At 40.0% G+C, this 144,179-nt stretch overlaps 6 protein-coding genes and 1 long non-coding RNA gene across 13 annotated transcripts in view; 4 read left to right on the top strand and 3 right to left on the bottom strand.

The window, feature by feature from the left end:
- Positions 1-20,465: 20,465 nt before the first annotated feature.
- LOC116056039 lies at positions 20,466-21,109 on the top strand. The gene is made up of 2 exons (XR_004106465.2): positions 20,466-20,647; positions 20,962-21,109. It is a non-coding gene; the product is annotated as an uncharacterized LOC116056039 (long non-coding RNA).
- Positions 21,110-22,680: 1,571 nt separating this feature from the next.
- Positions 22,681-35,248, bottom strand: elmod1 (ELMO/CED-12 domain containing 1). 2 transcript variants are annotated; one of them, XM_031308140.2, is made up of 12 exons: positions 35,055-35,248; positions 34,573-34,635; positions 31,177-31,322; positions 30,806-30,834; positions 30,575-30,672; positions 30,137-30,266; positions 29,810-29,943; positions 29,500-29,568; positions 28,828-28,848; positions 26,670-26,720; positions 24,756-24,889; positions 22,681-23,166 (listed from the first exon to the last, which is right to left on the bottom strand). In XM_031308140.2, exons 2-12 carry the CDS (start codon positions 34,587-34,589, stop codon positions 22,991-22,993), a joined length of 1,005 nt encoding a protein of 334 aa, XP_031164000.1. In that variant the 5' UTR covers positions 34,590-34,635; positions 35,055-35,248; the 3' UTR covers positions 22,681-22,990. The 2 variants fall into 2 exon arrangements, with proteins under 2 accessions (XP_031164000.1, XP_031164001.1); XM_031308141.2 differs by lacking the exon at positions 28,828-28,848.
- Positions 35,249-36,863: 1,615 nt separating this feature from the next.
- slc35f2 (solute carrier family 35 member F2) lies at positions 36,864-46,525 on the bottom strand. The gene is made up of 10 exons (XM_031308139.2): positions 46,396-46,525; positions 45,636-45,741; positions 45,301-45,473; positions 44,903-45,030; positions 43,818-43,977; positions 42,667-42,823; positions 41,411-41,463; positions 41,168-41,322; positions 39,347-39,716; positions 36,864-37,362 (listed from the first exon to the last, which is right to left on the bottom strand). Exons 2-9 carry the CDS (start codon positions 45,722-45,724, stop codon positions 39,495-39,497), a joined length of 1,137 nt encoding a protein of 378 aa, XP_031163999.1. The 5' UTR covers positions 45,725-45,741; positions 46,396-46,525; the 3' UTR covers positions 36,864-37,362; positions 39,347-39,494.
- A 2,590-nt stretch (positions 46,526-49,115) lies between these two features.
- Positions 49,116-69,477, top strand: cul5b (cullin 5b). 2 transcript variants are annotated; one of them, XM_031308112.1, is made up of 19 exons: positions 49,116-49,196; positions 52,605-52,714; positions 52,824-52,923; positions 53,100-53,276; positions 53,398-53,539; positions 54,561-54,706; positions 56,619-56,699; positions 59,795-59,933; positions 62,639-62,769; positions 63,392-63,499; positions 63,609-63,673; positions 63,760-63,892; positions 64,275-64,406; positions 64,513-64,636; positions 66,156-66,331; positions 66,991-67,152; positions 67,345-67,463; positions 68,027-68,150; positions 68,371-69,477. In XM_031308112.1, the coding sequence occupies exons 1-19, from the start codon at positions 49,173-49,175 to the stop codon at positions 68,563-68,565; spliced, it is 2,388 nt and encodes a 795-aa protein (XP_031163972.1). In that variant the 5' UTR covers positions 49,116-49,172; the 3' UTR covers positions 68,566-69,477. The 2 variants fall into 2 exon arrangements, with proteins under 2 accessions (XP_031163972.1, XP_031163973.1); XM_031308113.2 differs by having other exon boundaries at positions 59,795-59,888.
- Positions 69,478-73,376: 3,899 nt separating this feature from the next.
- Positions 73,377-118,460, top strand: capn5b (calpain 5b). The gene is made up of 13 exons (XM_031308120.2): positions 73,377-73,597; positions 82,944-83,117; positions 93,030-93,161; positions 102,858-103,066; positions 103,772-103,964; positions 107,303-107,496; positions 109,589-109,666; positions 111,300-111,495; positions 112,373-112,495; positions 112,606-112,802; positions 113,630-113,751; positions 114,356-114,492; positions 116,797-118,460. Exons 2-13 carry the CDS (start codon positions 82,953-82,955, stop codon positions 116,977-116,979), a joined length of 1,929 nt encoding a protein of 642 aa, XP_031163980.1. The 5' UTR covers positions 73,377-73,597; positions 82,944-82,952; the 3' UTR covers positions 116,980-118,460.
- Positions 97,716-99,386, bottom strand: ompb (olfactory marker protein b). Its single transcript, XM_031308153.2, has one exon. The coding sequence runs from the start codon at positions 98,507-98,509 to the stop codon at positions 98,027-98,029; it is 483 nt and encodes a 160-aa protein (XP_031164013.1). The 5' UTR covers positions 98,510-99,386; the 3' UTR covers positions 97,716-98,026.
- A 7,376-nt stretch (positions 118,461-125,836) lies between the features above and the next one.
- The window catches only part of myo7ab (myosin VIIAb), a 50,578-nt gene continuing 32,235 nt past the window's right edge, over positions 125,837-144,179 (top strand). For 3 of the 5 annotated variants that reach the window (XM_031308103.2, XM_036008702.1, XM_031308105.2), the window contains exons 1-16: positions 125,837-126,186; positions 128,183-128,288; positions 131,632-131,702; positions 134,341-134,454; positions 135,395-135,547; positions 136,737-136,754; positions 137,340-137,524; positions 138,258-138,379; positions 138,785-138,927; positions 139,059-139,172; positions 139,987-140,140; positions 140,286-140,362; positions 141,078-141,197; positions 141,961-142,103; positions 142,267-142,477; positions 142,672-142,807. In XM_031308103.2, coding sequence (XP_031163963.1) covers positions 131,685-131,702; positions 134,341-134,454; positions 135,395-135,547; positions 136,737-136,754; positions 137,340-137,524; positions 138,258-138,379; positions 138,785-138,927; positions 139,059-139,172; positions 139,987-140,140; positions 140,286-140,362; positions 141,078-141,197; positions 141,961-142,103; positions 142,267-142,477; positions 142,672-142,807 — 1,708 coding nt within the window. In that variant the 5' untranslated portion in view covers positions 125,837-126,186; positions 128,183-128,288; positions 131,632-131,684. The remainder of the gene's footprint in view (positions 126,187-128,182; positions 128,289-131,631; positions 131,703-134,340; positions 134,455-135,394; positions 135,548-136,736; positions 136,755-137,339; positions 137,525-138,257; positions 138,380-138,784; positions 138,928-139,058; positions 139,173-139,986; positions 140,141-140,285; positions 140,363-141,077; positions 141,198-141,960; positions 142,104-142,266; positions 142,478-142,671; positions 142,808-144,179) is intronic. The other 2 variants (XM_031308104.2, XM_031308106.2) reach the window with 1 other exon arrangement.

Here is a 144,179-nt window from a genome sequence, read left to right on the forward strand (position 1 = left end):
GGTATTCAGCGATGTTTGTTCCAACGTGTAGAGAGAAAAAAAACTTTATAAAGACACCTTTACTTCAGATATTAACCCTCGTGACAGGCATAAGCTTGAGTGATAAAATGAAGGCCAAAATTATATATAATCTATGTGGATTTAAATTATGTATTAAGTAATGGGTTAACAACTGGAAAACTATGTCTTTCTGTGTTTGCTCTAACAACATTTCGTTTTAATAATGATAACAATAAACTGAAACAGATCATTGTTGTGCAGTGGTTTGGTCTGACACGTGTGTGTGATAGGTCTGAGAGAGGTAGGTAGTAGAGGATGGATACCCCAACTGAGCCCGACTGGACCCAATGGGCCAGGCCGGGTTCGGGCAGATATTTAGAAATGATGTTCGGGTTCAGTCACATCACAACCAATTTTAAGCAGGAAATAAAAGGAAAATGTATTGAGGTCTGCAAATCTTCAGACAATCTGTTACAATACTTGCTGACGCTTGTTTTATTTGTTACATTTGTATTAACTCACAGGCTGCTCACCTATGAAAGCTTTTGTAGATTCGGCGTAGCTGGGGCGGACCGTCTTTCTCCGGATTTTGTAGGTGCCGTCACCACAGGTAGCAGAAGCAAAGCGATGTGCCTGTCTGCAATATTGCAAGCATAAAAGTCAAATGTAAAATTCTACAACTCTGTATCACATTCTGGCGACTACATTTCAAAATGCAAAAAAGATTCCCTGACCTTGCTCTGACTTTACTACAAAATGCTCAAATTCCTTGATTTTCCGTGCCTGGTATAGACCCTCTTAAATGTCACGGCATTCCAGAAATGTAGTATAGTGCATGCAGAGCAATGCATTATATTGTTCTTTTCTTGTTTCTTCTTTTTATCATTATTCTTCTTCCAGGCCCTAATTTGACTAGAACCGCTTGCTGTAGAAATTCCATTCAAAATATTGATGAGTTGGTCCTTGTGCAAATTTTGGGTCTATGTCTTCTCATGTGATTTATATTTTGAGATACTGAATAAGAACTAATAAGCTCTTTGTGACATCAGTGAAACTTCATTGAACTCAATCTAACTTAATTACATTTGCAGCACCTGATCATTGATTAAAATGTGTGAAGTCCAGAGAAAATTTAACTCAGGTTCTTTTTTTCTGCATGGAAACTGGTCAAATACTAAGCCGTATAGATGACATATTTCGTTGATCGGACCAGTATTATACTAAAATATCAGTGATCATAAAGACATTTATTTGTAACAGCAGGCCTAGGCTATTTTCAGACTATTTGTTGATTTACAGCAGGATTGTTAAGTGCTGCATCAAAACCAAACCTACAGGATATATTGTTGCATTTCGGGGCAGTGGTATCAGAAAATATTACCGGCAGATACCCACATTTACAATATCAGTATTGGACATGAAAAAGTTGTATTTTGCCATTCTTATTCATAGTACATATATGTCTTTTACTAAAAACTTATAAGCTTTTATAAAATGTGCCTACCTTCAAATGTAGAGAGTAAATCACCCAGGTCCCATTCTACCAGTTTATTTTGAACATGATCATCCATCTACAGGAAAAAAATAATAATAAAAAACATTACAAAGCTGCCATATATCACTTTCAATAAGCATTCAGAAATGTCAAGCAAGCAAGCGGTCATTCTCATTATGCCAACAACATTTGACAGCTAATAACATAATGAATAATCAAGAATAGTTATTTTGGCAGGCAACACACGCGCGCGCGCGCGCGCACACACACACACACACACACACACACACACACACACACACACACACACACACACTTCACTGCCAGCACAGGTTAGAATCAGCCAATTTCTATATTGCATTAGTGGAATTCAGCTGCATGGAGGTAAAGTACTCCGTGACAATAGCTCATGCAGGTCAAATTTAACACGTTGGTCCCAATTGATTAGACTGACGCAAGACTTCTTTGCCAGGTTGTTCACTAACTAAAATGAACCTATTGGCGGGAACCGGCGATGTGTTCGCCTGTCTTTGTCAGCATTACAATTTGTATTTTGTATTTAAAGGAACTACATAAAGTACTTAATACATAACATTTAGTAACGTTACACAAACAGCTAAAACACATGCAAGCCTGAGCATTCAAAGTAGGCTACATAATCACTGAATACAAATTTCGCTCTTTTTTCTGCATGTTCACAATTCAGCAAGCAAGATGGCGGCGTTCGTCTTTTAACACAGTCACGGTCATTCGTAACGTAGGCTGAGGACGGTTACCGGTAAAAAAAAAATTTGCCGCGCATTTTAACACTTCTAAATTAAAATATCCAAAACTAATTTACCGTTGGCAATGTCCGTACGTTACTAACGGTCGGTGGATTAGCTAACATTAGTAACGTTTTATTCATAAACCGCTCCTTAAACCGAGCTAGCTACCAAGCCAATGTAGCATACAATGACTCAGATATATCTTAATAAATAAGAAAACCGATAGACAACGTAACTTTGAATGTGCAAACAGACATAGAAGATAACAACGATACAGCCTTGAAATGTCTCCATTAACGACTCCTTTGAAATAACGTTAATTAAGTTAAATGTCACACTTCATAAGCTAGCTAGCTAGCAGCTGGCTAGCTTATGTGAGTCATTGTATGCTACATTGGCTTGCTAGCTAGCTAGCTAGGTTAGTGCCATGACAAATGTTAGCACGCTTAAACGTAGCTAACGTTGATTTAGCTCGGTTTAAGGAGCGGTTTATGAATAAAACGTTACTAACGATAGGTAATCCACCGACCGTTGGTAACATTCGGACATTGCCAATGGTAAATTAGTCTAAAGTCTAAAAATGGGCGGCAATTTTTTTTACAGCTAGCAGCTAACTAGCTAAGTTACGTTAGCTAATGTAACATTAGAGTTTATTCTAGAAGCACTGTTTAACAAAACACATTTTCAGCAACAAACTACCGGTAAAATGAGAATGCTTACCTCGCTTCCCTGCCCCAGGAACCAGATGTGTTTTTTAAGAAAATTAGTTGCTGCTGTTCCGACTCATCGAGAGCGAGAGACGACGATGTGGGGTGACTGGGGGTTACGTCAGTTGAAGAGGTGCGCTTGTTTTTCCCTGTGTGAAGATCCAGCGGGCGGGGTGCCAGATAGAGCGATCTCTTCAATGTGTTTCTGTCTTCGCCCGCCGTAGTTCTTTGCTGGTATTTATTTGTAACGCAAATCGTGATAGGATTTATATTTAATAACGTTACTTGAATAAAACGAAGCTAAAACATAAAGTTATTATTGTAATATCGTTAGACTGTTTTTAAACTAAGCTAAACCATCTGATCTAATCTACGAAACAAACGTTTTTTATACGTCTTTTATGTCACGTTTTTTATTCTTCCCATACCATGTCATGACTCGTGTGTGTGTGTGTGTGTGTGTGTGTGTGTGTGTGTGTGTGTGTGTGTGTGTGTGTGTGTATATATATATGCGTGTGTGTGTGTGTGTGTGTGTGTGTGTGTGTGTGTGTGTGTGCGTGCGTGCGTGCGTGCGTGTTAAAACAATGTCATCCAAAATAAGGCGGATCAGCAGTGTTGAAAAACTGAAGCCTGGATTTCGTTCAACGTCATCAACCAAATGCAATGGGTTATAATATGTTTAACCATTTTGTAACCCAATTATGGGTAAATTTATACATTTCAGGCTTAACCCAGCATATGAGTAACCAAATTAACCCAGCATTTTTAAGTGTGTAGGGTTTTCCCTCAATGTCCTATATATGCCTTCCTGCTTCATTTCTTCTTGTATTGAGGAACAATGTGGGTTGATTACTGTCATTTTTATTTTGCTTGACCAACAGGTTGCTGGTTTGATCCCTGGAGTGACAGGATAAATGTGGGCAGTCAAGTGAAAGAGCAGCACGCCCTTCTTTTTCATTACCACTGCTGAAGTGCCCTTGAGAAAGGCACTTAGCCCACACATGCCTTAGTGGAGATGTTCAATAGCCAATAGATATGACTGTGTGATTGTGGTGGGCAGCTTTTAGAATAATAATAAATGAAATCAGTTTACACAATTTTGTTTTTGTTTTTTACATTTCCCTTCTTATAAAAAAAGTCATACCAGTTTTATCCACTTCAGAAATGCTAGCTAATAGCCTTGCATGAAATTATGAGATAAATGAGACATTTTCCAACATTTTAAAGGGACAGCATATTTACCAAGTGTATGTGTATGTACAGTTGTGCAGTTAAATGTACAGTACAGGAAGTGATGTCAGAACTCAGATTTATTCAGAATAAGGATTATTGTTGAGTCACAACAGTGCCATTACAGGGAGAGAGACATTTTCATAATATTATTTATAATATTTAGTTGGTATTTTATTTTGTTATGTTATCCACGTCATAAATGTGATATTGGTGTAAACATCATTGCATTTAAAATGGGAGCGGTATATATTTTTTAAACTCAAAATGCTGAGAAAAAAAAAAAATGTATTACAGTAAAAGTCAATAATTTAAAAATGTGTCTATCCAGTGGCATACGAATATTCTGCTGTTGTAGTCAATCTTCAGCATTTTATGCATTTTGTGGTCTGAGATACTTTTGCGCACACCACTGTAATTGAGTTGTCCCCAAATATTGCTGAGACATGACCTATCAGGGATAACATAATGCAATGCAGTGCGGTGTCATGGGGGAGTGACATTCAAAATAATCAAATATCAAATAAATAGTCTAGATTTATTTGCCTCATAACATCACTATATACTTCCACATAACTCTTGCCCAGTGTATCATATTAAGGCTATCTGCTCTACAAGACAGGCCAGCATACTTCATCCATAAAATGTGGTCTGGCTCACACAGCCCTTGTTGTAACCCTGGCTCTTTACATTGGGACCACCACCTGACAGTCGGCGCAACCTAGGTTGGGCCCGGCTTCTTACATTTGGGCCAGGTCTGGCCCACACGACACTCACCGTAACCCAGGTCGGGGCCGGCTCCTTACATTTGGGCCACATCTGGCCCACATGACAGTTGCCCTAACCCAGGTCGGGCTTGGCTCATTACATTTGGGCCAGGTCTGGCCCACACGACACTCACCATAACCTAAGTCAGGCTTGGCTCATTTCATTTGGGGCACATCTGGCCCACACGACACTCACCGTAAACCAGGTCGGGGCCGGCTCCTTACATTTGGGCCACATCTGGCCCACATGAGACTCACCGTAAACCAGGTCGGGGCCGGCTCCTTACATTTGGGCCACATCTGGCCCACATGACAGTTGCCCTAACCCAGGTCGGGCTTGGCTCATTAATTTGGGCCAGGTCTGGCCCACACGACACTCACCGTAACCCAGGTCGGGGCCGGCTCCTTACATGTGGGCCACATCTGGCCCACATGACAGTTGCCCTAACCCAGGTCGGGCTTGGCTCATTACATTTGGGCCAGGTCTGGCCCACACAACACTCACCGTAAACCAGGTCGGGGCCGGCTCCTTACATTTGGGCCAGGTCTGGCCCACACGACACTCACCATAACCTAATTCAGGCTTGGCTCATTAATTTGGACCAGGTCTGGCCCACACGACACTCACCGTAACTCATGTAGGGCCTGGCTCATTACATTTGGGCCAGGTCTGGCCCACACGACACTCACCGTAACCCAGGTTGGGGCCGGCTCCTTACATTTGGGCCACATCTGGCCCACATGACAGTTGCCCTAACCCAGGTCGGGCTTGGCTCATTACATTTGGGCCAGGTCTGGCCCACACGACACTCACCGTAACCCAGGTCGGGGCCGGCTCCTTACATTTGGGCCAGGTCTGGCCCACACGACACTCACCATAACCTAAGTCAGGCTTGGCTCATTTAATTTGGGCCACATCTGGCCCACACAACACTCACCGTAACCCAGGTCGGGGCCGGCTCCTTACATTTGGGCCAGGTCTGGCCCACACGACACTCACCATAACCTAAGTCAGGCTTGGCTCATTAATTTGGACGAGGTCTGGCCCACACGACACTCACCGTAACTCATGTAGGGCCTGGCTCCTTACATTTGGGCCAGGTCTGGCCCACACGACACTCACCGTAACCCAGGTCGGGGCCGGCTCCTTACTTTTGGGCCACATCTGGCCCACATGACAGTTGCCCTAACCCAGGTCGGGCTTGGCTCATTAATTTGGGCCAGGTCTGGCCCACACGACACTCACCGTAACTCAAGTTGGGCCTGGCTCATTCCATTTGGGCCACATCTGGCCCACATGACAGTTGCCGTAACCCAAGTCAGGTGCGGCTGATTACAAGTGGGCCACATCTGGCCCACTCAACATTTGCCATTGCCGTAACTGAGCCTTAAGTGCCGAAAGTGGCACAAATTTGGCCCAAATGTGTCTGCTATCTGGGGATAGCCAAACTGTATATTCCAACAGTGCTCTGAATTTACAAACAGCCCAGTTTGTGCCAGGGTGCGCTCTGGCGATTGAGGTGACTATTAAAGAACGCAACCCTAGTTTCTTATTGAATCTCTTTCAGATACACACAAACACCATCTGCAAATGGTGTAATTTCACTTATTGAAGCTCTACCATTAACTGAGGTTCTGTGCTTCATTAAAGCTCATTCTCTGTCTCCTGAATGCTAATGTGTCCCGACCAGCCAGCTGCTCCCTGCTTTATTTAAAGCCCAAGGTCCAAATTAAAATCTAGTGCATCAATTACATTTTCCAATGTGGAAAAGTGTCTGCTGAGGTTGCCTCAGGAGCGCTGGATTTTTTATTTTTTATAGTTATACCTCATCGTCTCTCAGCCCCATATCCCATTATTGTGATGTCCCTCAGTGTCAGGCCTTATACTTTTTGATCTCTCTGACCGGCAGTCTTCCTATTCTACCATCCTTGCAAAGGATTTGATGAATTTATCATTTTTAAACAAAAACAAATATGTTCTTATTTCAAATTTAACTTTCAACATTGCATTGAATGAAATAGGTGTCTTAAAACTAAACTAGACTTAGCCATGCTAGCAGCTCTGTGAGGCTTTGCTTAAGCGATGCTTTCAGCTAAATGCTAACACCAGCACGCTAACATGCTCATGATGTAAGGCAGGTATAATGTTTACCACGTTCACCACCTTAGATTAGTGTGTTGGCATGCTAACATTTGTTAGTTTACACTAAACACAAAGTACAGCTGAGGTGGATGGGAATGTGAATAGTTTTGCAGGTATTTGGTCATAAACCAAAGCTAGGGCGTAATTTCCACTGGGGACAGGGGGGACATGTTACCCCCACTTTTTAAAATCTTGTTTGTGCCCCCCCGTGACACTGTTAATTCCAACCCTTCCTACAACCCTCATCCACCCCATCTTTAACCTTTGCCCTCCACCACAACGTTTTCCGCTTGGAGTCAGATGCTGCCCGGCCACCTGTGTCGACGGTTTAGACATCAACATAATGTCTGAACTGACTGCGTTTACTGCTGTGGTTTCTGCAAACCCTCACCTGGCAGGCATTGTTGACTCAGCTGACTCAGCTGCTGCTTCTCTCATGCTTTGATGAGAGCAGTGCTTGCTGGATGGTGGGATTACAGTATTTTTTATGTGATGCCTCAGCTCTAAAGCCTCCTGCACCTGGTTGTGGCTCTACTGATAGCGCCCTTCTCTTGCAGCTTTCAGGCAATGTCTTCTTTTCTTTAGGGCATGAAGGCTACTCCACCATGTCCCCAAAGACAAGGCTTTTTCGCTCAAATGTAGTGACCAAAGCCCAAGGATTATCTGTGGGTATGATTGAGACAGAATGCCCCTCCATGCTGAGTAGCTACATGAATATGCCTCCTGAATATATGCATCCAAAATGCGATCAGAGCTCTCATTAACAATTTCCTCTGCCGTTTGATTACGGGGGATTTATGCTTGTGTCATACCTCAACCGTAGAAATTGATTTATAGTTGAGCTGTGGATTTCACCCAATGTTTCGGAACCGGACAACACAAGATGGATATGTTGTTTTTTCAAAATATGTGTATAAGAAAAGAAGCCGATTGAGAACTCTCTATATGTTGTCTTCTCTTTCAACGATCACCATTGATCTAGGAAACTTGTTTTAAAGAGGTGCATGTTAGCTCTGGCGTAGCAACGTTTATGCCGAAACCCAAGTATTTTTCAGCTGAACTTACCTACAAATACAGTAGAAAGTGGAAAAAGCATTTAAGAGCCAATGGAAAGATACAACTATCCCCACCCCCCAAATTACCAGCCCAGTATCCCCAGGACTTGCGTTCGTATTGGACAATTTTGCAGCTTGTGATTGCATTCATCAACATCTAATGCCAATGCACTGAAATGGGTGGCAGTAGCTGTAGAGTGGGTCTTCCACTAATGACAAGGTTAGGGGTTCAATCCCCGGCTCTTCTTGGCTACATGTCAAAGTGTTGTTGGGCAATACACTCAACTGCTCCAGGCCAGCACCTCAAATCAGAGAGGCTATGTAAATGCAGTCCATTTACCAATGCAGATGCCATTTATGTAGTGAAGGAGATGGTCATGTTGCACATATGGCTTTCAATGAGGACACTCCAGCAGGTAAAAAAGTTTGCTTAAAAACTAGGGCTGTCAGCATTAATGCGTTAATCACGATGCGATTAAGGGCCGAGCATAATGCGTTAATTTTTTTTAATCACATGCCGCTATTTATTAATTTATTTTACACTTCACTTGGCTTCGCGCCATGCCTAACAACGCCCCTTAGCTGTTCTAAAATCACTAGAATCTAGCTAGGCTACTTTGCCGCACCTTTACTTATCATCAAGCTGCCATACTTCCTCGTAACACATCCTGCTGCTGCAGGCTGCAGGATGTGCATGATGGAGAAAGACAGCAGCAGCACAATTCTGAATGGCGCTTTTTATTTTCCAAAGCTCCCGGACGGCTCAGTAGACAAGTCGAAAGCCATATGCACATCGTGTAAAGCCGAATTAAAATATCACCGAAGCACGTCAAGCTTGAGCTACCACCTACGAGCTAAGTATAGTAGTACAGTTAACGTGACTCTGGTCGATGCTAGCGGGCTTAGGAAAAGCACTATTATGGAGAGTGCTAGTTGCCAACCTGTGGATGAAACCAAATCCCAAAAAATTACTACAGCTCTTGCAAAATGGGTGGCAACTAACTGCAGACCTGTCAGCATCGTAGAAGACTCGGGTCTTAAAGACATACAACGGTTGGCAGGTTCTGAATTGTGCAATAATGACAGATTCACACATTTTTCTGAGGTGTATCAATTGCCAACCTCAACAATACCATAGTTGCAATGCACAAATCTTTCAGAAAGAAATTATTTTTAAAACATTGGCACAGAACATATTGTGGGGTTTTGCAGAAAGATCAGTATTCTTTTTGTTGATAGGGTCAGGGGTGATTCCAGGATGTTTTAAGTGGGGTGGCACAGGGGGGACCAATATTCAGTTTTTTTTTCTCCTCACAGCTCCTAAAATGATTATTCATACATTTACAGCTGCTCTGTTTTCACACATTAGTTCTGCTGTGTTGTTTGAGAGTACACAGACACTCCTCTGTGATCAATGCAGCGCCTCGCCACAGACGTAGGAATTATGCAAACGGTACTGCTTTGTCAGATAATACAACACAAATACAATCAGGCGCTGCCAATGAGCAAAAATTTGCATTTGCACATGCTAATTACTAATTATGATAAGGGTGGCGAAATTAACCAAGAGTGATGAGGAACTGGGTCATAACAATGATGACATCCTGACTGCGATAACAACAGCGATCCATTGATCCCTGATGGCTACACTGATGAAGAAAGCGATGCTACTAGAAACGACTGGATTTTTATAATGCCAATATGCAGCTCTATCCAGCATATTAGCTCATCCTCCACTCTGATGAGCATGTATGAGTGCAGTGGTGGGATTATGCAAATGGAAAAAAATTGAAGAAGCTGGCGGATTCCCTGGCAGTTGACTTCAAAGCTTCCAGGACTGGAGATGGAATTAGTGCTCTGCCTAATCCCACTGGAGGAGGGTGGGGAGGGGGGTGGAGCTGCACTTTATTAATGCACCAGCAAGTTTAATCAGAGACAGAGAGGGAGAGGAAGTAGAAGTGGGTTAAAAAAAAGTATACGTTGGTGACAGAATGAGAAAAGAGGGGAAGTAAAGGAAGTGAGGAAGAGTGGGAGGATTGATGAGAATAAGAGATGCAGAGTGGAGAATAGCTGTGTGTGTGGCGTGTTTGTGAATGGGGAGGGGGAGAAGAAATGAAACACAACAGGGATCAAAGAATTTTTTCATGGCAGACCTGGAATGGTGTGAACATAGATCCTTTTTCCTGCCAAACCATCACATCTGATATTCACTGTGACAGCAGGAGTGAGAGCACATCGCAGACGACAACAGAGCCTTTAGGGCAGATCGATACAAACACTGCAGATTCTTGTGCTGTATGTATGTTTGCCCTGATGTTAAAAAGTAGTTCTCACAGCAACACAAAGCAAAATAGTGCTGATCCTTTTAACCAGCGCCACATTGAATCATACAGTAAGACTTATTTTTATTTATTTATTATTATTAACAGGATCATTGGGGATTATGTCCATTAACTTTAGGGCATTATTAGTCCTTGTTGAATTGGGATGTCTGAAATCCATGTGACCGTTACAGACCAAATGATGAACAGTAAATTACTGCTACTGATTTCTGCACTGCTAGAGGGGGTATAAGGGGTAATTGGGGAATGAGGAAGAGGGTGAGCAGGTGTGAGTTTTTTTCTCAATAATATTCATTTGTCTTTCAAATATCCAAAATATAGTATGCCTTCTTCTTAATTTATAGTGATATAGTTATCTAGGGCTAAAATCAATATCACAATAAATTGTTACTATTTTCTAACATTTCATCGACTAAACGATGGATCTATTTGTCTAAACAATAATCTACAAAACTTAAAATTATCATTAGATGCAGCCTTACAGTCAATAAACTCGAAGTTGATCAGGACAAAAATATCCTAATATGTTTTTTAATAAAAAGAAAAAGTATGCTTAGCCTATTGAGATTAATGTGAAAAATTGCACAAGCCTGTGATGTGGTCAAATTGCATGATTTGTCCACCCAACAGTCCGAAACCGAGATATTTTATTTGCAATGATGGGTGATGATGGGAGGAGAGAGAACACAAGGAAATGTGTTTTATGGGGATAACACGTCCTTTTCTCTGAAGCATCACATAAATTTGTCAGCTGTATGGGCGGAATTAGCAACTCTTTCAGCTGCACGGCTTCCAGGAAGGCTGCTCTTGTGTATCCTCGCTCATAGCTCCTCTGAGATTCCTCCTCAATGCTCGATCCTCGCTCCTTGGGGCAGGAATAAGAGCTTTGAGACGGCCTTTACAAAAGCGGGTCAGAACAACTTCTGACTTCAACTTCAACTGAGGCACCATTCTCCCTATTACAAGTCAGAGTAGCATCAAAACTATTTTGAAGCTATTACTTTAAGGTAAAATCATTGCATAATGTTGCTTTAAATGCACAGGATTCATTCCATTCATTTATTGAAAATACTTATTTAATTAGAAGTAAATGTCAGAATGTCTGTTATTCGATGAATTCTGTTTATTGTCCATTCTTAAACTCTACTAGCTCATTTTGCTGGGAACAAATTAGAGAACATGGACATGGGCCAAAGAATGAACAGTTCGCATGTACCTGCTGTATTTATAAAATCATGGCACGGCCCATGACTCCCAGATCAACCCATTTGGACTCGTATATTATTGTATAAATCAGCCGCTGTGCTGGTGACTCTTTGATATACACACAGCTTGATTCATGAATTTGCTGCCTCGCGCTGCTGTATAACATTATATCTGCATGAGAGCCCTGGAGTGCTTGGAAGCGCTGCTGCCGCCTGTGCCTAATCAATAAGGCAGCGATGATGAATTTAACATAATTAGAGCTGCAAATATGAAATCTGTGGCGGCATTTCCCTGCTTCTTGGCATTATTTTGATTGTCTTAGAAAACAACAGAATCGATTTTCTTGGGAAAACAAAACACTTAATGGAAAACGAGGCACTTCTCTGCATTCTGAAGAGACTTATAAAAAAAAGCAGATGTTTATGTGTGCATATGTGTTGGGTTAAATATTGATAGGAAATAGCAGTGTCAAGACAAAAAATGTGTAAAACTATAAGACTGCAGATTCATATTTCTGACACTCGGTATTATGTGGATGTGCTGCAGGTACAGCCGGCTGTTGCAGTCATCTGAAGGTGAAGGAATGAAATTATGTTGCCCACTAGCACCTTCACATGGACATTTTAAGTTATTGTTGTGCATTGTCTGATAATCTCCCCATGGTGAAATTCCATATTGAACATCTATCCAAGCAGTGAGTTTGTTAATGTATTTTTGAGGGTAAAAGGCATCTTTTGTCCCAAGCTTTTCGTCAGTTGTTGTAAGATTTGGTGTAAAAATGTGACCGATGACCGATCTGGCCAAAGAGGCCTGATAACCTATCTGACTCCACTTAGGTCACTACACCTCACACCCTCAAATCTTAAGTGTTCGTTCACTGGTAGATCAGAAATAAAACTCAGGATTTGTTCAGTTAAAATTATAACAAACTTGAGTGAAGAATGATATTGCAAATACAAGTACGTGTACACAGATCAGATATTACAAGACAAGCCTATCTCTCCTAACAAACCGACAGAGTCTCGCCAAGCATCTAATGCTGCTAGGTTACAAACCTGTTTTTTTATGCATTTCTGTCCCATCTTCTTGGTGTTGCTGTCATCAGTTTGGATGTAGTCCAGATCCTCCCGGCTCCATTTGGTCCATACCACTAGTAGCGCATTGTATGAAATGTTACCTTGACTCTCACACTCCCAGGCCGAAATAGACATTTGTTACTCTTGGGATATTTTACGGTTGCTTTCTATTTATCAAATATATACACTGGTTACAAAATGTTTTACAATGTTCATATTACTGAATACCTGTGTATTTTCTTTATCTTCTGCAGACTTAGGGAGCACATGAGAGCCAAGGCCATTTTCATAACCTGTGCTACACTTCTCACTGCCTGCGACACTGTTCCATTGTCGTCTCTGCTTCCCCCGAAAAGAAAAGGCCTTTTTCAGTTTTCTTAATCATTTCCCCTGGATAGTCTCCCTTTATAATATCTTATCACTTTAAAAGACCAGATGGCCTCTCATAACCCAGAGAAGCAGAGACAAGGTCAGCTCAACTCTCGAACTCTAAAGCCTCTCACATTATTCTCACAAAATATATCCTTCAATGTGCAGGACAAAAAGAGTCAAACTAACAAAGATAGTGATGCGATGTCATCAGTCTCTCTCCCCTACACACATACTACACTTTAAACCTGCATCAATGTGATCTTTGGCTACTTGGGAGCAGCCCAACAAGTTGTTAGGTTGGATTTGTTAGCAAACAGTTGTTTATTTACACACCTAGCAGACAGAGCAACATTAGCATTTATTTGGAGTTGTGATTCTAAATGTCCAATATCCACTATCCCTTTTGCTCTGTTTTGGTCTCCATCAGCTGCTGTAAAAATATCTGCCTCTTTAGATGCTAAATGCTTCACAATGTTCACCAGCTAGTCGTTCACTGTTACTGTACTGATGCTATGCTGATGTACTGTGGGTTTATCTGAGGTTGTTTGCTGAAAACAGCTGCTGCTGCTGGAAATGACACAGATGAACAATAACAGTTGTGGGTCGTAAAAACCAAGATAATGAGCAAAAAGATGCTGCAGCGACTCTGCAGTTCCCCTCAGATTTACAGAGATTTAGCGTCTCTCAGCTCATTGTTGTCGTTTTCTGGCCCGCAAAACAGGTTTATGGAACATCAACCCATGGATTTGGAACACAATGATCCACCATGGACGTGCTCACGTGTTCAAACAACTGAGCAGCAACTTCATCCTTAACAAACAGAAGAACAGAGTAACACAGGGCACACTTCTTGTTGCAGTTTGCATTTGTCCTTTGTCAGTTGCAGCAGTTGGCTTCGTATCAGTGATAGCTGCTAGATATCAAAAGCACATACCTCTGCCTTCCCTGTATGTCATTTTATCTGATATATTGCTTCCTGAGTGAAAGGTCACAGGTGAGATGTGGAGAAGCTCTCTGAACTGAAATGTCATCACACACTGGATCCCCTTTGCCCACACGTTTGACAGGTGTTTAAATTATTCTATAGCTCATGTTTTAACCACACAGAAACGTTACAAATTATTGCGGGAATCATCTTAGTTTGTGTTATCTCATCTCTGTGTCAATCCCTTAAAGCACGTTTTTGAAGTTTTTTTTCTCAAATTTTTTTTGTCATTGTTTTCACCATTTTGGGCGTTTTCTTCTAAGTTTTTGTTGCTTTTTTCTGCGTTTGCTGCTTTTTTCCGACATTTTTGAAGTTTTTTTTTTTCAGATTTTCTGTATTTTAACTAAGGTACACACATCATTTCCTTTTTTAAATTACAGGGCAAAGTCCGGGTAATGAGCTGTGTGACGACCCTTCCCAATCTGCCTGCCTGTCATGTTCTGTGTCCTTTGTCTGCAGGTACTGGGAGTGGGCGGGTAGGTGGAGCTGGGAGGGTTGTCTGTACCTGGCCATCTGGGCGTGGCTTACAGAAGGCATAAAAGACTGCCCTCCTGGGAGCCTCACGCTTTCTCAGCTGGTCCTACTGCATCCATCCACCATTTTGTTCTTTGTTTGGTTTGTTGCACCTTACAACACACATCACACCATTCATTCACTCATCCACACATGGCAAACATGACTGATGTCTTCTACACTTACACACCCCACCGTTACATTTATGTGAGTTAAGTTGTGTTATTAGTTTATTTAGTTAAATAAACTACTTTTTGGTTAATTTATCTGTGTGTGTGACCTCCCTTTTGTTGCCGGCCTTGAGCCAGATGGTAACAAACAGAACTTTTTCTGTTATTTTACGGATTTATTTGTTAGAGTGTATTGCACCACTGCTAACAAGGCTACCATAAACCAGTCTACTGATGCCTACGGATGTCTCCATTTGGAACACTGGAATCACACAAAGTGTATTCATGAGAGTGATAAAGGTGTAATTTGTCCAAAACAGGTGCAAAAAAAGCTCGAACCACACACCTACAGGGCCCTGACATGAGCCTTTAAGAGCAGCACTTTGCAACTCCATGCTTTGAGAAGGGGCTATATAAATTAGTTATTGCTTTATAGTGTTACTAGATGTTTCCCCTGCAAACACATTTCTGTTGTCTGAATCAATAAAATGTAGTTTTTGCAGGCAGAAAGCTTAAGAAGTGCTGACTAAAGTGAGGATTGCCAACACTGACATTAATGTGTCAAGCTCTAACAGTTGCCCTGCAGTTTTGACTTAGCTCTCATTACCAAAGAGTTTGTGTGCAGCTGATCTGCACTAATCCACCGCTTTGATGTGATGTGATGTGCATGTATCTCCACTTGCATTATCATTACCAATGCAGCCTCCACTCGCTCTCTGATGTTAGGAAAGAAACTAGAGACACTTGTGAATTTGGCAAAACATCCCTCTGACAAGAGTGTCTGTGTTTGTGAATTTCTATGCTTGTGAGTTTTAAAATACTTTCATTGACAGGGCTAAAAATGTTCATTATACTCCACAGCAGAAAAATGTTGCATTGAACGACATACTGCTGATTTAGCTTTTCTTAGCGCTTTACCAAGTTTGTCCTGAGGATGCAGACAATGTTGAACCACAGTAGGGCTCTCATTTCATATTTGAAATTGGAGCTACCGTTTGAGCTTGAGCAAAAATGTCAAATTATATCTCTAATCATATGTTAAAATAAAAAATTCTCAGTGTCCATGTGCACAACAGGTCATGCCTCTCAGATTAACTCCAGTTTGGGACATTCATAAAATGCACTGTCACTGTGATCTACTTCATGCCCTGTTAACTGAGCAATGCAACATGGAGGAAAGCAAGCCATGTTAAGAAGATAATCATGGGCGCCTGGATAGCTCAGTTGGTAGAGCGGGCGCCCATATATATGTCATTCCCCCTCTCTCTCCCCTTTCATTTCTTCAGCTGTCCTGTCAATAAAGGCCTAAAAATGCCCAAAATAATCATAAAAAAAAAATTAGAAGATAATAATGACTCCACACCATCATATGAAAAATAATGTGTGGCAACATTTGGGATTCATTTCCACAAATGGAAAGAAATGTTGATCAATGTAAGGCTGTTGGCAAACTTTTATAAATGCAGCAATCTCGGTGGTTTCAGACCAAACCCATAGTTTGTACAAAGTAAGTAGCAGGGGTAGGGGTGGCTTCTGTGCAGCACTTTTCCAGAAACTAAATGGTGAAACAGTCCATTAGAGCGGTCTCAAAGGAACACACCGACTTATTGGGACTTTAGCTTATTCACCGTATCCCCCAGAGTTAAATAGGTCCATACATGCCCTTCTCATCTCCATGCGTGTCGTAACTCTGACTGACGCACATGAGACACAGCCATCTTCTAACCGTATACATACTGGGAACTATTCTCAGAAGGCGAAGCACTGCTACTTGGGCGGAATGAGTATTACTCCAACTCTGAGCGAACTTCAGGCAAACTCTCTGCTCCTCACCACGAGGCTTCTCAGGTGCTGCGAGAAAATCCCTCCACCCAGGTAGCAGAAGTTGCAGTGCTTCGCCTTTCTGAGAATATAGTTCCCAGTTTATATACAGTTAGAAGATGGCTGTGTCTCATGTGACCTTGTTATTTGTACACGCTGTGACTATACAAATCACAACATGTAAATAGGAAAAAGTTGGCGTTATTTTGTCACTTATTGGGAGCAGTAGGCTGGATCAAGCCAGTTACCTCCAGGATCTGGGCTAAACTAGGCTAGCAGTGGGTGCGCCAGACAGAGTTACAACACACACGGAGATGAGAAGGGTATGTATGGACTTATCTAACTCTGGGGGTTACAGTGAATAAGCTAAAGTCTCAATAAGTCGGCATGTTCCTTTAAAGATGAACTAAAGAGCTAAAATAAAAAGTTAAAAAAAGGAAATTTCTACAACCTGGCAACACTGAACTTGTTCTTATTAATTGCTAACTAACTAACCTAAAGTATTAATGATTTATTAACCACGAATAAAGCCACCGTGTATAAATTACTTTGTAACAGTGTCTGATTGAATAAAATAAAATATAAAAAAAAATAAACCTGACTTATTAGAAAGTGGTCCTCCATTTAATGTCAGTAAATTAAATGTAAAACTATAACAACATATTCATTTCATCAAATACCAACACAGGAACACCTCACCAATCCTCCCCGCACCATGTTTGTTTGTTTGTATGTTTCAGGAGATAATGATAACGTCAACATTAATCTTCTCTGCAAACAGCAAATAAAGAGCAGCAGAGGGGGTTCGCAGCAGCAAACACATGTTCAGGACTGTTTGTTTTCTACATGTCATCAATTACAGAATGATAAGAGATGGGGAGGAGTCAGCGTATGTGTTCATGGAGGCTTTTAATATTTGATTTTTTAAATATTTTTTTAAACATTTTTTATTTTATTTGTTTATACATTTGATTCAACATTTCAAACTCAATATACAGTATTTTCTTTCACTCACCATTCTCAATTTATATCTCATGCTGTATGATGTATGAGCTTACTGCCCTCTGCTGCTCATCCATAACTTCATCATTTTGACTTCAGAGCACATCAGAAACCATACTGTATGTGGTATATTTTAGGAAAGTTCTTTTTGTGTGTGGGAGATGTGACATTTAGGCAAAGAACAGACAAAGACGCTGAAGGAAACTGCAGAATTGGGTTGATTTACTGTAGTGCTACACAAAGTAGCATAATTCATAGTTAATAAAAAAATGTCAAATTGTTTTTTTGTCTTTTTGGATGGCTGCTTATTGACTGAAGGCAAAAGATGTCACAGCAAGGGTGAAATACTGTATAACTATGTGCATTTGCTTACTTACTTAAGTACACATAAGGTACTCATACTTTACTTGAGTATTTCCATTTTATGTGTACTTTATGCTTTTACTTCTCTGCATTATAATATTATTCTTTTTACTCCACTACATGTATAGGCTAGTTCATTTTCAGGTTAAGATTTGAAATACAAAACATTTGATACACTTATATATAATCAGTCATGTTATATGAAATAGTTAATATAATACAATAATGTATAATATAATAATGTAGGCCTACTATAATAGTAATGTACAACTCGTTGCAGTGGCCGGGGGTTCGACTCCAACCTGCAGCCCTTTGCTGTATGTCGTTCCCTCTCTCTCCCCTTTCATGTCTTCAGCTGTCCCATAAAAATAAATAAATTATATAATTAATAAATTTTTTTTTAAAAAATGCAACATTTCTGCATTGTGTCTAAAAACCACTAGACCTCTTCATATCTATAGTTTCGCTTTGCCAGACCTTCCTCCACGGCGCTGCGGAGGAAGGTCTGGCGAGTCCACACAGCATTCCAGGATGGGAGAAAAACGTGCTCTTGTTTATTGGCATTTCTTTAAACCAATCACAATTGTGCGCTAAGCGCTGCACGGAGCAACGGCACTGCTGCAAAATAGCCTCGGGAAGGACCTTGTTTTGGTGGAACGTGTACGTTCAAAGGTTGTTTAAGTCGTGCAACAGAAAACTCAGATTGGACAGATAGTCTAGCTAGCTGTCTGGAGATCTGAGGAGCAGTTAACCATAGTCCTCAGAAATCCACCAGAGTTTAAAATTCCAACACAAAGACAGCGGAAGGTAACGGACATCCGGCCAAAATGAAAGACATCCGGCGGAATTTCCAGCGGCACGGAAGTGGAACGTTGTGGTTTTGTTATTCTTTTGATCGAAAGACCTAGCCTGGATGCCAGCCGAACTTAGCCCCGCCCACAACATTCGAGGTCGGGAAGTTCACGATCACATTCTGACTAGCATCTGAGTATGACGACGTCAGGCTACGAAAGACCCCTAGCGGTAAAAAAGTATGCATTGTGTGTTTATATTTAAATTATCTGAATATTTCAGGTGTAGCCAAACAATTTGAAAATGAATAGTCAATTGTAATTTTTACTGACATTTAGTCTTTATTGTGGTCTCAAAAAGTACAGCACAGACCAATGAAGCACACAATTACAATATATATTAGTACTCCAGGCTCTACTGAAGAATGCAGAATGCTGTATCAGTGACAATGAAAATACCATCATGCAGATTGTGGTCTTTTGGGCAGTTTTAAAGCAGAATATACAGCAGCGTGTACCTAACTTCATCTACAGTATAGTATACTCCTAATACCACAAATTACTGGTTTATTATCATAAAGGAAACTGCATTTTTATGTTTACAGTAGTGCAAAGCTGACCATAGCAACGCAAAGCAAAACAAAATGCAAGCAGGAGATGAAACCAGCACCGACATTCACTGAAGTAAACAGCTGCATAATACTGACAAAAAAGCATTGACGTTCACTTCAATGGGACAGAGATATTCAATACTATTAAAACACAATCAGCAGTGCAAGCATGGCAGTCAAATAATATCTTACATTTGTAAGAGCTGTCAGCATCCCACATGATGTGAATGCTCATGAAGGTTAAACACAGCTGTGAGGAAGTACACATGTGTCAGATTATTTATCTTTCAATGAAAAGTCAAAAATATGACTCAGAGCTGAGAAACAATAAAACTGATGCTCCATAGACAATCAATTGGATGGTGATTGTTTTTTTGTTTTTTGTTTTTTAAATGGAGTGCACTGCAGTGGTTCCAAACTGGGGGTCCGGACATCTAAAAGAAGTGCCAAGACAAATCAAAAAAAAAAAAATAGATTTCTAATCTTAGGGTTAGGGTTAGGGTTAAATACTTACTGGGTAAAATAAAGAAATACAATTTAAAGATGCATGCAGTCCACAGTAGGGAGCTGACAGTGACATCTGGGAATACCACCTTAATAAAAAGTCTTCCTGCGTTGACTGGCCGGTCAACGCCTCCATCTTTAGCATTTTTACATTTTCACTGTCAGCTCTCCACTGTTAGTATGAATCACCTAATTCATTCTCTGTGGAGCAGCTCTACATGTATATAGTCTTATGTATCTGGTTGTTGCAGATGCTTGTTAAAGCTTCTATGTGTAGCATTTTTTTTAAGAACACTGATCTCTGAAATCGTTGCTAAGTTACACTTTACTACTTTACTGAACACAAAAGAGATCATCATGGAGAAGAGGTAAGACCACTAAACATTAACCCCTATTTTCCACCAGGCTCGTCGACCCACGCGAGCAATCGCTGCCATTTAACTCAATTCTTGATATTCCACCAGCTGTGCCACGGTGCGTCCCAGAAGCGTGTGTGAAGCGACTCTCCGCTCCGCTAAAGATACGCGCCAGGTCTATTTTCATGCGAGCCGCGGGCAGTTCGGACAGCCGGGCAGGAAGTGAAACAGCGAGAGCATCCAGTCAGTTTACCAAAAGACACCCCCCAATATCGTTTATGTCACGGACAATGAGAGATTCATCTTAGAGGTTGAAAAACATAATAGACATCACAAATCCTTTTTATAAGGACAACACCAGAAAAGAGAAGGTAAAGGTACTTTATTGTCACATACACATACATGTAGTGAAATTCATTCTCTGCATTTAACCCATCCCTCAAGGGAGCAGTGAGCAGCCATTTACAGCGCCCGGGGACCAACTCCAGATCTGAGCCAGTGCCTTGATCAAGGGCACTGACTGGAGAACCTAGTACATGTTTTTTGATGGTGGGGGAAACCGGAGCACCCGGAGGAAACCCACGCAAACATGGGGAGAACATACAGACTCCACACAGAAAGGCCCAGAACGACCTGGATTCGAAACCAGAACCTTCTTGCTGTGCGGCCACCATGCTGCAAGAAGGCATGGAGTGTAACTGTAGGAGTGCCTGGAGTAGAAGGTAGATATTAGCTTAATAAACACCTGATTGTTCTGGAAAGTACTTGTACAGACAATGAAATCTGTGAGTCAGGCAGCAAGACGCTCCGCTTCCGAAACGCCCCCGGTGTGGTATGGCACGTGGCGGAGGACGGAACAAAACCGGAATGCAGCAAAGACGTGCCCAGTGGAAAATCGGAGTAAGACTACATTCTTTATAAACCCCACTGCTTCCTGTCACATCCCTGGTGTCTTTGGTTTTACAGAAAGGGACAAACATGTGTTCACTTCCTTAAAGTAATTCAGCAGGTTTCCCCTCAAAAAATGTGGACATTGTAAAATGCAGCACAGCAACTTTCCATGACATGAATTACACTAATGTCTTAAAATGTATGTGGTAATAATTTACCTCTATTAAACGCTACATGCTGCATAGCTATAGCTGCAGCTATGACTTGATTAGAATTCCAGCTCTGAGTTAGAAAATAAAACGAATACTTAGGCACGCACGGTGCAAATCAATACATTTAAACTAAATGTGCAGTGAAATGAATGTAAATTATTGCTTTGGCTGATACAACAGTAGACACAGTGTCACATTCAATCAATTAAAATAGTCAAACAATCATGAATGTGAGCATGTGAGGAACATTCATAACAGAATCTCTGCATGGGGTCAAAGCAAAGGCAAAACACGTTTGCAAACCTGTAAAAATAAAGTTCATGAAATATTAAAATAATTTTTCTAGGGCGCCTGGGTAGCTCACCTGGTAGAGTGTGTGCCCATTCAGAGGCTCAGTCCTTGACGCAGCGGTCGTGGGTTCGATTCTGACCTGCTGCTCGTCATTCCCCCTCTCTCTCCCCTTTAATGTCTAAGTTGTCCTATCACAAATAAAGGCCTAAAATGCCCAAAAAAATAATCTTTAAAAGCGTAAATATGTGCGAGGAAATAAAAAAAGGTTATTAATTGCAAGAGGTGAAGCTCTTTTAGTATCCAAACTGGGAACTGTGCTGCCTAATGCTGGACTTTGAATATGTGTAGCTTAACAAAACAATAAGTTTTAAAATATTTATGAACATCATTTAGCAGGTTTACAAAACGTACATTTGAGCTCACAAGAAACAAACTAATGCTGTGATTGTAAGTTCTCCACATTCGATATTTTGGCAAGGACAAGTCTTAATGTCAAGTTGACATAAAAAGTACAGTACAATGTCTATCGATTAGCTAATACAGACAAAGCTAAGAGATGAACTGGCCATATTGTTTAATTGATTGAATCAGCACCAGCAACATTTCTTTTATGCTTCATTTAAACTTACATTATATATCTATAGCTCTTCATATTTAATACAAAATATTAGTTTTGACACGTTTGACCTTGGGTCTGAAAGCCAGACTAGCAAAATATATAATGAACTGATGAGCACTACGTTGCAATTTAAAAAAAGGGATTTTTTTTTCTTATTATTTTTTTGGCTGAAAATTTGGGTTTATGAGAATAAGCACAGGGTCCATGACTGAGGTGTATCAGCTGTGATACAATCGTCATAAATCATTAAAGCAACAGATAATGATGAGTTGTGTGGTGCACCCTCCTCAAGCACATCTACAATCGCTATGGTCATCTCTGATGCTGGTGGTGTACCGCTGCAGTGCAGAGGGTGTAGAGGCAGTGTGTGTGTGTGTGTGTGTGTGTGTGTGTGTGTGTGTGTGTGTGTGTGTGTGTGTGTGTGTGTGTGTGTGTGTGTGTGTGTGTGTGTCTCTGTGTGTGTGCAGTGGTTGAGTGAGCTTTTGGCAGTGATGCGACATGACGTTAGCTGAGACGAGATGGACTGAGCAGAGAAGGAACAGAGCCTCCCCTCGGATGTGTCCAGCTGTTTGAGGGACCGTGTATATTAAGTGTAAAGGGTGCTCAGATTTTTTTAGTTGGCCTACCGGACATCCAGGGGAGACCTCTGTGGGGGTATGAAGGGTTCAGTGGGGAGGGTCACAGGTCAGGGGATTGTGTGTTTACAGGTTGACCAGGTGGAGGTGGGAGGCGGAGAAGTGGGGGCACAGAGCCATGTCCGGGTTCTTCAGCTGTCGCAGGATCCTCCGGTGGAACTTGGAGCGGACCCGGTTGAACTCCATTATGTCGCTGGGATCCTCCTCGATCCAGAAACGGTGGAACTCCTGCATCAGGTAACCTGCCATAAAGAAGGGGGGAAAAAATGATCCTGCATGTGTGAGTATATAATCAATATTTTTAGCCTCAGCTCTATGGAGCTTCATAGCGTCCTTCATTGGTTTGGTTTTCAGGCCCATAGTTTTACCATTTTAGTTTCTTCTGACAAAGTTAGCAACTAGCTAACTTCTCGCAACAAAACAGAGGAGAAACAAACTTCACTCAAATCAAAAACTCACCACTGTCACATTACTCATTCACACTGGGTTTCAGTGGTGAAATATAACTAAGGACATTTACTCAACTGCTAGACTTAAGTTCTAATTTTGACGAAATGTAGTTTTTTTTTTACTCCACTGCATTTAATTACTTAAGTAATTTACTTTATATTAATAATAAAACATATTATCAACAAATGAATGATTACGCATTATTATAGGTTAAGATAAAATGTCTGTGTTGGTGCCAATTCACCCAACAGATATAGTAGTTAAAATGAGCTCCACCTACCAGTTTCAACAAATAAAGTGATGGACACAGTAATTCATCAAGGATTGTAATTCAATAATATACTCTAATGAGTACTTTTGGTACTTTAAGTATATTTTGATGGTAATAATACAGTTGTACTTTTACTTAAAGCTTTAGTGCGTAACTTTTTGATATTAACAAACGGCCGTTACATTCAAGCCATTGACAAATTATTTGCTGCAAAGCCACTGTAATTAAGACTATCAGTTCCACACAACTCTCTCTGTATTTCTCAGTATGACTATGTTCAAAAGATTGTGGCGTCCGGTGACTTTCCCGGGCGGGAAACTCGATAATTACCTCTTCTGAAGAGTCAGTCATGTTTTTAATCCTCTGTGTCCTCCTTGGCTAAAAGCAACTGCGTGGAGGAGGGGTAGGGGCACGGGCGCAATCACAGAAGGCTGTATCATGTGGACGCGCCGACAGTTTTGTTGTCATTACTTAGAATTCCTCATGGGGGCGACAAAAACTACGCACTATAGCTTTAAATCAAAATTTGATTGCAGGACTTTTACTTGTAACAGAGTATTTCTACACTGTGGTATTGCGACTTTTACTTAAGTAAAGGATCTGAGTACTTTTTCCATCTCTGCTTGGTTTTAACTGATATGTCTTATTGAAAGATAATAGCTATTGACAATTTGGATTTAGTGTCAAGTCAATTTCAACTTTTAATCTTTTGTAAGTCAGCAGGCAGTGTTTTAGTGTTAAATGTGCTATATGGTGGCCGGTTAGCTCTGTTGGTAGAGCGGGCGCACATGTGCAGAGGTTTATTTCTCGACGCAGAAGGTCCAGGGTTTGAGTCCGACCTGTGATGGTTTTCCTGCATGTCTACCCCTCTCTCTCTCCCCTTTGATATCTCAGCTTTCCTATCTAATAAAGGCAGAAATGCCCCCCCCCCCCAAAAAAAAAGTATATATATATATATATATATATATATGCTTTATGTCAAAATCTTACCAGCGTGTCCTTACTTTAACGGTGAAAAAATACTGGTGAACCAAAACAGGCCAACATATAAAGTATAAGCACAAAAACAAAATCTAGATTCATATCTGATTTTGCAGCAACTGAACTCACAGAAGGTCTGCTGGAAGTGCAGCAGGCTTGGCATCTCTGGGGCCACGTTGTATAGGTGGGTCTTCAGAGCTCCAGTCACCAGCAGAGAGTAGGCCAGGTCTGTGATGTTGATGCCCACAATGGCAAAGGAGTATCTGGAAGGAGGTCGTACAAAATTATGTTAGTTTGTAGGAAGTTTTTGTATGTTTGATGGTTCAACTAGAGAAGTGTGGATGATGTGGTTTTTGAACAGACTTTAACAGACTTCATTTCCCATAAGCCCTTGACATTCACTGGAGACAAAAGAGACCGTCATTAGAGCTAAAAAGTTGGAAATATGACTTAAGAAGCGGGTGTTTGGTGGACATTGTTGATATGGATGAAACCAAACCTTAGATTCACATTGGAGCTGTAGTTTCTTTGTATGTTGACAAATTAATCGGTGTTAAAATAGCAATTCCTGTAGTGGATGCCAATTTTGTCTCAAGTAAATCCCAGGAACACGTTTATTTTTTTCAGAAAGAACGATGAAAGAAATGCTCAATGAGGGAGTCACTATTCTTTTCCCTGTTAAAGTTTTTTTTCGGGGGAAGTTTTTCCTTATCCAAATCGATGGGCTAAGGATAGAGGGTATGCTTAATTTGCGATATTGTGCTATATAAAGGAAACTGACTTGAGGTAGTAGGGGTCAGCAACCTTTTTAATATGAAGTGCCATTTTTAAATGATTTTGTTAATAAGTGTGCCATATCACCATTAAGCCTGCCATCATATAGCGAGCCCGCTCAGGCAGTGTTTGTTTTTTTTTCCTTTGTGCTGCATTCTACACAGAAGGCAAGTAGGAGTACTAGCCAATCAGAGGCAGAGTAGGGCGGGTTTTCACGGAATGCGGATGGGAAAGTCAATCAAACTACCGTAAATAACAGACTGTGCTCCTGCCAGTGGCTGTGAAAGATGTTATTTTGCATTTAGATTGGAACATTTCCAAAAAACACTATCAATGGTGCCAAAGTTTCCTGAAAAACGTGAAAAAAAACTACCCTACTAAAAACATCTTACATCTAAACAAAATATATAAGAATTATAAATATTTTTATTGTCATTTAGCATCAAAAGAAAAAAATACTCAACATCCTTTACCACCCAACTTTCACTTCATCGCAAAATACACAGGGTCCACATGAGGTGAGGGATATGGTGGATGTGAGGGGAGAACGCTGTATATCAATCATGAACTATCCCTTTAGTACAGACACTGTCACAGTAAATGACTGAAGAACAAGATATACTTTATGAATCCCACAAGGGGAAATCTAATTTAAATATTTTCACTCTGTTGTTATATACCGTATATTCTCACACACACCAAATGCACACATGTACAGACAGGACTTATTATCATACATAGCGAGGGGGCTGCCTCACAGGAGGGCGCCTCTGGGCTTTGGTGCCTTGCTCAAGGGCACCTCGGCAGTGCCCAGGAGGGGACCTGGCACCTCTCCAGTTACCAGTCCACACTCTGCACTCGGGCCATGCTGGGATTTGAACCAGCGATCCTCCGGTTATTAAGCCAAGTCCCCACAGACTGAGCTACTGCCGCCTCGGGGCCTGCAGTTTACAGCTTGCTGCTCTGCTGGAGTTCCCTCACAATACTGTGTAGGATTTGTAGGAGGATTTTGTGTGACTGTGTGTGTTTTTTAGAGGGAGTCCTTGGTGTTTATCAGAGCTGATGCAGACTGGAGGCAGGAGGACACACACACAGCTAAAACACTTCCTGCATATACACACTCCATGGCCACATCACAGAGCCCCTTCGCTACTAAAACTGCTCTGTATTGAGGCCAAAAGTTGCACAGCTCCAGCAGCAGTAGCCCAGTTCTGCCTCCTCCACACACACTCATGCATGCCATCATACAGCACATGTGCAGACACTTACCCAATTGCTTTGTCTAGGTTCTTCTGTTCCCATTCAGGCTTGTTTATCTCACTGTGAAGGACACAACACTTGAGTCATGTGCTGTCTACATATGAAACAACACTGAGTGCACCACAAAACCTTCTGAGAAATCTTAAAGTCACAATAAACATTTTATGAGCTTGCTTCCTGAACTGTTGCATTTCTTGTGGAAACAGCATATCATGGCAAGGCTGTAAAACTGGAACAGATTGTTCAAAGGTATACAAATGTAAACTTATACATGTCACTTAGTTTCTTTACATGGTTTTGGAATATTCTGCAATGGCGCTTTGATTTGTTTTTGTCTGTATATGGTCAACATTATAGATTTACAGTTAAGCAGTGTTGAAGTCAAGTCCTCAAATATTGAGTCAGAGGTTTTGATCTGAGGTCAGGTCCAAGGTAAAAAAATGTCAAATCTAAAATGAGTTTGATATTTTGTAGCAAATACTCATACAATAATATACACACATATACCAATTATCCATAAAAGGTATGTATTCTAAAAGTGAATGTACTCAGTCTTTTGCCATGACTAAAACTATTATTACCAAAGCTATTTTTTTTTTCCGCTTATTAATTCAAATGTGGGGGCACACCCATCAATATATTCAACCCCTTCTCACTGCCAACTCGTCAAATACGGTAGCCCCCTTGGCGTCTGTATGGGACGCACTGGGCTCTCAGCATGGATGTACAATAAGTGGCTCTTTGAGCAACTGCACGACCGCGGCGTTGTTAGGTGATGTAGTATGAAGAGCGACAATGGGAGGAATGAGTATTAAAGAAACAACACAGGACTTTCACCTGGAGACAGGGATTCATGTCCCATTTGTGTCCCGTGTGTCACTTTAGTTACTTTACTTTTCTTTTAACCCCACCCATGATCTTTCCCTAACCTTTGCTAAGTGGTATTATGTAGCATTAGGGCTACGTTCACACCGCAAGTCTTAATGCTTAATTTGGATTTTTTGCTCAGATAACATTTTTTGTTTGGCTGTTCACATTACCTTCCACTGTTTGCGGTTTCGAACTGACCCACATGCGCAAAAGAACAATAACAATGACATCAGATGCAGCATGCTGTTGCACTAAAGTTAGGGAGGTTATGGAGGAAGTAAGCATTTTCAAAAATTCAAAATGTTTGTGTAATGGCAGCCGTAACATTAATGAGCAGGTGCTGAGGAGGAGAAGAATGAAGAAAAAGAGAGCCAGATTGGCTATTTTGGACTTTGGCGGGGTTATGGCTGCAAATTCACTACAGAGGTCTGTGTGGATGCAGAGACGAAGCCATGAGTGGTGGGACGGCGTTGTGAATTAGCTTCACAGAGACACAGTTTATTCAAAACTTTCAGATGTCGAGGGCAACTTTTGATTATCTGTCTGTGTCTAGGGCTAACTCCCGCCGGCACATAATTTTGGCAAATGTCGATGTAGATTGACGTTAAATTCACATCAAATCCGCCTTAGTTGTTCACACTGCGGCCGCATTGAAAAAAATCAGACCTGGGTCTGACTCAGGACCACATATGGAAGTGGACTAAATCTGATTTTAAAAAATCTGATCTGGGCAAGATTTGAGTGATCACACTACTTCTGAAGAAGTCTGACCTGGTCATTTGACCCCAAAAAAAATCTGATTTAGGCCACTTTTGCCTGCAGTCTGAACGTAGCCCATGTGTTTCCCATGTTTAAAACCTCAACTATAGTGACAGTTCGACGCGCAGGGGTACGTAAGGGTAAGAGATGCCAATGTGAAAGTGTCACTATGTGACGAGTTGGGATGAGAACGTAGTGTTGTTTGAATTGAAAACTGGACTACCCTGCACGCTGAAAAATGATGCCAAAGGGGCATCACCAGCGTGTTAAAAAGTGAAGCCAAGGGGTCCTGACCAAGCGGCTGTAATTGACGCATTGGGAGTGTGAATGTGTTGCTCTATTATCCATTCAGGAATTGTATTAAATAAAAACAAGTTTACAGCACCTTTCTGCGTGGGGGCCTGTGTTGATGATGAGATGACCAAGTACAAATAACGTATACATAAATTGTGCTTAGTGCAGCTTTAAATGCATGAAACATCAGCCCAAAAAAGGAAGCTACGAATTCAGTGAAAAGAATGAAAGTGAAATCAAGTACCTTGGATTTCTGTGTGTGCTCCTACAACAGTGCATGTGAGAGTCAGAGAGGGAGGCATGGGTGGAAAGGTGGAGGTGGAGAAGAAAAAGAAAGCAAATCTTCATTTGTGAAATGAGACAGCCCATTTAGATGTCGATGACAAACAATATGAGCAGCAGCAGCAGCAGCAGTCAATAAAAGAAGACAGTGAATGACATCAAGCTGTAGGAATGAATGACTGAGTGCAGTTTAAAGTTAAAGAGACACACCACAAGTCAGGTAGAAAGATTTTAAAGCTGCATTAATTGATGTTGAACATTGAGCGGCTTCCAATTTGCTTTATTATTGGACATTATAGATGCTGGTGATTAGCACTAATTTGATCAGGATCGGGGCGCTAAAATTTCCATGATTTTATGGCTGAGCTATTGAGCTCTTCTGATGTTAAGTTATTTTTAGCTGTACAGTTTCTATGAACCACCTGCCATACATACAGTACATGTACATGTTTGACAGTCTCAGTTTCTGCTAAAAGCACACATTTCCTCAGTTTTTGGATCCCTACTACCCTGTAGTTGCTGTTCTCCTGAGAATACACCGGTCAACCAGACAGACTCTCTACCAAATCACTCGGTGTATTCCTTTAATTTTATCCTGCTTTGGGTAAAAGTTGAGAAAAAGGGGGCTGCTAACTTGTGCTTTGGTTGCAGGGAGTCGTGGAGCATCTGCAGGGCAGTGGCCTTGTCATGTTCTGCGAAATACCTGCAGAAAGACGAGAGAAGATTCACAAAAAGGGAATTTAAGAATATGTGGATGATTAATTTTCTAGTATTACATTTCTGAAGTTCATAAGTAGCTATTGTCTCACAGCACTTTCCAGGTCTTGTGTAGGCCTATGTAAAAGTCCAAATGCAACCACTAATATGTCTTATTATAGTCTTATCCCATTAAAGTGTAACATGTCTTTGGATTATGATCAATGTTTTACAGAAAAAGAGCTCACAGCAGGTTGTGCAGGCCCAGCAGGCCCATGCCTCTGAAATCAGTCTTGGGATCGCTGCCTTGGAAACCAATCTCACACCACTGTTTAGAGATGCGTCCAGTGAGAGGTGTGTCAGGACGCAGCTCCTTCCACAGCTGCAACACACACACACACACACACACACACACACACACCACAGCTTAGTAAAGTTAAATTATTTCCTCTCGACAAGTGATTACAATTGTAAACTATGAATGAGGCTTTATGTTACAATGATCTAAATACAATGCCAATCCTACCATTATACTGTACATATATTATATATATTCCTGTTAGGATTATATATACCTTCATCAGCATGTCCTCGTTCTCTGGGTTTTCACAGTCGTACGGCTCCTTGCGCAGCTTCTCCACTTCCACCACCAGGCTCCTGTAGCCCACAATCTGCAGCAGGCTGGCCTGAAGAGAGATGCCCAACCTGGGAGACACACAGGGAAGAGGAAGGACTGTTTGTATGAGGAAATTCTGATATATTAATGTACAAGCACAGTATTATGTTCTGAGCCACTCAAAAGCTCAGTTTGAGCAGGTTGGGGTTCAGTGCCTTGCTCGAGAGCAGGTCAGTAATGATAGCGGAATAAAGACAAACGTGTTAATTGTTCACTGTCCACAGCTGCACTGACGTTCAGTTAGTCTGAGGATTCAAAGTGTTGATCTTCTTTACCACAACACCCTAACGTAAGTGATGAAGTCACAGTGAGGTGATAATGTAATGCAGTGTCTCACTGTGGGTTGGTGTCAGGGTTAATCTTCTTCAACGCCATGATGTCCTCAATGGTTTTCTCCACTTTGTCAGGATGGATGCTGAGGGCAGACTGCAGCAGCTGGAGAGGACGAGAGCAGAAAACACAGAAAGATGGCAGAAACAAAAAGGGACAGCAGGAGGAGGAGAACGTGGGAATAGATATATAAACAGATTAAAGCTAGAAAACTCAGTGACACACCATAGACCCGTACCTCATTTTTGGAGAACCTCAGAGACGATTCTGGAAGGAAATGGTTGCAAAGTGTAAGACAACTGCAAACAGTGACTTTAAATTATTATTACTTTTAGTAGCTTCAAAACTATATATTTTGAATATGGTTCAAGGCAGAAATGAACATTTACATATTGAGTTTAAATTGTGAAAACTGCTATTGGCCCAAAGATTCTCCCCAACATGTAACTTTATTTTAATTTCCAATGTTCCATTTAAAGCCAGAAAAATAAATATGAACAATATATAATTAAATAGGCTACAAATACAAATAAAAGGGTTACTTTTTTTGCAAAAACAGATATCTCAGTTTATATTTCTTTTCCTAAATCAGGCAGTGTGTGGGCCTACCTATCTTGAGGGTCCTGCGGGCTCCATGCTTGTTGTTGTAGCAGATTCGCTGCAGCTCGCAGTGCCCCGTAAACTTTCTGGCTACAAACTTCAGGCCCCGCCACAGACATTTACAGTAGAGGAACACAAAGAACTGGGTCACCACTCTGGAGAGGAGAAGACAGGAGGGATATGTACTTTAGTATCGATCACGATTGTGATCCTTTATAGCAAAATAAAAGGTATGTTTTATTCTTCAGAGCTTTGCAGCTTAGTATATTGGGGGATATATAGTCAAAATCCCATAGTTTTACAAAATAAAGACACGTCAAATGGGCTAAAAACAGAAAAAAAAGAGGAGCAGGGAGGAAGATATAAAGCAAACAGAGTCAGAAAACGGTGTTGTACTTGTCTACCAGGTTAGACTTGCAGCAGATCAAAGTGTGCTATTTTTACAGCTGACACTGAGAATGAAAATGGAGATATGTGTCTTGGGAAATGCATAGCGACCAATTAAGAAACTGTGGAGACTAAATAATTGCCAGCCTCTAACTGCTTCACTCTGCACTGAACAGGAAAGGAAGAAGGAAGAAACTCATGTCATGTTATTGTAATTTAAAACCTTCTATGGTCTAATTTCATGATCCTGAAACACACATTTAGAACCCAAATGTTGTGTTATTTTAACAGGGCTAACATTGGCAATAAAGCTGAGAAAATACATCAGCATAACCTAAAACACAAGCAGGGCCTTACTAGGTAATATCTAGGTGAGAGTTTAAAACGTTTTTAGGCCGAAATAAATCCTCCTGATGCTGACGGATCACAGCATAACATGATCTGCCATGTCTACATAAAACGAAGGCAAATACAATCCTGAAGGATTAATTCCTCCTGCTAGTCCTGTGGATGAGACTGGCATGTTAAACACTGTCATTTTCTTCACCTTCAAGGAATCGCACACCAAGAACAGGTGATGGTGGGACGATTGATACAAAGGAAATGTGACACTGAACCTCATTTTAAAGGGGCACTCCATCAATTCTACACATACAGTAAAAGTCTGTTTACTAGGCTGTGAAAACACTGATAATAAGTGGGTCCAAATACACACACTACAATATTTGCGTGTAGTCAAGCTGACAAGTAGACGTTTTTCGAATTATAATATGCTAACTATCTGCATCTGACTAACTCTACTTTTCTTACATATGTAAAATGATCAGTACTGATTAAGAAGAAACTTAAGAATGGTATTGCCCCTGCCTCTTGTTTAGAACATGACCAACACCTTATAAAGGCAACAATGATGTATAGATCATTGATGTATAGATCAGGTGCCTGTGCAGCACCTAACGCCGACTGCTCCACCCAGCTTGCATGAGAACGGGATTTGATTTCCTCCGTAACTAGAACAGACTAGGAAAATGTTTGGAAATCTGCAATTCAGTCCTCTAAATGTATAAGACATTTTTGTGCAGAGCTTATATCACTCCAACAAGTCTTGAGGACAATTATCCTGACCAATTTTGGCATTGCTGTGATAGCAGGAGTTTCTTTGTTGCATCTATTTTGGCAGTATTTGTGTGAATGACTGGATGGCCTCATTATTTTAAGCGTGTCCCAGTGAGCTCTGCAAACCTTCACATGCTTGAGGTCTTAACTGGCACTTGTGGATTGTGGAAATTACCAGAAATACACAAATACAAGCAATAAATACTGCAAAACAATCGTGTGGGTACTGGGATGGACCCCCAAAGTGTTCTGTGGGTCTGTAGGAACTCAGAAAACGTCAGTTTGGACCTGAAGACAAATTACCAATTAAAAACAGCCTGCGTTACAATTTGGGAAATGTGTAGTTTCAAAGATGTGGATGTCCAAAAAGGAAGTCTGTAATGCATATATGCTGGTGGTTGCATCCTAGTTTGACCCAAAATTATGAACTAAAAGTCGGTATATCTCCACCTCTGATGCTTAGATTTTTGTGTCTGTCTATTCACTGAATGGAAGTGCAACACTAAATCACTGGAGTACTACTCCTTTAATCCTTCTCAATACTCTGATCAGCCAAAACCAATAAAAGGTGGAACTTGAATCTACATCAGTAAACTATTATCACGTTCATTTTAACACATTAGTACAATTACTGTAAACAAACTGTGGAAGCCATCAGTAAAACATATTTGGCAGCCTCTGCTGGGCTCCACTGTTGATTGAAAGTAATTGAAGCTAAATATATTTGAGACCAAAGCAAAAGGAGTAAAATGTTTTATTATCCTAAGTAGGGTGCAGGAAACAACAGGATTTATGGGAAATGTGGTCTGAATTGGAAGTATTGTGTGAGAAACCTACAGTATTCATTTATTCATTTATTAGTATTGTCATCATTTGTCAGGGATGATTATACAATAAAATAAATGATTTTGCAATATGATGATGTGTGAAAATAGATATAATAGATAGTAGAGATAGTAATTGTAAGTGTATGTGTGTTGACTTCTGTCAAAAGGGTCAAAACTAAACATGGAGAAGCAGCGTTCGTTTTTTTTTGCACCAACTATCTGGAACAAACACCCAGAAAAATTCTCAGGTTGTTAAAATCAAAGTGTAAAACTTCTTCTGTTTACCAAAGCCTTTAAATAAATCAAATAAGTGTAACTATTGATTCATTGCACTGCACTAATGCAGTGCTGTAACTTGTATTCTCCGTTTATTACATTTTAGCTTACTTTTTCTATTCTATTTTACTCTTTTTAAATCCTATTAGTATGTTTCTTTTAAATCTATATATCTTAGTGCCTTTGTATGTCCTATGTACAGCATTTTGAACTATCTTGTGCTAATTTGCCTAGGAGCAAAACACACTTGAGCATATCAGTAATGTAATGTATACATGACTAGGTACTAATGTGGATTTACTGAAGATTGAAAATCTTACACTACTGTCATTACAATTTTGTATAACCAATAACAAGGTTAATTAAAAACGATATTGCCTATATGTTAAACCTTTAACTGCACTGTTTTTGATTGATAATGTAGTTTGTGATTTATCAATATGGCTTTATCATAAAATATATAAATACCTACAGAAATACACCGAACGCAACAGAGCTATTAATAGAGTAACCAATTGGTTACATGTGCTCCATAATTAAGAGGCCTCCTTTATAAACGACCCACTCAAACCAGTTTAGCAGCCACTTACTGGCCACACAATATCATCATCGATTGGTCTTAAAATGGGAGAACTGGGAATACATAGTCTACAGTATTCGGTATAAACAAGTCATTACAGTAGATCGAAGATAAAAAAGGACAGGCTCAGAAGAGGGGGCGCTTGAATGAATTCTTTCACGTTCTGACAAATAAAATGTAAATTTGCCCTGCATCATTTGCAATAATGGAGTCTCTTACCTCAGAAAATGCTTCATATTGGCCGCTCAGGTGCCTTCGGTTCTGTTTGTGTTGATTGATAACCTGAAAACAGAAAACAGAGGAGACGATGGTAATTTTCTCTGAATGAGGCCGACAGAAGTGGTCAGCTCAGGACCGCAGCTCCGGAGCTGTCCGCGGTGCTGAAGAATGAACGCGCATGTAATCTGCAGCTTTTACCCATGGTTCCCCCGGTATGCAGCATTTCTGTTAGGCTACATTCGGTGCAATGAAAAAGAAAGAAACTCTGGAAGCTATTTTGGTTATTTCACCCTTTAGAGAATCAGAGAATCCTAATCCAGTAAAAACGTCCTAATAATGCTTGATCGTCTCCGGTCTGATTAGCAACCCAGAGCACAAACACTGTGCATAATCCGTAGCAACAGACGACGCCTGTAATGTCGGCTGTGCAGGCATAACAGGCAACAAAATCCATGCAATAATAGACAACATTTTCCTCTTACCGATTTCTAATAATAATAATAATAATAACAACAACAGGCGAAACAAAGACGGGGATGCGGCGTTTGTTCCTCTTCACTCGGCTACAGTCGTCTGCTTTTCCTCCATGATGACAGTCACTGACTGGAGGAGGTTGGAGTCTAAAAGCTACAGCACAGCAATGCAGTGCAGAACACAAAGGGTCAACACTATCAATCACTAATTAATGTATACATCATTTGTTTCCCACAGTATTCAGATGCTGGTATAATGTTTAGATTTTGCATTAGGGACCCTAAATAATATATTTATGCATAATTGCATGCATTTAAGGGCACTTTGTTGACACTCCTAGTATCTGCAGTGACTTGAAATGACAAACTAAACAGAGGAATAGTGTCTCCCTCAACACCACTTAAAATACTGCTGGCTGTTAGTGGGAATGGGACCTGTTTGTGCAGTGTGCAGGGGCGACACCAGGAGTTCCTGGGCCTCTAAAATGTATGCAATAATATTACTGTGTCCCTCCACCACCAGCTTTTTTATTTAACCTGCAATAACCTTTGGGCCACTTAGATAATATTTACATGCAAGTTAGATTACATTATTTTTATTGAATATTGAACTTTTTGAATGGGAGAAATATCTAGGTGAGACTAAGATTATAAATGTCCAAAATGCCAGTTGGAGTAAATACCACACCTGCTCATAGTCGTCCTAGAGTCCTTTTTTAAATTTTATTTCATCAAAATATTTATTTGTAAATATATACAGTAGCTTTGGACATGTTGCAGAGGCAAGAGATATGAGTAGATATGCGAGTGTACAATAAAGACTTTTCTCCATCTGAGTTTCCATCTGATCATAAAAAAAACCTTTTGGCACATTTGGCATAGGGCCACAGCTAATAATTATCTACATTATTGATCGTTTTGGTCTATAAAATGGCAGAAAATAGCAATAAATGTCTTTATACCATGGAATAAAAAGTGATACAGGACACCTACTACAGATTTCCAGTGAAACTGACTGTTTACCGTTCTAAATGAATGCGCTACATTAAATGAAAAAAAGAAATCTGAATGTTATTTCCAACCCTAAGTGCAGTCCTTCAGTGCCTTGTCCTATGAACACCACAGGATAGCGCTAACACACAAGCTGCAAGAAGTAAGGTACACTACAGCCCCTCTGAACCCACCTTGTTTCACAGCGATCGTCTCTCATCCCGTTCGCTGTTCAACTTTAACTCTCTACTTCAGGCTGCAGCCAACAGTAGACACATGGCAGATCATTTCTTTGTGAAAGTCTTGATATTGATTTGGAGACAATTACATTGCTGGGTGAGTATAACTTGAACATTGTTAGCTTTTGAATGTGTTGTAAAAGGTACAGAGAGCACGTCTGGGGAGGTAAGGGCCTGCAACAAAAGCACACAAAACAGGCCCGATGCAAAGGATGCTGGACTGGCCGCACCAAACCCAGCCTTAATGAGTGGATGGAATTTACTCCATCCACTGATGAAGACTAACATGCTGTTTAAAGCTGTGGAAGAAAATAGTAAGTGGAACTTGTCTCAAGATAATTTTGTCCAAATGTCATTTGAGGATCCTTGCTCTGCCTATGTGTAAAAAATAGCCAAATATACTTTGTTGTACCTCACGCAAAATCATATCTGTGTAACGTTATATGTCCTGGTGTACATACAGTACACCCTGGTAGTACTGTGTAGTTCATGTAACAGGTAGAATAAAACAAATCATTACTTGTTACATACTTACGTAGAACAAACAGACACATTTAAAGTGTAAAGTTATTAAAAAATGATGCAGACCTAAGAGAATATAAAAATGTATTTAATAGTAAAAAAGTCAAACTCCTGCAGCACGCTCCCAAACTTTACACAAGGCAAAGAAAGCTCAGTGATTTACAGTAGATTTGGTAGATTACCACATGAGAATTCTAACAGCACCAAAGGCAACAAAAGTAAAATACAACTTTGTGATTGTGTTTGAATTCAAAACATGACATAATACAGTGGTGACTCATGTATTTTGTAAAATATCAAATATATTAATTTTTTAAAGAAAATAGGAGAAAAGAAGTAACATCAGTTTTGGCACAATAAATAGCAGCGCATTGTTTGTGTTTAACACTGGATATTCGATCACTGTTAATAACACATTTCTTCTTTTTTAAATGACGTAACATAAAAATAGGAATGAAAAATGTGTCGATGTAAAACTGCAATGAGATGTCACACGGTACCCACTGCATTTTCCTTGATAATGAAAATGCAAAATACCAAAAACAAGTCAACTTTCCGGCCCAGTATAGGGTTGGGCGATGTCCCCTAAATTGGCAGTTGACGATGTTTACAGTAAAACTTCACGATGGACGATGATATTGCCGTCGGGGGAGGGGGGGGCCAACAGTTAACAGAAACGATCAGACATACATTTAAATGCCCTCTGTAAATAGACAGTATTACATGGCAATGCTGCCGCCTGCTGGGCAGTAAATTACAACTTGACCCACTTTCACTTAACTATGGTGCTGTAAAGTCTAGACTCAATCAGTGTGTTCTGTGATCTGCGTAGTTTGCCTTTAACAGAGCGACGGTTATGTTTAGGCAAGAGGAGTGGGATTGGTTATGGTTAGGGTAAGAATGTCAGGGTTAGCCAATCAGGGATGAGTTCCCTAATGAATATTCATGAGTCTTCCCTACCATGCCGGACGACGGCACAGAACACAACGAACAGACTCGAGTCACTGACCTCGCCAGACTGTCCAACGGCCGATTATCGGCTCTGTTTGTCCACACCTTTAAACTAGCAAAGACACTTGCGTCGGGCTTTGCACATTCAGTGCAAATTTAACGGAGAATGTAGTTTAATCTCAGTAACTATGGTATATTAGGTTATTACCAATCCCACCAAAGCAGGCAATGAGTACTAGCCATTCAGAGGGAGAGTAGGGCGGGTTCTTCCCCTACCATCCTGCAAAAAAAAAAAATTTCACCGGCGGGGCGGGGACTGCCGGCAGTCGGACATAAATGACCCATCTGATTGGTAGAGTGCTAACCCTGAAACGGGGAGCGGAATGAGCGTGACTAGAGTCTCTCAAAAATCTGACGAAAATCTTTTAAACTGACCTTTGTTGATCTGAAATGAAGACAGATTCAGCCACTGCATGGCCTATTTCTCGCTTAAAATGTTTTCAGAAACACGTTTCGGTGAACTATTTTAGTACAATATGAGATCGTATTCTGAACATTGACATATATATAATGGACCAACAGATCCTGTTGCTCTGGACGGAGACCAGTGAAGGATATTAGAAGCACTTTTCTGGTGATGGCTGAGCGTTACTGCGCAGCCTCCAACTGACGACGTAAATGTGCCGTGAGCAACGTGTCTGAAAGTTGGAAGTCTTCTGGTAGCTGTGCCAAGAGTAATCTCAAATCATTCCCAATCTTGCAGAGACGGAGAGCGTAGGTATATGTAAGGAGATAACATAGGCACAGGCTAATTATTGCTAACTAAAATGCTAGTTAACATTAGTAATTACACTTAAACAGCTAACGTGAGACGAAACTGCCTGCGAGCTTCTCCTGTACTATACGGTAATTCCTCTACTATGCGACAGTAAGTCGCGTGGTTATGACACAATCGTTAGCCTATTTTTACAAAAACGTCTTCTACGGAGCCATAACGTGAGGTACAAGGTAATGGAGCCTTTTATACATTGTCGTGTTTCTTTAGAAATAAACAATGGACAAATAGAGTCTTTAAACGCTTCAGTAAAGTTATTCACTGTCAAAGCGGCGCCAAAATGAATGGCAGTCAATGGAATGCTACCGGGAGGTGATGGCTTGGTAGCATCAAAATGGCGCCGTAGGAAGTTCGCGGTCCGAGGAGAAGCTTACCCCCTTGGCCATGACAGTCTGTCTTTGAATTTCCGGTGAAAGGAGACCCACGTGACGCGTTCGTCCAATCAGCTGCCGGTTTTCATTTTTGGGCGACAATACAGATTAGCGCCGCCTGCTGTTATGGAGACATATTACGTCTCGTCGCTTTGGTGTGTTCCGAGGCACTTTTTTGACCAATGTGGGGAGACTGATCAGACCAACTGCCTTTTCTGCCAAAGTTTAGCCGTCGGCTCTGTGTGTCTACACCTTAAGAACGATGCAGTTGTCAATTTCCTGTCCAGCGCCCGCGACTAGGATTAGCGTGTGTCTCACAGGGTAGGGGGCGTGGCATCACAATGGTGGCTCTCCATCGTGATGTCAGCCAGCCATCATGATGGACGATGATATCAAAAAAACATTTACTTCTGAAACAGTGTCAAAGTTAAAACTGAGAGTCCTCTTCAAAGTTACAGTACCTATAATGGAGGATAAACACACCTGAGTGGTGCAGTCTATCAGCTTTTAGCTAACTCCCTCTGTCTTCAGTCAGCTTCAGTCACAGTGCAGCCACAGCAGTGAGTGTCTCCGCTCCCTGACTGTCTTTGCCTGTGGACAGTAAACGGTCCGAGGGGCTCTCAGCTGTGAGGTCAGCAAACGTCTCGGCGGGGTCGTCCTCACTGGAGCTGGACTCCGGTAAAGCCGAGTACGTGGGAAGGGCGTTGAACATGACAAAACCCACAGTGATGACAACAAACGAGATGATGTACAGGGGTGAAAACTGAGGACGACGAGAGAGAGAGAGAGAGAGAGAGAGAGAGAGAGAGAGAGAGAGAGAGAGAGAGAGAGAGAGAGAGAGAGAGAGAGAGAGAGAGAGAGAGAGAGAGAGAGAGATGTTACATAACATTTTCAGAACGAGAAATTCTGTTCACTGCATGCCACCACTTTTAACTCGCCAACAGTGTGTAACAATGCGTATGTGTTTGGGTTTGTGTGTCAAAAATGTGAAAGATATATGTGGATGAGTGAGTGGGAATGAATGGTATATGGGGAGGAGTGGAATGTGGATAAAGTGTATATGTGGATGAGTGGAAGCATGAAGAGTGTATGGTTGGAGAGGTGGGCATGTAAAAGTATGAATATGAGCATGCATGAGTGTGGTTTAAGATTCTGTGGAGTAGAGGAATACTGTTACTAGTAGGAGTTGTACTCTGATTGGAATATGAAATTACACAGTATGCTGGTATTACTTCTTGATGGAAATAATAATAAATATTATATATATATATATATATATATATATATATATATATATATACACATACATACATATACATATATTTTTTATTTTTTTTATTTTTTATTTTTTAAAGTGTGTAACAATGCATGGTAGCTTAAGTGGTTGACAGTGTATTATATATTAAGGATGTACTGCACTTTATTGTATATGTCACGGTTTAAATGCTGGGATCTACCTTTAATTTCCTATTACTACCTGTTTATCAATCACGGTACATACATTTATGTGCATCTCTCTATAACCTGTATAATTATATACATTTACTACACTACCTGTTTACATTAGTTTATACATTTTACCATTACTGTACACCTGTCTACCGCAGTATTATATTTTATATTTATATATTGTATTCCTTTATTTTAGCTGCTGTATTATTTTATGCATATTGCAAGTTTATCATTGGTCATGTGAATATAATATCACTTCCTGCTGCTTAAAAAAAATAAAAAATGAAGATCAAGGAAAGGTCCTGGCTGTTGAGAGACAAACACAGAGCTGCATAAACTAGTTTTCTTCAGGATTCATAAGAATGCATAGTTCCTCAAAAACACATGTTATGTAACTGTTGTTGCCCAGGATGTCAGGGCAACAAAAGGCTATCAATCCCATTAAACATGAATGAGTACCTGACTGCAACATTAAGGGCTTTTCACACAAGGAGCGATTGTCGCGCCTTGTGTGCCTCTCATTGAAATTACTTTTCAATGAGAGGCAATCGGGCAGGTAAGGAGGCGCGGGCCGCTAATGGCATTCAGCTGTATGGCAGGGATACATTGATCGCCTGCCGTTTAATCGCGTTTAAAGAGCATTGTCCTTCACATGAGGAGCGTAGTAGACCCCACGAATCTACACGACTACGCAGGCCAAGTGTCGCTCCCCGTGTGAAAAGCCCTAGCACCAGGCAGCTGTTTTTTTATTATCACACTCACTGTGTAGTGGAAGAGGAAGATGCCACAGAAGAGGCTGAAGAGGTCGGCGGTGAGCAGAGAGAGGTTGACTGCAGTAGCGCTGGTCATCTTCACCACTACAGGCATGAAGCTGTAGAGCGCGAACATACACAGGGCGTAGACTGCAAACAGCATGGCTGCAGAACACAATGAATGAACTTCAGGGAGAGACGGTCATCACTCTCACTCAAATAAACTAATTTAACAAAGAGGAAAGTAACTTACAAATGTGACAGTTCCACGTTATTGCCGCTACTGCACGGATTTCCAGTACAGCTCTGTAATGTCCAACAACGCAAAGTTAGCACAGTGAGGAAAACACGGTTTTAAACACATTGAGTTAAAGGAAAAAACAACATTAAAACACAAACAAAAGGACAAAATGTATTGTAGCTTTAAGGCATGTGTGTATTTTGTAGTATGGCAGTGTATTTGTCTTAATACCTCCGCCAAGGAGGTTATGTTTTTGGTTTGGTTTGTCTGTCAGCAGGATTATGGAAGAACTACTGGACCAATTTCCATGACACTTGGTGGAAGGATGTAGCATGGGCCAATGAAGAACCTATTACATTTTGGAGCAGATCCGAATCACAGGGTGGATACGCAAATTATTTTTACCTTTCGTTTTATTGTGAGATAGCGCATTGCCTTGGCTGGAGGTCTGTGCTCTCCTAATGCCCTTCCAGTTGGATGATGTGATAATCAGTAAACAGTTGAGTCCAATTGCATAGTTTTTTTTTCTGTCTAAAGTATTACATATCAGGTTTTATTGCCAGGCCCTGCACCAAAACCAGTTTAAGTTTGTATTTGTTGAACAAACTATATGTGAACTTGTAAGAATTTTGCATGCACATAGATTCAACCTTATAAGATTATTTCAGTTAAGCAATCATTCCTTTTAAAACAAGAACAAAATGGTATAGTGTAGCCAACTTTGTGAGCATAGGGTGTCTATGAAAACGTTTTTTTTTTATAGGATTTATATTGTTGGATAATATAATATATATATTTGCCTTTTTAACTGTAAGGTGTCCTTGAGTGCTATGAAAGGCGCCCATAAATAAAATGTATTATTACTATTACTATTACTATTATTATTATTATTATTATAAACACAGTGAGGCACCCTGCATGGGGATGTCAAAGTTATCGGATAAATTACATAAAGATTAACTTCATAAGTTTGTTTTATTTTAGTTATAAAAGAATCAAAAGTACTTCTCTCCTGAAGCATAAGGAAATTATGAAAGGGATTGAAAAAGGGCAAATGGGATGCATCATGCCAAACAAATAGGCTATACTTAATAATATAAACATTTATAAGGAAGGTGTATTATCTGGAAGTCTCAATATAAATCTAGAGAAGTTCAAAATCACATCCATAAATGTAGCTGATGCAGCATTTTGCACTACCAGGCAGACATGTGTGGTCTATTTTTGTCATGCATGAGAAAATATGAGGGATTTACACAATAACCCACAGCTGTATGCCACTGATGAGGGTCCCAAAGAGGCCCATCATGCCCAGGAATTCGACCCGGCTCAAGTTCTTCACTGTGTGCTCTTGGCACACATTGGATACAGCATAGAGGGCAGCACTGAGCAGGACCAAACCATCCCCCAGCACCACATGACTGGCTGCACAGAGAAAGAGAAGGGGCGGTTATAGCATATGAGTTAATAATATTAATAATCTATATAGAAACCTTTGAGCAAGAGGCACAATTTTTTAACCATCATTTTGATCAGTTAAGATAAGATGAGATATCTGGGAATATTGCTATGACAAAGTCTAATGGGGCAAGACACACAGACAGGTTGTAAACAACAAACACTTTATTTGGAGGTAAAACCCAAAGTGTTGCTTAACGTGAATGTGTAAAACTATGGCCAGTATGGTACAGTAGGTCAAAGTTGAAGCAGTATGTTGGCCTGTAAACAGACCAAGTAAGTTTACTTTTCTACTTTGGGAGGTTTGTTTCAAACTTTTTTGATCGTCTGACTCCTCATGTCTCTTGCCCTGTCGGACAGTGTTCCCCAGATATCAGATAATACCTTGGAGACCACAATGTTATCATAACTGACAGAAATGATGGCACAAACCTATAAAAATATGCTCAATTTTGGAATAATCCATTAAAAATTTGTTTTGACAGGGTCAACAATAAAACATAGTACACAGAGGACACTTAAAACTTCTGTGATAATTGAAATAGTCCTTTTACGGCATGAATAGGCTGTGATGTTAAAAAAAAAAGAAAAGAAAAAGGACTTCCCTGTGTTCGTCTAATAATCTCAGGGGCAAAGGGCCTCTCAGCCAATAACAAGATTTTTCTGGCTGCTAGAAAAGCCCAATAAATAAAAGATGATAAATACCCAAGAATTATAAATCCTATTTCAGCAGTGACCCTGTGGGAAGACCCTGACATTTAGTTAAGTCTTGACATGTAATAAGTAATCAGGTGTTCAGGCAGGTATTAATAACATTCCCATCATCCTCCACAGACATAATGGTCATTTTGGGCTATAAAGTTAACTCATCTTTTTATATTTTCATTTATTAGACATGATTAGGTTTCACATTAAGTTGTTAAGTACTTTACAGATAAAAATGTTTTAAAAGTGGCCTTACTGGATCCCTGGTCTCTTTCAGCCAGGATGTCGGCTCCCACCATGGCTCCCACCCCCAACAAGCACACCGTCACGGCTACAAAGTGGAGCAGCCTGTAGCGAGTCTTCAGGAAGAACCAGGAAAGCACCATCAGCACAGGGATCACAAAGCAGTCCAGCAGCTGAAACACACAGTAACAAACTGGCATTACGTATGTGGACTTGTTGACAGAGGTCCAGGGGAGAGGATAAGCTTTGGAGGTCACAATTCAGATTAAAATACTTCATGTACTTTCAGGGCTACTCAACTACCGATAAAACCTTACTTTTTTGACCATTGTAAGCCTTTATTTTTATAGACAGCTGACGACATGAAAGGGGAGAGAGAAGGGGTATGACATGCAGCAAATTAATTTTCTTGATTAATCGTCGAATGTTGTGAAGAATTGCGCTGTTTCAGAGCCAAAGGTGACATACTGTGTTGCTGTTTTTGTTCGACCAACAGTCCAAAACTCAAACATATTCAGTTAACTATGATAGAAGACTTAAAAATAAATAACCACATTTGAGGAAGTAAAACCAGTGATTTTTGGCATTTTTGCTTAAAGCGCCCATATTATGCTCATTTTCATGTTCATAATTGTATTTAGAGGTTATATCAGAATAGGTTTAGATGGTTTAATTTTCAAAAATCACCATATTTTTGTTGTACTGCACATTGCTGCAGCTCCTCTTTTCATCCTGAGTTTTGAGCTCTCTGTTTTTGCTACAGAGTGAGGCATCACACTTCTATCCCATCTTTGTTGGGAGGCGCACATGCGTAGTAGCTATGGGGGCAGCAAAAACTACACACTATAGCTTTAAATTGAATAATTGTTTCAGCTAATAATTTTTAAATGGTAAGACAGATGTCAGAAAGTCAAGATTCTGGTCTTAACTCAATTTTGACTACTGAAAAAGTTGTATTTTTGTCAATATAACGATATAGATTTCAACCACATATGTACAGTTTGTAACAGTTCAGCAGGTCACTGTCCTGTTTATGTTTAAGCAGCCGTTCACACCTCCAGCCAACTGAAGTTATGAATCATGACGGTTTTCTCTTACCTGTATACTTGTCAGGGTGGTGAACTGGTAGGCCTTCACAACCGTATAGTTTGCCTCCACATCTGCCAGACCCATCACCAAATACTTCCACCACTTGGTTTTTAGAATTTGTAGGAGGTTCTTGTCACCTGTAGAAACCGGGAAGGTTTACTTCAGAGTAGGAATGGAAATGTTACTTTTTCCAAAAGCTACTTTTGAACAATATTTTTCACACATTCATGTTGTTTTTGGTGAGAAAACTATAACAATAGCATATTGAAGAGCAGAATATTTCCAATAATGCACTACATCTGGCACTCTTGAACTCTGAAGACAGCTTAAAGTTGGAGTTAAGGAACCTCTCAGAACCTTTATTTATCACTAGCTTTGAGAACAAATGCAAGTGCAGATATGCTGACCTTTGCGGGTGCTGAGGATGGTTGTATAGACAAGCAGCAGCAGGACGTAGTTGAGGAAGCTCTGCAGCATGGGCGTCTCCACCTTGGCATCGGCCAGATACTGACAGCTCACTGCTGTTCCACAGATCAGCAGGGACAAAACCTGCCCCATGATAATGGTCTTCAGCAGACGCCTGGAGGGTCAGGTTGCATCATGTGTTAACTACATCGAAAAAGCAACACCTAGACATGATTATGCCATCTAGGACCCCGAAACTTAATTATTTACACCTGTGCTTTTCCTACTGTGACATGTCAAAAATGTGTTGCTACTAGACAGCTGGATCAGTACTCACCATGTGAAGATATCCCTCAAGTTGTAACTGTTCAAACCGCAGGCAACCCTCCATTTCCCACACGCTCTCTCCTCTTCATGCCCCTCCATATCTTTGAGAGCGAAATCTATGAATTAAGAAAAAAATTAAAGATGAAGGGGGGGTCTTTATCTTTAAGGCTTACTGTCTTCATTAGACTGCCCCATATAGACTACCCAAGCAGAACACGGTAGCCTACCAAATCTCCTAAGGAATGTGATTTGCCTCATGTGACTGACGAGGCTAAAAATATGATTCTCACTAAAATTATGGTCCACGATAAATACTACAAAATTACATATTTCGAACCATCATTAGTTTTTTTGCCTTGTTTCTAGACAGCTAAATTCGTCATAAGCTACAGCCCTGTACTTTAACGTTAACTTACAGGCTTTGGCGCATTAGAGTGAACAGGTAAGCACGTTTAGAGATCCCTAAACAGATCGTAGTTAAACATTCGAATGTACGCCATACGTACATTTGATGTATGCCGAATTTGAATGTAGCGATTCAAAATTCGTAATATGGTGTTAATTATGTTAAAACAACTATGAACGACTGGAAATAACCACAGCAATGTTAAACAGTCGTTTTTTTCAATGCAGTTTGCTATACCATGTTCTACGCGCGAGTGACAGCGTTATCCATCGGGCTTCCCGAAACTACAAATAGCTGAAGTGACGTTATATAATCCTAACGCAAGTACAAGCTGATAAAGTACAACTAATGTAAGCGTACATACGTTTTCTTTTTCTTCTTCAGTCATGAAAAGTGCGGTGAAACTCTCCAGATGCGATGCATTTTTTGACTGCATTACCATCCACGCTTGAGTGAATCAATCTAGCCTCGTGCTACCTAGCACCGCCTTCTTTACTCTGATTCGTCCAAAAAAAAGAAGTTAAATGACGTCTGCACCGTGCACTCAAACTTGGTCTGGTGCTGATGAGAATCAAACAGCAGTGTTGGAATGAAACTGCTCAAGTTCTGCACTTAAATACAATTGTTAACCTACATACTTTCATTTTATGCTACTTTGCACTTCTACTCCACTACATTTCAGAGGGGAACGTCGTACTTTTTACTCCACTTTACATTTTCCATACAACATATCACATCTTTGAAGTTATGATGCATTTGTTCCCTGCAAAAACTTCATGATATCGAGTCATTTTAGCAGTGGTGTAATACGTATTCAGATCCTTTTCTTAAGTAAAAGTACTAATACTACATTGTGAAAAAAAATCCACTTATTATTATTATTATTATTATTATTACTTAAGTAAAAGTAGCAAAATGTACTTAAAATATGCAAAAGAGGCTAAAAGTACTCAGTGTGCAGTGAAATGTTCCCAGTCAGTGTTTTATATTATATATGATGTTTTTGGATTAATATTACTACTGCATTAATGTGTGTTGCATTGCAAGGTTGTACTAATTTTAACTCCTTTATATACTGTTGGTAGTTTAATCTACAGCAATGCATCATATTCTATTAAGATCATCATGTGTTTGTAGCGTTGCTGTCCTGTGAGAACCTATCTCTAAAAAGTCAACTTTTTGGACAGGAAGGGAATGATATCTGTTATCTGAAAAGTAACTAAAGCTGTCAGACAAACGTTGTGGAGTAAAATATTTACCTCTGAGATGTAGTGAAGTAGAAGTATAAAGTAGCATAAAATAGGAATACTAAATTAGTACTACAAGTACCTCGAATTTCTACTTAAGTGCAGGCTACTTGAGAAAATGTACTTAGTTACATCCCACCACTGCATTTTAGTCTTTGAGTTTCAAGCCTTATTTTTGGTCTATTTTTGCAACAAATCCACCATGTCAAGAATAGTCCAACCTGTTTTCAATGCAAATCAATTTAATTTTCTAAAATCTAGTTTCATGTTTTAAGATTGTTAATGCAGTACTTTTATTTGTCGTAGAGTATGTTTAAATTGTGATACTGATACCACTTAAGTAAAGGATCTAAGTACTTCTTCCACCAACCAAATAATGCTTAATAACAAATTTAAATTGAATAAATTAATTCAGAAATATTTTGTCTTGAGGTAAACAAATATGACTTGAAACTTCTACTGAACCTTCAAGTATCTTTTTAATTTCCCCAAACATTTTTCACTTCCATAGTTCAACTTTAGAATGTTCTTGTGTGGCATGAAACCATCACTATTTACCAAAACTGTGAGGATTCCTTCCTTATGTGAAGGTTAAAATCCTTCTTGTTTGTGTGAGAAAGTATTTGACCAAGATGGCCAGACAGAGAAAGAATGATAACAAAACGTTATGCTGATTGTACGAAACAATTACTGTCCTTGAAATACTGTTTTCTTTCCTCCAGTTTTACTCCCTACGCATGCGGTCTACAGGTTGTGGTCGATGGAAAAAAGACTATGCGGTAAAGCAACAGTAGTACTGGATGTGCTAATTGCTCAGTAGTAGTAGTAGTTGTAGTAGTAGTAGTAGCAGAAGTATTCCGATCCTTTACTTAGCCTAAGTAAAAGTAAAAATACCATAGTCCAAAAATACTCCATTACAAGTAAAAAGTCCTGAATTTAAACATTTACTAAGTGAAAGTAAAGAAGTATTATTAGAAAAATATACAGTACTTAAAGTTCAAATTAGTTACTATAACATTTAGGAATAAAGATAATAAGAATAATAATTCATATTTACAAAAGGAGTGAGTGAAAAAGACCATAGTGAGAAAATAATAATTAAGCAAAGCTATAGGCTACATAATATTATAATACACAAATGTAAAATCGTAAACGAAAACGTGTAATATAACTATAAGTACATTTGATAAAGGTACTAAGTACAAATTTGAGGTACTTACCATGCTTGACTATTTTTTATTTTATGCTACTTTAAAATTCTTCTCCACTAGAAATATTTGACTTTGTTTATTTGACAGCTAGTTACTTTGTACATGTTATTAACACAAAATATAGGCTAATTAATATTCAACAACAATCAAACAACACATATGTAAAACGGTAATAAAAAAATAGTTCCGCCTTTTCCAGCAACAACATTAATGATGATGCTTATATTAATGAAACAATCATTATAATCCAATAGGCCTATAGATATTATTATTCTGAAACGGGATATTCTGCATTATGAGTACTTTTACTTTTAGTACTTTAAGTATATTTTGCTGATAAAATAAAACATTTACTGTACTTACACTTAATGTATTAAGTAATTTGTCGTGGAGTATTTTCACAGTGTGATAATGGTACTTTTACCTAGGCCTACTTAGAAAATAATTTGAATATAGGCCTACTTCGTCCACCATTGTTAAATAGGTTATGATAATAAAATAATAAATCATGAAATCATAACTAAATTAAGGGACAAATATGACAAATTAACACAATATTTTAAACTCTTAAATTAAATGCCTCTATTATTTATTAATGATGACTACTACTGTTTAAGAGTCGGTGATGTTCACGCTGCGTGTAATTCACGCGAGATTTTACGAGACGATAAGTTGAGGGGAACATGGCGACGTCAAATTTGCTAAAGGTAGGACCCACTTTAATTCAATTATTTTGTATGTAACGTGTGTGTAAGTGCGTGTCACTTGCGTGGTGTAATGTTGGCGTTTAGCTCCAAACTTAACGAACATTACACACCACCTGTACGCGACTGTGCTGTCAGTGTTGACTTTAGCTGGGAGCAGTTAAGTTACATCTGGCTAACATTAGCTACTTGTGACTGATTTAGCTATATAGAATAGCTACAACACAGCTAACTAAAGCCAAGAGGCAGACACGGAGAAACAGAGAGACTGATAACGGATGGGAGACCTATCGTTAGCTTAACCTGCGCTAAACCTGCGCTAAAATATAAATATCTATGTATACGCTAGCTAGAAATCCCACATGAGCTGTCAATTCAGTGGCACAGTAAACTGCAGCTGACCGTCCCTTTAAAATGCATGCTAAAGGCTGCCAAAAGCTAATGTCGCAGCAGTTTCTGTGCATTGAGTGAACGTTAATCCTTAAATGTCATCTTGCTAACTAAGTTTAGCTTGATAGGAACCTATGGCACAGTGTCTTAATTCAATTGTCAAGCAAGAGGGACAAGAGAGGTGACATAGCTGTAGTAGGAGCCACAGGAGCTGTGTATCGGCAGAGAAAAATGGCATTGCAGTCAAAACATAAGCCTTTTGCATGGGAAATAGTAACCGATTGTATGTATACTGTATGGGCAGACAGAAAATGCCAAAATATGCATGGAATCATCTAATCTGCTCAATTAGCTAGCCCCAGTGTATTAATTACTATCTCACATCTGTACCAACATGATAAGATGAAACTGTATTTATCGTTGCAATACAGTACAATAGTAAGTGTGAACACATACAAGGAATTTGACTCTGGAACAGAAATACCGTAGGCATACATAAATAGAAATAGGCATACAGCTTAAAACAAGGACAAAAAAGCTGAACAAGGTAAACATTAGCCTACTATATGTAGGCTACAGATAGAAGTTTGTATATAAAACAGTTTATATATACATACACACTTGTACATACATACACACATGTAAACATTTGCATTTTGCTAACTTTATGAGGATTGTAAGAAGTAAGACAATAGGCCAATGCAAAAGTGTATGTAATTTACTGAAAAAAGGTGCATGCTTGTTGTTACAGGGTTATTTCACAAGGACTGATCCTGAAACTATGTGCTGGTGTTAAGTGTCCATTATAGTAATGGCTTTGTAAAGAAACTGTTGTTGTGTCTGGTTGTTTTGGCGAACAGTGTTCTGTGGTGCCTAGAAGCTGACCAGTGTCCTGTCCATCTCTCTAGATGAGTTGGAAAGTTTGATTGCCAGTGCCACAGGAATAAAGGATTTCCTGTGGTGTTCTGTGGTGACACACCCTTCAAAAATGTTATCACTTTAACTTTCATATTCCTCTGGTTAATGTTCAGATATGATAGAACATGTTTTAGAGTAGACCAATTGTCTATTACTCCACAGCTGATACTAGGGCTGGGCAATATATCAATGTTATATCGATATCACGATATGAGACTAAGATAGATAGATAGATAGATAGATAGATAGATAGATAGATAGATAGATAGATAGATTGATAAGATTTTGGATATCGTAATATGGTAAGTGTTGTCTTTTCCTGGTTTTAAAGGCTGCATTACAGTAAAGTGATGTAATTTTCTGAACTTACCAGACTGTTCTAGCTGTTCTATTATTTACCTTTACCCACTAAGTCATTAAATCATTTCTGGAGATTATTTATCAAAAATCTCATTGTGTAAATGACATTTTGTTAAAGCACCAATAGTCAACCATACACTATCGTCGCAATATCGACATCTAGATATTTGGTCAAGAATATTGTGATATTTGATTTTCTCTATATTGCCCAGCCCTAGCTGATACCCTAAAAACTCCAACAACTTTGCACATAAATGTCAGTATACTTGTCACAAGAGAGGGTACCACTCGGCCAGTGAGGACAGTTGCTGATGATGTGACCAGGCGTGTAGCTTGCTATCTTGAAGGCTGTTGTTTTTTTTCTGTATCGAAGTGATTTTGAGAACGGCAACACACAGAGTGCGAAAAGTTAACAAAGTTAAACAACAAAAAAATGTATGTAAAATGTAGCTCTTTTACCACCACTCAAAATTACTTTGAATTATTTGCAGCTGGTTTGGCCATGTGGGAGAATAGTGTACACCAACAGCACACTCAAAAACATTTTTTTAGTATGCATGTTGACTGTTTTGAATATACTTAAATTAGTCACTTTTCCGCTGTTAACACACTACATGCTTGAAACCTGCAGTATGTAGTATAGAATGTGACACAGCTATCCAGACAGGGAGGTTCTAACGAAAAGGTGCTGTTGGTAGGCTCAGGCTAACTATGGGAAATGTACTGTAGGATCCAAAGTTTTTGGAACCTGATCCTTACTAGGCACTAAAAGTCAGGGTCCGGCCACTGCTACACTAGTTGACCTATTCTCAGTCAAGTCATTTGACAGTTCCAGCTTCTCAAATTGGAGAATTAGCTAACTGTTTTTCGTTGTTTTACATTATAGTAAATGTAATATCTTTTGGTCGGACAAAACAAGACATCAGATGACTTCCAGCTTGAGCTCTAATACATTGTGATGAGCATCTTTTAGTGTTTTCTGAATGTCTTATAGACCAAATGATTAGACATTTAATGAGAAGGTAATCAATCCTTGAACCAAAGTCAAAGAGTTATTAAAACATTTTTAGGGGTAATTACTCCTGACGCGTGAGAGTCACACGTAAATAATTCTTTTTATTCTGGCATTCTCAATAGAAAAAAAGAAAACTATTTTAAATTAAAGCTATTTCAAAATCTATGGGACAAAGACAGCAGGAACAGAGACACGGATTACATGTACTTTTTTTGTCCCCTACAATGACAGGACAAAAAAATATTCTACAGAAAAGTAGTCTCGCGTTGCCAGACCTTCCTCCCCAGCGCTGCGGAGGAGGGTCTGGCGAGTCCACACAGCATTACGGGATGGGAGAAAACATGCTCTGGTTTATTGGCACTTCTTTAAACCAATCACAATCGTCATGGGCTGCTTTAAGCGCCTTACGGAGCAACGGTGCCTCTGCAAAATAGCCTCGGGAAGGAACTTGTTTTGGTGGAACATGTGTACGTTGAAAAGTTGTTTTAGTTGTGCAACAGAACACTCCGATTGGGCAGTTAGTCTAGCTAGCTGTCTGGATTTACCCTGCAGAGATCTGAGTAAAGGTTAACCTTAGTTCTCATAAATCAACCAGAGTTTAAAATGTCAACAGAAAGAAAGCCCAAGGAATGAGAATGAGTGAAATCCTTACTTACCCTATATTTAATTTTTCAATGCTCATGAACAGTTTGAATCATGTAGCTCACTTCCCTCCTGTCTGTTTCCAGAACAAAGGCTCCCTTCAATTTGAAGACAAATGGGACCTGATGCGCCCCATAGTTCTGAAGCTGCTACGGCAGGAGTCTGTCACCAAACAGCAGTGGTTTGACCTGTTCTCGTAAGTTTACTGTAATGCATCTCCTTTCATCTTAGGCATTGATCTTGAAGGCAAAATTTGTCAGGAAAGGTACTTCCTCCAACATTGTTTCCCCTCTTTGTTTCTACAGAGACGTCCATGCTGTGTGCCTGTGGGATGACAAAGGTCCAGCTAAGATCCACCAGGCCCTCAAAGAGGACATCCTAGATTTTATCAAACAAGCACAAGCAGTAAGACTACGAGCGTAATGGGATTTTTGGCCCTGTTTTTACAAAGCAAACAAGTTACTGATGCTGTTGCTGGTTTAACAGTGTGGCTTTCAAATTGTCACCGTAATGAACTAGTCTTCTTGCTTAATATGTGTCAACATGTCAATTATATACTTGTGTTTCTCACTCGTTCAAAGCGGGTGTTGAGTCACCAGGATGACACAGCGTTGCTGAAGGCCTACATCGTGGAGTGGAGGAAGTTCTTCACTCAGTGTGACATTCTGCCCAAGCCTTTCTGTCAGCTGGAGATCACTCTGATGGGCAAGCAAGGAAGCAACAAGAAGTCCAACGTGGAGGACAGCATCGTCCGCAAGGTGAGGAGGAGCAGGAGCGGGCAAACTACGAGTAAACTTTATATATTTTTTTGCAGTGTAACCAAAATAAGAATGTTGTGCATGTACACTGTCATCATATCCTGTGTCTCTGTCCCTTTAGCTGATGCTGGATACATGGAACGAGTCCATCTTCTCCAACATTAAAAACAGGCTACAAGATAGTGCCATGAAGCTCGTCCACGCTGAGAGGCTGGGAGAGGCCTTTGACTCCCAGCTGGTCATCGGAGTAAGAGAGTCCTACGGTGAGACACCGTTATATGGGTGACCTTTTGTATCTGGAGTTGGTTAGATTGTGTAGCAAAAACATTTTGTCTTCGCTTCCATCGGCTTTAGCGATTTTGAAAATGTAGTTCTTTAACATTGCAATGTCTGTTTCAATGAGATTAATCATTCAGCACTATTTTAAATACTTTGTGTTTGAGCTAGCTTCTTCTCCTTTACCTTTGTTGGTGTTTACTGTTTCCTGCTGTTGCCTAGGGCTGAACGATTTGGGGAAAAAATCTAATTGCGATTTTTCTGCTAGATATTGCGATTACGATTCGATTTGCTATTATTTTTTTTTTAAGTTTAGCTAAAGTTCAGTATTTACTGTGTAACGGATAAAACATGTCATGGAGCATTATAAGATGAGACACCATCAAAACTGCTCCATACTGTATTCTTATGTAAGGATGAGAACATGGGTATGAATTTCCAGCAATAAGTGTTTTTCTTTTAATAAGCATGGGACATGGAATCCGTGATATGCAACATTATTCCAGCATTTAACTTATGAAATAACAGTAAATATAATAATAAAAAGAGGAATAAAAAAAAAAAGGTTGTACCAAATGTTACACCAAACATTCAACTAAATATTGCACATTCAATTAATCGCGTTCTTCACGATTAGCTAATCGCATTCTTTCAAATCGCGATTTCGATTTGAAAACGATTAATCGTTCAGCCCCCGTTGCCACAACCAACTGTCTGTCAACAGACTAGCGTGAAACCACTGGCGTGCATAATACAAAAGGAAAACAGGCCCACTCATAGAAACGTTGCTCAGTAGCGCCAGTAGTGATCAAAAACTCCTCAGAGTACCTTTTTAAGCAACTATTGTCACGTTGTAGCACCTCTGTCAGATGTGTGGTTGTAATGTATTATTTTCTACTTATAGCTTATGTCTCTTAAACATTGTATGTTTAACTCTTAAGATTACACACACCTGTCTGACCTTCTCCATGTCTCTTTGTGATGGCACTGGGTTTTGTTTCTGAGCAGTGAACCTGTGCTCCAACCCGGACGACAAGCTGCAGATCTACAGGGACAACTTTGAGAAGGCATACATGGATTCTACTGAGAGGTTCTACAGAACACAGGCGCCCGCCTACCTCCAGCAAAATGGGGTCCAAAACTACATGAAATATGTAAGTACGAGACATGAACGTATTTGCAGATTTTGTTTTGTCTCTGTTTCTCGTCAGTCATGGACTTTAACTGATGCATGTTTTTTGTTGATTAATGGTCTTCTCTTGCCAATCTATACCGAACAAAGAAGAGAGGCTTAAAGACATTTTTATGATAATTATCTAGTTTTTTTTCTCGCCGCCGCTGCACTAGTGCAATTGCTCTTGGGGGAATTGTTGGGTCTCTGTAAACTTATAGCGTTTGGTCTAGACCTACAATACTCTATCTAGAAAGTGTCCTGAGATAACTTCTGTTATGATTTGACACTATAAATAAAATTGAATTGAATACTGCTAGTCAGTTGATAATGTGAAAGGTTTGAAATGCTGAAATGGCAGTAAGTCCTGCTCCCTGTTCAAACCGTTTTGTAATCACTCTGCTTCCAACCAGATTGGAGTTTCTCTTTGCCACTCCCAGCATGCTCTCTGCTCACACTGAAAAAATAAAAACAACCTTCGGTTCTCTTCGTAACAAAGATAAGCAGAGACTCCTATTCCCTGTTTTGAGGATCTTGGCAAAAAGACATGTTGGAATCAAAAGAGAAAACAGTCAGTGATCCGCTGCTGTGGCTGATCTCATGCTTGTCTTATTCACATTATCTCTCTTACTCAAACAGAACTGAAGCAGTGTGTCTGTTAAAGAACAGCATGGGTCAAAAATGTTTAGTCACAGATTTGGTTAAGCTTCAACACTTTATGTAAGCCAGTTTAGATTTGGCACTGTTACTTCAAGGACCTGTTCTTCTCCAGGATCCTTTGCTGGAGGACTTGTCTACAATAACACATTTGACCCTATTAAAGAATATGTTTGTATGAATTTGTAAAATGTTCTTCCTTGAGGAGGGATTCTGGATTCATTGTTGGCATAAGATCGGTTTCATGCACATTTATGTGTCCAAGCACTGTAGGTGTTGGAATCACAATGTTGTTGTGTTTTTACATCCTTTTAAGATTATTTTTCTGCTTTAAATATTTAACATAACATTGATAGTTTTCTATCCCCTGAACTATTTGGGCAAAACAAAATAAAGTACGCTGGTAAGACAGACGTTGAGTTTAAAATCTTGCATACTATTAACTCTCAAAATGCCTGTCATATTCCTTTGTTGATTGCTAATGTGCTAATAGTTGCATTTACAGGGAATTAAAATAACTGGTAAAATTAGTTTTTTATTTGTATGTTTGTGGTAGAGATGGACTCTGAGTAGTACTTGCCTCTCCTCTGTGGTTTCATGCACACAGAATGTCATGCTTCACAACAGAAATAGACACTGTATATTGTCTGTTTGACATATGATGTAAATGTTTATTATGAGGTTTTTCTGAGAGATGTTGTTGAGAATTTTATGTAAATTAAATGTGTAAAAATGTAATAACTATACACATGTACATTTTTTTTTTGTTTTTATCATGACTTTATGTTGATGAGGCTGCTTACCCTTACTGCACAAATTATGTACACTGTTATAACAACTGTTATGATGTGTTGTACAACAGGCAGTGTGCAATTTTCTTTGGCTGGTGGCAGTCTGTGCATGCAATACGAGTATGTCCATGCAGTCCGTGTCTGTGTACTGTATGCGTCTGTGTGTGTACTGTATGCACTATGTTGTGTTGAATTTTCTAAACAGCAGATACTGTTTGCGTATGTGTCCAAGACAATAAAATCGATCTTAACTTATTTTTATTTTATTTTATTTATTTTTTTCCCCCAACTCTTTATTTGAATTTCACAATAAATGACATACAGCGGAGACAGGCAATGGTGAACGAAGCATAATTGAGACAGTATGTCAATTCCCCTTGAGTCTCTTACCCAATCTATCTTATCTTAATAAGTAAATGTGCATGCACTGGTGTGTATTTTCACCAGGCTGATTCGAAGCTGAGGGAAGAGGAGAAACGTGCACTGCGATACCTGGAGACCAGACGTGACTGTAACTCTGTACAAGCAGTGAGTATTACACATGAGAATGGTGTATCTTATTTTGCTGACATTTCTACAGTTAAGTTAGAAAATCCCAATGTATTCCACTGTTTTTTCCAAAGTGCAATTCCATTGTTTCGGTTTGCCCTTTTATAAATGTTACATACCAATTTTTTTGAGCTTTTTTTTATTTTATTTTTTAAAGCTTTTTAGATTTACACATTTTTCCATACTCTAATAACAACTTGTATTTTTATTAAAAGAATAGTTTAATGTCTCGGGAAATGTTAGCTAAATGTTGTGTTAAAAGTTTAAGATGGCCTTTGAAGCAGTTATTTTTCATGTGAAAGATATATTAAAGGTTGTTTTGTAATGAAGGAATTACTTTAAAATAGTTCCATTAATTTTTTTTATAATGATTTCTTTGTTTCCCTGGCAAAAAAGGGGGAATAAATAACAAACTAAACAACAATAAAAAAAAATTGTTATTTTAAACATTGGTATCGGCTCAGAATTTCACATTGGTGCATCCCATTCTGAAATGAGAATATTTTCTAGTTTCTTTACTCCTCTGTGACCGTAAACTTAATATCTTTGAGTTGTGGACAAAACAAGACATTTGAGGACATCATATTGGGCTTTTGGAAACACTGACATATGTCATCATTTTATAGACCAAACAACTAATTGAATAATCGAGAAAATAATCAACAAAATAATCGACAATGAAAATAATGGTTAGTTGCAGTCCTAGTCTGTGCATTAAGAACATTGTATCGTATTTGCCTAATACTCACAGACTGTATCTGGCAACCCGCTATATAACCTGCGCATCTTAAGCAGAAGATGCTGCACGGAAGTGCTGGGTCAAAGGATTAACTGTTGTTCTTCAAGGAATAGTTACAGGACGTAACTCCCCCTAAAACTACAAATTGTGTACAGATAAAACAAATTAGACGAGATTGATATTTATCTTCTCATCTCACTCTCTGAAACAAAACGATTAGGCGTGTTTCCCAAAATGTTATGTTTTATTATGTACAGTGAGGAAAATAAGTATTTGAACACCCTGCTATTTTGCAAGTTCTCCCACTTAGAAATCATGGAGGGGTCTGAAATTGTCATCGTAGGTGCATGTCCACTGTGAGAGACATAATCTAAAAAAAAAAATCCAGAAATCACAATATATGATTTTTTTAACTATTTATTTGTATGATACAGCTGCAAATAAGTATTTGAACACCAGAGAAAATCAATGTTAATATTTGGTACAGTAGCCTTTGTTTGCAATTACAGAGGTCAAATGTTTCCTGTAGTTTTTCACCAGGTTTGCACACACTGCAGGAGGGATTTTGGCCCACTCCTCCACACAGATCTTCTCTAGATCAGTCAGGTTTCTGGGCTGTCGCTGAGAAACACGGAGTTTGAGCTCCCTCCAAAGATTCTCTATTGGGTTCAGGTCTGGAGACTGGCTAGGCCACGCCAGAACCTTGATATGCTTCTTACAGAGCCACTCCTTGGTTATCCTGGCTGTGTGCTTCGGGTCATTGTCATGTTGGAAGACCCAGCCTCGACCCATCTTCAATGCTCTAACTGAGGGAAGGAGGTTGTTCCCCAAAATCTCGCAATACATGGCCCCGGTCATCCTCTCCTTAATACAGTGCAGTCGCCCTGTCCCATGTGCAGAAAAACACCCCCAAAGCATGATGCTACCACCCCCATGCTTCACAGTAGGGATGGTGTTCTTGGGATAGTACTCATCATTCTTCTTCCTCCAAACACGGTTAGTGGAATTATGACCAAAAAGTTCTATTTTGGTCTCATCTGACCACATGACTTTCTCCCATGAATCCTCTGGATCATCCAAATGGTCATTGGCAAACTTAGGACGGGCCTTGACATGTGCTGGTTTAAGCAGGGGAACCTTCCGTGCCATGCATGATTTCAAACCATGACGTCTTAGTGTATTACCAACAGTAACCTTGGAAACGGTGGTCCCAGCTCTTTTCAGGTCATTGACCAGCTCCTCCCGTGTAGTTCTGGGCTGATTTCTCACCTTTCTTAGGATCATTGAGACCCCACGAGGTGAGATCTTGCATGGAGCCCCAGTCCGAGGGAGATTGACAGTCATGCTTAGCTTCTTCCATTTTCTAATGATTGCTCCAACAGTGGACCTTTTTTCACCAAGCTGCCTGGCAATTTCCCCGTAGCCCTTTCCAGCCTTGTGGAGGTGTACAATTTTGTCTCTAGTGTCTTTGGACAGCTCTTTGGTCTTGGCCATGTTAGTAGTTGGATTCTTACTGATTGTATGGGGTGGACAGGTGTCTTTATGCAGCTAACGACCTCAAACAGGGGCATCGAATTTAGGATAATAAATGGAGTGGAGGTGGACATTTTAAAGGCAGACTAACAGGTCTTTGAGGGTCAGAATTCTAGCTGATAGACAGGTGTTCAAATACTTATTTGCAGCTGTATCATACAAATAAATAGTTAAAAAATCATATATTGTGATTTCTGGATTTTTTTCGAGGCTGGGTCTTCCAACATGACAATGACCCGAAGCACACAGCCAGGATAACCAAGGAGTGGCTCTGTAAGAAGCATATCAAGGTTCTGGCGTGGCCTAGCCAGTCTCCAGACCTGAACCCAATAGAGAATCTTTGGAGGGAGCTCAAACTCCGTGTTTCTCAGCGACAGCCCAGAAACCTGACTGATCTAGAGAAGATCTGTGTGGAGGAGTGGGCCAAAATCCCTCCTGCAGTGTGTGCAAACCTGGTGAAAAACTACAGGAAACATTTGATCTCTGTAATTGCAAACAAAGGCTACTGTACCAAATATTAACATTGATTTTCTCTGGTGTTCAAATACTTATTTGCAGCTGTATCATACAAATAAATAGTTAAAAAAATCATATATTGTGATTTCTGGATTTTTTTTTTTAGATTATGTCTCTCACAGTGGACATGCACCTACGATGACAATTTCAGACCCCTCCATGATTTCTAAGTGGGAGAACTTGCAAAATAGCAGGGTGTTCAAATACTTATTTTCCTCACTGTATATGTATTGCACATCTCTTACATATTTCTACTGAATTGTTCTCTTTCTGTTTATCTTCCTAGTTAATGGAGTGTTGCGTCAATGCACTGGTTACGTCATTCAAGGAGACCATCTTAGCCGAGTGCCCAGGCATGATCAAACGAAATGAGACAGAGAGTGAGTACGGCCGGACTGCTCCCACCAAAGGCTCAGCCAGCTCAGGTTTGCACCAGGAAATAGCCCTGAACAAACCTTCTTGTCCAGCATCTGTAGAACATCTGTGTTGTTGCCACCACTCCTCTTAAATCAACATGTGATGATACAATGAGTGTAGTCAGGGAGTGTCCATGCTTAAGGTGAACCAACCTTGCTAATCTCTCAGAAATGGGACTAACATAAATCCGCTTAATAACTCCAGAACCTGCCTTCAAATCATCACGTTTTTATGTTTTATTTAGTATCCTAGTAATCCAGTGATTGCAATGTACTCATGGAAGTAGATAACAAACAGGAACTGCTAGTATCTAATTGAGCACACTTTTATCCATCCATCCATCTTCGTCCGCTTATCCGGTATCGGGTTGCGGGGGTAGCAGCTCCAGCAGGGGACCCCAAACTTCCCTTTACTGAGCCACATCCCGAGGCGTTCCCAGGCCAGGTTGGAGATATAATCCCTCCACCTAGTCCTGGGTCTTCCCCGAGGCCTCCTCCCAGCTGGACGTGCCTGGAACACCTCCCTAGTTGTGCCAATTTGCCAAAATGTGAACAAATACAGGCTAAAGTTGTTGTAGTCCTGAAGATGTTATCAATGCTGCATTTAGAGTAAGCAAACCAGAATTTGTTTTTGCTGCTGAATGACTTTTAAGTCACTGAGTGTTGTGTAATTATTATTATAAAATGTTTTTGCAACTTAATGATTATGTAGCTGGAAACGTAATACCTATAAAAGTAATTCAGATATTTCCCTCCAAAATGGACCTAGGCTAAGACAGGACATTAAAGTGCTCATATTATGCTCATTTTCAGGTTCATAATTGTATTTAGAGGTTGTATCAGAATAGATTTAGATGGTTTCATTTTCAAAAAACACCATATTTTTGTTGTACTGCACATTGCTGCAGCTCCTCTTTTCACCCTGTGTGTTGAGCTCTCTGTTTTAGCTACAGAGTGAGACATCTCACTTCTGTTCCATCTTTGTTGGGAGTCGCACATGCTCAGTAGCTAGATAAGGACTACTAGCCAGTCAGAAGCAGAGTATGAGGGCGTGCCACGCTAGCAGCTAGGCAAGCATTATAACGTGTTATAACGTGTGTTACAAAGTGACCACGTTTGTCTCTGAAGTAAAGGCTGGACTACAACAGAGCTGTTTGGAGCAGTTTGTGAACAGTGTTTTCTGTTGGAGATGGTAAGTCCCTTTGGGGTGGACTTTGAGCTTTTTCACTTTGTAAACCTATAACGTGCACAAACAAGATATATAACACAATAAAGGAAAGGGAAAAAGCCAAAAAGCATAATATGAGCACTTTAACATTTCCAGTATATATGTATCAAATTGGAAGGGGGGTAAACTCTAAAAAGATTTTGATACTAGTGCCAATACATTTCGGTACAGGTACGAAAACCCTTTTTTGATACGTTACTTTGAGAAATATAACTGTGTTTTTCTACAAAACTCTGTTTTAATTTGACAAAACCAGCCAAAGTTCTGAAATGGTGTCTAAAACTTAAATAAAATACACACATACTAAAATTTGCAAGTGACAGGTGCCTAAAATGAGCATATGCAGCATTTCTGTTCCATACATTTGTCCTGATTCAGATGTAAAGTACTACGGATAAAGCACTTTTGCCGAGTACGAGTATTATACGAGTAATACGAGGCAATATCTGTGCTCGGATTGAATAAAAATCCTCATTGGGTAGCTGACTGTGTCTGCGTTCTGTGATAGGCTAGTCGTCACAGCGCCCCTCCCCTACACACATACAGATTTATTGTGTTGCTGTGTCCCGCTCTGCTCACTCACACACAGAACACTGAGAAGAGAACAGCTCTCTCTCTGTCTCTCCCTCAGTCACTCAGGTTCGCGGGTCTTTTCCGTTAACGTTTAGGGTTTCTTCAGCTTCAGGTTTGTTTTTTACTTTGGTTTGTAGTACTTACTTATTAACCAGTAGAGTTCTGGTAAACGTGGGGTTTGTTCAGACGTGGTGCTTGGTAGAATGTGACTCGCGTTGCGTCTCTGCCTGTCGGAGATTTTTTTTCTTTTTTAAACCGTCAGCTGGCTCTAACCAGTTTTTTTACTTCACGCACTGAGTGTCTGACACTTTCTTGCTGTATTTCATAAAAAAAATAAAGGAAGTAGTGGTATAAAATAAATATATAATAATAAATAATAATAATAAATATAACAATTTCTGATCAACCCATATCAATTGCATGCTTAAAATAACATACCGGTTAAAGCCCCGCCCATTTCAAGACAACCCGACCCACTTCCGGGTTAAATCCCGTCCACTTCCGGGTTAGGCCCCGCCCAGTCTGAGTACAGATACAGATATAGATAATTCAAATGGTTAACAGATACAGATACAGATAATGCTGTACTCGCTCATCCCTATAAAGTACTATAATAAATGATTTTAGGAGAGAACATTTTTATTGTTGAGTCTTGGGCTCGCTTTCTGGGCTGCATAAACCACCCATCATTATGTTTTCATAAATTTGTATATGCGTTTGTGTTCAAGTCTGTGCTCATGCAGTTTGATTGAACAATTGGACAAAGGGCGTGCACAGTAATGGATTTTAAAGTTGCTCATCTTCTGCTAGATTTATAATGCAGCTGCCAAATAAAAGCTTAGTATTCAATATGTCAGATCAAGTGCTGCTTACACTTCCTTAAGTGATAACGTTCCTTTTCCCTCCATCACAGAGCTGCATCTGATGTTCTCTCTTATGGACAAAGTACCCAGCGGCATCGAGCCCATGCTGAAGGACCTGGAGGAGCACATTATGAGCGCTGGCCTGGCTGATATGGTGGCCACAGCAGAGACGATCACCTCTGTGAGTATCACACACACATACTGATTTGCGTGGGAAATTAACACCCACGAAATGCAAGTTGAGTCTTGATTTTAAAGGATGATTCCAGTTTATTAGAACTTGGGTTTTGGTCATCCTTTCTGATAACATTGTCTGGGATCACTACAATCAGTTGCCCAATCAGACTTCTTTTTTCCCCCAGAATTATTATACCAAAATCATTTTCTTTTTCTCTTTTTACCAGTTTTATGGGTATTAGAGCTGTAAAATTGTAATTTTAATGTTTTGAAATGATTTTGAAATCCTCAGTGGCCTGGAAATAAAAACATTACCAGCCTTGTCCTCGTACTGATTCATCAAATTGACTTAACTGATATTTTCAGACCTAAAGGTGCAGAATATGTAAGACATTGCAATGATTTTACAAAAAAAAATATGTTAACTCAAGGTCCCCTCACTAGCTTTTTGTGGAGCTTTCAACCGCACCTCACGGATCAGCTAATGAAGATTGTGACATGCGGTTAAAAGCGCCGCAAAAAGCTAGTAAGTTCACCTTGATTTGTCAAACTACTATTTCCAAGGTCAGGAATTAACTTCGGTGCTCATCACATTGACTGGTTTCACCTTATGTTCTTTGTTGCAGGACTCAGAGAAATATGTGGAGCAGCTGCTCACCTTATTTAACCGCTTCAGCCGACTGGTGAAACAGGCCTTTCAGGATGACCCACGCTTCTTGACAGCTCGAGACAAAGTGAGCTCCTACTAACTTGTCTGTTAACAATACGGTGTCATTGTAGGATAAACCTGTCAGAAGATGCTCTTAACTGATCGCAAGCCCTGTTTTTCAAACCTCTTTGCAGGCATATAAAGCTGTTGTGAATGACGCCACTATATTTAAATTAGAACTTCCTATGAAACAGAAAGGGTAAGAGATGCTCCCTATGTGAAATTCAGTATTTGCTGAAGGCGATAATGTCTGACTACACTAGTTTTCCTCTCCTGTGTTTACAGGGTAGGTCTGAAAACTCAACCAGAGTCCAAGTGTCCAGAGCTGCTGGCCAACTACTGTGACATGCTCTTGAGGAAGACCCCGCTGAGCAAGAAGCTCACCTCTGAGGAGATAGAGGCCAAGCTCAAGGAAGTGGTATGTTTCAGGGAACCTACATATTGTTATTGGATTGTTGTTTTTAGCCCTGTGGTTATCATTGGAACAAGATGCCTAGTTGGTTGGGCATTGTTCCTAACATAAGTCTTCTAGAATGTTTTGTAGACTTTATTACCAACTAGAATGTAGCGAGAGCAGGTTTTATAATTATTTCCTGTTCAATATCAAGTTTTTAATGTTTTTCAGGATGATCCAAAAACAAAAATTAATTGTTACTTAACACCAACAACCAGCGTAAAGTGGCCACATCTTGGGCACACAGACTGCTATTTTGGTTCATGTAGTTGCAGCAGCACAAAAAAGTGCTTACTTGACTTTTAATATTGGCTTCAGTAACCATCTGTGTGCTCTTTCTTTGCAGCTGTTGGTGCTCAAGTATGTCCAGAACAAAGACGTGTTCATGCGCTACCACAAAGCCCACCTGACCCGTCGACTCATCCTAGACATCTCGGCCGACAGCGAGATAGAGGAGAACATGGTGGAGTGGCTCAGGGTAAGATATTAAGAAAGAAGAAACATTAAGTGAAGCCAATTCCTTGAGGAGATTTCCTTTATCACCTCTAATAACTGTCTACCTGTGGTGTCATGTATATTAACAGGAAGTAGGAATGCCAGCTGACTATGTCAACAAGCTGGCCAGGATGTTTCAAGACATCAAGGTGTCAGAGGACCTCAACCAGTCTTTCAAAGAAATGCATAAACATAACAAGCTTGCTTTACCAGGTAAGAGGTCTCACTCACACACTTAATATACTGTACATGATGCAGGAGATAAAGTCTTTGAGCTGCTGTAATCAGTAAATAAGGTATGGTAGGTAGTATTTTTACTTAATACTAGTGCTGTCAGTTAAACGTGTTATTAACGGCGTTAACGCAAACCCATTTTAATGGCGTAAATTTTTTTAGCGCGAGATTAACGTTCTTTTTGGCATAGCAAACTTTGTAGTTTTTTTTCAAATGCTGTTGCAACAACTAGTAACGTTAGAAAAACTACAACACCACACCGGATCTAGCTAGACCGGAAACAAAACAACAGGCACGCCGCACACACTTGTTTGGGCTTACGAGCCGGCCAAAGAGTAGTAGGCTAACGTTACGTTTTGAGTGGATGGCGAGCGCGAGACGCCGAAATGGATGCCAATAAGATTCTGAATGGAAAGTTTACTTAAAAAAGTTTTTAAAAAGTTGCCAAATGGTTCCATTGACAAGACCAAAGTGATCTGTGTGTTTTGTTGTTGTGAACTGAGCCATCATTGCAGCACATCCAGTCTGAAATACCACTTGATGGCCAAGCACACAGCTGATGCTGTCAAAGCAAAGCCAGGCAACAAAAGCACAAAGCAAGCCGATCCACTTTTCCATGTTGATAAGAGCATTAAAATGAGAAAAAAATAATTGAACAAAAAGAAATCTAGGGACATTTAGAATAGATAAAAATGTGCGATTAATTGCGAGTTAACTATGACATTAATGCGATTAATCGTGATTAACTATTTTAATCGTTTGACAGCACTACTTAATACATTACTTAAATCCAAACTGTCGTTGATTCATTGACAAAACTTGACAGAATTTTAAACCTAGTATTATTGCTTAAAGGCATAGTTCAACATTTTGGGAAATTTGCGAGAGAGGTGAGATTCCACTCTCATGTCTGTGTGCTATTATGAAGCTAGAGCCAGGATGTGCTTAGCCTAGCTTAGAATAAAGACTGGAAGCAATGGGGAACAAAAAAAACAAAAAAACACCTTAAACCTCACTAACATGTTATATCTCATTTGTAAACGTTGTGGTTTTACTATTTTTTGGCGACCGAGTGCAACGGAGTCCCTCTGCCCTGCCAAGAAATAATCCAGCACATAACCCTCCCTTACAACCAAAATGTGACTTTTTTTACACTTCTTCGGATTTTGTACAGATTAAACAAACGACATGATGTGTTAATTACCAGGCTAGCTGTTTCCTCCTGTTTCCTGTCTTTATGCAAAGTTAGGCTGACCATATCCTGGCTGGTATGGTTCCTCACATCTAACTCTTGCCAGGAAAACACACACATGCGTAGTCCCAAAATAGTAGTAGTACAAAATAGTTTCACACAACCAAACGAATGACAAATCTCGACAGAGACAACGTTTGTCCACCTGTTTAGTTTAAAACTGTCATCCTGCCCAAGTTTAAGATCCATTAGCTGTAAGCAGTTGTCATTCAGTAACTAAGATGTCTTTGTATGTTCCCCTTGCAGCTGACTCGGTCAACATAAAGATCCTGAATGCTGGAGCGTGGTCGAGGAGCAGCGAAAAGGTTTTCGTCTCTCTACCTACAGAGCTGGAAGATTTGATACCAGAGGTAGAAGACTTTTACAAGAAGAACCACAGTGGCAGGAAGCTTCACTGGCATCACCTCATGTCCAACGGCATTGTGAGTGAATCAGATGTGAAACCAAACACACTGCACATAAGTTAATTGTAATTGCTTGGTTAGGTTGTTGACATGCACTAACATGGCAACACAGCCATGCAGATACATGCATTTCCTGGGACGGACGAACAGCTCTTCATTTCATGCAACCTGTTTTAGGCCTTGTCTCAGGTTGCTATATATCCAAGAACACTTTATTTGTATCTTCCTCTTAATTAAATGACGAATGAAAATGACACGCAGAAATAATAAAATAATTTGCCACAATAATTTGATTCGTGCCTGTCAAGCAGCAGATATAAACTTAAATTACATTTTAAGCAACAAATCAATATTTTTTATTTAAACAATGGATCAAATTACTGTTATGTGAAAGGAGTCGCTCGTAGTCACCCAACCCTGCAGTTCCATCCAGCTCGACAGAACTTTCTGGTCTCTTTTAGCTGATTGTTTTGTTGTTTGGTCATCAGTGTCCTTTCCATTTTGTTTTAATAAAACTCTTTATGGGTTTTTTTGTGCGCAGATCATTGTGAACAAATCATTTTAAATAGAATTTAATCCCAATCATTTTACAATGTATTCTTTTTGGGAGCGGTTATGTTTTGCTCTCTCTGTGAAAGAAGCTGGGAAAGCCACTAAACAATGTGTCATTCCTCCAGATAACCTTTAAGAATGAGGTGGGCCAGTATGACCTGGAGGTGACCACCTTCCAGCTGGCTGTGCTGTTTGCCTGGAACCAGAGGCCCAGGGAGAGGATCAGCTTTGAAAACCTCAAGCTAGCCACGGAGCTGCCGGACGCCGAGCTGCGACGCACTCTCTGGGTAAATGGATAGATGTTGTAAGACAAATGATGAAGATAAAACTGGTAATTTGGCTCCATCATAGTTGTCCCAAATTAATCAGCAAGTTCACATCTCTGAACGACAGATTTAATGCTGTAAGCATTGCATTTTATAAGTAGCTTTTTTTCTTTTTTTATTACTCTGACCATCATGCTTTTCTCCCTCTCCCAGTCTCTGGTGGCTTTTCCCAAACTCAAGCGGCAGGTGTTGTCGTACGACCCGGTGGTGTCTTCACCCAAAGACTTTGCAGAAGGAACATTATTCTATGTCAACCAGGAGTTTTCGCTCATGTAAGGAAAAGTTATCTGTTTTGATTTAATGTAGTTTCCGTTCTAGGACCCCTTTCACCAAATATGCAACATTCCCTCTGTGATTTGCAACATGAGATAATGTCCTTTCACGTTCATTCTTACAGGTTTAACAAATCAAATGCCATATTTGCACCCCATGCATGAGCATGCAACATTGTCGGACCTGCACTTTTGTGCAATGAGCCCCTGGTCCTTGGGTGCTCATCTTGCTAAAAGATAGTATTTGTGCCTGTGGGATTCCTCTCTTACCTTCAAACTGTGTGCCACGTGGCTTTGTTGTTTACACATTTCATTCATTTAATAGAAATACCCATACCATCCTGATATCTGCTCTCACAAGTCAGAATAAACCAGTAATTTTTAGCTGTTATTTGAAATTTTTTCTGCATTTTCGCATACACAAGTTACCTACACATACTTTAAATCAAGTTACCTGTACCTTTAATTTAAAAAAAAAAAACAAAAAAAAAAAACAACTGTAGCACTGTATTGATCATTGACCCTGGGGATTTGTTTGGGTTTTTTTTATTTCAACTTTACAGAAAAAACTCAAAGGTTCAGAAAAGGGGGAAGATTAACCTGATAGGTCGGTTGCAGCTCACCACAGAGCGAATGAGAGAGGAGGAGAACGAGGGCATCGTGCAGCTAAGGATACTAAGAACGCAGGTATGGATATGAGCTCGCAGCATGCAGGTGAAGATACTGCTGCTCTCTCCTCTGTTATGTAACGCCACCTACTGAGAATAAATGTTTTTACCTTCCATTTCCCATCATGGAGTTTCAACAGACACCTGTGGCTGTGTTTGTATAAACTACAATATAATCCATCTGTTTTACGGTGCACTTTCTTATCTTTCACACCGTTTTGTGTGTTTCCAATCTCCAGGAGGCCATAATCCAGATCATGAAGATGAGGAAGCGCATCAACAACGCCCAGCTGCAGACAGAGCTGGTGGAGATCCTAAAGAACATGTTTTTACCACAGAAGAAGATGATCAAGGAGCAGATCGAGTGGCTGATAGATCACAAGTACATAAAGCGGGATGAGACCGATTTAAACACCTTCATCTACATGGCATAGCACAGCACGTCGGAATGACTCATGTTGACTTTGGTTTCAGTGGATCAGGCCTGATGAACACTAGGATACTTCCAGGCTCGCCGTCCTCTATTTAAACACAAAACAAAATCCATTCTTGTGCAGGGAGGCATGAATTTCAGACTGAGACCTATTTAAAAGAAGAAAATTGTACAAAGAAAACAAAGTTGCAGTGGGAGTCTGCACCAAGTGGTTATAACTGTTTTTGGTTTGAGGGAGTTTCCTTGCTGTCCAGATGAGGCTATTCATTGTTAATGGTCTTTTTTTGATGCCGTGGTCTGTCATCTGGGCAGCTACTACAACACTCTTGTGCAAGTCTAAAAGGCATGCTGACAGGAAAAGCTGAGGAACTTTGGATATCAAAATATCTGCAGTGCAGTTTTAATCCACGTCAAATACCAGATCACCTGAACCTTGAACAAAACGCTGCCCTCTTCACGCTGCTTTAACCGAGCCGGTTGGTTTGTCACGAGGGCCCTGATGCTGTCGTGACCCTCTGCAGTAGTTAAAGTGATCAAACACTTAATCTGGACATTCAGTGTGTATAAAGAGCCAGATAAGCACTTCACAGTTTTCAGGACTGTACCAGACAGCAACATTGAGAGCCAACTCCAAAACCTGTCAAGCCTCAGTCCCTGGGTAAAGCATTAGCATATTGCTATAATCCAGAATTAATTTCCCTCTACCGAAACGTACCCAGAGACAGAGGTGGACTGGGGAGTTGAACTCTGAGCTCCGCTCATGTTTGCAGCAGCTCTCTTTTCTGCAGGAAGCCTGGGAGAAGAGGCTGAGGTCAGTATTACACATGGTAAATACTACAAGTGAAAGCTTTAGGGGAGTGTACCATGAGATGTGACAATGAAATGATTAAATAAACAGCACCTTATTATAAAACACGCAGGCTTGTCATTCATCCTAGCTTGGGCAAACAATTCCCCATAATTCATTCATTTATTTTTGCATAAAATTACAATTTAGGTTTTTATCTTTAAAGAAATGTTTTTAAAGAGCACCTCCACCAATTTTACACTTTAAGGAACAGTTTAGCATTTCACTTATTCTCTTTTTTTCAGAGCCAAGAAATAGTCCAAAACTTTACTTTTGCAGCAGTTTGACAAATACAGATCCAGAGATGACTCTGCTATTGGGGAAACAAAAAGTACAAAAACTAGCCAAGGTGGACAACCATTCTGAGGAGACAACAGTCAGACAAATCAGAGGTGTGTAGCAGATAAATAAACATCAAATTTTATAAAAGACAGTTTTGATGACTGAAAGAATGAGTTAAAAATTGTCTTTGCCTGAAGCTGAAGGAAAATTGACCTCTTCTGATGTAAAAAAGAAAAAAAAAAAAAAAAGTAGAAAGTTCATCAGTCCAGATCGCAGCCATCCTAAGGCCTAAAGAAACCCTAAGGCCTAATTTTGGTTGTTTTGGTCACTTACCAAAACTTGCCAGGGCGAAAACAAAAAGATCAATCTGTATATCAAGAGCTTTGTTATCAGGCATTGTATTCAGGATAAAGGGCTTCAGAACATGAATACCTAAGTCTGACTTGGACTTTGAACTTTAGCATTGAGCTGAAGCTAACTTCTCTTCTTTTTCTGCCATCGACCTCTGTCCTTTCTCTTAAAATGCAACTTTTTATGTTGTATTATAGACTTTTAAAGAGCTGCATACTTTGAAAGGATGCAGTGTAACTTTTTGAACAATAGAAAACATTTTTCAGGAATCATTATTGTCCACATTGATGATTTTTTACCAATAATTAACCACTTTTACATTTAAACAGTCAACTCTGCTGCTGTTTCTTACCCATTAATTGAATGAACACTCCTTATTTCTACCAGCAGGTGGTTCAGAGGTGAACAGTAACCACATCGGCGGTTACCCTCAGAGGCTAACATACTCCCTCAATGCAGTTTTCTGGAAAATATCGGACCATCTTGACTTCTTTGGCACTAATAACACAATCTACAGCATTGTACTATACTATATACATGCACATACTCACTGTATCTGCATATGTGCATGTACAGTATTTCAGTCTGGACCAACCAACATTGCTGTCTATGGACTACAGCCATGCCGCATGACTTCCAGTTGAGATGGCCTCAAAAGGAATAATTCACTTAAAGTCACGTTGCCATGTTCCATAGAGCCATAGAGAAGCAGTACATCTTTATTAAAAATAAGTTTATTATATAAACGTATATGTATATACGTTTATGTACAAGATATATGATATATAAGTTTATATACAAGATAAACAATACTTCCTTTAGGGCTAACGATTATTTTCATTGTCGATTATTTTCTCGATTATCAATTAGTTGTTTGGTCTATAAAATGTCAGAAAATATCTATCAGTGTTTCCCAAAGCCCAAGATGACGGCCTGAAATGTCTTGTTTTGTCCACAACTCAAAGATATTCAGTTTACTGTCATACTGTAGAGGAGTGAAAAATATTCCCATTTAAGAAGCTGAAACCAGAGATTTTTTACTTTTTTAAAGATATAAAAAGAAGGCTTAAACTAATTATTCAATTATCAAAATAGTTGGCGATTAATTTAATAGTTGACAACTAATTGATGAATCTTTGCAGCTCTACTTCCCTTCGTGGAGACGAGGAGCTTTTAACGGTAGCTGACCAGTAGATGGCGCCAGAGCAATGCTGCAGCACACCTTTGCTTTGAAGAAGTAATGGATAGCAAGTGTGCATGAATGCATCATCTTAAAGTGAAAGTTCAACTAAATCTGATTTCTCTTACTGTCTGTCCTTGTTCTTTTAAGGCTGCTCATTTTCTATTAGTGTATTGATTAATGCCACTGGGGAGGTAAGTTTGCACAGAGAAGAAATTTGCCTTGCGTGTTTAACTGGTGTTTTAGCTGTATGTTCGAGACTGATGCTCCACAATTGACTTTACTTAGTGTAGCGTTGAGGTAATAAGAACGCTAGTGTATAGATATAGATTTTCTGTCAGGACTTTTTGCCCATATTGTATTATATATATAATTTGTCTAACCGTCTGCATTGAGTCAATTGAGTTAATTCAAATGATTCTAGAACTGCTGATATTATTGGGGTCTTATCATATTGAATACTAGTCAAAACTGATTTGCAGTCCTTTGACTGGTAATTCATTTAAATATTCATCAAAATAAGTTCTTATAGCCTAAATGTCACATATACACAGAACTTTACACCATCAGGTAACCATCTGTAGCCTATGTGGCTGATGGGGGTACTCAAGTAAAATTTGCTTTTAATTTTATAATTTATACTTTTACTCCACTACCACGTTTGCCTTTTGATTAAACATGTATAGCCTACCTTATAGTAGGATACAGGTTAACAAGTTATAAGTAGGGCTGTCAGCATTAACGCGTTAATCGCGATGCGTACACTGGTAAGAATTGTTAATATGTACTTAAAAACAGTTCTGAAATGCAAAATAGTAGAATTTTAATCATGTGATAAAACATGCGATTAATCGCGATTAACTATAGAAATTCAGCGATTAATCGCGATTAAGAAAAAAATTAATCGTGTGACAGCCCTAAGTTATAAGGTAATATGACATCAAATTATATTATGCAGTATTTAACCACAGTGTTTCTTGTCCCATTTCCAAAAGCATCTGCCTTTATTGTTTATTTGTCAAACAGAAATATAAATTAAAACTCAGTTTTTCAGGTGTTACATATATAGGCAGCGTTGAAACTGGAAAGCTTTTGTAAAGTGAATCGGTTTTTTTTCTTGATTACAGCATATTGCATCCTCTTATTTGTGACAAAGGGGATTACAGCAGGCCTGTTCGCTGGGCGCATGCTCAATCTGCAGCATCCCCCTGCCTGCATCCCTCCCGATTGAGGACCAATATAATTTACTTGCATAGGAAATATTATACTTCCTGTTCACACCTTCAAAATAAAACTTAGTGAGGTGTTTGTTAACGTGTTCGCCGAAAAGTGGGAAAAAAAACTCGGCAAAGGAGCAGTGGTGACCTAAAGGTTAAAGAAGCGAGCTTGTGACCGGGAGGTCTCCGGTTCAATCCCCAGACCGGCAGGATAAAATCTGGGTGGGGAAAGTGAAAGAGTAGCGCTTGTCCCTCCCTCATTACCACCACTGAGGTGCCCTTGAGCAAGGCCCTTAACCCCAACCGCTCCAGTGGAGCTGCTCAGTGGCCAACAGATCAGACTGTGGTTGTACTGGGCAGCTTCCAGGTATGAATGTGGAACTGTGTGAATGTGACAGGTCGTCGTTGCAAATGAGAATTTGTTCTCAATCGATTTACCTGGATAAATAAAGGTTAAATTAAAAAAATTTAAAAATCTCCACACCAAATCCTAAGCCATAGCAATACTTGGCTGAATTGTGATGTCCAATGTACACCTTCACCTCACACAGTCAGCTTTTTAAGTTGATAAGACGAACTTGGTTCCTATTCATTTACACATCCAGCAGAATAACATTATCATTCCTTTGGAGTTGTGTTTCTGGCAAATTCTGCAAATGTAATTCACATTTTCACTTTCTTTATATCTCTGTTTTTGGCATACAGTCTATGTTTTTTGGTCTATCTTTGTTTGCAGTTTGGTGCCAGTCTGCCAGATAACATAGCCTAGCATATCGGGTTTTGGAGCTTTTCGCAAAAAACCTGCACAAAAACTGCAAAAAGTGAACCAAAAGTGTAAAGTCGGGGATGGAAAACTCAAACAGAGATGGCTAAAGAAGCTATCTCCATTGACCTGTCCAGTTATAACGACACGTTATACGTTTTATTTTTATATCAGAAGAACAGAACTTCCTGTTTTCGTGCCGTCTCCTCCGCGGCAGCTTGAAGCTGCTCGGGTGAGGAGAGGAGAGAGAGGAGCTCTACCAGCGGGCAGGGAGAGAGAGAGAGCGTGGTGAGGAATCCCAGCAGCCCCAGGAGAGTGAGAGCCGGACCGGCTGGACCCCCGGAGGAGGACCCGAAAGTGAACCACGTTGCCACGGGAGAGGCCTCACTTCAGGTAACCGTGCCGTGAAACTGGTCCATACTGTTTCCCGGACAGGCAGGTGCTTTGGAAGCCTGCTGGAGATGGAGAGGCGGCGGTCTGCGAGCCGCACAAAGCGGCTTGTGAAATCTCAGGAGATCCGAGATCCTATTACTTACTTACCGTAGCCGTCTGAAATGGCCTTATATGACCACTCTGACTGGGGTTGCTGAGCCGATAACGTGTGGTGAGAGGGAGGGTGGGGGTGAGAAGAAATATTTATCAAACCACCGCATATTACCGGTGTGAAATGGACTATACGTTTTTACTTTGCGCAAAAATTGCGGCATATATCGGATAGTAGAGCTGCTGTTCCCGCTGTGCTGTTTCTGCTTGTATGCTGCTGAGATCTGTTTTCATATTCAGTAGAATAGGCTACATGGGCGTTAATTGGGTATGGCAAATGTGGGGCTTTCACTCTCTTATATCAAATTTTGATCTTATTCTCATTATAACAATGCACAGCAAAGAAAGAAAAAAACACAATTCCTATAAATCTTTATGGTAGCATAGCCTATCTGATAACATTAGTGGGGCATTCAGCAGCAGTTATATCTTCAAACTCATAGTTTGGTAACATAAAACAAAGTATTACTCTGACTAAACAGTAGGCATAATATCGGTCAATAAAGGCTCCAGGCTTTGTAAGTTTTGTTGTTTTGCTGAAATCCAACACTGACTTAGTTTGTGTTTTAGGTCATGTTTTGGATGCCTTTTCTGCCTCTGTCTGATGCTGTAGAGCCTGTTTACCACTGCATGAGGAGTAATAAATTAATAATTTCAAGAAGTGTATTGTTCTGCAGGGCACTAAGCAGGTCTTATAGGGGTTCAACAGGATCTAAAATCACTATAAATAGTCAGGGGACTTTAATAACTGATTTGAAGTTTGACAGTTTACTACCTTTACTAAAATAACATCAGTAATTCTCCCATATAGATAACTTAATTCTTATTACTAGGGGTGCACGATTCAGAAAATGTCACGATTCGATTCAATATCGATTTTTAGGCTCAAGATTCGATTCAAAATCGATTTTCGATTCAAAAACGATTCTCGATTAAAAAAACGATTCACAGTATGTAAATGTAGTTACTTTTCCCATCTGATTTAAAAAAACAACAAAAAAAACATATGAATCGATTTTTGGAATTCTATGAATCGATTTTGAATCGGTAGAGCTTGAATCGCGATTTGAATATGAATCGATTTTTTTGCACACCCCTACTTATTACAACAGGGCCCAACTGTTTCTCGATCTGGGGGTCCCTCAACCTTAGTACACTTCAAGACTAAGATTCCTAAAGATAGATTGTCGAAACCTAATAGTCTCATCCTAAAATGTGCCAATCTGTCATTATTGTTCATTAGAGAGAGAAAAAACTATTTACCACTTGATTGAACCACATGAAAAATCAATGCACTATTGTTATTTGGATGTTACTCCAAAAATGAGTGCACAGCAGCCTTACTGTATGTTTTATGGTAAACCTAAAGCAAATAAAATAGTTTATAGCTTGTTATTTTTTAATAAGAGCTGTTCTCCCTCACACCAACAAATCGGAGGGAGTGAGCTCATAGCAGGTAACTGGGCAATAATGATATTCAAATGTATAGGAGATCATGTGGTAACAGGAATTAAAGTGGAAAAATCAAGCCGAGCTGACTTGTAAGCAGAGAAAAGTGACTTTCAGTGCAACTGTTGTATGTCATGGCCGAGCCTATAGTGGCTAGCAGCAGGAGGAGATACTGCAGAGAGGTGATCACGATGCTGGGAGGATGGGAAGCTGGGATAGCCCTCCTCCTTGATGCAGGAGAGGGGGGTGGATGAGGGATGGTCTGGCGCACCCCGTCTCTCCCTCTCTCTCCCTGGTATGCTGGTACATTAGTGCTCACTGTTCACTTCTCTGAATGTAATCAGTCTGTCAGCAGTAGCAGACTCAATCAGTCACTCCTCCACCACCAACACCCGAAAACACACTCCTCCCTGATCTCTGACCAGAACACTGCCAGAATCTGCTGCTGCCTGCTGTGCACATTAATTAGGTCATACACAGTTTGGTGAACAGCTATCATCATGATATCTAACAGGGAAACAAATTTTCCTTGACAACAAATCACTGTAATAATCTTTTTGGGGACACAAAGAGTAATACTATTATATAATATAATAATAATACATTTTAAGGTCGCTGTGCAATGCGATTGTCGATTGTTAAATTAATCACCAGCTATTTTTGATAATCGATTAATCAGTTTAAGTTTGTTAAATGTACATTACTAGTTTCTTCACTCCTGTATGACAGTAAACTGAATATCTTTGAGTTGTGGACAAAACAAGACATTTGAGGACGTCATTTTGGTCCTTCGGAGACACCGATCAACATTTTTACCATTTTTTGACATTTCGTAGACCAAACAACTAATCGATTAATTTAGAAAATAATTGACAGATTAATCAACAGTGAAAATAATCGTAAAACAGTGAAACAAGAAAAAGATACCAACAGGGACAGTCACAGAGTAGCTGTGGTTTCTTTTGTTTCTTATCTTCCATTGCATCATTACTACAGCATCTTATAGTCATGTGCATTGTCTCTAATATTTGCATCATTCTTTAATTTTATCATTCTGCACCCTATGTGCGGTTTAGCCGCTTAATGTGCACATGTAACCACTGGATTTTTTTATCCTTGATCTTTTGCATGTCTTAGTGGGAGTTGACTTGTGCATGCACACTGTACATCTGTATTAAAAATCATCACTCCACACAGAAACTCAGTAGCCTAGAGTCACTAGCAACAACATGGCCATATCATACCCAGAATAAAACAGTTAGTAGTAGGCTCTCCCTGTGATGCCAGTGAGAGTGCGGAGGAAATTGTTTAAGTGTAGGCTGGCACACCATTATCCTCTGGTAATACTGCATCCCTGGATATAAGTAGATCTTACTTTTTTTCTGCCCATTTGATTGGTCAAAAGGGATGCCCAGGGCTAAACACTCTGGTCCCATTCAGTGTTGTAACACAGGAGCTGTCCATGGTACTGTTTTAGTTTGCTCTGTGTGGTTCTTACTGTAGATAAATGCTGTTCACTCCATTCTACCATTATCAAAACTCTGTGGTACTGGGGTACATTTGCCAGTCTGCTGTACAGCATCATGCTTCAGCAGTAGAATGAGTGAATGTTGACATCTGCTGAATAGCAGTTACCCCTGCTCACTAAGGCTAGCATAGCAGAATGAAGTCAGGGCAGTTTTCAGTCTGAAGTCTTTGTTCATGTGTGTTGCAGCAAAGATCATAGACCGGTCTGGGTCGGGGTTTATTAGGACTGCTTTAGCCTCTTCCTTCACGACAGGCTTTTAATACTGCTCAGTAAACAGACAGTGAAACACAAGCTTTGCACGCAGTCAGATATTAGGAGAGTGTAAGCATTATTAATTATTTGTTATCCTGGCTCAACACATTGGAACTGAAGTGTATCTTATGATTAATATACACGGCTAGAAACACACTGTATTATTATGTCCACAGTGCTTACATCTGGTGGAAGGGGCACTTTGTTTCCTTCTACTTGCTCCTCGGAGTATTGATTATTCATTGAACGTCTTTTCCCTCCAGCTTTTCACCTCTCTCCACTGCAGGAGCTGTCATTTCTGAATCATGACTCAATTGTGAAAAAAAAGTGTCATTTCATCCTCGGCAGAAGTTTTTCTCCTCTGCAACACATTGTTTCTCCTGTTTTAGCATGTTTTACACTTCAAACAAAGTCTGCCATTGACAGTTATGATGTGCAATGAAATGCCCATGATTAATGTACGGCTCTCACTCTTTTCCAGTTTACTTAAATGTGGTTATCAAATAATGTATAACATGATGAATAATAGGAATACCGTCTTGCCAACATCCACACTTTCTCAGCCATTATGTCACTCTTCTATCTTTATCGCCCATTATCTCTGAAATGTCTTAAACAAACTGCCCACTTTCAGCCACTTTATGACTAGTAGATTCCTTCCAGGCTCCTTTGGTTTGCTACGGTCCCATTCTTCCTGCAGCGTGGGCAGTTCTGAATGTATTTTCACCTTAACCCTTTTCCATCTGTTTTGCTTCCCCACTTGTAGGAGAGCTAAAATCTTACATCATTACAGATCAAGTCTTCCCAAACATCTGTCTGCAGTCCAACAGTATATTTTCCACATTTAAGCATCTGTGCTCACTCATATTACTGGTGAAAGTTTTGTGCTTTCACTTTTTGCTATGCTTATATCTTCAGTCTGATGTCAAGTGACATCATCGAATGTCATGCAGCTCAGAGATGTTGACGTAGTTTAGAATCTTGTGCATTAAATTGTGTTAACAATGAGCAACACATTTTAGGGTCAGATAAGACTATTCATATGTCTGGTATGAATGAAAATTGAAACAGTTGATGGTAAGATTTCTTCAATGATACAGTACAACAGGCAACGTCTAAAATATATTTCAAGACTGCTGTACATCAGGGCGACCTCTAGCTCCCACGGTAGAGTGTGCGGCCCCATGTAGGCGTAGTCCTTCGCAGTGGCCTGGGTTCGAACCCGACCCGACGCCTTTGCTGCATGTCATCCCCTCTGTCTCTCCCCCATTTCCTGTCTCTCTTCAGCTGCTATAATAAAGGGGAAAAAAACAAAAAATGTATCTTAAAAAAGACTTCTGTACATCACATAGGGCAGAAACATTAAGCATGGATAACTTTCCATTAGAGCATGGCATCCCAAGGTGGTGAACAATTTGTAAGACAGTTTAAAAATAATTGATCCAAAATAAATGAATCGTAACAGGAAGAACAGTGCAGAACAGGAGCGCTGATCTGAAACAGAGTAACGTCTGTCAGTTATTCAGCAGAGTTGGCATCTAGCTGGTAAAAGAAGTGAAGCATTTAGCAGTTTAAGAGCAAAATATTTTTCTCAAGAGGTGGTGGAGACCAAAATGGAGGTAAAAATATATGACCGTAACACGGCTCCAAATGAATACTGATGTTGCTACATGTCTGCTGGATGTGTAAAAAGGCAACTGTTGTCCTTATTATATGTTAGATGTTGTGCTTATGACAGTGCCGGTTAAAACTGAAACATTGGATGATTCGGTGCATTAGAATTCCTTGGAAAATGTGAGTATAATACAGTATATACTGTGTTTATTCAGCTTTAATTCAGAGCAGTGCTTGATGTGCTTGCCACAGTAGTAAAGGCATCCAGTGCAGCAGGTTCTCAGGATTCGCTCTCTGCAGGTAATTCTGTTGGCCGTGCACGGAGGCCAGATGACAGCATGGTTTTCCCCATTGCTGTCACGAGCCAAGACACCAGGCCATCTGTCAGATTTATCTTCCAACTGCGACCTCATCATTCCCCCAGGAATTTACTTTATCACTCACTCAAGAGTCGGCTAGCTTGTTAATGCCTGTGTATTCAAGTTACTGGATATTTTCTTTAATTAAGGTCAAAGACTGCAGACTCAAGGCTGTAGTTATTTGTAATAACATAGACCACATGTTATTTCAGACCAGCTTTCTAACAGGGAAGACTCCTTTATCCATGGACATATTTGATCATAGAGATAAATAAATACATTAAAGTGCTCATATTATGCTCATTTTCAGGTTCATAATTGTATTTAGAGGTTGTACCAGAATAGGTTTATGTGGTTTACTTTTCAAAAAACAACATATTTTTGTTCACTTTCACCCTGTGTGTTGAGCTCTCTGTTTTAGCTACAGAGTGAGACATCTCACTTCTGTTCCATCTTTGTTGGGAGTGGCACATGCGCAGTAGCTAGGTAAGGACTACTAGCCAGTCAGAAGCAGAGTATGAGGGTGTGCCATGCTAGCAGCTAGGCGAGCATTATTACGTGTGTTACAAAGTGACGCATGTTTGTCTCTGAAGTAAAGGCTGGACTACAGTAGAGCTGTTTGGAGCAGTTTGTGAACAGTGTTTTCTGTTGGAGATGGTAAGTCCTTTCGGGGTGGACTTTGAGCTTCTTCACTTTGTAAACCTATAACGTGCACAAAAAAGATATATAACACAATAAAGGAAAGGGAAAACGGCAAAAAGCATGTGTATGATTACCACATTAAAGCTGATATTGAAATTTAGCTGTGCAGGTTTGAGTTTTACAATGCTGCTCCATAGCCAGTTTCACAGCCTGTTTGAATTCAACATATCACATGAGTCTACTGTAAGAATTGGATCTCCCTGAATGTCAGGAAAAGTTAGTTTCTAATGCCTTCGGGCTAATGATATTTGAAAGGTACAGTCGTCAGATTTCAAGTTGCTCCTGTTGTCCTTTATGATTTGGCGTCCCTTCATTTTTCTGCTCACTTCCTTTCCCCAGATATTAGATGTCATTGAGCACTGCTGAGAGGTGAACAGGTCAACTCAGCCCTATTAAAAAATACTATATTTGATAGTGCTGCTTGGTAGTAAATTTGCATTAAGAGACTTCATCTGGATTTGGTTTTATTACTTTGCTGTGCTGCAGTGTGCCGGTTGGCATAGACGATGAATTTTAGATTATACAGTATATATTATTTTATTATTATAATATTATTCACTAAAAGTACATGTTGTTCATGTTTTTTCTTTCATTTTTATATTGTTGCATGCTGTATTGCTTCATTGGGTTATGTGACTATTTGCTTATTAATTTGATCTCTGTAAGATAGTTGAACTTGCTGTAATCTTACTAGGGCTGCAACCTGGGCTCTGCGTACTTGTGCTGACTATGAAATCAGCTCGCAGAACCCAGGTAGACATGTTCTTATTGCTTATTTTGTCTGAACAGTTCAAACCCCAAAGATATTTAGCTTACTATCACAGAAGACTATAAGAAAACCAGCTAATATTCTCTTTTGAGTGGCTGGATCAAGAAAAATATTTTGCAATTTTAGTTCTGTGTCTCATGAGTCAGCATCAGTTGGGACTGAAAAACTCTGGAGGTGTGGAGTTAGAAAGAAGTGAGCTTACAAGGCCTCAGCAGCTCGAGGCTACATTAGCTGCTACTAGCATAACACACCTCAATCTCTGACCAAACTGTTGGCAGTTGAGATGTTTTGTGGGGGATGTAAGCACCACACTTTGACAAGGAAGAAGAATGTGTGGAATATACAGTTATAAGACCATATCTCTGGTTCTGCTGCATCGATTTTAATACTTGCTTTTAAACTGTCCATTGTGAGTCCAACAATATTAAAGAAGTGCAATGCTAAATTGGTGGAGTACTCTTTTAAGAATGAGATCACACTGTACATATCATGCCCTTTACACCTGGCTGATATCTAATTGCATGCATTCAATGCATTCTACAGTGGGATCAACATGCATTTTTTTCTTATCCAGATATGAAATCCAGATAAAGATACCATGTTTTATTACAAGGTGAGATTGGATGCATCTGCACTGGTTCATCTGTGTGCCATTCTTCTTAACATGACTGACAAACGGCATCAGGAACATCTCATCTGAGTGCTTAGCAAGAGTTCTAGAGGAACGATCCCTCCTACATCGTCTCTCTCCCCTGCCTTCCTGCTGGAGCACAGCGTCAGTTAGAAGGTAATCTCGCATTGCCAGACCTTCCTCCACAGCGCTGCGGAGGAGGGTCTGGCTAGTCCACACAGCATTCCAGGATTGGAGAAAAGCGTTCTCTGGTTTATTGGCATTCCTTTAAACCAATTACAATCATCATGGACGGTGCTAAGCGCCGAACGGAGCAACGGTGCCTCTGCCAAATAGCCTCGGGAAGGAACTTGTTTGGGTGGAACATGTGTACATTCAAAAATTATTTTAGTCTAGCTAGCTGTCTGGATTTACCCTGCAGAGATCTGAGGAGCAGTTAACCATAGTCCTCAGAAATCCACTGGAGTTCTGAATGCCAACACAAAGAAAACGGAAGGTGAGGGACATCCAGCCGAAAAGAGGGAGATCCGGCGGATCTTCCGGCGGCACCGGAGCAATCCCGTAAATTAATCATTGTCGATATAGACTAAACTGACACGACACATAGAAACAGACAGGATGAAGCTCTGCATTCACTCATAATCCGACAATACGGCGCCTTCCCGCGGAGGTGTGATCGTTTTATACCTCTGATTTACTGCTTTGTTCGGCGCTCCCAATCTTTATTCACTCTCTAGATCACCCCTGCATTCTCTCTCTCTCTCTCTCTCTCTCTCTCTCTGAGCCGGGGAGGAACACCATGTGTAAACAAACAGCTGATGCTCAGTACATATTCTACCTTTTACAGTTTAAAAATAAACTCTGTGAACATATCTTTGGCATGTATATACTTTATATTTATCTGCTGACATATGAACAATGAGCTAGTTAACCTTGAGGACAGCAGGCCTGTATTGATCTGCATGTAGATGTGGATTTGTCAAGCCCTCTGACCTCTACCACTGCTTAAGATTTACAAAGGTGGTCTCCTGTGTCCTCATCCTCATCTCCACAACCTGAAATTACACATTCAAATTAGGCAAATCTACCTAACCTAATATCCTAATAACCTAATACCTACCCAACCTGTGTTACAGTCAGTTCATGTTAATTTAGTTAGGTTCTAACAAGGTCTTACTGTGATTAAGAGGAATCCTGTTAAAGCTCTTTAAACAGTTGAGCAGCTGATACTAAATGACTACCTTTGTGTGCTTAAAATCTTAGCAAAGATGTTAGGGATATATCATAACAATGACCAATCATGTTTGCTGGAGAGGCACTATAGTAATACAATTAAATGTAGTCGAAAAGAAAGCAAGGTTTGTGATTATCCGATGTTTTAGAATTGATTATCCCTTCAACAGTTAGTCAGTAGTTCCAGTTAGTTAGTTAGTTAGTTTGCCTCCATGCTGACTCACCAGTCCCTATGTATGCCCTGCCAGTACTGAGCTGATCAATGTGTACATGGCTCCTTTAATGCATAGCATTGATAATTAGGCCCAGGGGTGAATTGACAGAATAATCATTTTGACCCAGTGAATCCAGGCTGTGCTCAAGGCAGCAGCACACATCGACTTCCTATTTCCACTGAGAGCTTTCACTGTTAAGGTATTAAAGTCTGCTGGATTCTGCTGTCAGTCAGCTGTGTGTGTGTGGAATGTGTGAAAATGTAGGGAAAGAAGTTGGTTTCAAAAATGCCAGGGGATGTTAGTTGGAGAAAAAGTAGTTTTTGTGATGGAATTGTGTTTAACAAAATGTGTGAGTAAATGATGCGATGATGTGATGCGTATCTGTGCGTGTGATGTGTGATATCCAAGTTTATTCTGACTGGTCCTCCTTGTTATGTCCTTCAGGGCTGCAGTATGTTCACTACAGTGAAGGCCTTCGAGGGGCAGCAATACTCCACCCTGAAGAGGCAGTGCTTGCAGAGTGGCCTGCTCTTTGAGGACCCCCGCTTCCCTACCTTTGACAACTCGCTCTTTTACCAGGGCAACAGGATCGGACGTGTGGTCTGGAAGAGGCCTCGGGTAAGTTGGTTTGTGCATTAAAAGAGTTTCAGCTGATTTTAATCTGATAGATATTTTTGGTTTATTATATCTTTTTAACCATCATAAGGCTCCAAAATCTCCAAAATAGTTCAGTATGGAGGTAAGTTCATGACACAACTAAACCATAGCAGACTATAATGTTTATCTGCACAAGCACAGCTGATGGGTTCCCAAGTGCCTGTGACAACATGAAATTAGAAGCTAATGTATTTTTATATTTCAAATATATTTAATTTATAGATTATAATAGGGATGTGCGTTTCAAGGAAAAATAATATTCACTGGGAACTATTTGACCATTCTTTGATTATCCTGGATCCTCCAGGAACACCCTCAGCACACCTCAAGTCTCCTCGTACTGTAGATCAGACCGGAGATACGCTTCATGCTTGGCGGGTTTGGGGATCCCCTGGATGTTGTCACGGAGCACTTTGCGGTTTCTGCTAGCCATCCACAACGTTACTGCTGCATCGCTTCCTGATTTCCCTAGGCCTAGGCCAAAATCACAGAACACGAGTGCGTTAATCACGCGTCAAAATAATTAGTGCAGGTCAAAGGAACTTGCATTAACTCCTTATTTTGACAGCCCTAATTTATTTATTTATTTATTGTCAAATCATGTTGTTTCCTCGGGGCTCAGTAGCAAATTCTTAGTGGCCCGGTGGATGGGGACCCCTGCTTTAAACCAATCTCAACTGTCCTGGGTGGCGCTAAGCTGATGCAGCGACGGTGCCCTTGCAAAATAGATAGCGGAGACAGCAAGAGGGACATGAGAGACGCGCCGGATGTCAGGCCCAGCACTGTACATCCGGCCAGCCAGACTAATCAGTGAGGCACTGTTGTCAGTTAACCAAAATTGCCTTAAGAAATATGATAATTTTATGCAACTTGGCATACAGTAGCAGGAGAGCAGTTACTGCACTTTTAAAACATTCACATCAGGGAGCTCTCAGAGCCCATAGGTCCCTTTATGAAGCGAGTTTGATGACCTGACTAAATAATTCACAAAATAACAGTATGTCAGTAGTCATCAGTTGTTGTTCCACTCCACTCTTTAGTCTTCTTGTATAAGGCGGTACTGTGTGTATGTTTCAGTGGCAGATGATATCAGATGCAGGGCCTCAGGGTTTAGTGAGCTGACTCCCCTGCCACTGTTATCCCCCTCACACAGCAGGCTGTGGCTCTGGATGGAGTAACCTCCTTCTGCCTGTGTGCCGCTGCAGCAGCAACAGCAGCGTGCATTGCCATGGAAACTGGGTCACACAGATTATGTGTTTTGGTCTGTGCTGATGTCAGTCATGCAGACTGAAAACTGGAAGAAGTCAAGAGGAGAAAAAGCAGGAGGAGCATCCTTTTCATTTTTGTCAGGACACGATTTATGTCAGACAGTGGTTTATGTCAGGAGGTTAGGAACCCTGAACAGGAACACTTCAACTCAGCATTTTTATCGAAGCACTGTGTGGATTTCTATAAATATCCAGATGTAGACGTACATTTCAGTGTCACTTTCAAAAGACTCTGGAAAATGTTCTCCTTATTAAAAGCCTGTCAGCAGCAGGCTGATATCAGCGAGTGGACGCTTAAAAAACGGAATCATCCAAACTGGTAAATCTTCTCCATGGATCTCAGCTCCCTGAGAGACTTAACATTTTTAGCTCATACAACTTCTGAGTCTTTAGTCTCCACCAACAAAAACCTGGCAGTGCTGTTTTCTGACACTTCTGTTCACCCTATTTTATCTCACATGATTAAACCTGAAATCAATTACAAATTACTTTAAGATTTGAACATCTAAAGGTAAATCTCAGGGCGTTTTGAAACCTAAAGTCTGTTTTCTTTGGTCTGAATTCATGCAGTTTCTTTTTCGATAGACTGAAACATATCTGGAACACTTGATCATTTATTAATGGAGAACCGTAACCATTGGACCAACGTCCCCTTTACCAATTTATTAAGCAGCTGCTTAATGATTTAAAACATGCTCACTTTTCTGAGTTGATGTGAGAACGAACTGTTCACAAAAACTCTACTATACTTCACCAGCCACGCAAGTCTTATATTTAATAAGGAGGGACCTATTATTTTCTGTCATATATACAATGTTAGAATGCCAGATTCTCATATTAAACGTGGCCAAAACTTTAAATAATGACGTAAACGTTGTTACAAAAGTAATCCCTGTGTCCCTGTGTGCAAAAACCTCAGATTTCAAACCGTTCTGAACACTCCACTTTCTACAGTTTTTTCTACTCTTGTCTCAAGCTCACGTAAATCCCTGCTGGATTTCTTTATACGGTCATCTGCTCCAGGCACGTACTGCAGCGTTTACATCTGCTACATGTAGCTACATGCTCACGTCAACTTTTATAGTCCAACAGAAAGTGTAATTAGTTTCGCTTTCATTTCTGATATTTTACACGTATGAAAGGTCAAGTGTCTCAATGCGCTGTAGGCCATTATTTAAATCAATCGTCAATTTCCCTGCGGAGGAGAGTACCAACGTTAATCGGCTCTTCTCCTGGCAACTAAAGGAGGGTGTTTTTTGTGTGGAAAAACAACACCAAAACACGCCTTTCTTTAGTTTTTATAACTGTTATTCTATCATTATGACAATATAGGCATGTGCAGCATAGGTATTTAGGAAAGGGCAGGGCAGGAGGGAAACACAGCACACACAATTACAGAATCATTTTTTTAATCACAACTTTAATGGAGTAGGCTATGGCGGTTCTAGTGTTAAAGCATGTAAACATGTTCTAGTAGAAACAAAAAATACAAATAAAAGTATGAACCTGAAAATGAGCATAATAGGTCCTCTTTAAAGTTCAGTCGTGAAAGCTGTGGTAACAACAAGCGAGCCACAATATCACTTTCCTTGGTTGTAGTAGCCTTGCTAGCGTCCCTTAGGACTTCAGTCTGTCGGAAATTGTCTAATATATTGATAAAGAGGTAAAATAAAGGCAAAATGTGATGGGTTAGCTTTAATATCTCTTTAACATGTAGCTTTTTTAAGCTGTTTAGCATCTACCGTGATAGGCCTAGCCACGTTTTTGTTTTCTGTGCTTCTCCAACACAGACAAATTGCAGTGGTGTTGTTGATTTTAACTTTAACGTTTTATGGTATGGATTTTAGGGCAAATTAATTTGAGAATAAAAAACAAATATACAATGACATTTTTTTTTATTTAGGTCCTGTTTGAGGATCCTCTGTCTTCCTCAGGGGTGGCTCTGGTAATAATCTTTATTACGGGAAAGGCTAAATTTTTGGTTTGAAAGCAAGAAACCTCCATCTCAACAAGACTTTGGTTGGATTGCTGTGGTCTCATGTTTGCAGATAAAGTGCAAAAATTAAAAAAAAAAATTGAGTTGCCTGTACATGTTCTTCTATTCTTTCTTTTTCTTTCTATATTTATAATATTTTATACTAATAGTGAATCAATTTTTCTCACAATGTGAATGTGACAATCAGAGAGGTCGTGCCATCATTGCCCCCCCCCCCCCCACCCACCCACCCACCCAGAGGTTGATGTGCTCGGTGTTATCCTTGCTCAGATGCAACTAGCCGATATTTATGGCTGCAATGAAGCTGTGGCAGAGCATGTGAGCATAAAGAGCAGGCTCTAATGAAATGCTCCCCCCTCTCTCTCTGTCTCACATTGTCTCTCAGCATGTCTGTCTTCCTCCTGCTGCCCTTATCCTCCTCCTCCTTCTACTCCTCCTCTCCCCTGCATCTCTTCCATTGATTTGTGTTTATTTATGTCTTGACCAGGCTAGGGTGGGGCCATATGACGGCATATGCTATGAGACAATGAGAAATTTTCAGCTGACAGAGAGTTTTCTCTACCATTTATACCATGGGAACTATCCCTTTATTATATCTGAATGTATATTGTTATATATGTTATTTTGGGCAGACATTTTTGTCATTTTAAACTTCAGGGTTAAATTCAGTTAGTCACAGTGTGTTGCCACAGCCATCCCTGTCCTCGTGTTACCTTATGTTAAAATGCTCCAGTGAGTTTCATGCAATTAGGTATTCAGATTTTTAATTTGGGAAATGATAGTACTGGTATCAGATCATCACTCTGTATCGGTAATCACCCTGTGTTTCGGTATTTGTTTTGGTAACAGGGAGAAAAGTTTGGATCAGTGAATCTGACTGCTCTATCGCAGTGTTAGATTAACTAGATTTTTTGCATATGTGATGAAGTACCTTGATTTCTGACGTATTTAAAAGATCATTGCAACTTGGATATCATTTGTGAATTTTCTCTCTGTTGTGACTTTGTACTCAGCTGCTAAGATCTGGGAACCCTGCAACATTGCTAAAAACAAGTCAGACAGGGCCAAAAAAACATGAGCTGTTAGACAATCAGGTTGGTCAGCTTTATTTGGAGAGAAAAAACGAGGTTGAACTTTAAATTTCTGTTGTAAACCCATCACTTGTAGACCAAATTTCTGGTTCACCTTTGAGCTCCTGTACTTTGTGTAGTTTTCCTGTGCAGTGAGGGACTCGCACCAACAATCAGATGTGCTCATCTTTAAGTTTACTACTAAATAAAGTGGTCTACATGATTTGGCTAAACTGTTTGGTCATTTGATTGCTCATGTTCCTTGCCCTGTTAGTGACTTAGTTGTTGCGATGCCATCATGTTCCCATCTCAGCAATTACTTTTTGTCAATGACAATGTTATAACCGATTTGAAATGCTGGTCAAAACTATACAAAAAAAAAAAAAAGATAAAGCTATAAAGAACCAGAATCTTCACAACATTTACTATATCACCATATTTATCAATATCACAATATATAGAATTACCCATATTGCCATAGAAAACTTTATTCATATCTCCCACCCCTCGTCTTAACTGGTGAGAGATGCAATGTATGATCCTTTTATCTGCTGCCTTCAGTGTCCTTAAAAGTAACCTGTGGAATTCTGACCACTAGTGGTGCTATGGAGCAATGATTTTGATGAGCTGTTCCCCATTTTTTGGGTGGGTGGTGATGGCGCAGTGGCTATGACATATGCCTTTGTTGTAGGAGACCTGGGTTTGATTCCCACTGCGCTACATCAACCAATGTGTCCCTGAGCAAGACACTTAACCCCTAGTTGCTCCAGAGGCGTGCGGCCTCTGATATATATAGTAATTGTAAGTCGCTTTGGATAAAAGCGTCAGCTAAATGACATGTAATGTAATGTAATTTTTTGCATGAAGTGCACCAGAGCACGGCGGTGACGTGATATACATTCCTGATATTCCCCCGATCGACACTTGGTGGCGCCAAGAAATGCAGGCAGAGAAGGAGACCAGGCCCCCAGGAAGTGCACCGTGCTTTGAAGCCAATTTGACACATGGATGTATTATATGACTGATTTGACATAGCGGCTCAACAGTGGAATTACAACTTACGTGTCCATCACATGATGCCATGGGGCCCAAAAAGACTTTTTCCCATAGACTTACTTGGCGAATGAGACGTCTGTAAATCAGTGGATACATTTTTTCGACCATCACAACCCTCGCAAAATAACTCGTTTTACTATCAGAATTTGATCCATTTGGTCCAATAACATTTGGAAAGTCTAGAAGAGTTGCACAATCTACTCCTTTAATCCCCATTCAAGCTAGCGCACCCCATAACCGGAAATAGCCGACTCGGCCGGCAGAAGTCTCTAGTCTGCCTGTTCTATGGGCCCCATAGTGCAGAAGCAGCGCCGATCATCCAGGGAATTGTACGCGATGAAGATGAACTTTTTTGGCTTCATGTGCCATTTAGCAACTCTCATAGGAATGAAAAAATTAAAAAATTGGCTTTGTGAATGTTTTGTGTTGTATTTCTTAGGCCTCAAGGATATGCATGTGAGTTTTGGTGAGAAAAACTGAATGTGTTTACACCCTACAAGGATCTTTGAATTCATACTACTAGATTCCACTTTTTGTATTCTGTCTTTTTGTGCTTATGGCTGGTTGTGTGCTTGGTTGTGTGTTTGCAAGTGTGCCTTATGGTTCCTCTCACAGCCTGATGGATGGTGCTGAGGAGTGCTGTGAAGCTGGTTGAAAGGTTCTCAGTAGCAGGGTAAATGATTAGGCTGTGCTCAGCCACAATATTCACATTACTTCAGTGTCTGCAGGGCCGGGCAGGAATCAATACTTTATTACTCTTCCACCTAAGCCATTCCCTGGATGGCAGGCCGCCACAAGGAGCCCTCGCCACTGCTCAGACTCCACCAATCAATCTTGTCGCGAACAGGGGTAAAAAAAAAAAAAGAAACGTGATTAGAGATCTTAACTCTGGCACCGGTCTGACAGAGATCTAAACATTGCCTCATGTAGTTGTGCCGACTTGCACGTGCAGACCACAGACGCACGTTTCAGACAGGAAGGGCTTCAGTGCTGGTCTTTGTAAGGTGAAAGGGGCTGCTATTAGAAACTGGAGCCCTCCAGCAAGCTCTGCAATGGCCTCTGCTTCTGATTAAAAGATTGCTTTTGCAGCAATCAGCTTTGCAGAGTCAGCAAATTACTGAGCTTGCTTGTGTCCTCTGTCTGTCTGTCTGTCTGTCTGTGTGTGTGTGTGTGTGTGTGTGTGTGTGTGTGTGTGTGTGTGTGTGTGTGTGTGTGTGTGTGTGTGTGTGTGTGTGTCAACATAGTATATGCTGTGATCAGCATTTATACACATGACTTTGGAAGGCTGATAAAATTACTGATGTATATGGTTAAAGCAGGATAGGGGGGCAAACACATTCACACTGACATTCACACCTTTGGGAAATGTCTCCACTTCACTTCACCCGCATGTCTGTAGACTGTGGGAGTAGAGAAAACATCTGTTAAAGAGAATATAAAAACAGCTAAAATAGAATAAGACAGGTATGAAATACAAAAATAATAGTTATAGTGCAGTTATAGTACAAAGGAGGAAAGAGTGCAAATTAAACAAAATATAAACAATAAAGATGATCACAGGTTAACGGAAAGTGTTTGTGTTGTATTGTTGTGATTCTGTTATAAATATAACCACCTGGTATAAACTAGTTAAGGTGCTAATCCAAAATATATACAATGTCAAAAAGTAGGCAAGGCAAGGCAGCTTTATTTGTATAGCACATTTCAGCAACAGGGCAATTCAAAGTGTTTTACATAAACATTAAAGAGGGACCATGTTTCTTTACTATCTCATCCACCACGGGCCCCGCAGGAACATGTGACTTTGTACTCTTGTTACCCATAACAAGAGTGGAAGTACTTCTCTTTACCTACAATATAGCCATCGCTATAAGAGAGAAGACACACCAGCCCGATAATCGGGCGTCGGGCCATCTGGCGAGGTCCGTGACTTGAGTCTGTTCTGTGTGTCCCGTGCCGTCGGCCGTCCGAGGAGCCGTCGGCATTCATTTGGGCCGACCCGACATGTTCAGTCGGGAGACAGGGCAGTCGGCACTCACCCGGAAATGGGGAGCGGATGAGCCGCTCAAAATCTGACGAAAATCTTTTAAACTGACCTTTGTCAATCTGAAATGAAGACAGATTCAGCAACTGCACGGCCTATTTCTCGCTTAAAATGTTTTCAGAAACACGTTTCGGTGAACTATTTTAGTACAATATGAGATTGTATTCTGAACAAGCCGCCATGACAGTCTGGCTGTGAATTTCCGGAGAAAAAAGAACCATGTGACGTGTTCGTCCAATCAGCTGCCGGTCTTCATTTTCTGGGAAATAATCAGACTGTTAATGGAAACAATACAGAGCAGCGCCGCCTGCTGCTATGGAGACGTATTACGTTTCGCGCACGCGCAGAGCGTACGCTCAAGTCGGCGTCGCCTCAGTGTGTTCGGAGGCATTTTTTGGACCTCAGGACCCGACTGATCAGTCCGACTGGCTTTTCTGCCGACGGTCGGCCCATCTGGTTGGTGTGTCAGGACCTTAAGGCTTAGTTTAAGGCAATCTTTGCAAAATCCTAAACAGTTCCAACTGTTTTCCTTTAGATTTTATCATAAAATCTAAAATCTAAATCCTGCTGAGACATTAATTGTCTTAATGTGGCTGTTAAAATTCAGGTCTGAGTCCATGACTACACCCAGATTTCTGGCTTTGTCTGTTGTTGTTAACATTATCGTTTTAAGCTGAGCGTTGACTCTTAATCGTTCCTCTTTTGCTCCAAAAACAACCACATCAGTTTTTTCTTAAAAAAAAGAAAAAAAAATTAAACATTAAAGAGCAGTTAAAAACGATAAAAAAATTAAAAATAAAAAAGGCATTAAATAAGCAGTTAATGGTAAGGATCATTAAAATAAATAATGATGGATTGCTATTGTATGTGGAAAAGTGTAAACATGGATTGTACATGGATACTTGAAAGTTGATAGGAAAAGTGTAAAGATCGTCAAAACATTCACAAGCTGTGGTTATCAAATCGATACTGACTGTCCAGTTGTTACTGTAATAAAACAGCAGTTGTTCACATAGTCCCAGTGCGGATGTCTGCTGTGTGTGCATTACATGATTAAACGCTCACCTGCATCCATCTCTCTCGCTCTTTTCCCCTCTTTTACTTTTCTAACCTTAGTTGAGTGCCGCAAGTGTGTAGAGATAAAGAGCTGTTAAGTGGTGCTGTGCTTTCCGCTGTCTGTTGAGTAATGGCCGCGGTGCCTATCGACCCGCCAGTCCCATAAAGCAGAGAGAGCCGAAAACAGACAGACTGTTCACACCCAGACTCACTGCCTGCAGAGCTCTGCAGGCTGTATTAAAAATCAAGTTGTTCTATATTTTATATTGGGCTGATGTTAACCTTTATATTAACAATGAGATATTGGCCTGTCACTTAAATGATGGATATGATGCAGTTTGTTTGGTTTGTATTCAACATTTATTGTAAAATCAATAGGATTTGATGTGACATTAACCTCAGATAGAATGTAAAGTATGGATGCACATGTTTTACCAATACTATTAAGTGACTATCTAAATAATATTTCCTCACTAATTATTATTTTATACAGACGTTTATTAAGTCAAACTAAAATGTTCAATTATTCTCACATTTTTACAAAATAAAATAAAACTAACACCAAGGATAAACTGTACATATACTGTATAAACTGATTTCATAGAAGAAGAAAAACTTAATTTCATTACAACTTTAATGTACTTTATATTGTTTTATACTGTATATTTTGAGATATTTAGTTCATTTTAAGGCAGCGCAAATCACTTGTTACTTTTTGGCAAACCTCCCCTTGTTTGTGACATTTATGCTGAAGTGCAGCCATTGTGTGTAAACAAAAGAGTAGAGGACAGCATGTCTCTCTGTAAATGGCTAGTGTCGGTGCACAGCCTGTAATACTTATCCCACACATTACCACAGGAACCACAGGGTGTCTGATTGTGTGTGTGTGTGTGTGTGTGTGTGTGTGTGTGTGTGTGTGTGTGTGTCAGCACAGAGAGAGCACCATGTTGTTAGCTGTAATAGAGGTCCGTCTGTACAAATTTCATAAAAGTCTCCAGCCCTCCCACACTTGGGCAGAAGATCATGAATATGATACGTGGGTGCATCAGGACAGATGGTCTTTTTCGGATTCATGAATTTGCCTCGATAACCCATTTGAGCTCCTCTGTGTCTTGTACCGTGGACCGTACACAGAGTTTATTAATCATATACCCTATTTCAGAGGCTTTTCCTTACCCTGCAAATAATACATTGTATCATTTTTTTCCTTTCAAATGATAACAAATATCACACCTTAGCTCAAAGTAAGCACCTTCAATTCTATTCTTGGGTATCATAGAAAACGTAATGCCACAGCTTGACTATAAAATGCATAATTTACCAGTGTTGAATCTCAAAGCTACCACACACTAAACTATTCTGTGTCTGTCTTTGGGAGTGTAGGAGCTGTGTGAGGACCCTCACCTGTTTGTAGATGGCATCAGCGCACACGATTTACATCAGGGACAGCTGGGTAACTGCTGGTTTGTTGCGGCATGCTCCAGCCTGGCTTCCAGAGAGTCTCTGTGGCAAAAAGTAAGTGTGTGTTTCTTTGTTTGTGTATATGTGTGTTTGTCTGTTGTCCATTTTCTTTCCTTCTTCTTCTTCTTCTTCTTCTTCTTCTTCTTCTTCCTTCTTTAGAGCACTAGACCAAAATGTTTAGCAAATCTCATACAGGTGTGTCTTTGAGTTGCCTAACATCATCTTTTACAGTAAAAGTTTCCCAACGCAAAGCCACACTTTTAAAGAAATATTGAAACACTTTGGGAAATGCTCTGTTTTGCTTTCTTATCAAGAGTCGACGAGATGAGTAAAACAATATCAATCTCAGGTCTGTGTGTTAAGTAACTGAGCTGGAGTCAGGAGGTGGTTAGCCTAGCTTTGCATCAAAACTGGCAAGGGAGAAACCGCTTGCCTGGCTCTCTCCAAAATGAAAAGGCCTGTTTACCAGCACCTCAAAAGTTAACCAGTTAACATGTTTGTTTAATCTGTACACAAAGAGAAATGTAAAAACAATTGGTGGCGTTATGGGAGTTAACACACAGTCACTCCACCCGGCTGTTGTTCACTAAGAAATAAGTGAACAACAGCCGGGTGGAGTGACTGTGTGCAGATTCCTAGAGTGACAGAGGTTGCCAGGATTGGTACCATGGTGCCTCTACAGAGACCAAAACCTGTGCTCACCGACCAAGTAAGATCCCATTTTCGTACAGATATCTTGAGGTGAGAGGTCAAGGGACCACTTTGAAATGGCATTGCCAGTTTTCAACCTAACTTTAGAGCGTTATTTAGCCCCCTTCCCAACAAGCTAGCATGGCATGGTTGGTACCAATTGATGCCTTAGATCGTCTAGTTATATATTATACCAATACCCTCACAGAGATCGTTACAGCCTCTTATAACAGTAATGTTGGCTGAGATCGCTGACAGTCCCGCGGGTCTCATAGGGTTAAAAGAACACAAATCAACACTGTAGCTTAGTTTATGGCTGACATGCTCATATCATGTATCTAATGCTCATAATACAAATGAGAAAGTTTAAAGTTGCACTATGTTGTGCTTTGCTTTTTTAACTTGTGGTGTCACTGACGACCTCTGCTGCTGATTCAAAATGCTAAGTCGGCTGAACGGCTGCTAAAGAGGACAATTTCCAGTCAGGCATACCACAAAAACATTGGACGAGGGTTGGCCACAGATGCTCAATGACTCAACACCACCCCTACAACCAATAATCTATTGTTTGAAAAGCTAAAATCAAACTAATTAAGCTACTTTTTTAAAGAAACTGTTTGAAAAGAGTCAACGCCTTTTCAAACAGGACCATTTCTAGTAGACAGATATTAGAAAAGAGTTTGTTTCCTGCACAAAAGTGCATAAAAGGCATTTTAAAAAAAGGACCTTTCTATGTATTCAGTTGTAATTATTCCATATTTAGCGTTTACGTGTCCATTAGGAACCATTATGATAAGAAGTTAACGCCAGAGGACTCATTACAGCACCACAACGCATCCTTGGTCTCAGCAGACTCCATCAGTCAGTAGAAGCCTGATTGGTAGGTTGAAGTAGAGTCTCCCTGGACCGGCTGGAAGCACTAAGGCTAGATGGATGTCCAGGCTTCTGTCGGCAGTTAATGTGTTTTCATTAGTATCTTTTTTTTTTTCATTTCACATGGCTAACCAGGAGGGAAGTGTCTACAATGTTTGTAATGCTAGCAAGGGGCAGGCTCAGAGGAGAGAGGCCAGTGTAGATGGATACATGATTAAATAGAGAGATTGACAGACAAATACATGGATAGATAAAACCCTTTCAAGTATGCACTTCGTTACATACATACTGGCATTTTTTTGGTTTCATCTTTAAATAGTTTATTTACACATTTTTTATCAAGGCTCAAGTTTGAACTAAGAAGATTGATACCACTCTCATGTCTGTGCATTAACTGTGAAGCTACAGCCAGTTAGCTTAATGTAGCATAAAGACTGGAAACAGGGGGAGACCGCTTGCTTGGTTCTGCCCAAAGATTCAAAATATGCTTACCAACACCTCCAGTAGTTACACTTTGTAATAACTATCGACAGCCCAAGTAAGTATCATTATTGTTGTTGTTGTAGTCTACATCCTTGACGTTCAACTTCCGGGATTGCCCCCGTGCAGCAGGAAATTCCGCCGGATGCATGTATTTTCCATTTCCTTCCGCTTTCTTTGTGCTGGAATTTTACATTCGGTGGATTAATGAGGGCTATTATTGACTTCTCCTCAGATCTCTGCAGGGTAAATTGACACAGCTAGCTAGACTATCTGACCAATCTGAGTTTTCTCTCACACGACTATTTTGCAGCGGCTCTGTGCGGAGTCTAGCACCACCCAAGACGATTCTGATTGGTTTAAAGAAATTCCAATAAACCAGAGCACGTTTTCCTCCCATCCCCGAATGCTATGTGGAGTAGCCAGACCCTCCAGACCCTTGGAGGAGGGTCTGGCAAAGCGAGACTATTGATGTTGTAACCAAATAAGGAAAGGTCTCAATGAAGCATTGTTGCATCTCCTTACATGTTCTTCCTTCTTTATTAATGCTCACTATCTCTGCAAACTATAGAGAAAGGTGCATTAGAGATCCTTGAATCTATACCCTAAATAACTTATCTGTCTTCTGTTTCAGAGATTTACTGTCTTGCGATGTAAAAGCAGTGTGAAGCCTTTTGCACACTGATGTGTAAACCGTTGCATGAGGATTGTCACAATACATCCACTATTGCAAGCTTCAGTCCAAAACTAATGGTGTCATATTAACAAACAAACTATATTATTTGAACTGTAGTGAGCTTTGGTGTTTCGGGTTTCAAGATTGTTCTGAAATGTTCTTTGGCATCCATCTTGACAGAGGAAACAAAGTGATTACCGAGGTTTAATGGGATTTGAAACAAGATGCCACGGCCTGTTGTAGCGAGACGCTGGATTGTGACAGTCTGCTCTGAGAGACTGTTTACATATGGGCATGCTTACACAGTCTCTTCCCCTCTGTTTACCCTCTGTTTGTCTAGCTCAAAACACACAATCGTCGTCCAAATGCATATCCAATGAGCAGCATTGTTTACTGCTTAAATCCTCCTTTTTTAAACATCTGCAGGTTTAAGTTAAGGATTTTATTATAGGACTTACCTTTATAGGGTATGCAGTATACACAATCAGGATGACACTTATTCACTTTCTGATGGAGAGTTGGATGAGAAAATAGTTTTCAACTTTCATATTTGACATCAACTTTTTAAGGTTACAGCCAGCAGCCGTAAGCTTAGCTTAGCACAAAGACTGGGAACTACTTCTTGGTCAGGCACAGTAAAGGCTCTTATATACTAGACACAGCCCAGCTGGCGCACCCCATTGTGACGTCAAAATGACGTAATATCCTGCCGGCGCGCCGGGATTTATGGCACGCGAGCAGAGGTCGCGCACGGCTCTTTGTTTTTCAGCGGCACGCGACAAAGTGGAAATGGGAGGCCTGAACGAGTTCGCCGACAACTGGATGCCAGGACTCTCAGAGTGACTGCAAGTCTCTCTTGTAAACTTACTGGGTTAAGATGAGTTCTTTTATGGTGAATGAAAGGCTTGATCCGACCAAGTAGGTCATCGAATCAAATCAAAGCATTGACGGCAATGCTGCTGCCAGTTCTGCCGTTGTTTACCTTTTTTTTTTTCTTCTTCTTCTTCTAGTCCGTAGAAATAGCAAAGTCAGTAGCCTTTCCTCATTAGCGCCACCTCTGTTCAGGAGAAGACTGCAACTAGTGTCGCGAGCACCAGCGCGTGTATAAATAGTCACGGCGATCCCATGACGTCACATTTGCACGCGCCGGCTGGGCTGCGTCTAGTATATAAGAGCCTTCACTTTCCGGAGTCTCGGCTCGTTGCCTGGCAACTGCTCAGAGCCAAGAAATAGTCTATCCCATAATCCTGCGAAAAACAGCGAATTGTTGTTTTCATTCCTCCGTATTTATCCGGATTAAAACAAACAAGACATGTTTAAAAAACAAGTGTTAAAATCTTGTCTCGTCTCGATCTCGTGAACCCAATCTCGTGTCTCGTCTCGTGAGCTGGGTGTCTCGTCACACCACTAATATTTATGCATCAATTTAATTGAGACTCTTGAAAATGTCCAGCGTTGGACTCTTTTATCAGAGAATGGTTTGATGGTTCAGGTGTCAAGTTAGTTACATGCTTTCAACCAACAAGAAACAAGTCTAATACCTCCTGACTTCTCAGTTATTTTCCTTTCTCTCACACCTCATCTGACAAGCGTCTTCTCATTCACAGTCACAGTTACTGTTTTATCCCCCTGTTGCAGGGTAAAGCAGGGAGTCCTCAGGAGGAGAATAGAGCCGGCGGCTGAGAGATGAAATCCACATGCCCCCCTCTCTCTTGTTTGTCAGGGTCACCATGCAAGACGGAGATGGATGAGGCAGCAGGAAGGAACCTGTTCCCTCGTCCACTGGGGAATATACTCAAGCACATACACACAAGTACACACTGTCTCTATCCATTATCTCACATGGGACTCATTTCTACCAAACCCGTCAGGGCTGGCTGTTTGTGAAAAACACTTTTGCTCAACACAAGCCCAGAAAACGATTCATGTTCAGACATTGTTTAAAAAAAATGCAGATACACCTTTTTGATTTATTCGCTTTATTTGTATTTAGCTATAACTAACATCATAGAATACAAAGAAGCAAGTTATATCTTTTGTACAGGTTGTCAGATGATGTAATAGTGTAGGCTTTTAGGACAGATCCGTCCATGCAAAAAAGCAAGTTTAGCCCAAAATTAACTTTGCTTCCTCAACTAAACGCACACAAGCACAGAAGAGGAGTTTGTAGCAAGTAACCTATGTCCAATTTCTTGAAGTCTCAACTGTCCACTGTGAAGGCGATGGAGCAGTCGACTGTCTCAGGGCTGCAGCCGTCTGCAAATGCAAATAGGAAGTACATCACCTTCCTTACCTTAGCCAACTCTGCGATCCTCTCACCAAACTCGTGTGCGTCAGCCTCGTAGCACTGGATGGGCGCGTCGCTGGCGTCGCCCGGCACCCTCCAGAAAACCCCGACGGGCTCCAGCAGCTGACGTGTCATCAGGTTGGTGAGGTCAGGCGTCCAGAGCTGTGAGGTGGCCGTGACGGTGAGGCGTCCCGTCTGGGCCAGCTGCACCATCCACCGTGAGAATCGGAGGGACTGTTTGGAGAAGTCCAGTCGGTACACAGCCTCGTTGGGCAGCAGCAGGCGTTCACCGTCCTGCCTCTTCTGGCCTCGCTGCTGCAGAGACTGAACCCGCAGGCGCATCACCTCTGTTAGTTGCGTGTCCAGCCGGAAGGGCAGCTCCAACTCTGTAGACATGCTTGAACGGTACACCGCAGCAGGCTGAGAGGTCGATACCAACTGCAAGGCTGGATTAGATTGGCAGCTATGTCGAAACTAAGCGTCTTCACTTCGTCTCTGTCCTCTTCCTTCGGTTCAGTAACTCTCTCTGTGCTCCTGTGTAGTTTGCATGCAGGGGAGGGTGGGTCTTACACAGAAATACAGATTAGTTGAGGTGCTAGGCAACAAGATCTAATGACATTTGCAACCACAGCACAGGGTTTCCCCTTAGGGGAGTTTAGTACTGTTTGTCACACATTTGTTTGTCTCGGGTTTTTGCTTGGCTACAAATCTTTGACTCTAATACCAGACAAGTGCTGTATTACCAAACTCCTGGAGGCTTGCATTAGCAAAAACTATTTTGTAAGAGCAAGATAGCTCTTTTGATGTTGGTGCTGGACTCTATCTGGTGAGGGGGAGGAGGAGGGAGTGAGGGGAAAGCCTCTTTATTCCCTTTGGTGTGCATTTTGACAGACAGCAGGGGAAGCCAAGTTGCCTTCTGCTTGTGTTTCTGGTCAGTTGTCAGGTCACTTACCTACCAGAGTTCAGTTGCTGCATAGCGACACTTGGCCCAGATGAAAGCTGAGATAGATAGAGCCTTCGCTCTCTCGCTCTCCACAGTGCAGAGTCAGAGAGTAAGCAGTGGTGGGGTGGAGTGCAAGAGAGATTGCCTCCCGAAGGATTACAAAATGACTGTGAGGTTTCTGTGGTGCAGTGCTTTGTTGTTTTTTTTCTTCCCCCTCGTCCTCTTCTAAAGGAGCTGTTGCTGCTTCACAGAGCCGGTCCTCTGGGGGAGGCCAGATTCTCTCCATCAGCAGAGTGTCACCTCCTGGAGAGAGGTTTGACAGGAACTGCTGTTCAGTTAGCACACTTTGACATCTCCAAGAACACCCGCTGGAACACTGTCACTTAATTCACGTGTGGTGTCGCTCACTGCGTCATTTGCTGTTTTTATTGCATGCCATAACCCTACTGGTAGAGGTTTTACAGGTGCCCTTTCGCAGGTCGCCTTTATGTTGGGTGCTCCGTTACGACTCTGGAAAATACATGTGTGTGTGTGTGTGTGTGTGTGTGTGTGTGTGTGTGTGTGTGTGTGTGTGTGTGTGTGTGTGTGTGTGTGTGTTTCCAGCGCCAGCAGGCAGCTGTTTGTAAAGAAAAAAAGCTCTGATAAACCCACTATGCACTACCCTGTTGGCTACAAAAGCATCATAATATATTCTGGCAAAATCAAGCCATTTATTGTTTAGTTGAATGGTGCAAAACAGTTTGCAAACCTTACTGTTAGATGCAGAAACAACTATAAGGAGAGCAACAAAGAAAAGGGCCATAACAAATAAATAACTGCAACTTAAATGTTTCCCATTGTCTTACAGTCTAAACACACTAAGGGTCTGACTATTCTGCACTCAACTGACAAGAACAATAAAACGCATGCAGCAGCCACACCTACACCTAGTGTGCTAAACACTTTTAATTCTATGTGAAGTGCACAGTGGTATGGAAAAACAGCACAACAACAACTTACACTTGCCCAGTCCTAGTGTGCGAGCATCATCATAATAGTTAACTGTAACAATGACAAGCTAAGTTAGCTACATTAACTACAACCACATCTCAGGGACCAGTCACCTGGCAGGGCTGGCACAGCACTATTTGCATAGCAGGACTGGAGCGACAGCAGTTATGAAAATACAGAAATATAACAGTATCAGAAAGTCTGTAACCTGTGATGAGGGACAACAAATACAGTAGACACTGCTTCTTTTAAAAGCTGGGGGAGGCAGTTTATTTTTTGTGTTGTTGGGCAAAGATTCCATAATAATCTTTCAGAATATTGTAATTCAAGTGATCAGAGAGAAAACTAGACTTCTGCACTTCCTTCTTGGCCCGTATTCAGGTTTTGGTAAACCCAGTCATCACGGTAGACTTTGGCCAATCACTGATCAGCTTCAGAAAAAGAGAGCGTTCCTATTGGCAGTTATTGTATTACAGTGTTGACTGCTAATTCAGATATGCGTGCACTTTCCTTTGGTGAAGGTTCTGATAACCGTAGCGTAGCCAAAGGCTCAGAGCTGCAGATAATTCAAGGCTAAACTATTAGATAAAAGACTTTATTGTGATCAATCTATATACAGTACAAAAAGGAACGATATTGTGTTAAAAAAGTAGTCCAGTTTATTTTCCATTAGGGACATTTGCTGTGAAAACAGTCAGTGTCAGCTGGGGTTTTAGCCTACCATGAACACCGGTGTCATGCCAAGGTACTTATCCCCGCCAGGATTTGTATCCCCTGGCCGCGGGAGCGCGCGTGCACTCAGAGAAGCAGAGTTTAACTGCTGCACTTCGAATTCACCTCTTAAATGGAACAAATAGTGACGTGGAAGACACGACAGGGTTTTCCATAGTTATAAGGGACTCATTTATCTACATAAATAGACGATGTTTATTTGTCTGTCACATTAAGGCAACGTGTGAATGTTTAATGCGTTGTTTAGTATTGTGTATTAATCGACAGTGTTTTTTCAAAGTTCCATATTGCCATGCACCTTAGCTACATATAGGCCAACTGATAGGCCTATCTATGTGAGTCGACATCACATGCAGGTTTATGAACAATATTTTTTCCTTTAATCTAGGCTACCTCCATCTGTCCATTCTTTGCGGGTGTGGTCTGACAAGGATGCCCCGTCTTTGCTAACCCGTCCCTCCCTGCCCTCTAACATGATTTCTGTTTTAATTTAATTTAGTTTAATATGGCTTTTCAATTAACCGCTTTGTTCACCTGTCTACCATATGAGTTACAAAGGGGATACACAAAATATCAGGTTGTTTTTTCACCTGATATTTTGTGTATCCCCTCCCCTAACATGCAAAGGGTCTGTCCTGCAACCATGTGTGTTATTTTCTGTGTTTTTCAGGTGACAGTAAACAACCTGAGATAATATTAAGATGTCTGCTCTTTTCTGGGAAAAGTTACATAGGGGATACACAAAATATCCGTTTTTTCACCTGATATTTTGTGTATCCCCTCTGTAACTTTAACATCTCGTTGTTAACCTTATTACGTTAGGAAAGATGTGTTGTTTGGGATTTAATAACATTTTGTAATTGTAATTGATCCCGGAAGTTTGAATCTGTGAATATCTTTCTAACTTTGCTCACGTTTCTAAAACCGAGGGCACGGATTATGAATCCGTGCGAACAGTTTATAAAACCGAGGCAACAGATTTTTATTCTGTGCGCACGGTTTAGTTTTTTTTTTTCTCAGCTGATCCCAGGGGGGCTCTGTAGGGCCTCGAATCACAGTATGTCACCTCAAAGGGGCTCTACAAAGAAAACAGGACGGTCATTCTTATAGAATTGCTGCTATATTACGGCATCTGGATAAAATTAATAAATATTCCATAATACATTTCCATGTTAGTACTCACACAGGTCACTGTATGAAGTCGGTGCATTGCCCCTGTGGCGTGCTCGCATGATGATGGCTGGGCAGAAATCATAAATCATAAAATCATAAATCATGCTTAACAGAAAGGTAACAGGAAGAGCTCCAGCTGGCGTTTTTATTTTTATTTTACCTTGTGCATTTTTAAGCCAAAAAGGTCAGGATCCCCTGTTGTCATTTAACCTTGATTTGTGCTATCCTATTAATCCAGCTATTAGACATTGATGCTTTCTTTTTTCGATAACAGAGATTTTATATAATTTTTCTATCCCACAAAGAAAGGACATGACTGGAATACGTAGTAAATGCTTTTGAGTCAGAGATTTGAAAGTAGTCTTTCTGAGGTTTCTTTCAATGGTAAAGGAGTGTTATTGTTTGTTCAGCCATCTATTATATGTCCGTATTTGACTGCACAATATCTTTTCTCCTGCTCTGTATTTTGCTTATTTTTTAGCTTTCAGCCATGGGTACATTTCTGATACATGTGTATGTTTTGAGATTTTATGTGAATGTGTTTGTTGTTTACCTCTCTTATGAAAGTAACAACTACAGCTAACAAAATGGAGGCTGGGTTATAGGGGTTTCACTGAGCTACAGAAAATGCAGGCAGCTGAAACGCACACACACACTATAGTTATTACCTCTCACCCATGTCCTGTTACAGCTGGATTTATGACTGAGAGAGCCAAGGGGATAAAATTGTCCCCTAATCCTAAATGCATCAGCAGACATGAGGGTACGCTGTCTCGGCCTGGCAGTCCACTCCACCTTGACATTATTTATGCTCCATGGACCACGGCCTGTTTGATTGGCTTACCTGTTCTTTGCTCTTCTTCCTCCATCCTCTTCCTCCCCTGCCACCCTCCTCTCTCTCTCCAGGTTATTCCCGACTGGAAGGAGCAGGAGTGGGATACAGAGAAGCCAGAATCGTATGCTGGGATTTTCCACTTCCGCTTCTGGCGCTTTGGTGAGTGGGTGGATGTGGTGATTGATGACCGGCTACCGACGGTGGACAACCAGCTGGTCTACTGCCACTCCAACGACAGCAACGAGTTCTGGAGTGCCCTGGTGGAAAAGGCCTATGCCAAGTAAGTATCAGTGCCGAAAAATATACAGACCCAGTTTTAGAGAAGAAATACTTTTAAAAAACTGATTTATTATTTTAAACTTCTGCATTTTTAGGCAATGGATGACTTGAATATGATGTGCATTAAAGCAACACCAAAGATTATTTTGTACCTTAAAATAATGTTTCCAAAATCGTTTCAGTGGTTCATCAACTCGTAACAGGGTGAACGGCACTGCATTCGCTTTGCGGCTCTCTATCGGTTATAACCGCACTATGCAATTTTGCCAGATCGGGTAGCAGATCTGTAGTTCGAATGAGACATAATGGACACAATTCCGCTTCCAACCTGTAGGGGGACCGAAGAGGAAAAGTGCTTTGGTGTTGCTTTAACTGCAGGGCCGCAACTAGTGATTATTTTCATGATTGTTCGATTAATTATTTTGTTTATAAAGTATCCGAAAAATATCCAGCTTTCACGTAATCCAAGGTGATGTCTTCAAATGTCTTGTTTTGTCTGGCCAACTGTCCCGAACCCAAACATATTAAATTTACTGTGATATAACACTGAGAAAAGCAGAAGATCCTCACATTGAAGAAGCTGCAACCAGCAAAATGACTGAATGAATAGATTATCAATATAATTATAGTATATATTTTTTTTGACAATCAACAAATCATTGCAGCTCTAGTACGCACAACCCGACTCTCCTCCTCTTCCTGTCAGGGTTTATGGCTGCTACGAGGCTTTGGATGGGGGAAACACGGCTGATGCATTGGTAGATTTCACGGGTGGTGTGTCAGAGCCTGTGGACCTGCTGGAGGGTAAGATGGCAACAGACGAAGTGGCCCGAAACCAGCTGTTTGAAAGAGTTCTCAAAGTCCACAACAGAGACGGTCTCATCAGCTGCTCCATCAGGGTGAGCTAAGAGCTGCATGGCAGCCTTAACTATGAGTTTTATTCACTGTTTGTACACATGAGCTTTATTTATTAATTCTGTAGTAAGACTTGAGCAGTGTTCAGATGATTTTTTCCAGGGGCTTTCTTTGTGATGGCAGTTTAAACTCTGGTGGATTTATGAGGACTATGGTTAACTGCTCCTCAGATCTCTTCAGGGTAAATCGAGACAGCTGTCCAATCTGAGTTTTCTGTTGCACGACTAAAACAACCTTTGAGAGTGCCCCAGAGCCCTTAAACATTAGAACATTTTCTGCTATGATTTTAAAATCCAGGGATGAAAAACTTTTCAACTCTGTTGACTTTGTGGAGACACTCACAGCCTATGTCTCGCTGCAGAGAGAGCAGCCTTCTCTATTGCCATATCTCTGCATAAATTCTTTCCGCAACCTTTTTAAGTTCTAAGTGTGTTTGTGTGTGTGTATGTGTGTGTGTGAAGGATAATATTTTCTACTGTAGAAACCAAAGCACAGCAGTTTATCAAAGAAATCCTGGACTTGCCTGCTGAGTGTTTCTTGTGAACTCATGTCTGCTTGTTAAGAAAAACAAGTGCATGCTGTCTTGTCATGCTGAATTTCACTGTTTGGCCCTTGGTCCTCTGTCTCATGCCAATCTTATTTCCATGCGTCCTGCTCCAGCAACGACTAATTCACAATCCCTTATTGTAATTCAGAATCAGGCCTAGTTCAATTTTTAAATTAAATGCCTTTTTAATATGCATGAGTTTGTACACTGGATGGTCTATTGTTCAATTGAGTAGAGTAATGAGAGCTCCAAGAATATAACCAGTACCATACAAAAATGCATTTTCCACCTTTATCCATTGTAATTACTTTAGCTTGTATTTCTCTATTATAAATTGTTATTCTGGGAATGCATGAATTATATGCCGATCCTCTGGGAGACCCTGTTTTTACTGTGGGTTGCTGATTCATTGATCAAGGAATCTAAGTGCTGTTCTACTATTACTATTATTTCATTTTCATGTTTGTTGGACAGACTAAGGGGGGAAAAAAGCCATGGTGGCACTGTGATCTTAGTGTCCAGTAGAAGTCCTCACTTTGGACCGGACCCGAAACTAACCCCAGTAAAAACCTACTCGAACCTGACATGCATAAACTAAAAAAGAGACCTGTGCTAAAGGGGACCCAAAGAGATAAAAAGTAGCAGGAACTATTTTGGGCACACCTGGTTACCAGGTAAGAATCCCATTTATTTTATTTAGTTTTTATATTTTTCCCGTAGACAATGTTCATGACTCACAGTGGGAGCACGTTATGAATTGGATCGGCATGAAACTCTCTTGGTTGAATCTCGGCACAAAAGATGATATAGCAAATATCTGATTCTTCTCTTCATAAAAAGTTGAAGATACAAGCTTGTGTACATAAAAACATCAAGGTAGACCAACATTAACTACGACTCACAAGTTGCATTTTGGCAAGAAACATCCAATCACAGAGCTTAAAGTTATGTAACATGCGCCACTAACTTGGGATCAAAGCTAAATATTTCGTATTTGAGAAAACAATCAAAACAGTCTGCAGAATTAATGATTTTACGCTTAGATTCTGGATGAGTTTTGCATTAAGCTCATCATTTATTTCCCCAAAAGTCTCTAAGAAAAGAAAACACATACTGCTACAGTAAGTCATGCAGACACTGCTTCCGGAAATTCACGCAAGGCATCATGTGGCTAGAGATAAAGTGGATACTATAATGTTATCATAGTATAAGCCCAGCCTTGGACCTTCTGGGGCTGTACACAGAGATCGTGGGGCCACCATGACTCCCATTAGCTGAGCAGTGGACTCACTCTGGGGATCAGTATTCCTTCTCTCAGCTTTGTTTCAGGACTCCATTAAGTAGTACATCTATTTGTCCTGTCTGTCTGTGCAACTCTCTGTTTGACATATTAATCAGGCTCTCTCAGTTGTTGCAAGGATAATAGTGTTTGAAATTTGCAGTGTAATATCTCAGAAAAAAACGCCAAATGCGGTGAACACATAATTATTGGATCAAAGAACCCATTTTCTGATAACGCTGTCTGATGACTCTCTACCCTCCTTTCCTTTTACCATCCAAAGTTTTTGATTCACAAATGGCGCATTGCTTGAATTTGAAAGTGTCACATCACTTTTATTGAAAATCTTCCAGTGTGTGTGGTGTCCCAGTCAACAACAAAAAAATCTGAAAACTTGCCTGTAACAAGACTTTTGGATGGCGTTACAAGGTGCAAAATGGATGCGCAACTTGGATCTGTAAGAGAGTAGCCTCTCTCCTCGAAAAGATTTATGATACATTTGGTACTAAAGAAACACTATTCGTAGCATCGGCTTCTGTCTCAAACATGTCTAAAATCCATCTCTTTTGTAGAGCAGTTTAGACTTAGGGTTAAATAAAACTGGATGGTACAACACAGCTAATAAGCTACGATAGCTCCGGCTCTCCGTTCCCTCAAAGGTCAGCACAGTCAATATGGCTTGCTACTAGTCAACTGTGCATTTGAAAGTAAAGGAGTGTAGTAAATAATTGCGGATATTCCATTTAAATTAATTGATGTATGATTTAAATGTTTTTTGTCCCAAAGTGTCCAAAAAAACAACCAATGCTTCCATATATAATAATAATAATAATAATAATTCCAACAAATGGTAACATTATTACCCAAACTGTCCCTCCAAAACATCCATGACACCTGTACTTGCTGTCGTTGCGTACACAAACAATGTTCCTGCAATAAAGGATTATTACAGTGTTGACGTTATTAGGTGGTTTCATCCAACTGGTTTAGATAATTTGGCCAAGTTATTTTGACATGTAATCTCATCTGACTGCTTGAGTTTCTTTGTTATAGTGATGTCGGAGTGTCCCCATATCTCAGCAATTATTTAGGTGAATACGATGTTATCATGATCAATAGAAATAATGTCTAAAACTACAAAAGTAAGACCCACATTGTAATAAAAAGAAAATATTTCAAAAGTTTCAAGCAATCATGGAGCAATGTCCCTGGTTTTTAGTCCAGCCAGGGACCTTTGTTGGATCTCTCTCTTCTCTTTGGTTTCCTATCATGTCTCTACTGTTTGTAATAAATAAACCTAAATCTTTGTTTTCGGTTCCCAGACAAACCCAAAAGCAGAGATTTTAACAGTGTTACTGTGTGCCCTTTTACCAAACACCTACCTGTATGTAATTTCCCAGAAAAACTGTGCCAGCCTCCCTCTTTTACATATTTGTAGAAATCCATTAAAGAATATGTTTCCAATCACTAAACCTCCCTGTTTGGCTGTTTCCCAGGCAACCACAATAGAGGACATGGAGGCACGGCTGGACTGTGGCCTGGTTAAAGGCCACGCCTACGCCGTGACAGATGTACGGAAAGTGCGGCTAGGTCACGGACTGCTGGCCTTCTTCAAATCAGAGAAGCTGCAGATGATCCGCATGAGGAACCCCTGGGGAGAGAAGGAGTGGAGCGGCCCCTGGAGCGACAGGTACATCACAACACTGCCACCTACAGGGATGGATGAAGGACTGCAGCTCATTAAATCATATCTTGTCTCATTGAGCATCCTTCATCCATCTGTCCCAATTTTGTGATCTAGTCAGATGTATCCAGACCAACACAAAAAATGTATTTTTCTTTTGATATGTGATCTTGTTGTGACCAATTTAACTGAATTTACTAATTTGATTTTTAAAATGTTGAAGCGCACTGGTCCCCTTGGTCTCTCAAAATTTGACACACTGGTCTCAAAGAGATTGCGTGTGATGAATGAGCAAACAACAAACGACTCAACAAAGTCAAACCCATATAAAATGCCAAAGAAGCCTGCACAATGGGAAAATGGCATGTAGACAATGAAAAATGGAGATGCAATCAAGCTAATGGGCCACAGAGCAAAGACAAATGACTGAAGTCAGCCCTGTTGGAGCGCTGCTTGTTTGTAGAGAACAATATCAAATAATGCAGTGCAGCTCAGATATCATTTTCCCGGGACCATCCCAAAGCATAAATTGAGCTGACTAAACTTTCAATTCAAACGTGTAGGCAAATCACAGACCCCATTTACACCTGGCATTTAAAACTGTAGTGCTTGACCACATTAAAATACAGATGTAAATGCACCCAAAATGCGTTGAGGGTGGATTGTGATCAGCCAAACCACCTCCGGAGGTGGTCAGGGACGAATTGTGACCACATTGTGGTAGTGTAAATGCAAATGTCTTTTCAATTCACATACGACAACTACTGTACCAGCAACCGGCATCTAACAGGTCTGGATGCCGGGGAGCGCACAACTTTCAGCCCAGACGCAAAGAACATCTCATTGCAGCAACAAGAGAAAACTCCTTTTAGAGAAATACCAATTAAAAAAAGAATCACAGTGCAGCCCGGTGCTGTGTCTGTGCTGGGAGCTGAGGCGAGAGCGGCCGTTGCTGGTGGACGGTGCACCTCAAAAACATCCCGAAACTGCATTTGAAACGGCAGACCTCAGCAACGTGCCTATCCGTCCTTCGGTGCACTGTGGCCGGCGTGCAGCAGTGCGGCTCCTCGCGCAGCAGGTCAAGAAGAGAGCGACGTTTGGTGGTTCGAGCTGGACAGAGCTATCCGATCTCAATGTGGAAATAGGTGACACATATTCATAACAGATGTTAATGTAAACAGGTTAATTCACATCTAGATACTATCTGGAAATGAGACACATTTTGAAGCCAGGTGTAAATGGGGTCAAAAGGAAGTTAAGTGGCCATTCAGTCATGTGGACAAAGCTGTTTTATACCAGTTTTACTTCTTAGGGCAATAGGTAATGCTAAAATAGAGAAGTTTCTCCCTCAACATCTCTCTGTCTTTTGTTTTTTTGTGAATTGTTAGCTTCCAGACTCTGTGAAACAAACAGGGAGGTGGTAAAGCCTGGTTATAATGGAGTCTGAATTATTAATAAGGCAAAAAAGAGAGAGAAAGATGTTATTAAAGAGACGTGAGTCATCTCTCCTCTTTCTCAATCATTCGCTCGCTCTCGCTGAATAATTTATTCATATTTTGATTAAAAAAAACTGTTACTGTAAATGGAGTCTGACTGTTGAGATGTGGACGCTTATCAGTGAATCATAAACAGAGAAACATAAACACAGAGCTAATGCAGCCAGTAAAACGCCTGTTTCCCTGAGCAGTGAATACAGAGTGGACCTTGATGCTTAGATATTATTCACAGTAACAACATTCAACTGACTCTTTAACATAATAGTGCCCATCAGGGGTAGACACATGCATCTTTTATATATTTGAACTCAATAGTTGCTGAGCATTTAAAGTCAAAACTATGATTATTAAAAGATTCACAGCTAAATATACTATAGCTATATACTATAGCTATATACATGCTCTAGGAACTACACGGTGCCAGACCCCCCCGGCCTATTCGATGGCCATGTCTGGCCCATGTATTTGAAACACATACACAAACATATATATATATATTAATATCCTACTAATCATGAAAAACATTTTGAATAATTCATTCTTCACTTGTAGCTTGTCAGATTGATGCTGTTTGTTTACTCTCACGTCTTTGCTCCCTGCAGTTCAGAGGAGTGGAACAAGGTGAGCAAGAGCGAGAGAGAAAAGCTGGGTGTCACCGTGCAGGACGACGGCGAGTTCTGGTGAGATCTATAAATGTACTCACAATTTATTTTGTTGTTCCCTTATCTTGCACCCATTCATTAAGCTGGTGCTGGCATGATTAAAACATATGTGAATGATTACATGTCTAATTTATTAAGACTCATTATGTATGGGAACTCACCTGAACTGATGCTACTGCGACATTTTGGGCTGATTATGCTATTAAAGTTGTTAGAGTATCTGTAGTGTATAGAGGCTGATCTAGACCTACTGTACTCTATCTGAAAAGTGTTCTGAGATACTTCTGTTATGATTTGACACTATAAATAAAATTGAATTGAATTAAAGAAATAGTTCACTTTTTCGCTTTCTTGCTGAGAGTTTTACAAGACGATAAATACCACACTATCTGTCCAATAAATACAGTATAAGGCTTCAGCCAGCAGCCAGTTAGCTTAGTTCAGCACAAAGACTGGAACAGAGGGAAACCTAAGCTTGCTGTGTCCAAAAGGTAACAAAATCCACCAAGCAGCACCTCTAAAGCTCACCGATTAATGTGTTATACCTTGTTTGTTTTATCCGATCAAAAATTAGAGTGTAAAAACATTTTGTAGTTATGTGCCTTGGCAGTGACTTCCTTAACGTGTTAAGTCAAAGTCAACTTTATTGTGAATTCTGCCATGTGTACAGGAAAATATGGAGCATCGAAATGCCGTTTCTCTCAGACCACGGTGTCGGTATATATATTGGTATAAGTATCAAAACAAAACAACAAGGGTTTAAAAATTAGGATTACGGGTGCCCAGATAGCTCAGTTGGTAAAGCGGGCGCCCATATGTAGAGGTTTAATCCTCGACGCTGCGGGCCTGGGTTCAACTCTGACCTGTGGCCCTTTGCTGCATGTCATTCCCCCTCTCTCTCCCCTTTAATGTCTTCAGCTGTCCTGTCAAATAAAGGCCTAAAATGCCCCAAAAATAATCTTTAAAAATTAGGATTACAATAAAAATAAATACTAAACATTTTAAATAATTAATAATTCATTAGTAAGCTTTAGAGGTGAATTTTGTTACCTTTGGACAGAGCCAGGCTAGCTGCTTCCCCCTGTTTCCAGTCTTTGTTTTATGCTAATTGGCTGGTGTTGGTAGCATCATGTTTAATGGACAAACATGAGAGTGGTCTGTCCCAAAAATTCTAACTATTCCTTTAAAGAGGCTTTTTCCACACTATCATAAATGACCTCCATGGGGAAACACTGAACGTTTGTAGATTTCGGGGATTATTGCCATTAATATGGTCAAATGATGATATTGACAGTATCAATAAAAGTAATACCGCTGTTTTTTAAAAGCCCATATCGGACAACATATGTTTTCTTTTTTATATATATATTCTTTAGGCATTTTTATGCCTAATTTAGCATAGAGATAGAGATTGACAGTGAGGAAATGGGAGAGAGAGTGGAAGATATGCAGCAAACATTTAATCTCATTCCATGTCAGCACCGGAAATCATTGTCATCCCTTTAACATGTAACCCTTTTCTTTGTCCCTGATTTCATTTCATTTCTATTTTTGTACCTATTAAAGGTCTTCTTCTTTCAAGCTTTTCCCTCTAGTTGGTATCCACTCTCTCCGATCTCTTCTCTCCGCTCCTTTTCCTGCCCTCCTGCAGGATGACGTTTGACGACTTCTGCCAGTACTTCACTGACCTGATCCTGTGCCGCCTCATCAACACCTCCTACCTGAGCATCCACAAAACCTGGGAGGAGGAGGTTATGAGGGGCTCCTGGGTCCACCGCAATGACCCCCTTCGCAACCGGTCCGGAGGCTGCATCAACCACAAGGCTACCTTCCTGCAGAACCCTCAGGTTGGTGGAGGTAGTCTTTGTGTACATACATGCAGCGGTGGAAGAAGTATTCAGATCCTTTACTTCACTACAAGTAAAAGTCCTGCATTCAGAACATTACTTAAGTCAAAGTATCTAAGTATTATCAGCTAATTGTACTTACAGTGCATAATGTAAGTATTATTTGTGCAGTAATATGTTCCCTGTCAGTGTTTTACTATCATATCTGATGTTTCTGGATTAATATTACAGATGCATTAATGTGTATGTTGCATTATACTGCTGTAGATGTTTAAGGTGCTCATTTTAACTCCTTTATATACTATTGGGTAGTTTATTCTACAGCAGTGCATCATATTCTGTAAGATCATCACGTCTGTAGTGTCGCCGTCCTGTGAGAACCACGTATCTCTATAAAAGTCAACTTTTCAAGGTGTCAGAAAAACAGCCCTGTTTTTTTTTTTTGCTTTGTGACGATGCATTTTCCAGCTGATCCAAGAGGCTTTTTAAAGACTTTATTTAGCTTAAGAATTAGGGAAATGTTCTCAACACATAAAGAAACACTTCATCCTTCAGTTTATCACAAACATTCAGAATCAACACATGGAGATGTGTTGATGAGATATTTGGTTTTTACTTGACAAGAAAGGGATGAAAAAAAAACGTTATCTGAAAAGTAACTAAAGCTGTCTTTAGTCAATATTTACCTCTGAGATGTAGTGGAGTACAAGTATAAAGTTGCATAAAATGGAAATAAAGTACAAGTACCTTGAATCTATACTTAAGTAAAGTGCTTGAGTAAATGTACTTAGTTACATTCCACCACTGCATGTGTGTGTTATAGAGAGATGTGTGACCAGCGTTGGAGTGTGATATGTGTGTGTCCCCCTCTTCCCAGTACGTGTTTGATGTGAAGAAGGTGGAGGACGAGGTGCTGATCTGCTTACAGCAAAAAGAAAAGAGAGCCACACCCAAAGACGGAAAAGGGGAAAACCTCGCCATAGGCTTTGATATTCACCGGGTAGAAACACACACAAATGCCCAGAAGCCTCCACAAAACTTAAACAGTTAATAACCTAATGCATACCTCAGGTGGACATATTCCTGCTATAATGTCTTCTCATCCTGCAGGTGGAGCTAAATCGTAAGTACCGTATGCACTCAGCCCAGCAGAAAGTAGCGGGATCCATCTACATCAACTCGCGCTGCGTCTTCCTCAGGAAGGAGTTGCAGGAGGGCCGTTATGTCATCATTCCCACAACCTTTGACCCCGGGCAGCAGGGCGACTTCCTGCTCCGTGTCTTCACCGATGTGCCTTCAGACTGCAAGTAAATCTGATATCTTACCACTGAACACATAGTGTAACTTTTTAAATTTCCTGAATCTACAACCAAAGCAGCTGTAATGAGAGACTTTTGTTATTTAGCCAGGTTACTTGGAACCTTAGAGTACATAATTTCTTTTATTCCTATACAGACCCAATCACAATGTTTGTTTACAATAACATCCAGGTAGAAAACTCCTGTGTCGCATACATACAATGTATTGGCGCTGAGCAAACAGGGACAAGGAACAACTGAATATACTCTCATCTCATTCATCTAAAATGCATGTTTGATGCTTTTAAATGTCAACTCTTTCACTAACATTAGGATGGAGACCTAATTTACATGTTGGGCCACAGACTAAAGAAAATGACACCACCCAAACTAGCAGTCAGTCCGACCGGCGGTGACATGTTGCTGTTCGTAACGCTAGATTTGGTTTATCAAAGATGCTAGCAAAGCAACACAGTACAGAAAATAAGCACAGCAGAAACATCAGATAGGTCACACCACCGTGTTTAACTACATACCTTTAGACGTTACGGTTACGGCTGAAAATGACAACAGAAATAAACAAGTTTGACCATTTTACATATCTCTGCAATTCAAACCAAGTCATTTGTCTCACCGGAAGTGATTTTTGTGCGACATCACAGTGATTCAGTCTATGTTATTGATTGTCTGGATAGGAACAGAATATCTACTAATTTGGTTCTCTTGTACAAGAAACAGGTTGAAAGTATGAATGTAAAACCGATGCCTGAGAAGAAATGTAATATATTTTGGCTTTAACAGTTTTATAACAATCACATACACTCTTTCTTTCCCAGAGAGCTGACTCTGGACGAGCCTCCTCAGACATGTTGGACGGGGATGTGTGGCTACCCTCAGCTGGTCACTCAGGTCCATGTACTAAATGCTGATGGTCTGCAGGGACAGGAATCCAATGGAGGTAGGACCACAACTCACATTGCATTGTATTTGCGTGTTGATCAAGTTCCTGTATTGTAAAGTGTTGTAAACTCCTGTAAACACCCAGAGAGCTTTACTGCCTCAATCCCACTAAGAAAAGACTTCTGAGGAAAGCACGAGGTACCACAGCACCATCTGCTGAAGGCTGAAACTCTGGATACTTATTTAGTTCCAGTCTGCAGTATACAGTCTCTACCCCCTCAAAGCTCTTACATGTTGTGCACAAACCTGTAAACCTATACAACTCACCTAACTTAAAAAACACCTTTAAAGCCACTATGCGTAGATTTTTAATGTGATTGTGTTATCTTTGGAAATATCCTGATGTCATGACTTAAAATTGACTCTTGACCTGTTACTAAAAGTTCATGGTGTGCAAGAACATTTTTGAAATCACGACCTAGGGATGAATTGATAATGAAAATAATGATACAGTGCAATGTTTTGGAAATAAACTCGTCACCTAATCAACGCAGAGAATCTGATTTAGACATGCGTGAACAAGCCAGATGCATGAATAGTAATCACAGGGTCTGTTATCAGCACTATGTACTGATTAAAAAATCCTTTTTTTCCTCCTTCAGCTGTAAATCCGTACGTGATCATCACCTGTGAAGGAGAGAAGGTCCGTTCACCAGTTTATAAGGACACACGGTGCCCAAACTTTGACATCAAAGGCCTGTTCTACCGCAAGAAACCCAAGGAGGGCATCCACATCGAGGTGAGCTGTCACTCTGCAGCCATCCCACGCTTGATGGTGTTTTAAGCCCCCAATGTCTCCTTCCAGGCAGCGCTGCGACCGTTGACTTCAAGGCACCTAACCCTAACCTTAACCTTAACCCTAATCATAACCATAACCATAACCATAACCATAACCATAACCATTACCTAATCCTAGTGCCTTCCAGGCAGCGCTGCCTGGAAGGAGACGTTGGGGGCTTAAAACACCGATAAACCCATCGCTATCCCACTGTGGGACTAAAGCACACGTTTATGACTGCTCCAACCAAAGAGCAGCTCCTGGTGAATGGTGGCTGTCTGAGATGCCTGCACTTTAGTAGTAACGATTACAATTTCCGCAAGCATACTTTATTTATTTATTGTGCAACAGATGTTTCAAAAGGTTAAAACCATAGAAACAATATGGATAGAAGTGACATTTAGCTGTTTGCCATGGTCACAGGACTAGTACAAAACAAAATGATGATTATTGTTATTTGTCATGGTCTCCATCTCCGGAGCGGCGGGGAGTGAGGAGGAGGGACAGTCAGACCCAGCGGCACAGGTCAGCAGACCGACCAAGCCCGCTGTTTTTTCTGTAATCAATGCAGCATGAAAGCACAGCAACCAGCGGACAGCTGGCTTGTTAGCTAGCTTGCTAACTCCACTCTTTAATCCATTTGGAAAGCCCCTCAATTTTTTTTGTTTATTGATATTAAAAGTACTTCCCAGTACTTCCTTATTTTGTAAATGAACCGGTACACAAGTTTTAGTTGTTGTGGCATCTGTGTTTGACCAATTGCAAATGTCCAGCCCTGCAAACTACACTCCCAAAGTTCCTGAACTTTCCGAAAGCATTACCCCGGAGCAGGGAAACTATTACACCTGCAACTAACCTTAGTTCCTCTAGTCAAAATGCAGGTTGAGTTCCTGAGTTCCTCCAAGGGGAAAGTTCCTGTGGTGGAAGTGCCTTTATAGAACTATCGGCTGTCTTTGTCCCAGCATTGTAGCAACAATCATTTTCATTCACAGCTGTACACTTTTTAATGTTTTTTTGTTAGAACTTTAACACAGTATTTCTCTCCTGCCGTCATTATCTCTGTGTGTGTGTGTGTGTGTGTGTGTGTGTGTGTGTGTGTGTGTGTGTGTGTGTGTGTGTGTGTGTGTGTGTGTGTGTGTGTGTGTGTGTGTGTGTCTGTGTCTGTGTGTCTGTGAGAGAGTGTAATTTGCTGAACATCCATTACCAATCAATTACAGGCTCAATATCAGGCAATACGAACATGTAAGCTAGTGTTCTTATGATGTACTCAATCAGACCTGTGAAATTGCATCACTTGCATCCCGGTGAACGGAGGCAGGAGTGTGCATCTGCTGCTCTGTCGAGAAGCTGGGCCTGTAATAGGGATGCATCGATCTTATTTTTTCTCCACTGATACTGATATCGATACCCAGACTCCCGAGTGATAATGGGTACCAATTCTATCTGCTTTTTTTCTCCAAATTTTTATGAATCTGGTAACCTCTGTGTCAAACTGATTAAGATGTGTGTAAGCCAAAGCGAGGCTGTAACTGCAGTACATACTTCTACATGTTCTACATGTTTTATTAAACATTCATCATGATAAAACATGTAATCTGTCCATGCAAAATTTCGAAACAACCTACCGAAGATGTCTAAATCTACTGGAGTACATTTCTGTTAACGTTAAGGTTGAGGTAATCTTCCAGTTTCACATTAAAGGCCCGTCACTGCCTACACATAATTGTTTTTGCAGATGCAGAAAGTGGTGAACTATCAGCAGTAGCTTTACGCATGTTATATTAATGCTATAAATGAACAGTGAGAAAACTGTATTTGATGTGGATTGGTGGCCTATGGCTGATACATGATCTGCTAAAAAATATCATCACTAACATTGATCTGACGAATTGGCTCAGTACAACCCTATGGTCCTAATCACTTCGAAGTTCAGACTGAACTTTACTTTTATTTTATCATTCTGCACTTCTCTATTTGTAGACTTTTATATTCTATGAATCGAATATAAAATGTTATACAAGTTTATTTTCTTTGAAGTAGGCTTTATTATGTTTTACTTATTGCTTTACTTCAGGACTCCTATACATCAGCAATTCTTATTCTTCATTCTTCCTCTTTGAGCTTCTTCTACCTTCTATCAAGTTTTAATTAATGTCCCTCTTTTGTGACTGCTTATTGCCTTTTGTCTTTTCTCTCTTCTCTTTTTCTTCCTCCCCCCTCTTTTCGCTTTTGGATCTCTGCCTTCCTCCCACGAGCGGCCAACAGATCTACAACAAGAACATAATTGTGGACACCTTCCTGGGTCAGGTGATTCTGTTCAGCGATCCCAACGAGCGCCAGGAGCAGCACACGCTTCACCTCCGCGACAAGGGCAACCGCCAGGACAGCGACCTCCCGGGCACGCTCACTGTGCGCCTCATCACCTCGACCACGCTCACTAACATCTGATGCGACCCTTTATATAATTGTGAAGAGTAACACTCAAGGTGGTGTTCAATCATACCCGCCGTTGTCTGCCATTGATCCTCCAACCACGACGGGAGCTCACTGTGTCCTTTTCTTTTCTTCTGCCGCTTGCGGCGCGCTCTTTGTGTCTCTTATTGTTTCCCTATTTTCTTTTGCTTCAGCATTTAAATTCAGCTTTGTTACCAGGGTTTTTGAAGGCCTATACCTACATATATTCCTGGATGAAAAGTGTCCATCGACAATGTTTGGGGTTTGCATTTAATACCTTTGAACACATTCCTGCCAAAATTGTCCCATTATTTAATGTTTGCTTCAGAAATGTGTTCTCAAAGTAGTTTTCATTGCAGGTTTTGTAGCGAGAATCTCTATCAATAACTAAGGTACAGTTGAACTGATTTAGGCTAATATTCTTAAAAATCAGTTACTCTCTGACCCAAATCTACAAACTTTCTTTCTACATATTGTTATATTCAAACACACACACACACACACACACACACACACACACAAACATGCACACACAAACACATGCAGACGTGTCTGCACTGTCCATGCATGTGCCATTGTTTCCAAGGGCTATGCATTGCCTTAAGCTTGAGTCTGTCTCTCCACCTTGAGGAGGGAGGGGATAATGTCAAATACTCTTCTCCATCCACTGTCCTCAGTGTTAGCACAGCCTCCATTTCTGTTCCTGCTTTTTTTCTCATAGTTTTGGTTTCTCTCTCCTATATATTAACATAATGTATACTCTTTTATATCTGTGGATAATCTCCCCACCCAAGCACCTCAAGTCTTCACCAGTTTGCCAGTGCTTTGGTGAGCATGCAGCACTGTCTGTCACTTTTTATTGTGGACTATACAAACTAAAGCCAACAGCAGCTATTCTCTCCCTCTTAACTGAGAGCTTTTCTGTGTTGTTCTGTGAGCGCGCTCATGTGTAAAATCTTGCCTCCTGTCTTCCATCACTAGAACCATTTCAAACTCCCCGAGACGCTTTCTGCCGGTTGCTATGGATGATCTCAAAACTGCATGGCTTGAAAAAACTTTTCGCCTGTGCTGCACATTTCTCCGGTCGTAGCTTAGCAGCCGGTGCTTTTGATAGTGCTACCCTTCCTCTTTGATCCCCCCTCATGTGTACACCTTCCCAGTCCAGCGGAGTGCAAAGATTCACCCTGACATAATCAAGTGCTTTATGGGACCAAAGATGAGCCTCCGCTCTCTAAGTCCCTTTCGGACTGCCCTGGCCCAGCCTGGCCTGGCCTGGCCTGGCCCAAGCCTAGCTACCACCACCCCCTGTGCCACATCATCTCTTAACGGCAACACCACTGCCTGACGCTTCCTCTGACTGGCCCAGGCCAAAGTCTCATGCCGCGTGACCCTGAGAGATAGCAGCTGTGATTCTGCTGTTGGCACAGAACAGACGTGTGTGTGTGTGTGTGTGTGTGTGTGTGTGTGTGTGTGTGTGTGTGTGTGTGTGTGTGTGTGTGTGTGTGTGTGTGTGTGTGTGTGTGTGTGTGTGTGTGTGTGTGTGAGAGAGAGTATCTGGGAGTGCTCAAAGGTGAATGAATGTATCTGTTAATCCACGTTTTACCTGGAAGAAAACAATTTGAGGAAAGGTGTGAACTGAAAGGAAAAGAGCCCTTTAGCGGAACACACACCTTGCACTTTATTTAATTTTAAAGGGGCTAAAAGGACCCTTTATGGATAAAAGAAAAAGTAGGGCGAGCAGAGAAGGCGTCCTGCCAAACAACCTGTGCCATCGCCTTGGTCCTGGCTTTGCCTCCACAGCAGGAAAACAATGGGACATTAGATGAACTGTTTAGTGGTCAGAAGGATTTCAGACGGACTTATTGAACTAACAATGGTACAATGTAATCTATCTCTGATGAACTATGGCATTTATTGATCATGTGGCCATCCAATTTAACCTTTGTGTGACAGAAAGCCCAGACAGAAAATCACACACTTGTTTTTTTTTTTTTTCCAAAAGTGCAATATTATTGCAGAGACTTTTCATTCCAACTTTTATTGACTTTTGTGTATGTCTTAGTTCTTAGTCTTTTCATAATAACAGTTACAAGTGTAAGTTACAATCATTAGCAAGACATTTCCTTTGAATGTAAAACAAACAGTAAGTGGACTAATCTCAGTCAAACTATCAAGTTTTCCTGATTTTTCAGCGCCTTTTTCCATTACTTGAACTGTCACATATGGCATATAATTGATCACACTCCTTTGTGTACAGCATCTTTATAAATGTGTCTTGCATGGGTTATTTTCCAATATGTTCATGGCCTTGTATTGTACTGTTCAATTGTTACTATATATATTTATTCTTTCTTTAATCTCAAGTCTTGGAAATGCTAGTTTTTTAGAGCAGTCAGCATGTCTAACACTAATGCACCTCATGTCAGTCTGATCATATCAACAGGTTTGAAACAGTTATGTCTTTTACTATAATACAGTGATGCATTCATAATGCCTCTAGCATCAGTGAACATTAGCAGCAGTTGTTGACTTCTATTTAGGTGCTATTTATCTTCTCTGTGCTCTTATATATTGTTTGGGACAGAAAATGAGTGTTATTAACATAACAAGACAGAATTTAGAAACTGTAGTGCCAAGCAGTGTAAGATTGGACATGTGAGCATGTGCCTGGATAGCTGCTGGTTCTTATTTACAAACCAGGTGAGAAAAGAAAGGAACCCTTCTCCCTCCCTCACTGAGTACCGTTGAAGTGTCTTTGCAAGGCACTGAATTCCTCACTGCACCAGTGGAGCCTCAGAATGGCTAGCTATTGTACAGCTTCAAGGTGTGACTTTACATATCTGTGTGCCAAAAGGAGTAGGTTTGCTACCTGGTTTTGGTGAACTTTACAGTACACAGACCAGGCGGTGACATGAGCCCAAGTTTGTGCCCCTCATGTTTTACTGTTACAATCGAATCACATAGCTAAGCGTCCAATTTTCAAACAACAGAAGAAATATTGGTCAATCTTTGAAAATCTAGAAGGTTGTTTAACAAAACGTACTGTTGATCTAATGGAATTTCCAACTCTTTGCAACATCTGGATAAAAAAAAACTTAGTATTTTGCCTCTCAGCCTCTCCAGCATTTACAAAACAAAGTTTAAATGTAGTTTTCAACCACAGCTGCACTTAACAAATGTGGTATTATCATACTGTAAGTGACGACTCTGTGCTGTCAGTGTAGTTAACTAAGCCAATTTCATTTTGTCATCTTGTTTGTCTGACATACGGTGCTGACAAGATGTGATTTCAAATGTTGCAATAGCATTATGAAAGTCCTTCATAAAGTGTAACTGTAATGCTGCGTTTTTATTGGCTAAATCACAATTTGGCTTAGCAAGAAATTAACATCGGACAAATAATGAGACTATTGCATAATGATCATTGCACAAAATTTAAAGTAACTAATCAATCAATTAATCTCAGATTTCCTTCCAACAATATCGTTGAAAAAAAAATGGAAATATCACCACATTTCCACGATTTCCCATTATAGTTTTTAATAAGAAAATAAAAAAGAAGTTTCCTTTGGCGATCACACTGATGATAAAAAATGTATTTTTTTTTCCCAGTTGCACTCTGCTTCTAAATCTGAACAAAGATGGTGACCGGAAATGACACGTCAATGCTTAATTTGGTACAGTGTGAACCAAACCTTTCTCCTTATACATGCCTGTATTGATGTTACTATCTTTTATTTTAAATATATATAATATTTATCTTTTACTAAATAATGTCATTTCCAGCTTCCTGGATAGGAAATATGCTGATGATGCTAAGCTCTGTGATTCACAAGTAAAGGTTATACAATAGGGGCAAAAATTAGGGCAAGGTGACACTGGCATCAACTAATGAATAACAGACACATATTTGAACCCTGATTTGGCTCCTTAAAATTGCACACAACTTTAACTAAACCATGTTGGGTTAACGTGGACATTTTTAATCAAAATTTACAGTCTGGTTTGCTGACTAATATTACAGAGTTTCTCTTGGACTGATGCCAGTATTTTACATTTACAGGTTTTTTGGCCGAGACCAGTTGTTTTATTTTGTGGCTCCCTATTTTTTTTATTTATTTGTAAGTAGGTGGCACAGAAATATAACAGCTAGCACACAACCTGACAGATTTGAATTATGGGAGTATTTGGGGCTTCAGAGTCACCGTGTCACTCGCAATCCTACAGTAATAGTAAGAGTAAAGAGCCAAAATAAAAGTGTGTCAAGCTCAATGTGAAATCTTATCAAACTCATGTGCCACAGCAGTGCCAAAAAGATGAATGGCTTATTGAAAAGGGATGCTTTTGTAAAGACTATGTGACTGTTGGACAAATGTAAAACAAAATAAGTTATCCTTTTGATTATTTTTTTTTAACCTTTTTTTTTTTATTCTCCACTATGTGTCCTCTTTTGTTGTTTTTGTTTCTTGTTCGTCTTTGTCATGAAGTGATTGTCATTGCGTTGCTATGGTTACTCGTAATTGTTGCACTTTGTGATTCTTTGCCAAAAGTGTTATGGCTTTCACTGTTAACCAAACACACACACACAGACATATATATACACACACACACACAGACAGACATATATATACACACACACACACAGACAGACATATATACACACAAACACTCCAGCTATTAGACTAACCAGGCTTGGTTGGAGTGTACGGACCTTGACTGCTTTTTGACAGTTGCTATCAAGCTTATCGGTTTTCTGTACATATTTTCCGCACGGCCATGCCAAAGCAGGTTTTAAGAAAACGAAACCATCCAAATGAACTGCTCACAGCGTCGGTGACTTTTGTACAAATCCAAAAAACAATGCCAGTGCATGTAGCAAAACTGCTTCAAATCTGCTCGCACCATTACGGATCACAGAATATATATATTTTTGTTTTTCTCAGAGTGTTGTAAAACATAATCCGCCGTTGCTACTTTGATAAACATACTGTGTGAAGTAGAAGACCTATGTTGCACACTTGCATGCATTAAAACAGTATCCAGTTTTCTAATATTTTGTATTCAGTAACCTGCAGTATACAGTATGTATATAAAAGTAGCAGCAACTTGACTTATCAGTTATTATTATCGGATCCATCTTTTTGATGGATGTTATACAGAATATCCAAGAAATTTATTTCGAGAGGATGATGTTCTTGCTCACAACCTCTAGTGATCAGCAAGAATTAAAGAGGAATTACGTAAATCATCACCTAATTCCAAGCCCCATGATTATTGGGGCACGACTTTGGGTTATTCCTTTTTCTACACCGGCATCTGCAAGAGTTAGCGTTATGCTAAAGATGACTTCCCTTTTCTAAGAGATTTGGGAGAAATAAATGACGTGGGAACATAGCCTGTCACGCCTTAAAGCAAAAGGTTAGACATTTTTTTAAATATGCTACTTTGTGTTATTGCTAAGAGCTATATGAGAAGACCGATCCCACTCGTGTCTGAACAGCAAATATGAATCTACCCCCAGCAGACGGTTAGCTTGGCTTAGCTTAGTTTAGCACAAAGATGGGAAACAGGGGAAACTGCTAGCCTGGCTCTATCTAAAGATGACCAGCACCTCTAAAGCTTACTAATGAACATGTTTTACCCCTCTTTTAAAACAAATATATATTTAACAATGATTGACTGAATGATCGTTTTTATACTTTGCTTTTGTATGGATTTAACAAATGAGAAATAATGTGTAATCAGATCTTTAAAGGTGCTATAAGGTTGATTTTATTACCTTAGGACAGAGGCAGGCTGGCTGTTTCTAACAGTTTCCAGTCTTTGTACTAAGCAAGTTTCTTGGCGTTGGCTTCATAGTTAGTATACAGATATAAGTGGTATCAATCTTTTGTACTTACTAATCGTCAAGAGAGCGAATGAGGCCATTTCCCAAACTTTTTTTTTTTAACAGGGCAATGTGATTATACCTCTGCCTTCTACTAATGAGGGATGAGAGATGAGCCGAAGAAGTGGCCTCAGATAGCAGAACCAAACGGAGTTAACTTTGCTTTATCTAAAGCTTGGAACAAACCTGAAGACACATAACGATTGTTTCCACTAATTTGTAGTCTTTGACAGTCAGGAAGGAGCATAAACCTTACGACTAAGTGAATAAACTAGACAACACACTGAACGACTGGACTGGAGTTATGGCGGCATACGATAACCCAAATCCTGCGACGCCAATTGTCATGTGTTCTTGTACCAAAACAGACATGGCGACAAGAAACTTAGCCCAAAAAAGAAAGGAATTTAAGGTCAACTAAAACAAAGCTAACTTCAGGTAAAGCTGTTTATTTACGGGTATGTCTCCCTCGGGCGACACACAAATGACACCATTGGTCATTGATGTCAGTCGCAAATATCAAACATTAAAAAAAATCCTAATGAGAACGAGTGGCAGCGACTGAATCTGAAGACTTAAGAGTAGACTCTTTACATATCGCACACAATTTGATTTTATCTGTTAACGCCATCCGACCCAGACTGGAACAGACCCGGTCCAACTTGGTCTGATCAGTCGTCACGCCCAAATCATATTCACAATCGGCTCAGCAGTCGTAATGTGTGTCCGAGGCCTGTTCTTCAGGTCGTCCTCCCACCCATATATGCCATAGAGGCATAACATTATTTAGTTTAAGGTGTGACAGGCTGTGTTCCTACATTCATTTAAGACATCCGTAGCGCTTACAAGGTACCATTGTACTAGGAATAAGGTAGGCCAAATTAAATTATGTGTTATTCAATGCTGAAAAGTGATTTTTTTTTTGTAATTATTCAAAAGGTTTTTCCCCCTGTTTTTCAACAATGACATTATGGCAGTTGAATTTTGCTTGCCTGCTAATCTTATAGCCTCGTCAACTTGGATACTGCTGCATGTGTCTAACGTTACAAGACATTGGTTCCAAAAAGAGTACGCCAGGTACTGTATTCAATTTGACTCTTGTAGTACCAGGTCGCCAGATACCTTTTTTATCTGAAGTCAAGTCCACACAAGGATTGAGCTTGTGATTCTTCTTGTATTTTTCTGCTGATGTTTATTAACTGGAGACTGGAATACCTACTGCATGGTGACACTTCTAGAAGATGCTACGGTCTTTATAACAAGTATCTTTTAACAGTATTTTATATAACCTTGTTAATTTTATATATACACTTTACCTTGCGTTCCAAACTGGTATGTTTACTAATAGCTAGGTTTCAGAGAACTGTGCTGTATGTTCTGTACTGTGTGCTTGTTTGTGTGTTCTTTTCAGCCTGATCTTTCCTTTTTCTTTTTCAATGCGTGTTTGTTGAATTTGGTTCTCGGTTACACTGTGGTTATTTTATAGCTAGGTTTCAGAGAACTGTTTGGCTGTTTACAGACAAATCTCAGAAATCTAAAATTATTATTTTTTCTTTTGTATTTAATGTCAACTTGTGGCATGACTTTGAAATAAAACAGTAAAACCTATTTGGGGTTTGTCATCATTTTATTATATTAGGGCCTGAGCACCGACGTCAGTCAGCGAAAGCCCTATTGAAATCGATAGGATTATTATTATTATTAGGACCCAAGCACCGACAACATCGGGGGCAAAGACTCTATTGAAATTCAAATGTTTATTATTAGGACCCAAGCACCCAGCGGGCTCCGTAGCATCCCAAAACTAACACCATGGTTGGAATAAAGTTTCTTTGATGGTCACAAAATTTGGTGGGAGCATTGCTCTCATCTTTAGAAACAAACAGGAAGTCAGCCATCTTTTGTGTGTTAATTTTCATTTTACCAACACACGTTTGAGGACTTTAAGATGTACAAAAACTCTTAAACTTTTGCAGTCATGTTCAAACGTTATTATTTCGATTGATATCGCAATTTGACTTGGGCATGGCACGTTGGCTTTATAGCGCCCCCAATTACTTTTAGCCTTTGAACGCATTTTTGACACCCTTGATATACTTGAAAAACTCACGAAAGTTGGTGCACACCATCTGGCCGTCTACCTTAAACTCCATAGACTGACAAATCACAGTTTAAATCTCTTCAATCTAACCACTGAGTAGACTGCAGAGAGCCCAAAGAAAAAATATTTAGAGCCCAACTGCACCATGATTCTATAATGATCGTAGGTCACTTGCGCTGTTGTGGCCAGCAAAATATGTTTTTAATTTATGTTCCAACAATCAACAACATGGACGTTTGAATCATTTAATTCTTCTTCTTTTGGGGCCAAAACTATTTCAAATGTAAATGATAGATTTGGTTTCTGAGTTTTTATCTCAGTTAAAATAGTCATTATTGAAGGAAAGAAGAAAAACATCAATATACCAGCCATGCCAAACTTTTGTGTAGTAGTGTATCTCAGAATCTGGCACATAAAACCAAAAATATCTGCATGGTAAGATACCACTAGATGTTAGTAAGAAAAATATGGGTAACACTTAACTTGAAGGTATCTACATAAGAGTGACATGACACAGTCATGACACATGAACCCTAACCCTAACCATAACTTGTCATAACAAAAACCAAATGACACTTACTATAAGAAGCGTTATGTCATAAACGTTTATGACTTGTTTATAATGTTTATGACACGTTCATGACAGTGTCATGTCACTCTTATGTAGATTCCTTCAAGTAAAGTGTAACCAAAATATTTATAGTTTCTTTCTTGTAATTTCTGTGAACTGACCCTTAAATGTATTTGGCATGTGGTACCAGAGCAACAACTTGGACATCATGCCATGGGTCAGCACCCTCTCCACCTCCCAGCTGGTTTCTGTGTCTGCTGCCAACAGGCTCCACCTCCCAGCTAATCAGGATCAGCAGCCATGAATGACACACAGCGTGAGAGTCTGGAGAGCCCCGTCACTGACCCAGACATCAAACTGTAAGTGGGCCGCAAAAGCTGAACCGCGTACAGTACAGGAGGCTGGGACCTCGAGAGAACGAAAATAAGGTGAAGCCTGTGGAAAAGACTTTTAAACAAAGAAGGGGACTGATAGACAAAGCAGGAACAAATAGAAAAACTTCATCTCTGAGCTTCTTCTCCAGTCCTGTACCATCTTGATCAACCATCCTGTCAACTCTGGGCCTCCTCACGGCTTCGTAGAAAACACAGGACAGAAAAGACCAGGAGGAAGACCAGGGGACGTTACAAAGTGTGTTAAGAGGTAAGAGGGGCAGGTGAACGTGGGTCGAGGCTGAGGGCTTAGCCTGCAGCCAGGCCACAGAGCTGCCACTGCTGCTCTGCTGTAGCTTTAGGCCAAAGCCTCTTACTGCTCTTCAGCACTTAGCGGAGCCATTATGTACCCTTCAAGTAAATACAATTGGCTGTAGTGTTTGTGTGTGTGTGTGTGTGTGTGTGTGTGTGTGTGTGTGTGTGTGTGTGTGTGTGTGTGTGTTGCTTTTAGTTTGGTTTCTTTACTTCCAATTTATATTCCAGTAGAGATTACTTCTTGCCAGATAAGACAACAGTTTTAGTTAGAGAATTAATTGCAATGCAAGAAGCAGATAGAAATGCCATACAGAAAAGAATCAGAGTATCAGTAGTAATTGTTGCATTAAAAATGTTTTTAGGAACTATAACTAAGTGAATAGCAATAGTCACATACAGCAAAACTGTACATTTTTTAATCAGAACAAGATAATATTAAGATAGCTTGACCCAAAAAGGATCTTAACTCAAGTAAGGCTGCAACTTACTGTACTATTATTTTTATTAACAATTAATCGTACAGCCGATGAAATGTTGAAAAATAGTTTAAAAAATACCTGTCACAACTTCCTAAAGCCCAGGGTGACGTCTTCAAATGTCTTGTCCTGTTCAAATAAAAGTGAATTATGAAAACGAAAAGCAGCGAATCCTCTCTTTTCAGAAGCTGAAAACTGATTTTTTTTTTTGTTACTATCTTTGCTTGAAAAAATTACTAAAATGACCAATTGTCAAAATAGTTGCAGATCATTTTTCAGTTCTAGTATTTTCTATTGTTTCAGTCCTTAACTCGAGGTCCAATAAAAAATGGCCTAAATAAAGCTTTTAACCACATCTTCATGAAAATGAGATGCACCTCCAGAAAAAGTTAGTTAATGGGAGGGGGTCTATCTGCTGCTTCCAAGGTCTAGAATGGACTTTGTAGACACAATATAACGTCTGAGAATATGAAAAAGTGAACTGATACAATCAATATGTGTGCTTAAAACGTCTTAAAGTTGCACAATCAAATCAGTGATACATAAGAAATGCTGACCATATAATGAATCTAGTACTGTGACACACTTCCTAGTACTGTACTGCAGTTGAGCTCAGAAAAATGTGAATTAGCTTTAAACAAAGCACCAGTTCAGTACAACTCCATTTCTCTCCAGAGCTGTTTCCACCACTGATAGTTCTTCATACTGGTCCAATGCAATCATCGTCATCAGCACTCCACCAGAATTAACGGGGACTTGCCGCTTTACCAGAAACATCTGTAAATGCACAATAGGGTGCAAACTAGAGATTATTTTTTAGTTCCTATTAAGTTGTTAAAATCTTCCTACTTAGTTCTTATAATAAGTTAGTTAGAATCGCCTTAACATCTGCGTGGGGGAAAAACAATCGTCGATCATCGCTTCAATCGTCGATATACGATCCGAAAGCCAATTGGATTTGGCACAAGCCTTACTAGGATAGGTCTATAATTTCTCTGAAAAAAATGTAATAGGAAGAGGCAGATATTTGGTAAAATACTATTACTAGCAAATAGCTGTACAAGGAATTGGGGAAAAAACAGCTCCCTTGACACGCGACTAATGACTAGTAATTGTTGAAGAACTAATCCGACAAATGCACACATATTGAGACTACAAGAAGCACAACTGGGAAGAAAGAAATGGGCAAAGAGGACATTAAACAAGACCCTTAATCCTATAGGACTGCATGAATGATGCTGATGATCATGAAATGTGATTAGAACATGTATTTTTGACATATTTGACATATATCTGACAAGTAACTATAGCTGTCAGATAAATAGAAGTAGTAATGTGGAAGTATTAAAGCACAGTAGCTACAAGTTCCTCAAAAATTGTACTTTGCCACAGTGCTTAATAAAGTTCCAACAATGAATTCTGCATTAACAGTGTTGATATCATGAAGTCAAGATACTTCTGTGTTATGTTTTGCAGAGACCGACCCACCAGAACTCATGGAAGACATGGAAACATTAAACTTTTTTGGTCAACAATGAATGCGTCACGCCTCTCTGTGCCTGCACCTCTGAATCCCTGCCATGTGAGTCACAAGTAAGACACAAATACAGTACACATGCTTGTTAGCATTATAGGCCACACACACACAGATTAGCAGCCAAGGCATTAGCAAGATTGCTGTTGGCCATTACATGGAAATCTCTCAGCAGGTTGACTGAGTGAAGGATGTTAGTCAGATACATTCCTTTATTCTATGTGTGTGTGTGTGTGTGTGTGTGTGTGTGTGTGTGTGTGTGTGTGTGTGTGTGTGCGTGTGCGTGTGCGTGTGCGCGTGCACGTGTGCGTGTGCGTGTGCATGTGCATTTGGGTTTGTTAGGGGTTGTGGATACAGGGAAGGCCACTTTGTATAGTAGAGATCTATCGGTCTGAGTTAGGTCTGTGTTAAGGAACAGTTGCCAGATTGGCCCCCTGTTGTTCTGGATAAGAAGAACCACAGCTCAGCCTATGTCTTGGTATTAGCTGAGCACATTGTGACTTTCCGCATATGGTTGGCTAGAGATGAACTGGATGTTGTACTAATTTAGTTATATGGTAGTGTGTATATATACTACCGGTCAAAAGTTTGGAGTCACTTAGAAATTTCCATTCCACTCCATTATAGACAGAATACCAGCTGAGATTAGTTGCATTGTTTTTTTAACTAGGGCAGCAGTTTTCAGATTACATTATGTGCTTACATAATTGCAAAAGGTTTCTCCAATGTTTTCTCAGTTAGCCTTTTAAAATGATATCAGATTAGTAAACAGAATGTGCCTTTGGAACATTGGATGAATGGTTGCTGATAATGGGCAATGTAGATATTGCATTAAAGATCAGCCACTTCTTTCTACAACAGTCGAGAACCCTTTTGCAATTATGTAAGAACATAATGTAATCTGAAAACTGCTGCCCTGATTAAAAAAACAATGCAACTGATCTCAGCTGGTATTCTGTTTGTAATGGAGTGGAATGGAAATTTCTAAGTGACCCCAAACTTTTGACCGGTAGTATATATAAATATATATATATATATATATATATATATATATATATATATATATATATATAGTGTATGAATAGTATATAGTATATCTGCACTGCTGCTCTCCAACAGGTTTACTGCACATATTCCAGATAAATCTGTGGATTTTGTTTTTTACTTTACACTTATCCCTTCCCCCTGTGGCATGGGTTAACTTCATCACTCATACTGTCTGTTTGTTTTTTTAGCCAAACAAGCTATTTATGTGGCCAACTTGTTGGTATTTCCAAAAAGGAATTAGCAGGGAAGATGTTCATTTCCCTTTTCACCTTTTATCCAAATCATACAGTAATTGATTCAAATTGATCTATTTTATTTCATGAAAGCTCCAAACTGGACCGTGTCCCTGCATTTAAAATGAGGTATTGGCACACAAACATGGACTGCAGCAGAAACGGATCAGTAAATTGAAGTTATTTTTCTGTTTTCACTATAAAATGTTGCTTGTAAGTATACTATGTTTACAACTGCAAAATGTGACCGTGTAAAGATTCAAAAGTATTCTAATTTAGCATAGTCAACTGGAAACAAAAAGGCCATCGTATACTGTATTCAAAGTATTGCACCTTCGTCATAGTGAATGAGGGTAACAAAAGAAAAACGGCTCAGTGGGGACGAAAATGAGTCACGACTGTAACAACTATGGCTTGTACTTAAGCAATGGGATTAGCCAAGTAAGCCTTTAACAGCCCCCACCAGACCCTTTAACCCCCCTATTCCTGAACCACATGGCTGATTATCTCTGCTCTAACCCTGCTGTCTAATGTTCTAATATTACTGGGTGGTATGAACTTAACACATTTTTTGGGTGGCCTGTTAGCCAACTGTCTAGTAAGTATCTTGTCTAATCAATATGTATATATGGTATAATGTTAAAGGTGTCACTCGTAGTGACAAACCCAAGAGAGGGAGAGTTATCACCTCCCTTCTTTCAGTTAATTGTTATTGATTTTCTGTCCCGCAAATTTCACTGTAATCAACCTTGTTTTCAGCAACAACAAAGTAAAAAACAAAAAAAAGCTCCAACCAACCATACCCTATCTGCCAGCCACCAAACAGCAGACACACACAGTTAGCAACTAGTTGGTGAACATAGTGGAAGATAAAAAAGCAACTTTGAGTTAAATTGGAAAACAATTTCATTGCAGCACCTGGTTGGTAATAATACATGGTACAAGGTTTTGTATATGGAGCAGTTAACCATAGTTCTCATAAATCAACTGGAGCTTAGGATGCACAAAGAAAGCAGAAGGTGAGGGACATCCTGCCTAAAATGAGGGACATCCGGTGGAATTTCCGGCGGCACCTGAACAAACCCGGAAGTGGAACGTCGTCGATATAGACTAAAAACTCTCTGGCTTATTTGTATTTCTTTAAACCAATCACAACCGTCTTGGATTGCTCTGGATGCAGCAACGGGGGACATAGTCTGACATCCAGAAGTCAGAGTTCAAAAAGATTACACAAACAGTTCAATACAAAGCATTGTTTTTGGTGTCTTTACATTAAAGTGCCCATATTATGAAAAAAACACTTTTACTGGGATTTGGGGTGTTATGTTGTGTCTCTGGTGCTTCCACACACATACAAACTTTGAAAAAAATCCATCCATGCTGTTTAGAGTGAGATACAGTTTCTGAATGTGTCCTGCCTTCAGTCTCTGGGTGAGCTGTTCAAAAGCGGCACGGCTTGTGACGTCACAAGCAGGCTAACCGCAACCATTAGCTCGTAGCGTTAGCGTTAGCATGCTAACGCTAGCATGCTACCTCGTTCTCAATAGCAAAGCACTGCTACAACACACACAAGTTCACCATAATCTACAAAAGAACTACTTACATGTGCGCCCTCATTTAGAAGTCTCCCAGCTAATCCTGCCTTGTAACTGACCGAAGTTGTAGAAACAGCCTTTCTTTTACTGTCTATGGAGCTAGCTAGCTGACATGATCTACATCTGAGCTACTGGGCATGTGCAGTGCAATCAAAGATAGTACAGAAGAAGAAGAAGAAAAGAGGTCTCACTCTGTAGCTAAAACAGAGACCAGGTGAAAAGAGGCTCTGCAGCAGTGAGAGAGAGCGGTGCAGTACAACAACAATATGGTGTTTTTTGAAAATTAAACCATGTAAACCTATTCTGGTACAACCTTAAAATACAATTATGAACCTGAAAATGAGCATAATATGGCTGCTTTAAATATCAAATATAAGAAAATAAGCTTACCCACAGAGTTAATAATAGTTTTAATGTTTTCAGAAATATCTTATATATTGTATATTGTTTGTTAATTTGTAATGTATACTCAGATGCTAAAAAAACAATAAAAAGGTTGTTGTGTCTCCTTTGCAGAGAGCCCACACATGGTGACTTCTGATGTCCTGGTATCAACGCGAGGCTGAACCATGGTCATTCTGCAGCAGGTCAGTCACGTTGGGCAGAAATGACTGAGATGTCTGCTTTCATCTCACACCCTGTTATTTTTTGCTCATCTCAGTTTTTTTTTTACTTTTAAGCTTTCTGTTGTCACACATTACATAATACAGTTTACAGTGATACCAGGGGCAGATGTACCACTTTAAAATTCATAAATGGTACTCCGACTACCGTGGAGTTTGTAGGCTGAAATGACTACTGTTGCTATCAGATTATATCAGCTTTAGAAAGCTGAATACTTTGTACTGTACTACTGCTGATTCTGTTTAAAACTAAAAAGCCTGTAAATATGCACTTGATGGCTATAAACATGATATCATTCTAGAGATGAGGCTAAAGCTGTATGTCTGTATCCTCACCGACTAGAGCTGTCAATCTCACTTTATAATATTATACACATTTAATTCATATCCACTAATATCCACATTATATTAGAATATTTAATGCTTAAAATAAGCCTATTATTAATATTTACTGCACTTCTCAGGCTTATGCATTGCCAATGCCGCTATCAACATGTTATTCTACGTTCTGTCACAAGAGGGATTTCCAACATTCCCCTAGAAGGGGCAACTATGTCATAGCACATTGCATTCCTGGCACACCTTTTGTTTTCATTCATTTTTAATCATGAGCACATAGCAACAAACAGAGGACCCTGTAATGGAACACTGACAGCCTGTCTGGGCCTTATGCAAGAATATTTTTGTCTTCTTATCCTAAATCTCTCTTACGTTTTCCTGTGAGGTTCACTCATAAAAGTGTTTCAAGTCAAGGTCAAAATCTTGTTTTATATCCCCTCAACTGCACAAAGGTGTTATTAATCGCTTGTTTGTTAGGTGTGATCAGTAGTTTCGTAGATTCACACCAAATAGCTATATAAGGCTGCCTCCAATCAAGGGCATGTTTCATTCACAAAAATATCGTCAAGAAAAACGGGAAAACTTTCACACTGCAGAGCTTGAATAAACGCCAAACATGAGATGAAAACATAACACATTTTGTAATGTCAAGAGGTCTTGAAAGTATGGAAAAAATTGAAGTCTGTCCACACTGTCATTGCTGTGTCATCAAAAAACGTCTTACAAAAGCAAAGTGGCCCATGATGGGAGGGGAGGTGTTCAAGAGATGAATGACAGACTACATCTCATGAGACTGTCAGTGTAACAGAGGAAGATACTGGATTGTAAAAGTTACTGTTCTTCAGAACATGCCAACATGTTTTGGCTTTTATTTTAACAGTTATTTTTAATTGAGGTGAACTTACTCTTTAAGAGCCCACAGAATTATCTTTTTACACCTAAAAGTTCCCAGTATGGTTTAATCATTAATGTAGCATATATTATGTTAATGTTCTTTTCTAAAACCTTAGCAGCCCACACTAGGATTTACCAAACCAGTGGGTTTGAGGTGTGCAAGAATAACAAATGAAAACAAGTTTATGCACTGTTTCACGTTTTAGAAGCACTAAGTCAGTCAGACACAGTTACCACCTCAATAACTAGATCCTGGTGCCTATCAAGGTAACTGATGATCTTACCACTTAACACTGACAACATGAAGCCCTAAGGTCAGTGTTATGTTTAGCAATAGTTTTAACTGGACCCACAATGCAGACACAGGAAACAGAAGGTGGTTGAAAAACAATGTTTAATGTCAAAAGAGAGTGCAGGTGATCAAATAGAAGACGATTTCCAAGGCAGGTTATCCACAGAGACGACAGGTGAGGCTGGAGGGGTCAGGTGACTATAGCTGGTCAGTGGCACAGAGGAAAAAGCAGGTTTGAGGCAGGTTTCCAAAAATAAACAAGACTGAACAACAACAAAATACTCTCAGATTAGACCAAGGCGTTTCACAACGAACTGGCGAAGACGGAGAATGGACTGGCTAAAATCAGGTAGCAGATAATCAGGGAGATGGACCACAGGTTTGAGGAGCAGCAGGTGTATGGAGTTGGAGCTGATGAGCAGAATGTAGGTCAGCCATGCCCAGCCTTAGACACAGACAGACAGGGGAAAAACAAGCATACAACAGGAAGGGAGAAGGGAAAACAGGAGAATGAGGGGAAATAGACAAAGTGCTGCAGATCCTAACAGTCAGGGGTTACATCACGTCCATACTGGGATGAAGGTGGTCAGATTTAAGACTTTTTTCAGACTTAATCCTTCCATTCAGAGAGTTGGAAGCTGAAAAAGTAGGCAACTCTGGGTGTGTGATGCAACTTTGATATTTCCTATTATTCAATAGGTACAAAAACAGCAATCACATAACGGCTCACACTCACCTCTGTCTGCTGTTAAAACTTGTTGGTAGTTACCAAACTTTTGCACCTTCCATCATCTTGGTTTCAAACATTGGAGGGCTCTTTTCATATAAAAACAGAAATATTTAACATCTTTTTAATGGATTTTTTTTTTATTTATGATTCTGGTGGTTACTTTTCTCTTACTATGCTTATTGTTATGCCCTGAGATACCATTCCTTGTTTGTGATAACTTACTAGGCAATAAACCTGATTCTCATTCTAATTCTAATTTATTTGCCATTTTTTCTTTTAATTGTCTGTGTTAACTCTAGGTGAAATTGTCCATATTTAACCAGAGCTGTGTTTTTATAATAATCCAGGGGGACTATGTGTGGTTGGACCTTAAAACGGGCCGAGAGTTTGACGTCCCTGTGGGAGCCGTGGTCAAACTGTGCGACTCTAGACAGATCCAGGTTCTGGATGATGAAGGGAGTGTAAGTCAACACCAGAACACATTGACTGTTGTGTCCTTAATAATAACAACGTTGTACCCACTAATTTCATAGTCCTGGCTGAAAAGAAGTCAAACAGGGATAAAAACACTATCAGACTGGTTGTAAACAAACCAACAGGTTAGCCAGTTTTTAAAAAAAGAGAAAACAAAAGCCAATGGTAAAATTGTTCCCTAAATTGTCTGTTGTAAACATCCATCACAGATTACAGACTGACTTCATACTTGAGTGAGTTCAAATCAAATCATTATTTGTCATACGTATACAATGTGTAGTGAAATGCTTCATTGCAAAGATTGTTCTATAGAAATAATTTTAAAAATGTAAGCGTGCAAACAAGTGAAATTTAAAAGCCTCATGCTAAAAACATTGAAATTATTTTGTTCTGAAATTACTTTTTGAATTATTCTTTGCAAATGTAACTATTGTAAAGGTTAAAAATAGAATAAAGGTGACATAGTAGCACTGTACTGAGATGAGCATGAGTGTGGGAAGGATTGACATAAAATTCAAACATGAGTGAACTGGTGATGAACATGGAAGTCAGTTCTGATATTGTATTAGCTGAACATAACATTCTTTAACGAAAGTTCATGTTAATGAGGGATTATTATCAACATTTCAGGTGTGCTCACTTTCAGATTTATCTTCAAATAAAGTGGTTTAGGTTATAATCTGGAGCAACTGGTGGCTTGTTTACAACCTGTCAGATCGTCTAATTGCTCGTGTTTTTTGTCCTGTTTGTGTGACTTTTTTGTATGTTCCCACATCTCAGCAATTCATTTGGTGATTATGATGTTATCATAACCAAAAGAAATGTGATGGCCAAAACTACCAAACTATTAATACATTGTGCTAAACCAGAATCTGCCAGACCACTTTCCACTCTAATCTACTCTTATTTCTATCCCTACTCATGCAGGAACACTGGATTTCCCCTCAGAATGCCACCAACATCAAGCCCATGCACCCGACCTCCATCCACGGGGTGGAGGACATGATCCGTCTGGGCGACCTCAACGAAGCTGGCATCCTCCGCAACCTCCTCATCCGCTATAATGAGCACGTCATCTATGTTAGTACCTCTTTGTAATACCCACTGCAACTCTTAAAGAGGACATAAATGTTTAGATAGCGTTTTCCTCACTTTACGTGGAGGGAGTAACATGGAAATTGGCCACAGCCCAGTTAAGTCCTTATTGAGGTTAAGCTGTTTACATGTACCTTCAATATCCCGCAGTTAAGTTAACTTGTCACTATAAATAAAGCACTAAACAGAATATCCCTCACATCCTTCTTTGACTGAGTACTACAGGTGTACTTATAAAGGGAATAGAAACGGGGATTCCTACGCTAGCGTAAACACAGAAGTGTACACTATATTTAGAATATTTTCTCTAACTGAAGCCATTATGTCGCTCTCTTCAAAGCCACCAGACCCCTTTTGACAAAAACAGTAATTTTACCTTGCAGAACATGGGATTTACCGCTGCCTCGATTGGTTAGTTTGTTTATGTTATTGTGCGACTTCTGTTTTTTAAAAGAGTTAGTGTGGTCACACAATAACACTAACTAACTAACCGATCGAGGCAGCGGTAGACCAGCAACTCCCATGTATTGCGAGGTAAAATTACTGTTTGTCAAAAGAGTCTGGTGGCTTTGTAAAGAGCCTACATAACTACTTCAGTTCCCCGTCGGAAAGGGCTTTCCTATCTTCAGTCCTGTTTGCTTCTCCAAACTGAGGACGTGCCAACCGCTATTTACTATAGATACATTTGAGAAGCAAATTTCCTCCGTTGTCAGGTCTAGCTTCTACGTCTGCCTGTCTACGTCCTAATGACTTAGAGAGGTTGATCAATGCCTTCATAACTTCACAACTTGATTCATGTAATTCTTTGTATATGGGTTTAGACCAGTCATCTATTCAACGCCTGCCTTTCCTTCCAGTTAAGGAAAGATATTATTACCTTTTATTTGTTTATTATTTTTCTTTGTGACGTACTCTGTATTATTGTTGTTTTTCCCTTATAAAGCACTTTGGTCAACCCAGTTGTTTTTAAACGTGCTATATAAATAAATTAACATTGACATAATACATTGACTACGGATAATACCTCATACAAGCCCGCTTCAAAAAATCCAAACTTTCCCTTAACGGCTCAGTTGACCAAAATGAGTAACCTCCTAAAAACGTATTATTTTTGAGAGTTTCCTAGTTAGTTCTGTAATAGTTTTTGGTTGTGTTTTTCTTTCTCTCCATGTAGACAAATTGTGGTGGACGGGTGAGTATGAAGTTAAAATAGAATAATTGGTGTGACAGAAAATATATTCTAACATGATTCTGCGCTGCCACATCCTCCTAACATACTTTCTTTCCCTTTTCTTGCTTTATTAATGACAGATTTTAATTCTTCTTCCTTATGTAGGCTACTCACTCAGTAACTTATTTTAGCTCCGGCCTTTTCTGTAGCTCTTTAATAAAAGCATAATGAAACACATTTGGATGACTAGATCCATGATCATAAATCACTGTAATGATTTTAGAAATTTGCTGCAAGAATTACAATTTCTTGTGATTACGGCAATGGAATCTTGATCCTTGATTTCAATCTGTAAAGGCGTTACATTCTTTAATCAGTCAAATTAAAGTAAAATAAGCTGTAATTGTTTAACACTAGAAATTCCAATCTATAGGCACAATACAGTAAGATGTTAGATAAGATATTGTATACATATTTACAACTATCTTCAATGATTTGGAAAGTATAACAACAGTAGTTTGTAAAAGTAGGAGATATTCTGTCTCTAAAATGCATGAGAGTAATGTCTTATGAAACATCCACTCTTTTGTTTCGGGGTTCCTGCAGACGTATACCGGCTCGATCCTGGTAGCAGTCAATCCCTACCAGCTGCTACCCATCTACACTCCAGACCATATCCGCCTCTACACCAATAAGAAGATAGGCGAGCTGCCGCCACATATATTCGCCATAGCAGACAACTGTTACTTCAACATGCAGCGGAACAACAAGGACCAGTGCTGCATCATCAGGTGTGTGTGAACATATTAAGGTGGGCTCAAAGTGAAGCACATACAACATTCATAAAACAAATTCAACAACAGCACTCACACAACCTTCCAGCACTCATGTAGGGTATTGACAGTTAAAAAAAAATAGAAATGCTGTGTATATTGCCTCAATATTAATCCACTAACACATCTTAAAATCTTAAAATGCACGTTTTAGTTTCCTTAGAAAATTAAAAACATGTTTACTACAAAGAGTCTTGTCCTTTTACTGTCATTGATGTTCAATTCTAGCATATTTTTAGGATATTATTTGTAAATAATAACCTTATTTGCTTTCTTGCTGAGAGTTAGATGAGAGGAATGATACATATATCATGAAATATTCAGCTGACACAAAGACTAGAAACAGGGAAACAGCTAGCCTGGCTCTGTCCAACAGTTAGAAGATTTGAGTCTGGCACATAACCACTCCGTAAAATAGCAATTTTTCTTTTTTACACTTAAGTTTAAAAAAAATTAAACACACAAAATACATTTTTTAATAATGAGCTCTACAGATGCTGGTAGTAGATTATTTTTTAAGCTAACCGGCTGCTGACGGTAGCTTCATATTTAGCGTACAGACATGAGAGAGGCATCGCTCTACTAATCTAACTCTCTGCAAGAAAGCGGATAAGTGTATTCCTCAAAATGTTGGGAAAGAGAGTGCGTCTGTGTGTTGTACGAGTGTGTAACGGCCGTCTCTGTGTGACAGCGGAGAGTCTGGAGCTGGAAAGACAGAGAGCACAAAGCTGATTCTGCAGTTCCTCGCAGCCATCAGCGGGCAACACTCCTGGATAGAGCAGCAAGTCCTAGAGGCCACACCCATCCTCGAAGGTCAGACATAAGGAGTGTTTTGACGCTCAAATGTACATGCAAATCTTGGAAAATACATGTCAAATCTAGCTGTTCTGGAGCTTTCAGTCGTATCAAATGATCTTCAGCAGCAGGTGGAGTTTTCCCATTTTGCATGGATATGTAAATGTTCAACTTTCAAATGTTTTTATTTAATTTTTTCCAGGTTACGAATGCATTTTGAACCTCTATCACTCTTCTATTCAGTAGTGGTATACTGTCAAACATCACATCACCTTAGTAATAGTAGTGTCAATCATTTTATACTACATCAAGCTACATCAGTTGAGCTGTGCACTGTCAGACTCCACTGTTACCCAGCTCTCTCTATGTTTCTGCACTTTTCCCCATCACCTCACTCACCGTATGATTTGTCAATTCATTCAGCCTTTGGCAATGCCAAGACCATTCGTAACGACAACTCCAGTCGCTTTGGGAAGTATATAGATATCCACTTCAACAAGCGAGGGGCCATTGAAGGAGCCAAGATAGAGCAGTACCTGCTGGAGAAGTCTCGTGTGTGTCGACAGGTGAGACACTGGATCATAATATCATACACAACCTCAGTGTCAGTTAAGGAAACAGTTGTGACTTCAGGCCTTTTCAGTTCAGTTTTTTTTTTTTATTTCTTCGACTGACTCTCACCCCGCTTCTCCTCCAGGCTCCAGATGAGAGGAACTACCATGTTTTCTACTGCATGCTGAAGGGAATGGCTCCTGAGATGAAGGCCAAGCTGGGCCTAGGCCTCGCCACAGACTACTCCTACCTCACCATGGTGAGTCTGTGGTTGTGTGAGAGGCTATTATTATTGTTTATTAAAAGGAGCACAGCAGTCAGCTACTCTTACTGGGGTCCACACTAGACACACAATACATACCATTACATCATGTTTACTGTATGTCTGTGTGTATTAACTGATATATGAGGTAATTATTGAGCTTTTATTAAAACAGAGATCTGGATCTGTTAAAATCCATCTCCAGTGTGGTATGATATATTGATGAATATACATAAAACTGACCAATACGTCACATTATCCACACTTGACATTAACATGTTGAGGTCACAGTTAGCTGACATGTTGTCTTGTTTGCATTGTAACATGATGTATGCAATAAACCTTTTTTTCTACTCTCTTTTTTAATAATATAATTGGTAAATAAATATTCCGGTAAACAACCCTAACCCTCCGGCTGAGAAAATAAAAGCAGCAACCACAAAAATGCTTAAAAAGATTTGCTTGAAAATAACAAGAATAACAAACACCGAATCAATTGTAAAAAATGTATTGCAGATTGATTTTCTGTCATCGTTTCAGCTCTACAGGGGTGAGATTTATGCTTTATTATAATTGTATATTTTGGTTTTATACAGTAAGAGAAAATGCGTCAGGGATGAGGAATAAGAAGCTGGCAAATGTACATCAGGTTAACATTAATGAAGGTCAGCACACAGCAGCTTCCCTGAGCATTTCAATAGGACACATCCAAACAGCGACAACTACCAGACCAACTTGCTGTTCCTAGAGCCACTCCACTAGTTTGGCTTATAAATATAACCTAACATTGTTAGTGTCTTTTACCCTCCAGGGTAAATGTACAGTGTGTGACGGTCGTGATGACCTAAGTGATTACTCCAGCATCATGTCGGCCATGAAGGTCCTGATGTTCACTGAGACGGAGAACTGGGAGATTTCCAAGCTGCTGGCTGCCATCCTGCACATGGGCAACCTGCGCTTCGAGGGTACAATGAACTGCACACCTACACTTAGCTTATAGGGTTCTGCTTTTGTTGACAATGGAATAAATAGAACCACATAGTAAATACATAATGCACTGATTAGAAAAGCGTTGTGAGGAAAACAATGATCTTTTTTGGTTACCATCAGCTCGTACGTACGACAACCTGGACGCCTGTGTGGTTGTAAGATCTCCTGACCTGGTAACTGCTGCTTCCCTCATGGAGGTGTGTATATATATATATATGTGTGTGTGTGTGTGTGTGTGTGTGTGTGTGTGTGTGTGTGTGTGTGTGTGTGTGTGCGTGTGTGTGCGTGCGTGCATGCGTGCGTGCGCATATGCATGTGTGTGTACTACAAGTCTACACATTGGTCTTGTAAGTTAAATACCAAACTAGTATGTATCAGTGCCTCAATTGGACCAAAAAGGGTGCCAGTACCCTAATTCAGCAGTATATAATACGTATATCTTGAAGGGGTGACCCCAAATAGTTGATTTTTCAAAGATTCGGTGTAAGGAGTCTGATTCAACTGCCATTCTCACAGTTGAATAGTCGCAGTGCCTGAAAAGGGGGTTATGAAACAAAGGATCATTCCAGTCGGGTTATATGGGGATGCTGAATGTCTGTTTTTACATAGAATTGCTTGTTTTTTTCATGATAAATCATGATTTATAGACTATTTTAAAATAAATATCAGCTTAATAATAATTATTTTAATAACAATTACAAGTAAAGGTACTCATGGACAAAATTTAGAGATGACAGTACAGGTGAGAGTACTGGCCCATTTCAGGCACTGGTATGTATCAGAAAAAGCCATCACCTGCTTAAAATACAGCGATATCTCTTCGTTAAGTGATGGGAGACGTTTAGTATTCAGTCTTAGAAAAGAGAAGCACATTGCCATTTTTCTAACGTTGTTTGTTGTGCACTGTTGTAGGTGGATCCTAAGGATGTGATGGTGTGTTTGACCACACGAACCCTGATCACACGTGGAGAAAGTGTTGCCACACATCTCAGCATGGAACAAAGCCTAGATGTCAGGGACGCATTTGTCAAGGTACCGGTCTTTTACCACAAATACAAAAATCTCTGATCTGAAAATCATTCCAACTTTAGCTGAAAACTTCATGTTGGACCCCATCACTCATAGTGAGAAGCTGATTGAGAAAATGGCTTTTTCATGGCCTTCAAAGGTCCCATGTTGTAGAAAGTGAGATTTCCATGTTTTTATTGATTATAAAGCAGGTTGAGGTGTGCTATAAATACTGTAAAAGTATAAAAATGCTCAATCCACAGAGAAATGCACGCAGCCTGTATTCAGAAACTGGCTTTAAACGAGCTGTCAGGACTTCTGCACAGCTGTGATGTCACAACTGTACTTTATATTGGTAGAAAGTGCAGCTACAGTGCCATTACAGTCATTCCACGGCTACAATGACGGTGCTGAGACTCCCAGAGTGCAGATACGGAAGGGTGAATACAGGTATATTCTTACCGACAGTATGAGGAAAAAAAGTTTTTGAAGATTTAGGAAGCATTTAAACAGGTTCTAGTAGAAACCCAAAATACAAATATGAACCTAAAAAAATGGCATTAAATGAGACCTTTTAAGAACAACTTAGCAGCAGCTGAACATCTTGTTTTTGCTCACCTCCAGTGGTTAAACTTCTCACCTTGCTGCAGTGATGTAGATGTGTAAATGTGCAAACACATCATAATGAAAATAAGCATATAATATCCCTATAGCCACCCCGCTAGCATGGCTAAACATTAAAGATATGTATTCTTACTGACCTCACTCTCACTGTTTCATCTTCCAGGGGATATACGGTCGGCTGTTTGTCTGGATTGTGGATAAAATCAATGCTGCCATATTCAGACCGCCATCCTGCGAGAGTAACATCATACGCAGGTCGATCGGGTTGCTGGACATCTTTGGTTTTGAGAACTTTATCGTCAACAGGTGATTTATACTTGGTCATTTGATTAGAAAACATCATTATTGGTCAATTCTTGTTTGAACCTAAGTTTGTATCATCAAACCATGTTGTTTCCGCCAATTTAATACTGTACTTTCACACCTCCCACTCTCCTGCTTTCTGTCCTCTGATTTGTGTTCACTGTAGTTTCGAACAGCTGTGCATCAACTTTGCCAACGAGAACCTGCAGCAGTTCTTTGTTCGTCACGTCTTCAAACTGGAGCAAGAGGAGTACAACCTGGAGGATATCAGCTGGCAGCACATCGAGTTCACAGACAACCAGGACGCACTGGACATGATTGCCAACAAACCCATGAACATCATCTCCCTCATTGATGAAGAGAGCAAGTTCCCGAAGGTGCAATTCAAGGGAGATTTACGACAGTCAATTGTTTAAGTGTTACATTGATTTACTGATGAGCTGGGCCAGTTTTGGGCCTTTTACAAGATAATTTGAAGTGTCAACCACATTTGTAGCCACAATTCAATATTAAAGAAGTCGACAGATTTATTTTGCTTTTCTTTATAGCCGATGGTTCTTTGTCTTGTCAGGGAACTGATGCTACAATGCTGTACAAGCTGAACTCCCAGCACAAGCTCAACTACAACTACATCCCTCCTAAAAACAGCTACGCAACCCAGTTTGGTATTCAACACTTTGCTGGTGTGGTGAATTACGAGACCAGAGGTGCGTTCTGTTTCATCATTTTATCACATTTTCAGGCTTTGTTTTTATGCTCCTCCTTCTCTCGCTCGCCTCCTGGAATGGATTATGCTGCTATTTTGGCTCAGACTTTCAAGAGAGGATTCTGTCGACCTGATAGAGAGAGAACACCAACCCCTTAATGCTCTGTGTATTAACCAGCAGCTGTGATATAATAAAGTCATAGATACTAAGAGACCCGTGGCAGTTAAATAAAACCCTACCTGACATGATTAGGTTGAGTATATTTTGGACCTTGATTCAGGTCCCGGCAGTGGTGGAAAGTAACTCAGTACATCAACTCAAATACTGTACACAGTACACACACACAAAACATTTGAAGAGGTTATAAAATGTGTTTTAGTCGATTGACAGAAAAATAAGTAATTTTTCACAAATGTGAAAAAAGATGTGAAACATTAGCTGCTTTTCCTTTTAATAATGTTAATAATTGTAATATATTAAAGTGCTCATATTATGCTTTTTGGCTTTTTCCCTTTCCTTTATTGTGTTATATATCTTTTTTGTGCATGTAATAGGTTTACAAAGTGAAAAAGCCCAAAGTCCACCCCAAAGGGACTTAACATCTCCAACAGAAAACACTGTTAACAAACTGCTCCAAACAGCTCTACTGTAGTCCAGCCTTTACTTCAGAGACAAACGTGCGTCACTTTGTAACACACGTTATAATGCTCGCCTAGCTGCTAGCATGGCACTCCCTCATGCTCTGCAACTGACTAGCTAGCAGTGTTTACATGTGCGACTCCCAACAAAGATGGAACAGAAGTGTGATGTCTCACTCTGTGAAAAGAGGAGCTGCAGCAATGTGCAGTACAACAAAAATATGGTGTTTTTTGAAAATTAAACCATGTAAACCTATTCTGATATAACCTCTAAATACAATTATGAACCTGAAAATGAGCATAATATGAGCACTTTAATAGTAATGTTAGGTTTGGACTGTTGGTTGGACAAAATAAAACATTATGAAAGGTGTCAATTTGGGCTCTGGGTGATGAACATTTCTAACTATTTAACAGTATTTTACAAATCAATTTGTTAATGGTTAATAGTTCAAAATGAGCTCCACCTCAACCAATTATAACATTACATTACATGTTACATTACATTACATGTCATTTAGCTGACGCTTTTATCCAAAGCGACTTACAATTAAGTGCGTTCAACCTTGAAGGTGCAAACTCCAGAAAACAAGTAGTAAGTGCAAGTACATTAGCTCTAAATAGGTAATGCTACAAAGAGCCATATGAAAAGTGCAGTATCAAGAGAGCTATATATATACACTTTTTTTTTTTTTTTTTTTTTTTCTTCATTATCCGAAGTGTAGTCGGAAGAG

This window comes from Sander lucioperca, chromosome 13 (assembly GCF_008315115.2).
Source record: "Sander lucioperca isolate FBNREF2018 chromosome 13, SLUC_FBN_1.2, whole genome shotgun sequence".
NCBI lineage: Eukaryota > Metazoa > Chordata > Actinopteri > Perciformes > Percidae > Sander > Sander lucioperca.

What these genes read in the sequence shown, in the direction of transcription:
- elmod1 (XM_031308140.2), bottom strand. An exon ending in AACCCTGACACCAACCCACA is followed by an intron (nt 30,267 to 30,574) that starts GTGAGACACTGC and finishes TGTGTCTCCCAG; the next exon opens with GTTGGGCATCTCTCTTCAGG. An exon ending in TCCCTGCAACCAAAGCACAA is followed by an intron (nt 28,849 to 29,499) that starts GTTAGCAGCCCC and finishes GCACTGTTGTAG; the next exon opens with GAGCACACACAGAAATCCAA.
- slc35f2 (XM_031308139.2), bottom strand. Translation starts at nt 45,724, where the DNA reads ATGGAGGGGCATGAAGAGGAGAGAGCGTGTGGGAAATGGAGGGTTGCC. An exon ending in CATCCTCAGCACCCGCAAAG is followed by an intron (nt 45,031 to 45,300) that starts GTCAGCATATCT and finishes CGGTTTCTACAG; the next exon opens with GTGACAAGAACCTCCTACAA. An exon ending in CTCATCAGTGGCATACAGCT is followed by an intron (nt 41,464 to 42,666) that starts GTGGGTTATTGT and finishes TGGACATTACAG; the next exon opens with AGCTGTACTGGAAATCCGTG.
- capn5b (XM_031308120.2), top strand. Translation starts at nt 82,953, where the DNA reads ATGTTCACTACAGTGAAGGCCTTCGAGGGGCAGCAATACTCCACCCTG. An exon ending in GTGGAAAAGGCCTATGCCAA is followed by an intron (nt 103,067 to 103,771) that starts GTAAGTATCAGT and finishes TCTTCCTGTCAG; the next exon opens with GGTTTATGGCTGCTACGAGG. An exon ending in AGCGGCCCCTGGAGCGACAG is followed by an intron (nt 107,497 to 109,588) that starts GTACATCACAAC and finishes TGCTCCCTGCAG; the next exon opens with TTCAGAGGAGTGGAACAAGG.
- ompb (XM_031308153.2), bottom strand. Translation starts at nt 98,509, where the DNA reads ATGTCTACAGAGTTGGAGCTGCCCTTCCGGCTGGACACGCAACTAACA.
- cul5b (XM_031308112.1), top strand. Translation starts at nt 49,173, where the DNA reads ATGGCGACGTCAAATTTGCTAAAG. An exon ending in AGGACAGCATCGTCCGCAAG is followed by an intron (nt 53,277 to 53,397) that starts GTGAGGAGGAGC and finishes CTGTCCCTTTAG; the next exon opens with CTGATGCTGGATACATGGAA. An exon ending in ACTGTAACTCTGTACAAGCA is followed by an intron (nt 56,700 to 59,794) that starts GTGAGTATTACA and finishes TTATCTTCCTAG; the next exon opens with TTAATGGAGTGTTGCGTCAA.